The 105,000-nt window shown below is 40.2% G+C and overlaps 1 pseudogene; it reads right to left on the bottom strand.

Moving 5' to 3' along the window:
- Positions 1–18,508: 18,508 nt before the first annotated feature.
- On the bottom strand, positions 18,509–83,480 carry LOC122808491 (annotated as a pseudogene).
- Positions 83,481–105,000: the final 21,520 nt, after the last annotated feature.

The raw sequence follows: 105,000 nt of genomic DNA on the forward strand, positions 1-105,000 counted from the left end.
ATCTGCATTTGTATAGTCTTGGCTATTAATAATAACAAACTGCAATCCTGAAGTGAAGTACTGAGAGCATTATAATTAAATGATGCCTAGAACAGCATAGTTAATTTTTTTTCTTCTATTGTTTGATTCTCAGCTGGAGCGCCTTCTGTGTGGAGTCTGCATGCCCCCTCCCCCCCGCGGTCGAGTGGCATTCGAAAGACATGCATAGAATGGGTGTGCCTTTGCTGAAGGTTGGGCGTCGAGCTGGCACCTCGGCACCCGTAAAAAATCTACTGCCAATCATTAGTGGACCGGAGTTCCGCTGTGGCGACCCCTAAATGGTAAAAGTCGAAAGAAGAACAAAAATTAAAGAAACAGTTTTCAGCTTTTTGCAGTGAGGAACACTGAAGAAAAATAGTTACAATTAAAAAAAACAGAAAATATTACATTAAGCTGTTTTGACAGACACTTGATAAGAACTGAATGGTTTCACTCTATATTATTGTTAATACATGATGTATAATAGTTCTGATATTAAGGTAATGCTGAGCAAACATTGTACAATCTGCAGGCGTCCATGTATTACGAAACATTTCTGACCATACTTGGGCACTCCTTAGGTAGAATCTGATACCAATAAAACTGACAACTTTACAAGCTGTGAAACCAGCAGCTGACTTCCCTCATACATGAAAGGATTACAAAATGGAAACTCACAGCATAAGTTAAAACATTGTACAGGCTTAGCCAACCTGCTGGCACAGAAGGACAGTTTCCATCCAGAATGCCAGTTGTCTAGATTCATCTAGCAGACCCAGTCCTGGAAGGTCAGCTGAGATGAAAGGGGAAGGAACAATTTGATTAGCTGCTCTCATTTCCTATTAGAAGGGTTTAGGTTTAATCAGACCAAGCAGATACGTTACTAGATTCATGGCAGCCAAGAGTGCCATTAAGTGTGCTTAGCCATAATATGCTTTAATTGACTAAACCTGCAGTTGTCTGTTTGCCCTCTTTTCCCAGGGGCTAGCAAACTTGGAGATGAATATATTAAGTCCAGGGGTACAAAGGATGAAGCTGTCTATATGGAGAGTGTGGAAGGCTTGCCTTTTGAATACAAATACCCATTTTATAAAGTGAGGTGATCATATAACTTTAATTTGACTCACCTTCCAGCAGACTGGGTGCGAGTAAACTGATATGGGACTGTTCAGCTTTGGTACTGAGGCTTTTATATCTTCAGGAGTGAATATATAGGTGTCTTCATGTACATGCAGAATATATTTATGCACTGCTTGCCAAACTACAAATTCCAGCAAAGGCAAACAGAACTATGGGGTATGAACTCAGGGAGTGGAAGCTCGGAATATAGTGATCACACTTAACAATTCAGGCCTTTGGGGAGGTATCATCTAGAGTATTGTGCATAGTTTTGAAAACCATTTAGGGAAGAAAAAAGAAAGTCATTGAAAAAGATGCAGGCAAGAACTACAAAGGAACATTTTAATGATGAGATGATTAAGGGACTGGATCGACTGTCATAGGAAGACAGGTTAAAAAGGCTATGAAAGTTAATTTAGGTGAACGGAATACCTGAACACACAAGACAGGTGAAAGATTTGAAAAGTAGAAAAGGATATGGGTGCAGAAAAAAATAAATTCTGAATTAATTTCCTGTGTCACAGGGAAAGTAAGGGAAAACACAACAGAAAAGAATAGATTACTAGAATAGATGCTGGAATTTGGGCAGCAGACAGCAACTATAAACTTATTGTATGATAAATGGGCTAACAGAGGAAATGAAATGGGTGTAGATGCAAGCTTAAATTAATACTAAACATAGGCAGGAATATGACAGATTTGATCAAGGTACAAAAATACACTGCGTACCACCTGTAGACCTCATTTAGGGTAATATTGTTTATGCATTAAAGGATTACTGTCTTAATTTGTACATGTCAACTGCCTCTTAATGTCTCTGTTTATTGATTACACATCTTTAGCTACTACTGGTGCAGTGCATCTGTAGTGCAAACCAAGATTAGTAAATGACAATTATACAATGACTTGCAATTAGCATTCCAAAACATGCATGCTGATTGGCCAGCCCAACCAGTGTGCCTGTTGTAAATCCGACATATACTAATGGAAAAAGGTCCGGTCACCCGGACTTTTTCCATTAGTATTTGTCCTGAATTTTTTTGTCTGTGTGAGCACAGGTAGCAATGGAGAAAGAAAGATCTCCATTGCTTTAATCTCACTATGTTATATGTTTAACATAGCGAGATAAAAGGTATCTTGCTATGTTAAACTCGTTTAACATAGCAAGATAGCTTTAAAAAAGCAAAGGAGATCTTCCTTTCTCCGTTGCTTCCTCTACACAGCTCTGATGTACTGCGTAAGTGTGGGAACACAAGTTCCATATGCATGCACAGTACATCAGAAAAAGCCCCAGGATAGCGGAAAACCATGGAAGGGAACCACGGAGGTATTATACAAAGACATTATTTAAGAAAAGTAAGTATTATTTTTCTTTAATAATGTCATTGTATAATAGCAATAACCCACGTCTGGATGTAGATAATGCTAGATTTACCCATGGTTGTCTTTACTTTTCTAGCATTACCCACACCCAGATGTGGGTTATTGCTTAAATATTTGTCTTCTTTGTGTTGGGACATAATTTTGTATATAAAGTATAAAAAATATAATATAATGTCTGAGAAATAAAATGTCATAGGCCAAAACAAAGACTATTTTTTTTTATATCCCAGGGGATCTTTATCCAGATAAACTTCAATCCAAGCAAACGTCATATGTGTCTGCACTTTGCGTAACTCTGCAACTGTACTTTTAGGAAATGAGATACTTGGGAATCGATGTTTTAAAAGTTTCATTGGAAAAAGTATTTAAAATCTTAATCAGGCTAATGTACCATCTGCATCACATTACTGAAGCCTTAGATATAGAGGTGATGAAGCAAAAGTTTAAAGTTCCCATGTGTTAATGAACTCTGAAAGTGTGTACTGGGTGGTGACAGAAACTAAGAAACTATGTTGTAGAAATGGAAATGGTTGCATGCTTTCTAAAAGTAAACAAACAAATAATTAAGTAAATAAATATGTAAATAAGCAAAAAACTTAATTGTATAAATTATATATTACCAGGCTTCATATCCTATAACCTAAATTTTGACAATGAAAGACTACAGTTTAAAACTGGACTTACTTCTTCTACAGGAAGCTACACCTACATGCGGCCATAGCCAGCTTTAGGCATCAGCGAACCCTGCAGTTTTTGGGGCCCCTGGTCCTTGGGGGGGGGGGGGGCAATCACAGCACATTGTCTTATTTTGATATTTCGTAATATGCCTGCCAAACCAACAAAAGCTAATACAGCAATCTTGTTTACTTAATAATCCAGGTTGATAATAATTCTTATTTATATCTCCTTTAAAATTCAAAGATATCCTTGTAATAGTAACAATGTTTTGTCAAGTAACAGGCTTCACAATTCCGTGAAATATTTTACCACTAACATAGTGCCCCTAGCTGGTGGACATTACACTAAAACAAATAACACAGCCAGCTTTAGGTATCTGCAATATCCATAGCTGCAGAAGGAGGCCCCCCTAACCACTCCTGTGTGGTGGCCCCACAAAAGCTGCTTCTGCTTGAGGAATAATGAGAGGAAATGTATTTATTTTCTGATTACGCTCTTTAACCAGCACAGAGGTGTGATATGACCCTGTTAGGATAAAGCTGATAATGAACATAAGCAAGATAAATACTAAATATCAGCAGACCAGAGTGACTGATCTCAGTGCCTACCTTGGATTATAAGAAGAGCAGATGTTTCCGATCTTCAGGGAGTTTTATAAATACTGGCAGAACACCAAACAGTATAACTCTCAACTTCTTATGCAAAGTCAAAGATAATAGCAGAGTGAAAACTCAAAATCAGAAGCACATTTTAATATTACTCTAATTCAATTAAAATGTAAATAGAATATCGTATTTTGCATCAACATTAATTTTTTTGGACATTAAGAAATATGAAACTGATGTTTGGATTTATTCACTGTAATCCTGAATGCTTTAACAACAAATCAAAGTTTTTTTTTTTACAAGGGACAGAGCTAAATTATGAGGCAAAATCAGGGACAGTGACAGGTATGCATCACTCCTCAATGAGCTAAATAAAAGTGATTTAAGCTTATTGCAGTCTGACATCTGCTAAACAACAGTCACTGACCTGGTGTGGTAATATCACGGATGCACAATGTATTATTTGTAGTATTGTTTTGTGTGTGTGTGTGTGTGTGTGTGTGTGTGTGTGTGTGTGTGTGTGTGTGTGTGTGTGTGTGTGTGTGTGTGTGTGTGTGTGTGTGTGTGTGTGTGTGTGTGTGTGTGTAAAAATATCACTGATTTTTATCTGTGCACATGCCCAATAATGGCAGGACACATACATTACTCTTCTGGGTAGCAATAAAAATGCAGTTAACAAGTAATTATATTTCAAAAGTAAGGCATGCAGTATATCACAGAACATTTAGGCACTTAGATCTTCTAGGAGTCTGGTAGCTCCCAGTCTTAGACTGTATAAATGAATTTTGACATGGACTTAGTGGTAGCCTTTGCTCTCAACCACACCTATTCTAAAACGAGCACTGCTCAGATGTCCGTGTACAGATGGTTACCATAGGTTATGTAGAGGGCTGAGTATTATGTGGCCATTACTTCTTTAATTTGTATTACAGTCAAACCTTAGAGGTGTGCAAAGGGGAGAGTGTGATCATTGTTTCTTTTACTTTTCTCATGGAACTCAGAGGCATTCATTCAAAGATGGTTTTTATAGCATGTGTACGTGCAGTGTACTCTCTAGGAGCAACAAAGTGGAATACATTACTGTAATCATTATTTTTTCACTTTCTTCACAATCACTTTCTACACAATCACACATCAGGCATGTATGCAGGTGGCTTTATTTGGGGGTTAGGCATGAGTAGTGAGGAGGCACGGTATGTATATATATATATATATGTATATACACACATACATATGACAGCGGTCACTTGAAATACATGACTGTGATCCTTTGAGACTCTGTCTTCATCCCACTATAACACCAGAAGGATACACAGGCAGAGAATGCCTTTTTTTGGGGGGGGGGGTTAGGGAGGCAGACAGTATTCCCAGACAGGATCTCTGTATCCTCACAACAACTGGATTATTAGTTTATTGTTAGCAACTATTTTGTCAGCTTTAAACATTAATCCTTAGGCACAACTTATGTCTTCCATTAAAGAAAAAAGATAAGACTGAAGCTCTTTTCTTCCTCATGATTTTTGTTTACACCACCACTGGATTTAAATTTTGAGAAAATGCTCTAAACTGCATCCCAGGGCATCTATAACCATATGGCTTCTGGAAGACAGAGTTTTCTAAATGATTACTATCATGTTTTCTTGGTCAGGAAAGGTGTGTTGAAAGGATGCTAGGAAAACTGAAGTTGAACAGCAACAGTGAATTCTTTCCTTAATTATGCCATCCATCACTGGATAAAAAGGTTGTAAAAAACAAAACTTAAAAATGCACTTCAGGACATACAGAAAGTTATGTCTTCTTTAAACAATGAAGAGTAAGTCAAAATGTGAGAAAGGAAGAATAAAGTCATGTGCTTGATGTGAGGAATGGCAGAGGACAGCACTGGAGGATGGTATTATATGCATGTAATGGGGGGCAGTAGGCAGTGCCTAGGGATTCATTACATCTAAGTCCATCACTGTACATAGACCTGTTGTAAAATATCATTGTTGCAACTAAATAAGAGTAACTGTAATTGTGTCTTTGTGAGATAGTGTGTTACACAGGCTTGTAATATAAATGCATTGTAGCTACCTGTCAGTCTGTGTGTGTTAATCCTAAAACCTGGCAGCATGAATTAAAAGGTTGCTTGTAAGGAGTGGCAAAGATAGGGTGATACTTAGACTTGAAGTACCCAGGTGACCCCAGCTTAACATTTGCTGAGCCCCCAAAATGCTAACACCGACCCTGCATACAGTTGATGACCAATGTAAGATATACAATCCCGCTGCTTAAAACAATGCTCCTCTCATGTCAAGCTATTTTGCATCAAAATTTATTTTTAACTTCTGTCACTTCTATCAAGTGTTTATTGCCTATGTATGTGTCTTTGGAATAGATAGATGAACAGAGATGAGATGCTGTGTTACAGCACTGTTAATGTTTAGCATCACATCATATGTAAGTTAATTTTATAACTCTGTCCGTGCCACAGATAATACAATTCTGAACCCTGGCATTTGATAGCAAGAAATGATATTAAACTCATATATGCATTCAGACTTTTAAAAACACATCCCCCCACACATAGAGCCACAGACACACACACACACACACACACACACACACACACACACACACACACACACACACACTACAGCATACTGTAGATTCAAAATCTAAAGTATGAATCCACACCATTGTATAAGTCTGTCCACACAGTATTTTTAATAGTTTTTAATGCTTATTGACTAGAAATGAAGAAAAGTTCAAGGCATACTTTAGCAGTTTTTAATTTAATTTTGACAACCAAGTGAACTGCACATGTTAAAGAGCACATCTTAAGATAAGCATATTTATAAAACAGACAAGGAAAACTAATCAGTCTGCTTACAACACACCTGCACATTAAATCCATTCAATGAGTGGAAGAAAACGAGCGCAAGCCTCCTACAACTCATATTCAGTAACACATCCCTCCCTTTCACAGCCTTCAACTACCAACCATTTTTTTTGTTTGTTTTGCAAATGGAAAAAGATTCCACAGTCAAGCCAGTAAACAAACAAACAAACAAATAAATAAATATCTTTAACAAAATAAAAAAAAAATCAGAAAATTATATTAAACATAAAAAGTATATTGAAATAAAAACTTTTACCAAAGAACCAAAAACATGGCAGCTCCATTAGAAGCCATTAAGACATGAAAAGAGTTCATAGGTGTGTACTAGTCTAATGGCCCTGGAGCCTTTTGCAAGCCTAGCCCATAGGATTACCCTGGCATCATGCCACCTGACCTTAGTTCCCAGTGCCTCTGTCGAGTAAAGCCACTGGAGAGATCCCTGGGGTGAAATTTCTATTTCCCATCTACTCATCAAGATTTCTCTTGAAGAGGGCCAGTGAGGTGCTCTGCTTGACATGTATGGGAAGTCTATTCCATAGCATGGGAAGTCTCTGGGTTATGAACCTGTCCCTCCAGCATGTTCTGGTAATAAGGTTGAGGTCTCTGGAGCATGTGGTGCGGAGGGATTGGGATTTCTTCAGATGTAGCATTTCTAACAGAGCTGGGTCAGACATGGCTTTGTAAGTCAAGCAGAGATCACCTCTAAGTAGGCGATATGAGACAGAGAATAGTTGGAGTTTTTTTAGTCTGTCCATACAGGACAAATGTTTAAGGCCTAGGATCCTCTTTGTGAGGTACTTTTGCGGCCTCTCCAGTTGTTGCAGGTGTTTAGTGAGGTACATGCCAAATGGGGCATTGTACTCGATGATTGGCCTAATGAGGGATGAGTAGATGGAGAAAATGATCTCTTTCTTCCTGGATGTAAAACCCTTAGTAATGAGATATGCCACACAGGACGTTCTGACCACAGTGTCAGCCTGTGTTCCCAGATCTCTTACAATGCTTTCTGTGTTCAGTGGACTACCATTGATGTGCTAATTCATGCTAACCGGGTTTTTCCCAAAGGGGATGATGACATACTTTTTTTGGCATTGAGCTTAAGGCCATGGTTCTGACACCAGCCATTGGTCTCACTGAGGCCTTTCTCTGGGATGTCAACATCACTTGGGGAGTTACCAACTTGAAATTGTCTGCAACTTTGTCAGCCAGAGTCCCTTCATGTTGGCCTGGACTTCAAGGAAGTAGATACCAAACAGGAGAGGACCCAGGACTGAACCCTGTGGGACTCCACTTGTGACTGGTCGGCAGTCTGACTTGGAGTCCGCTACTTTCACACTGTGGGTTCTACATGTGAGCCAGTTTGCAACCCACCTAGTGATATAGGGGTTGATGCCTAGCTTAGTGAGTTTTTCTATCATTCCTGAGTGGCGAATGGTATCAAAGGCCTTGGCCAGATCAAGGTAGGCTGTATGAACCACCTTGCCTTCATCCACAACTCTGGTGACTGACTCAAAGAAATTGACCAAGTTGACCAGGCATGATCTACCGTTCAAAAAACCAAACTGTGTGGGATCCAGAGTTTGGAAATTCCCTATATCCTTGTTTATTAGGTCCATGATGATGTGGTCCATAGCTTTGCATATCAGACTCGTCAGGCTAATGGGTCGATAGTTCCCAGGGTCTGTAGTCGCTCCTCCTATGTGGAGAGGAATGACTGTAGCAGTGTGCCATTTAGTAGAGACAAAGCTTGAGGTGAGGCTGTAATTGAACAGGGCACATAGTTGAGGTGCCAGTTCACTCTGTAGTTCATGTAGAACACAGCCAGGGATATTGTCATGTCCCACAGAAGCTGTATTCTTGACCTTGGACAGTGCTGTTTTAACCTGTGCAGCAGTAATACTGGGTGCCTGGCAATCTACTGGTATTGTGACTGGTCCCTTGGGGGGGGGGGTAAAGTTGGCACTGAGTCTGTCGACCAGTATATTGGCAATATCTGTTGCTCGGTATAGGAGGTACCATTGTGCAGTAGCTCAGAGTAAATCTGGGCATTGCCGTGGAGATTCTTTACATAACTATAGAATGCCTTGTGTTTGTCTTTAATATCTGCTGCAATTCTGTTTTCATAACTAGCTTTAGAAGATTTGATGAGGGATCTCAACTTTTTGTTGAGGCTGATAAGGGAGTTTTTCCTGTCTTGGGACTTCACCTTATTCTGCATCAGTTTCCTCCTTCTGTTGTAGAGTTTGTTTAAGACAGGGGACCTCCAGATTGGCTTCCTTTTTTGGAGGAGAGCGTCTTGGTTATATTGGGTATGGCGAGATCCATGCATTTGTGTATGTGTTCATACAGTGCATTGGTGTATGATTCGGTGGTCATGCAACTGATCTCCATTTGCATGGGTGCAGTGCAGTTAGCCGCCTCTGTTTTTAGGAGCCCAAAGTTAGTTTTGGAGAAGTTTTTCATGGTGGTTACCTTTGCGGGGGGGGGGGATGTGGATTTCCAAGGTGATTAGCTTGTGGTCGGATCTAACCAGGGAGGAGTTGACAATTGGTGTCGAGCAATGGTCATCCATGTTAGTAATGACCAGGTCAAGGATGTTGCTACATCTAGTGGGGGTAAGAATGAGCTGGTCCAGGGCATTGGAATTAAAGAATTCCAGGAACTGTTCGGCAAATATATTGGCACATGAGTAGTTTTCCCAGTTAATGGAGGGGTAGTTGAAGTCTCCCAGTATGAGAGTGTTAGGTTGGACCTTAATATTCTATAGGGTGCTTAGGAATATGGAATAGCAAGCTACAACCTGAATCGCTGTCTTACCCAATGTTAGCTGCACCTGAAGTATCTCAGATGCATTATGTTGGGGTACCAGTCTGGAGGTGTGTGCATCCTTTATGAATATGGAAACACCACTGTCTTTGAAGCTTCAGTCCAAGTTCTGTGGCCAAAAGGTGTGGAATGAGTTATAGCCTGGTAGTGCAGGGGTGCTTTCTGCTGCCTTGAAGCAAGTCTCTGTTGCAGCACAAATGTGGATGTTCTCCATTTTAAGGAGTGCTTCGAGTGAGTGCATTTTGAGATTTAGACTTCTAGCACTGAGCAGCATGACCCTCAGATTGCATTTGTTTGTAGCTTTTATGTTGGTAATTTAGTTGTTTTTAAACATTTTTAACAAATGACCTTAACACTTCAAAACTTAATATTCTGAGTTCAGATTTATAGAATCATAGAATGTTCAAGGCAACTTGGCTGTATGTCCATTTAAGCTTTGCCAGTGCCCATCTTTATACCTTACTTCGTTTTTTAAGGAATGATACTCCAGTCATACTTGGGGGGAACTTATGAATACCCATCCAGTCATCTAATTCCTTCTTAAAGGAAGATAGCTTGTCACATTGCTAAATCTGGAGAAGTTTGTTATAGGAAGAGGTAGTCATTGTATGACAAATCTGTCTCTCCTTCTACCATGATCTTTTTATTTGCTGAAGCAGGTTCAGATCTCTGGTAGTTGTGTTCACTGAACTGTTTGATTTGTGAATAGATTAAAGGTCTTACACTACCAGATCCCTGATGGCCCAGAAGGCAATGTACAGATCATCTCCAAGAAGTCTCTAGGACACTAAAAATAGGGCCAAGGTAACATTTTTAGCTCAAATTTTCATTATATCAACTATGAATCACCAGCATCTGAACCATGATGTTGAATCTGTACAACTTGGATCCAAAATGTGACTTTAGAAAATGATTGTGAATGATATTTATAAAGGGAAATATACAATGGCAAAAAATAGTTGGAGAGACTTCCATAAAAAAATTCTTACCAAAAGTACAGATAGTTAAAAAGTTGTAACCTTGTACATGCATCAGTACATTAGTTAAATGGGCAGAAGAGACACTTTTACATCAAAATATACTGCAAAACATATAATTAGCACACACAAACTACTAAATGCTGGAGGGATAGATTCCTGTCACAGAGACTCCCCATGCTTTGGAACAGAATTCCTAACTACATTAGGCAGAGCCCCTCACTAACACTCTTCAAGAAAAACCTCGACGAGTGGATGGGTAACAGAAAATACACCCCTGGGATCACTTCATTGGCTCTTCTTGACAGAGGCTCAACAATGGGATGGCGAAAGCTGACACAGTCTGGCTAGGCTTATAAATGCCCTCAGGCAGATAGCCTAGTACCTACCTATGAACCTATGAACCTATGTATTCAGTCTCTTACAGACTCTTACACTGAAATATATGTCATGCAATTCCATACTTTAAGAACCCAGGTCTCCTTACTCTTTTGTATCTCGACAAGACAAACAGCTTCACAAACACTAGAGCTAAGCATTCAAATCTCCACCAACACATAAATAGAACATGTAGAGACAGATTTATTATTAGCCAATGTGTACTCCATCTCTGGAATAAATTGCCCTTACATGTTAGGCCTAGTTACACTATGGCATCTGTGACGTCCCTCCTCTGAGCCAGTAGTCAAGGACCCTCAATCCTTACCACTGACATCAGTGGGGAATGTTCACTCAGGACAAAAATGGATACATACAGTATTTTTAGATGCAGTTCTTTGCACCAAGCACAATTTCCCTTAAGAGCACACAGAGAGCATACTCCAGACCTGGGGCTGGGTTTTCTTTTCCAGGACCCAAATAAGATTTCACCTTTCTTTCTGCAGAAATCTATGCTTGGTGTCTCTGTTCCAAGTAGCTGACACATACACTCTTTGAAATTTGATTTTTCACACACACACCTGGGAAAGACTGGCACCTCCACCCACACTACAGGGTAGATTCACTGCCACCAGCCAGCTACTTTAACTCTCTTACCAGGGTACCCACTTAATCTTAGTAAAATTAATACTTATACAAATGGTAGTATTAACAAAGTGGCAAGACTTTCAGGAGCATGAGGTCCATAGTGCCACCAAATAAATGCAATTACTCTCAAAGGTTAAACTATTTTATAAAAGATCACCCACAATGAAAGGTTTAGATATATTTCATAATAAATAATAAAATAGAAAGCATGAAAATACTGAATATCTATTTATAATAAACACCAGAATTTCAATTCACGGGAAATATAAAAAAACAACACAGATGGAAAGATCTAGACAGATACAGAAAAACAGTATTTAACTAGTCTCACTATATTTTCCTAACAGGCTAAAGAATTATTGTTCCCTACTTATTTGCTAGAGCAAGGCAAGATGAAGTGGATGAGTGTCTTGTGTCAATTCAATAACAGAGTGCTGTGTGTCTTCTGTCACATCTCTTACTAGTATCTAAATATAATTTCAGTGCTGACTATAGAATGACATCACATCTGGTCACCTGACTCTGTGGTTCCCACACTACCTCCCTGAAAAAGCTGAACCAGGATCTAGCACAGATGTGTCACAATACACACCTAGGACTTTGCTAAGGCATCTGGAGACTGTAAAACAATTCCAATACTTTCATCCTTCTGCAGAGACTAACCAGCCATTATCTGGGTAGCAATTAGCTCACCTCTAAGGACAATAAGAGCTCAGACCTTTCCCAGACATTGTGTCTCTAGCTGCATTCAGGCCTGTGAGATAAAATTGTTATGGCCTAAAACAAGTCATTTAATTTCTGACTATTTTTCTTAAGGTAAGCTGAGCCGAGCTTAACCCCTTCCCTTCCAGCATCCTCTGTTAACATATATACATTTCATCAGTTACAATACAGTCTGACATGCATGTATATTTCTTTTCTATTCAGCAGGACCCACTGTTGATACATTTTTAACACAAGCAACTTTACAAATACATTTTGATATACAAATGACATAAAATTATTTACAAAACTCCAGCTAGCTATGCTGGCATATGTTACACATGCCTTGCCCTACTCTTTCTGACATAGCTGGCACTACCTCTCATCATCACATCATCCTTTAAATTTACCCAGATAATTGGTTGGGCATCTGCAAATTTCTTTTCTATTCAGCAGGACTCACTGTTGATACATTTTTAACACAAGTAACTTTACAAATATGTTTTGATATGCAAATGACATAAAATTATTTACAAAACTCCAGCTAGCTATGCTGGCATATGTTACACATGCACTGCCTCTGACATAGCTGGCACCTCTCAATTATCACAGCATCCTTTAAATTTACTCAGATAATTGGTTGGGCAGCTGCACATTTATCCCTGGTCTGACTTGCTTTGCCATTCTAGAAGCAGGAGGTCCATCATGAGGGTACTATTATAGTGGAATTTTTTTTACTAGTTACTTGCCTTGTAATTCCAATGATCCTATGAACCAGAAATCCTACAGTACAATTTCATTGTAAACCAACAGCAGAGTGATAGGGTTAGTATTTGTGGAGTTTAATTTAAGGATCTTTGTCTTCAGATTGTTAATGTTAAGACCCACCTCTAGTGCTGTAACTGACACCAAATTTGTCTTGTTTTGCATTTGCTGCTGGCTGTGAGAGATGAGGGCGAGGTCATCAGCATAGTCCAGATCTTCCAGCTGACTCCATAGGGTCCATTGGATCCCATTTTTCTGTCCTGCAGTAGATTTCTTCATAATCCAATCAATAACTAACAGGAAGAGGAATGGTGACAGTAAGCATCCTTGCCTGACCCCAGTTTTTACTTGAAAGCTTTCAGAGAGCTGCCCTTCATGTATAACCCTGCATTATAGACCATTGTATGAGTTCTTTATCAAATTTACTATTTTCGTTGGTATACCATAGTGCTTCAGAAGGCTCCACAGTGTCTCTCTGTCCACGCTATCAAACGCCTTTTCAAAGTCAACAAAGTTAATATACAATGGTGAGTTCTATTCAACTGACTGTTCCACAATTATTCTGAGCGTTGCAATTTGATCAGTACACGATCTATTTTTGCGGAAGCCTGCCTGCTCTTCTCTCAGCTTTTTGTCAGTGATGTCCTTTATCCTTTCCAAAAGGATACGGTTGAAAACTTTTCCTGGAACTGATAGAAGATTGATGCCTCTGTAGTTGTCACATTTGCTAAGGTCCCCTTTCTTGGGAAGTTTAATGAGATGGCTCTCTTTCCATTCTGAAGGAACAGTTTCCTCTGCCCAGATTCTTTCAGAGTGGATACAACATCTCCACTGATGTATTCAGGTCTGCTTTAAGGGCCTATGCCGAGATGTTATCTGGTCCTGCCACTTTCCCATTTTTCATTTGGATGATGGCTTTCCTGATCTCCTCCTTGCTTGGCTTTTCACAATTGATTGATAGATCTTCATTGGCTGGCTCAATAATTGGAGGGTTTAGAGGTGACGGTCTGTTTAGAAGTTCTTCAAAGTGTTCCACCCACCTTTTCAGTTGATGTTCTATACTATTGATGGTTTTCCCTTGCAGGTCTCTCTGGCTTACTGTACTTTCCTGAAAGTCGCTTGGTGATATCATACAACATTTTTGTGTTACCACTGTATGCTGCCAGTTCTGCCTCAACTGCCAACTGTTCCACATAATTGTTCTTGTCTATTTTAATGCATCTTTTGACCTCTCTGTGGGCATCTGCATATTCTTCTTAGGCCTTGCTCTTTGGAGCTCTGGTTTTACTGTTATTTACTTTTGCCTTCTTCCTCTTTCTGTCTTCTATCTTTACCAGTGTTTCTGCAGTGATCCACTCTTTCTGATGATACGTTTTAGGTCCCAGTGTCTCTTGACAAGCTAAGTCTACAGCCTTTTTCACATTCTCCCATGAGCTGTTTACTCCACCCTCCTCAACCAGTTCTTGTAGCACTTCAAATCTGTTCTTCAGTGCAATGTTGAACTGTTCTTTTGTCTGAGAATCTTTCAATAGATGAACATTGTATTTGATTCTCCTAGATGACTCTTGAACCTGGGTTCTTTTTAGCTTTAGCTTCAGTCTAGCCACCAGCAAGTGATGGTCAGATGCTACATCTGCCCCTCTTTTCACTCTGGCATCTTGTAATGTTCTTCTAAACTTTCTACAGATGCATATGTGATCTATCTGGTTTTCTGTTGTATAGTCAGGGGAGACCCATGTATTTTTGTGTATCCGTTTGTGGTGAAAAATGCTGCCTCCAATGACCAAATTGTTGAGAGCACATAGATCAACAAACCTTTCACCATTCTCGTTGATTGTTCCCAGAGCACGTGTACCCATGATTTGCTCATATCCTATGTTACTGGATCCGACCTTGGCATTTATATCACCCATAAGGACAGTAAGGTCTTTGTCTGGGTAGGTCTCGAGGATCTGCTGCAGTCTTTCATAAAACTGATCTTTATCTTCCTCTTCACTGTCATTAGTTGGTGCGTAGCACTGGACCACATTCATTACAATTTTCTTCTTCTTTGTACGGAATGAAGCTGTGATGATCCTGGGGCCATGTGCTTCCCATCCAATCAGGGCTCTCTGGGCCTGTTTAGCCAACATAAGACCAACCCCTTGGGAGTGAAGTGTTTCACTGTCCTCATGTCCAGAATAAAGCAACAACTCTCCTGTAGATAATCGACACTGACCAGCCCCTGTCCACCTTGTCTCGCTGATTCCCAACAAACTCAAGTTGTTATTTCTCATTTCTGCTGCCACTTGGGCTGCCTTGCTTAGCTCATACATGGTCCTGACATTCCATGTGCCAATGTTTATTTTCCTGGTAGAGAGAAGGGTACTCTGCTTTGTGACGTCCTTTCGGCTTTGGCCACAAAACTTCATAAATCTTCCATTTGAAGAACTCTCCTCTTCCAAGACAAGATTGTCTGTGTTTCCTGTAGTTGGTGTTTTTGTAGCAATTTGTTTTTTTTTACGGGATAGGGTTGCTAACCCTAAGCCCAACCCTCCTCCTTTTTCAGACGGGCTTGGGACCATCCTTGGCGGAGTTCTCTTACTAGTATCTAAATATAATTTCAATGCTGACTATAGAATGACATCACATCTGGTCACCTGACTCTGTGGTTCCCACACTACCTCCCTGAAAAAGCTGAACCAGGATCTAGCACAGATGTGTCACAATACACACCTAGGACTTTGCTAAGGCATCTGGAGACTGTAAAACAATTCCAATACTTTCATCCTTCTGCACAGACTAACCAGCCATTCTCTGGGTAGCAATTAGCTCACCTCTAAGGACAATAAGAGCTCAGACTTTTCCCAGGCATTGTGTCTCTAGCTGCATTCAGGCCTGTGAGATAAAATTGTTATGGCCTAAAACAAGTCATTTAATTTCTGACTATTTTTCTTAAGGTAAGCTGAGCTGAGCTTAACCCCTTCCCTTCCAGCATCCTCTGTTAACATATATATATTTCATCAGTTACAATACAGTCTGACATGCATGTATATTTCTTTTCTATTCAGCAGGACCCACTGTTGATACATTTTTAACACAAGCAACTTTGCAAATACATTTTGATATACAAATGACATAAAATTATTTACAAAACTCCAGCTAGCTATGCTGGCATATGTTACACATGCATTGCCCTACTCTCTCTGACATAGTAGGCACTACCTCTCATCATCACAGCATCCTTTAAATTTACCCAGATAATTGGTTGGGCATCTGCACATTTCTTTTCTATTCAGCAGGACTCACTGTTGATACATTTTTAACACAAGTAACTTTACAAATATGTTTTGATATACAAATGACATAAAATTATTTACAAAACTCCAGCTAGCTATGCTGGCATATGTTACACATGCACTGCCCTACTCTCTCTGACATAGCTGGCACTACCTCTCAATTATCACAGCATCCTTTAAATTTACTCAGATAATTGGTTGGGCAGCTGCACATTTATCCCTGGTCTGACTTGCTTTGCCATTCTAGAAGCAGGAGGTCCATCATGGGGGTACTATCATAGTGGAATTTTTTTTACTAGTTACTTGCCTTGTAATTCCAATGATCCTTTGAACCAGAAATCCTACAGTACAATTTCATTGTAAACCAACATATTCAGCACTAACATATTTTTTTTTTTTAGTTTGCATATTTGTTTGGTGTTATTGCATATATTGTCCAGGTCTGTATGAACATGATGTGTTATGGATGTTTTCTAATGTAGTTCTGCGGTAGTTTTCTCAAAATATTTTTATAGTAGCATGTAAGTTTGTAATGTTAGTTTCTGACTGGTTGGTTACAGATGTGATTATATTTATTTTTATTCAATTATTTTACTTTTTCCTTTTATTCTAAATTTAATAAATACAATTTCTAAGGCTGGTTTATGTACAAAAAAATGATTTTGTGGGGTTTGAGGGAATATTTGTGTGTGGGGGTAGGGTGGGAGGTGCTCCCATGTGTAGTGTGAGAATGAGGCAGCCTGCAACTGATCAAGGTGTTTGAGCAGCTAGTGAAGCACAGGTGATATGTTGAATGATTGATGAAGTAAATGAGAGAGGAAAATAAAAATATCTTCACCTTATGCTTCATTGACATATTTACTGCATTGCTTTACTAGTGCCCATATACACATGTAGAAAATATATTTATTATATAATATATAAAATACTTAGTACCTTCAGTTTTAGGTTGTTTAAATGTTATCTTGTATATGAATGACATTGTCTTTACTAAGGCATCAGCATCACAAAATGAAATCACCAACTTATCACAAAAAAGACTTCACTCTACTCTGCGGTAGAGAATGGAAAATAGAATATTAAAATGTATTTATGTCACTGACCTCAATGAATGCCATTACATCACACTGAATAAATGCAACTGGCTTTCAGTAGAAAGTAGGGCTTCCTTTCTGCTGAACACACTGACCTTTAAACTGATAAATGAACATTACTAATGGAGCAAGAGGCAAGTGCATCAGTTACTTTCATATGGTCAACTCCCACTTCTGTGTACATTTCAGACAACTGATTGTGATAAAAGAGGATTTTTGTGTAATGTATTTCAACTTTGTTTCAAATCAGCAGTTGCCACAGATTAAAATATTACACATTGTTTCACATAATCTCATTAGTCCTTCAAAACTAAAATAGTAAGAAAACAGCAGCAGATGTCTAGTCATTTTATTTTACAGAAGACAACCACAGCAATTATATCTACTCTGTCTGTGCATATCGGGTCTATATTAGAACATCGACTTTTTAAAATGTTGAATATTCTAATATTGACCCCTATTCAGCGAACGCTGACAATATCGAACATGCAGAACAGCAAATTTTTTCCCAGGGAAATAATTTGCTGTTCCGACACATACACACAACACAAACACACCAAACAAACAGCAATTCATACACATACACCTAAAATCCTACATCTAACCCTACACTAAACTGTACACACACCACTAGCTATCCACTTACCTTAACCCGAACCCTAACCCTAAGGTCCGTCACTATCGCATACTCACCTCACCCACGCCCTAATCCTAACTCACCTACCCCACCAACCCTCACATCCACACAATCGCACACTTACCTGACCCTGACTTGTAACTTTCCACCACAGTGATGAACATAGCGAAGCCACAGGAACGGCCAACCAAATTCCTTCCCTAGGAAGAAATTTGGTGTTCCACAGCTTCGCTATTTTCAATGTTCACTGAATAGGGGTCGATATTACACATTGTTTCACATAATCTCATTAGTCCTTCAAAACTAAAATAATAAGAAAACAGCAGCAGATGTCTAGTCATTTTATCAGGTGTCCAGATGTCACAAATACATAATAGTTCTACAAAGCTAGATAATGACTATTTAAACTGAGGAAACAATGAACGGGACAGTTATTTGCATCCAGACAACCCCAAATCCCATTCTGCAGTTATAGCCACAATGTCCGATGGCTATGTAAATTTTTTTCACCTACATAGTTCACACAAACAAGTTGCCACAAATTAGAGTATCCCACACAAATCTAAACTCTGAAATATAGGCAAACATATCTGGTTGAACACCAACAGCATCACTGTAAAAATAATAATAACACTTATCTCAATGTATCATTACCTTCATTGCAATTGTCCACACAGATCACAAAGAAGTATTCCAAAAACATCCTGGTTGATCACTACTAGCATCACTGTAAAAAATATTAACACTAATCTCACTGAACCATTCCTCTCATCTGATTGTCCAGAATTCTGCAAAATGTCCCTTATTTTGATTTATACTTTTTTTTATTTCCTGTATAGTAATACTGATGCCTGTGAGTGCTTCTGAAGTCCTATTAAAGTGACTTTGAACCAAAGAGGTGCAAGCATTGTTTATGTTTAACTTTGCTGCAGATATACATAGTGTGTGTGTGTGTGTGTGTGTGTATATATATAGCAAGAGAAGCAATATGTTCCTTGCTGTTTGACTACATTATTGTAAACAGCAATGGGCCATTTATATAGCAGAACAAAAATGAGCTGCTTATGCAATATAGCAGCTACAAAAACATTGAACAGGATATGAGAGCAATTCGCTGTCACCTGTTTAATACAGGTATAGGTAACTTCTCAGTGGGCATTTGCTTCAGTGAATTGTATCTGATTATCTGCATTAAACTGATTAAAGTAATATTTGATTTGTTTAGTCATATGGCCAGCTTCACGCTCCATTTAGAGGTGGATGACGAATTATGTTAAAGGGCCATCGTCATGCTGCATTTCTTGTGTAATTTGGGAAGCAGCACACATGCCACATAAAATAAACCTAACATAGGTTGGCTGGTAGTATCACACTAGTCTGTGATGGCAACATAGCTTGCTTGTGGTTTTCCATTTATGAGTCATTCTGCCTGTAGCATCTTTATGAAGATGAGTAGTATTTTTGGCTTGTGTCATGTCTCATTTCTGTACATATATATGTGTGAGTGAGTCTGTGTGTGTGTGTGTGTGTGTGTGTGTGTGTGTGTGTGTGTGTGTGTGTGTGTGTGTAATGTAGTTGAAGTTTGTTCTGAGATGAGGAATACGGGATATTAACCTATCACCCCATGTCTTATTTATCTGTTGATGAAGGTATAGTTCCTTAACCAGCTTTTGAGGTTTAATTTGTTTCTGTGGAGGAATGTGAGGTCAAATGGGGCTGGATCTTTCATAGCTCAGAAGGTTAGACACAGATCTCCATGCAGAATATAAGAAAATGAATAAAGAGAGATGGCTCCTAGTCTGTTCTGATAATTAAGATTTTTGAGGCCACTGATCTTTTTAACTATGAATCTCTGAGGTCTCTTGAGTTGAGTGATATGGGTAGACAAATATATGCCAAAAGATATATTCAATAATGATTCTGTTGAAATATGAGTGAAGGGAAACTAAGACTTCTTGGAATCTAGAAAGATGCCTTTGGACATCAGATGAACCAGATAAAATGCTTTCCAAGCTACTGCAGAGACATTATGGTCAAATAAAGTAATTATCAATAAGAGGGCCTAGATCCCATACAGTAGTGGCTGATTGTCTCCTACGTGGTATGTAAAATGTTCTGTTTACCAAAATGAACCATACATTTTTTTTCACATTTAACTTGAGCCCGTTGTCCCTGCACTGTGTTAACATGGTCTAACCCATGCTAGAGCAATTGTGAGTCAATGGAAGATCAGATAACAACACCCAGTTTGTAGCCTTCTGCAGACTTAGATAACAACAGGCCAGGAGTGTTAGCTTGACGGTCTGAGAAATAGATACCATTTATCTATGTATTTATTGACATTTGTTTACCAGAAAGTCTGACTGGGTAGAGGCCCATTTTCAGCAGAGGCCCAGGGAGAAAAGCTCCAAATTTTTACAAAACATTTTAAGAACAATAATTTTACAATCTTCAAAAATAAAACAAAAACATATGCAGTTTAAATAATTAAAACAAATTAGACATAATATAAAACATTGGTAAATAATTGATAAACGTTATATGACAATCATTTAATATTTAAAGAAAGTTTAGATGGTTTGCAGAGAAATTAAAGATAAATTAGTCTAATAGAAACAGGAATTGTAATTGAATTGAGTGAAAAACAGGCTTATAGTATATTTAGAGAGAAAGTCAGGGAAGAGAATTTGATAGAAGTAAGGAAGTAAGTGAAGAATGGAGACCAATGAGGTATAAAGAATGGAAAGGTACTTCTTCACCTTTATGGTTATAGTTTATCCTAGTTTTGAGCAAGCAAAGAAACAGATTTTACCAAGGAAGTCTTTCAGAGTGGTTTTGAAAGATGGAAGGGAAGGTATTGACCTAATGGATACAGATAAGGAGTTCCAGGCCTTAGCAACCTTGTACCAGTACAGACAATGTTCAGCAGATTTGATAGGTTTGCAGACAGATAGCTGTTTTTGGTCACTGGATCACATTGACTGACTGGGAACATAGTTGTGTAGAATATATTTTTTATTGCTGGACAGGCAGATGGATGCTGGATAATTTTATAGGTGGTAAGAAGCATTACAGAGATTACATAATATACAACATTAAACAGTCCTTATGTATAACATTACATATGACAATTAACAGTCCTAATATATAACACTAAATATATGTGTACATTACAAGAAGGCAGTTATCAGACTATAGACATATATGCCAGTTAAAGGCAGAGATTACAATTCTAGCACACATAGTAATGCCAAGAGTATACAAATTAATTGTATACGTAATTAATTCAGGAGCTACATATTCAATATATGAGAAACATTCATGCTCTAAACAGAGTACAGTGTAAGAAATGAAAGTTCATTCAAGGATAGAACAAGTTAATAATTTATGAGAGGCATTCCAAGATAGAGTAGAACAGGATGTTATAAGTATATACAAAGGCGTAGAAAGGGAATAGTAAACATAGTGGTGAGAAAAGCTGTAATTGTTTGTTTGATTGTCTTTTATAGTAAAAGCAGGTGGCTGGAGAAATTTGTGAGTGGATGAGAAAAACATAACATTTTTTATTTGTTTGAGACTTATTACGTTTATTAGTTGTAGGCCAGTGACAACAATTGGAGATAAACAGTTGCATCCAAGTTTATGGGGCTAGATAAGCAGCTGTTAGCTTGCAGTAGTACAATGTCATCAGCATAAAGTATCATGTTTATTGCAGGAAGGTTGTTAATGTACAATAATGTGCCTAAAACTGAACCTTAAGGGAACCCTGTGTTTATTGTCCCCAAGGTAGATAGGACGTTATTAGAATGAAAGTAAAAATTTTAGTCTCCAGATAACTGTGGACCCAGTTAAAAGTTTGCCAAAATTATATAACAGAAAGTTATGGCTGTTTTGGATGGTAAGTTTTTTGATGATTAAAAGTCCTTGTTTAAGGCTTTGCACAAATCTCTCAGCAAGTCTTTTAGATGCAGGATGCCAATGGGCAGACAAAATATGTCAAATGCTAGTTTTAAAAATTAATTCTGGAGGTCGCTTGCCATAAATTGAAGGGGGGGGGGGGCATTATCACGGCATATTGTTGTGGTACTCTATTTCTGGAAAAAAGATCTGTCGGTACATCTGTGGTGTAATTGCAAGTAATTAGTTCATGATTAAGTCCTCAGACCATTTACAGCATGCATCAATTACTGGTAAAAATGTTAAATCCATAAATGGCCTGGCAACATTTGCAGTGGATATAAAAAGTGTATACACCCCTGTTAAAATGCAAGGTTTTTATGATTATAAAAAATGAGACCACAATAAATCATTTCAAAACTTTTCCCACCTTTAATGTGACCTATAACCTGTACAATTCAATTGAAAAACAAACAAATCTGTTAGGGGAAAAAATATAAAAAATAAAAAATGTACAATAAGCTGGTGTGACGATTGGGGAGAGATGGGCGAAGGCTGCCAGCCTAGTCAAATAGAATTTGATATCTCATTCTGGAATTTGTAAATAAATGCATAATACGGGCATGTTTTCTTGATAATAAATGTAAAATACAGGCATGTTTCTTGAGTGTAAAGAAAACACTGTAAAATGTGATCTTCAAGATTGTTGCAATATTGCCATCTGCTGTAAGGAAAACCAAGCCAAGTATTTCAAATGTGTCTTTTTAAGTTGAAAAGATCTTATGAATCTCTTTTATTTTAGCATTCGGCTCCAAGGTGGCTGGATGAAGATTTCATGCCCATTGTTTTAAGGCTAAAGTTTATGGCCAGAATTTAGATGTGGAATGTGTTTTATTGCACTGGTTTCTTTTAGAATATAGATGTGAAATGTCTTCTATTGTTGTAAGTTTCTGTGCAGGTGTTAGACTGCTAAATAACGCAGTTTGTTTGCCTGGGAAAACCTAAGTGTCAAAAATGATGTAATTTGGGGAGGGACCTAGCAAACATGTTTGTTAGTAATGTTTAAATACTATTTTTCTCAAGAGACCAAAAAGCATTTTGACTTTGGACATCTAACCCAGCACTGCTTATGCTCTTTATGTATGTAAGTAGGATTGTAGCACTGTTTTCTCTAAGATTAACTAAAGATTAGAAAGTTAGATTAAGTATTTTTCTGTGTAATCAGACTTGTCCTACTGCATTATTTTAAGTTTCTGGGTAATCACTGAACTCTTAGATATCTCTGTGGTGTAGTAGTTTTGTCTTGTGTTTTAATTATTTATTATTAAATATTTTAAAACCTTCTACCTGTGGCTGGTTTGTGTATAGATAAGCTCTAGAGTACATTGCATATTTATATAGAGTTTACTGTAATAGGCCATTCTGATAAGCCTTAGACTGTATAGTCACATTACTATTGGATAACAATATTGCACAGTAATAATTGGACACCCTTTTAAGGGCCTTTTAGTAGCTGATATTATTAACTGGGTGGTGGCAGTAATTACTACCGTATAGTCTGGGTAAAGGGGCACAGTTGGAGAATCTGTGTCAGCCTTTCCCAGGAGTGTCTGTGAAGTTGTATAAATACTTATCTCAAAGTGTGTGTGTGTTGTGTCAGCTACTTGGCAGGGACATGAAGCACTGGTTGGACAGAGAGGGTACTGAAAGTTCTAGCTTGCCCAGTTAGGCTGAGACCTGGAACCTATAGCTGTGCCAGTGGGGAGTCATATTGGGGATCTGGTGAGCAAGGGAGCAGCCAGCCCCAGACTGACTGTGATCTCTGTGTGCACTTAAGGGAAATTGTACTTTACTGTGTGTGTTAGTTATCCTTTCCTCTTCTATGAGATGACCTCCCTGGTGTTAGTGGTGAAGATTGAGGCTCCTTGACTGCTGGGCTAGGGCACGGTTGTCACAAGTGACGGCAGTGGTGGGATCTACTTCACATACTAATTGGCTTGTAGTGGTGTGGGTAGAGCAAATTCCTGTAGCTTATGTACAGTGATCTCTAAAAGTGTTTTGTACTCTAAAACAGCCACACAGTGTATACTCTGAGTTTAGATCACAATTGTTTTATTTCTTTTGTTAGTGTTAGTTTAGTGTTAGTCAGGATGAGCAGGCAGCATGTCAGCAGAAGAGTATGGAAAGCTGACAAGGAGCCAACTGGCGGAGATGTGCTAGGCTAGGGGACTGTTGCATGGAAACCTGACTAAAGCAGACCTGATTGATTGCAGCCTTGGTTACAGCTGCATCAGAAAACACCAGCCTGGAGGACAATCAGACTGACAGTGGAGATACAATATCCTCGGAGAATGGACAGCTCAACCTTTCTGCAGTGGACTTAAAAATCCAGCTGGAGCTAAAGAGACTTGAGTTGGAGGCCAGGCATATGGAACTGGAAGCAGCTGAGAGAATGAGGAGCCTAGAAGCTGAAGAATAGGAACGGCAGAGAAAGCATGAGAGGGAAATGCTGACTCTTCACCAGAGTCATGGAGGTAATGGGGAAGGGAGTAACCAGACCCCAGAAGCACAAAAGGTCAGTAAATTTCTTCCACAATTTAAAGAGGGGGATAATTCTGATAGGTTCATTCATATGTTTGAGTGGGTATGTAAACCATATGGAGTTGACCAAAGGCTCTGGGTGCAGTTCCTGACCCCCTTACTCCATGGTAAAGATGTAACTTTTTTTGCAAAAATGCATGACACTGACTGTTTTGATTATACTGCTGTAAAAAGACATTTATTAGAATGTTTTAAGCTATAACCCGAAATGTATAGGAAAACATTTCATGAGCATAGACGCAAGGCAGATGAAAATGTATGTGAATATATTGTTGAACTGAGCACTTATTTTCATAGCTGGGTGAGTGGATGTCAGGTCACTACTTTTGAAGGGCTGGCAGACCTTTTGGTAAGGGAACAAGCCCTTAGCACTTTGCCTGAGGACATGAGGATCTGGTTAGCTAATAGACAGTGTGCTACTTCAGAGGAGTTGGGGAAGAAGGAAGACCTATACCTAGCAAGCAGGGCAGCCCTGCACAGGAAAGGGACCCCCAGTACTGCTCATGGGACTAAAGGAACCCATCCCATAGTGGGCAGCACAGACTGTCCCAACAGAATCTGCCAGTAGCAGGGGAAGCCACTAGTCCAGGTACACATCCAGGAGCTAGGGTTAAATGTTTTGAATGCAACCAGAGGGGCCATGTGGCATACAGATGTCCATGGAGGCAAGGTGGGGAACCAAAGGTGAGGAAGCCAGTAAGTGGGAAAGACAAAATGCCAATAGTGGGTTGTCTTGAGAAAACAGGGGTATGGAACTACCATCCTACAGATGTCCTCAGAGGGAAGGATTTGGATAAGGCAGTACTATGTACTTATGCAGTTCCATGCAGTGAGGCTAGGAGACAAGCATGTAGGTCTGGTAGCCTAGGGATACCCATACAGACTGCATACTTGCAGCCAGGACTGCTGAGGTGGTTACTTCAGGGAGTGAGCTACGCTGTAGAAGTGAGACTGAATGTGAGCCACAGCTGCTTGTGGGTACTGATGTTCCCTTGGACAGGGTAACTGCAAAGGTAGAGGTGAGTAGTAGTACCCAAGCTGATAGTGAGGCACCGCTGTCAGAGGATGCCAGGCTTCCTGTGGAAGGGGAGCTGGGAAGGGTTACCAGGAGAGACCTGAGACAGGCTCACCTCTCAGACCCTACATTGCAAGGCTTAAAACAGGTAGCTAGGGAGGCAACTGATTTTCAGTGGAAGGGGGAATCTGTATACTGGAATAAAGGGTTACTGTACAGAGAGTGAACCCCTGAGGGAGGGCTAGAAGGTAAGAGAGTACAACAGTTGGTAGTGTCTAGAGCTTACCGTCTGGTGCTTCTAGTCATAGCCCATGATATTCCCTTTGCAGGTCATATGGGCATAAAACATACAAAGAGGTATGTTATGCAAAACTTCTATTGGGCTGGAATTTCCAGAGATGTAGCAGGGTACTGCAAGACCTGTGAGCAGTGCCAAAAGGTAGGCAAGGCAGGAGACAAGGTGAGAGCTCCTTTGATGCCTTTGCCTGTGATTGAGGAGCTATTTCAGAGGGTAGCTATGGATATTGTGGGTCCTCTGAGTACCCCAAGTTCCACAGGGAAAAAGTATATCCTAGTGATTGTAGATTATGCTACACAATACCCTGAGGCAGTGGCTTTGTCCTCCATTGAGGCCAAGAAGGCGGCAAATGCTTTGCTAGAGATTTTCAGCAGGGTAAGTTTCCCAAAGGAAATACTGTCTGACAGTGGTAATTTTACGTCAGACCTGCTAGCTTGTCTGTGGAAGTCCTGTGGGGTGAAGCACATGAAGACCACCCCTACCATCCCTAGACTAATGGTCTTGTTGAAAGGATAAACTCTACAATCAAGTCCATGCTACAGGCATTTGAAGATCAGTTTAAGAGGGAGTGGGGCAAATATTTGTCTCATCTGTTGTTTGCTTACAGCGAGGTTCCCCAGGAATCCACAGGTTTTTCACCCTTTGAGTTGCTGTATGAGCATAGGGTGAGTGGACCTCTAGATTTAATTTGAGATTAGTGGAAAGGTGAGTGTGAGTCTCACAATGAGTCTGTTGTGGCATATATCCTGGACCTCAGGACAAGGCTCAGGAAACTCATGGGTCTGGCCCAGGAGAACCTGGCAGAAGCCCAACAACAGAAAAAGGTGTGGTATGACAGGAATGCTCGAGCTAGAGAGTATGCTGTAGGGCAGCAGGTGATGGTTCTCATTCCTGTCAGACACAACAAGTTGCAAGCAGCTTGGGAGGGACCCTACAAGGCAGTAAGAAAGGTAAGTGATGTTAACTACATGGTGGAAGTGCTAGGCAGATGGCAGGGGCACAAACTATACTATGTTAACATGATGAAACCTTACCATGATAAGGAGGCCATTGTGCTGAGCATTTGCAGTAGATTGCAGGAGGCATCTGGGAGAGATCTTGTGACTGATCTCCTCAGTGTGAGGCTTGGGCTGACACCACAGTGGAAGGGGTAGCAATGTCCCAGCAGCTATCTCCTTCCCAGGTTCGAGAAATCCAAGCAGTGTTGCAGGAGTTTGGGGTCATGTTCACCAGGAAACCAGGAAGCACCCACCTGGTGCAGTACCAGGTGGATACAGGACCCCAAAGGCCTATCAGGCAGGCCCCTTATAGGGTGTCTGAGAGGGTCAAACAGACTCTGAGGGAAGAGGTACAGGAAATGTTGAAACTAGGGGTGATTCAAGAGTCCAAAAGTCCCTGGGCCTCACCAGTGGTGTTGGTGCCAAAGAAGGATGGCAGCACCATGTTCTGTGTGGATTACAGGAAATTAAATAGTCACACAGTCAGATGCTTACCCCTTGCCTAGGACAGATGAGGCCCTAGAGCAGCTGGGTGGGGCTAAGTATCTTACAACCATTGATCTTACCAAGGGTTACTGGCAGGTGCCCTTGACTCCCAGTGCTAGAGAGAAGTCAGCCTTTGTGACTCCTTTTGGCTTGTATGAGTTCACAAAGATGCCCTTTGGGATGAAGAATGCCCCAGTGACTTTCCAGAGGCTGGTAGATCATATATTAGCAGGAGCAGGAGGGTTTGCCCTTGCTTACATGGATGATATTGCTATCTACAGCAATTCCTGGCAAGAGCACCTTCAGCATGTCAGGGAGGTGCTTGGCAGATTACAGAGGGCAGAGATGACCATTAAGCCGAGCAAATGTCAGGTGGATATGGCAGAGGTCTCCTATCTAGGACATAGAGTGGGGAGTGGTAAGATAAGGCCAGAACCTGCCAAAGTGGAAGCCATTCAGGCATGGCCTGCACCTGTTACCAAAAAGCAGGTGAGGGCATTCTTAGGGACAGCAGGGTACTACAGAAAGTTTGTTCCTAATTATAGTACCATAGCTGCTCCCCTCACAAACAAGGAAGAACAGGCCAGATAAGGTAGTGTGGACACCAGCATGTGAGCAGGCATTTCAGAAGCTTAAGAAAGCTTTGGGAGGACCCCCTGTGTTAGCCAGTCCAGACTATAGCAAATAATTTGTTGTGCAGGTGGATGCTTCAAACTATGGGGTGGGGGCTGTACTTAGCCACATTTCTTCAGAGGGAGAAGAGCACCCAGTGGTTTACCTCAGTAGTAGGCTCCAACTCAGGGATGAATGCTATGCAGTGGTAGAAAAGGAATGTCTAGCCATAGTGTGGGCACTACAAAAACTTCAGCCTTATCTGTATGGAAGAAAATTCACTGTGATGACAGATCACAACCCTCTAACATTGTTAAACAGAGCCAGTCAGCAAAATGCCAAGTTGCTAAGATGGAGTCTGGGGTTGCAAGCATATGATATGTCAGTGCAGCACCGCAGTGGGAGTAGCAATGCCAATGCAGATGGGCTCTCAAGACAGGGAATGGGGTGAGGTACACCCAGATAGACCTAACACTCTCAAGTGATGTTTCTCAAGGGGCACTTGAAAAACTTGCTTGAGTTCCCCGGGGGACATGTGATGATTGGGGAGAGATAGGTGAGGGCTGCCAGCCTAGTCAAATAGAATTTGATATCTAATCCTGGCATTTGTAAATAAATGTAAGATACAGGCATGTTTTCTTGATAATAAATGTAAAATACAGGCATGTTTCTTGAGTGTAAAAAAAACACTGTAAAATGTGAACTTCAAGATTGTTGCAACATTGCCATCTGCTGCAAGGAAAACCAAGCCAAGTTTTTCAAATGTGTCTTTTTAAGTTGAAAAGATCTTATGAAACTCTTTCATGTTAGAATTCGGCTCCAAGGCGGCTGGATGAAGATTTCATGCCCATTGCTTTAAGGCTAAAGTTTATGACCAGAATTTAGATGTGGAATGTGTTTTATTGCTCTGGTTTCTTTTAGAATATATATATGAAATGTCTTCTATTGTTGTAAGTTTCTGTGCAGGTGTTAGATTGCTAAATAATGTAGTGTGCTTGCCTGGGAAAACCTAAGTGTCAAAAATGACGTAATTTGGGGAGGGACCCAGCAAACATGTTTGTTAATAATGTTTAAATACTATTTCTCACAATAGACCGAAAAGCATTTTGACTTTGGACATTTAACCCAGCACTGCTTATGCTCGTTATGTATGTAAGTAGGATTGTAGCACTGTGTTTTCTCTAAGATTAGCTAAAGATTAGAAAGTTAGATTAAGTATTTTTCTGTGTAATCAGACTTGTCCTACTGTATTATTTTAAGTTTCTGTGTGATCTCTGAACTCTTAGATATATCTGTGGTGTAGTAGTTTTGTCTTGTGTTTTAATTATTTATTATTAAATATTTTTAAAACCTTCTACCTGTGGCTGGTTTGTGTAGAGATAAGCACTAGAGTGCATTGCATATTTATATAGAGTTTATTGTAATAGGCCACTCTGCTAAGCTTAGACTGCATAGTCACATTACCATTGGATAATAATATTGCACAATAATAATTGGACACCCTTTTAAGGTCCTTTTAGTAGCTGATATTATTAACTGGATGGTGGCAGTAATTACTACTGTATAGTCTGGGTAAAGGGGCACAGTTGGAGAATCTGTGACAGCCTTTCCCAGGCGTGTCTGTGAAGTTGTATGAATACTTATCTCAAAGTGTGTGTGTGTTGTATCAGCTACTTGGCAGGGACATGAAGCACTGGTTGGACAGAGAGGGTACTGGAGGTTCTAGCTTGCCCAGTTAGGCTGAAAACTGGACCCTATAGCTGTGCCAGTGGGGAGTCTTATTGGGGATCTGGTGAGCAAGGGAGCAGCCAGATCCAGACTGACTGTGATATCTGTGTGTACTTAAGGGAAATTGTACTTTACTGTGTGTATTAGTTATCCTTTCCTCTTCTATGAGACGACCTCCCTGGTGTTAGTGGTGAGGATTGAGGCTCCTTGATTGCTGGACCAGGGCACAGTCATCACATCTGGTTGCATAACTGTGCACACCCTTAAACTAATACTTTGTTGAAGCACTTTTTGATTTAATTACAACATTCAGTCTTCTTGGGTAGGAGTCTATCAGCATGGCACATCTTGACTTGACAATATTTGCCCACTCTTCCTTGCAAAAGCATTCCAAATCTGTCAGATTGTGAGGGCATCTCTTGTGCACAGGTCTCTTCAGGTCACCCTACAGATTTTCTATTGGATTTAGGGCTGGACTCTGGCTGGGCCATTCCAAAACATTAATTTTCTTCTGGTGAAGCTATTCTTTTGTTGTTGCTTGGGGTCATTGTCATGCTGAAAGGTGAAATTCCTCTTCATCTTTCTAGCAGATGCCTGAAGGTTTTGGGCCAAAAGTGACTGGTATTTGGAACTGTTCATAATTCCCTCCACCTTGACTAAAGCCCTAGTTCCAGCTGAAGAAAAGCTACCCCAAAGCATGATAGTGCCACCACCATGCTTCACTGTGGGAATGGTGTTTTTTTGGTGATGCAAAGTATTGTTTTTGTGCCAAACGTACCTTTTGGAATTGTGGCCAAAAAGTTTAACCTTGGTCTCATCGGACCATAACACATTTTCCCACATGCTTTTGGGAGACTTGGTGTATTGTTTTGCAGATTTTTAGCTGTGCCTGGATGTTTTTCTGTAAGAAAAGGCTTCTGCCTTGCAACCATACCCCATAGCCCAGACATATGGTGAATATGGGAGATTGTTGTCACATGTAGTACACAACCAGTACTTGCCAGAAGTTCCTGCAGCTCCTTCAGTGTTGCTGTAGGTCTCTTGGCAGCCTCCCTGACCAGTTTTTGTCTTGTCATCAGTTTTGGAGGGATGTTCAGTTCTTTGCATTGTCACTGTTGTCCCATATTTTCTCCACTTTTTGATGACTGTCTACACTGTGTTCCATGGTATATCCAATGCTGTGGAAATTTTTTGTACCCTTCTCCTGACTGATACCTTTCAACAATGAGATCCCTCTGATGCTTTGTAAGCTGTCTGTGAACCATGGCTTTTGTTGTAGCAGGGAAGTGAGTAAACATAAGGAAAATCCTACTAGGACCACTGAACTTTATCTGGGGTTAATCAGAGCCTCTTTAATTGATGGCAGATATGTACCCAAAAAGACTGAATGCTGTAATTAAATTAAAATGTGCTTCAACAAAGTATTAGTTTAAGGGTATGAACACTTATGCAACCAGCTTGCAGTACGTTTTTTATTTTTTATATTTTTCTCCTAACCAATTTGTTTTTCAATTGAATTGTACAGGTTATAGGTCTCAGTAAAGGTGGGAAAAGCTTTGAAATTATTTATTGTGGTCTCATTTTTTTTATCACAAAAAACCTGACATTTTAACAGGGGTGTGTACACTTTTTATATCCACTGTATATGGCTTTATTGCCACAGAGATGGAGGCCCCATTCTAACTGATGTAGTGCACATTCTGGCTCATTTTGGATCACCCGGCAAACACATCATCTCTTTGACAGCTGCACAGTTGCCATCAGTCGTCAGTCACCACATGACTTCTAGCCATTGCTTTTACTCCTGCTACTTCACACTGGGTATAATAATCTTTTAACACCATTTTACACAGCCAGCATTTAAGTTAAGTTCATCAGATTTCAGCAAGTGTCATCTAATGAATTTGTGTTTAGATGTCCAACTATTTCTGTCAGAATACACACTTATAAAAGCTTGTCACATCTGGTTTCTGCTTATATCTTGTCTGTTGTAAGGCGCGTTCTCAGCATGGCTGATGGAGAACACATCTAGTGGTGCTTCTTCTTCAGGTTTGTCACTTATAGTTTATAATGCTAAGACATCCCCATCAGCGTTTACATGATATGTAGTACATTTATACGTGAGTTTGTACTGTAGCGTCTGAAAATGCCAATTGTTACATGCGGGCAGCTGTTGCGGTAGGAATTCTCTTCTGGAGGCTAAAAGTGTGACTAGGGCTGATGGTGTATAGTAAGCATAAAATGTTTGTCAAATAGGCACTGAGTAAATCCTTTGATATCAGTTTGGGCGATGCCATTTGGTTGGCTCAAAATAGATGGTTAACTTGTGTTGACATCAACAATCTGCAGGTAGAGGACTATTCTCTTTCCACAGGGTTTGTCTGATCTCGCAGTTAGTATATCTAATTATCAGGGTGTGTGGAGGATGCAGCCTCTCACATGGGGTAATCCCCAGAGCATGCACAGAATGTGTCACATTAGTGATTTTGATGTAATAACCTCAATATTTTGTCTGTCAACGTAGCTGGTCATTTATCAGCTGCCCTAAATCTCTCCATCTCCCTTTCTTTCTCTCTCTCTCTTTCTATATATGAGTCTACTTTTATTTACCGAAAGGCCGAAATAGCGACGACCACAATGCGAGATGAAAATCACGAAATATGGAATCACGAATCAGGTAAGTATGTACAGGGCAAGTGAATACTTGTCCAAAACAACAGTAACTAACAACACACCACCTAAAACCCACCCACCCCAACTATATATACCAATTCTGGGATCGCATTACAGTGGAGAAATGACATAATCCCCCCATTGGACAAGTAATTGGAAGTAGACCCACCCACACACACACACACACACACACATATATATATATATATATATATATATATATATGTGTGTGTGTGTGTATAGGGTACCTAACAACTTACTGAATAATGGCATCCTGTAAGTGATAACACTGAATGCACAAGTTTGAAATATCAAAATGATGGACTCAAAATATCTATTAACAGCAAACTTTTACTGCATATGTACAATGTGTCAGGACAAAGCCCATTAGCAAATAGTAGTGCCACCAAAGAAGTTGTCACACAGCACCTATATAGGTGCCCCTCCAATCAAGTGTGGACTATAGTGACATCAGTACAGCCCAATTATAAATATATTTTGCTGTAAAATGAGATCAGGTCCTGCAGCACATAAAAGTGCTCATGAAATTGGTATAGATATAACTTCAACTCTTCGTGGGAATTTCTGTAATATCATAGAACATTTTGTAAACTTTCTGGATTCTGTTGTTCAGTACAATGTACTAGCCTTACCATAGTGGATAACAAACTATGTACAGATCTGTCCTTGCTTTTGCCTGGTGCATTGGCGCATTGCTTACAAATAGCTGTGTGTGTGTGTGTGTGTGCGTACACGTCTGCATGTGTGTGATGTATTTATTCCTATCTGTGTGGTAAACTGATAAGCATGTTCTTTTACTTTCTTTTTTCCTTAAAGGCATGCATGAAAAATGCCATGTGCTATAGATTTATAAAACACGTTTCCCCATCAGTCAGTGTATCCTCTGCTGCCAAGTGTGCTATGTTAAACTAGTATATACAGTCTGCTATACTGTGCACTATTAGCTTTGCATACCCTGTCTGCACAACTGTAAGTACACTATGTCACTGTTTGGTGCATAGTTCACTATACTGTGCATTATTAGCTTTGTGTACCCTGTTCCAAAAAATTGTAATTCCACTATGTCACTATCAGGTGTATAATCTGCTGTGCTGTGCACCATTAGCTTTCTGTACCCTGTCTCCACAACTGGAAGTGCAATATGTCACTGTATAGTCTGCTATACTGTGCACTATTAATTTTCTGTGACCTGTGCCAACAACTGTAAGTTCACTTTGCTACTGTTGGGTGTATACTCTGCAATACTGTTCACTATTAGCTTTGTGTATCATGTCCCCACAACTGTAAGTGCACTATGCTACTGTTGGGTGTATAGTCTGCTATATTGTGTACTATTAGCTTTATGTGAACTGTCCCCACAACTGTAAGTGCACTATGTCACTGCTGGGTGCATAGTCTGCTATACTGTGCACTATTAGTTTTGTGTACCCTGTCCCCACAACTGTAAGTGCAGTAGGTCACTTTTGAGTGTATACTCTGCTATAATGTGTACCATTAGCTTTCTGCACTATGTCCCCATAACTGTAAGTGCACTATGTTACTGTTGGTTATACAGTCTGCTATACTGTGCACCCTGAGCTACGTGTACACTTTTCCCAGCACTGTAAGTCCACTATGCCACTGCTGAAAGTGCAGTCTGCTCTGATATGCACAGTTAGTTACATGCATCCTGCACTGTCATTGCTAGCAGTACAGTCTGCTATTACTGCTCACCATTAGCTACATGTACTGTGTCCCCACAACTATGGGTGCACTATGTCACTGCTGGGTATATACTCTGCTCTGCTGTGCATCATTGGGTATATGTAGCATGTCCCCTCAGATGTACTCATAGGATTGTTAACAACTGTAAAGGTGATTAGGCAGTGGTCACTTAGTGATGGTGGCAGAATGTTTATGTTGAGGATGGAGGATGGTATGTTTGTAATAATAATGTCAAGTGTAGAGTGTTTGGGGGACCTAAGGTTCGGTCTTGTTGGTTCTATTATGAGTTGAAGGAGACCTAGGTCTGCTAGGAAAGTACCCATGTCAGACGAAACAGGCCAAGATAATTAAGACTGATGTCAGCTAGAATGATTGCATTATTATTTTTGGGACAGTTATTAAGGATGTTAGTGATGAGTGGTATAAATTTATTTAGTGGAGAAAGGGGTGGTAGATAGGCTGTAGTGATCAGTAGTGGCCTGCCTTTGTGTGCTGGAAAGTTTAGGATAATCAGTTAGGACCGGAGTCTGAGTATCCATTTCCTTGGGCAATGACTTTTGGGTTTAGATTTTTTCTGTACATAATTAGAGAGGCTCCACCTGATCATTTACCTGACATCACTGACATACTTGTAGGAGGTTAGAAAGTGTTGGAAGTTGGGGGAGTCTTTTTTGACACAGGATTCTGTGACTGCTAGAATGTCAGGGTTTTGCTGTGAAATAAAAACCCTTATGTGGTCTACCTTGTTTCTGTAATTCTGTTTATGAACTGTGTGTCTGTCATACCACAGTCAGTGTTACCTACAGACTATATTTAGGCAAGTGTAAACCTGGCAGCACATTACTTGAGCCATTTCATTGTGCTGAATAAATAAATATCATTAGTGGCACTAATACTTTGTTCTACACCTGTGAGACAACACACCATCAAATCTTGCCATACTGTCACGCTGCAACCCTGAGTTCACAGCCATTGGACTCCAACCATCCTGGTAATGGAAAATTAATTCAACTTTGATTTTGTTCAGGTAGCTAGAGGAATACATCTCTGTTCCAAACAAGCCTAATGGAAAGAGAGCGGTAGAAACACAGACAAAACGCAAAAGTTCAATCATTTCTTGCAAGGGAGTTCACACATAATGTGGTTTGTGATAGAAGAATTAATTCACCACTCTATCAGGGCAACATATCACTGCTTTTGGTATCTTCATGTCCTCCTCACCAGGATGTGGTTCTTAAGTCTGACCACCATACTCTAGCTTTGTGAGTTGTCAACCCAGTCTATGGCTAGCACTATCATAGGTTCATAGGTGTGTACTAGGCTAATGGCCCTGGGGCCTTTACAAGCCTAGCCAAAGAATTACCCTGGCATCATGCCACCCGACCTTAGTTCCCAGTGCCTCTGTCAAGTAGAGCCACTGGAGTTATCCCCGGAATGAATTTTCTATTTCCCATCCATTTCATCAAGATTTCTCTTGAAGAGGGTCAGCGAGGTGCTCTGCTTGACATGTATGGGAAGTCTATTTCATAGCATGGGCAGTCTCTGGGTTATGAACCTGTCCCTCTAGTACATTCTGTTGATTGTGGTAATGAGGTTGAGTTCTCTAGAGTGTGTGGTGTGGAGGGATTGGGATTTCTTTAGATGTAGTATTTCTAACAGAGCTGGGTAAGACATGGCTTCATAAGTAAAGCAGAGATTGCCTCTAAGTAGGCCTTATGAGACAGAGAATAGTTGGGAGTTTTTTTAAGTCTGTCCATATAGGACAAGTGTTTAAGGCCTAGGATCCTCTTTGTGAGGTACTGTTGTGGTCTCTCCAGTTGTTGTAGGTGTCTAGTGAGGTACATGCTAAATGGGGCATTGTACTCGATGATTGGCCTAATGAGGGAAGGATAGAGGGAGACAATGACCTCTTTCTTCCTGGATACAAAACCATTAGTAATGAGATGTGCCACATAGAAGGACTTTCTGACCACAGTGGCAATGTGGTGATCAAAAGAGAAGCTGCTGTCAACCTGTGTTCCCAGATCTCTTATAACGCCTTCTGTGGTAATTCATGGGAACCAGGTTTTTCCCAAAGGGGATAACGACACATTTTTTTGGCATTGAGCTTAAGGCCATGGTTCTAACACCAGTCGTTAGTCTCAGTGAGGCCATTCTGTAGGGTGTCAACATCACTTGGCATGCCAAGATGTTACACTAGAAAATATCATTTAGATCCAACATAGAAACAGCTCACACAATTAAACATATACTACTTATTGCAAAGAAACTACTTATCTCAGGAGACATACACCCCAACCCCAGGACCATTCAAAACCATACTCTCAACCAAGCAAACATCTGACCTACTGATTCTTAACATCAACAACAGGATATCTAACAAGCTCCCTAATCTTAATGCATTCATAAAGTACAGTTTTGTACCTACCATAAATGTAGATGTTCGAAGATCCACATTGCTGCAGTCCTAACACTTGGGTAGTCCGCTGTCCCTCGGTCGGCCCGAATATCAGAGTATAAGGCTGACGTCGGTCAAGGCGCATTTGACTGACATCAGAACGTCAGGGTACAAATGCGCATGACCGACGTCATATCCTCAGTCTTTTCTTGCCCCAGATGTCAGAAGACCCTAAAAAGAAAGGTCAAAACCCATAGACAACAACTAAACAACCAACCAGCCTAACACCAAAAATATGTACAATATATACAATATACACAATATACCTCAGATGGATAACCCAACCCACACAACCACCTCAAACTACAGAGGGAAGGAGGGAGGGAATTGGACTGCAGCAATGTGGATCTTCGAACATCTACATTTATGGTAGGTACAAAACTGTACTATGTTCTTCATCTCACATTGCTGCAGTCCTAACACTTGGGTAGAATCCCAAAGCAGAGGTAAGGGAGGATGGCTAAACTATAATGAAGCAGGAGCTGCCAAAATGCCCTGCAACACAGCAGTGGCAAAACCAGCCCTGGATTTAGAGTACAATGGAAGGTGGTAATGCCTAGAGAAGGTATGCAAATATCCTTAGTTGCCACCCCCCTCAAAAAAGCTGTTGAAGTGGCAGTAGCCCTAGTGGAATGAGGCCTAATCCCAGCTGGAATCTCTTTGCCATGATGGGAATAACAGAAAGCAATGCAAAATCCAATCCACTTAGAAATAGTTTGTTTTGACACGGGCTTGCCCTGAGAGCACAAAGCAAAAGAAACTAATAACTGCTGAGATTGTCTGAACCCTTAGTTCTGTCCAAATAATATCGCAACTGCCTGTGTACATCTAAAGTGTGCAAAATCTTTTCCCCTTTATTTTGGGGATTTGCATAAAAAGTAGGCAAATGAATAGTTTGGTTTAAAGCCACACTAGAAACCACTTTAGGCATAAAGGAAGGATTAGTACGTAAAGATACCCTATCCTTATGGAAAATTAAGAAAGGCTCAACTGCCATAAGGGCCTGCAATTCAGAAACCCTTCTTGCAGTGGTAATGGCCAACAAGAAAGCAGTCTTCCATGACAAATATTTCAACTCAGCAGTAGCTGCAGGCTCAAAAGGTTGTAGAGTGAGTTTCTCCAACACAAAATTGAGATCCCAAGCAGGAGTAGGAGCCCTTCGTGGGGTCTTATATTCTTTGCCCCTCTAAGAAATTGCTTGAACAAAGGATGAGAAAACAATGGTGGGTCACAGTCGTAGTGAGCTGAAATTGCTGCAGCATGAATCTTAATAGAAGAGAAGGACAAACCTTTGTCTGACAACTCAGTAAGATATTGAAGAGCCACACTTAAATCAGGCTCAGAAACATCCAAATTCTTAGCTGCACTCCAAAACAAAAATCTCTTCCATTTATCTGCGTACACTTTCCTTGTACTAGGCCTTCTAGCTTCCAAAATCACATTCAAAACTTGTTGTGGAAGTTGAGACCCTCTATGGTTTAAAACAGAATATGCCAGGCTGTTAGGTGAAGAGAGTGAAGTTTGACATTGAGCAAATGATTGTCCTCCTGGGACAACAGATGTGGAATCAAAGGCAAAGGCCATGGAGGCTTCCGCTAGACTTCTCAGTAATGGGTACCAGTGCTGTCGAGGCCAATCTGGAGCTATCAAAATCATCCTTGGCTTGTCCTGTCTGACCTTCAGAAGTACCTTTGGGAGGAGAGGCAGAGGTGGAAAGGCATACACATGAAGATTTTTCCAACTGAAAGAAAGAGCATCCACTTTCCAAGCTGTGGGATGAAACCTCTTTGTGCAAAACTTTGGCAGCTGGTGGTTTAGTGGAGAAGCGAACAGATCTATGTCTGGAGTTCCCCAGGACACTGTCAATTTCTGAAATACATGAAGATCCAGTTTCCACTCGTGGGGATCCATGATTTGTCTGCTTAACACATCTGCTAAGGAGTTCTGTGCTCCCGGCAGAAACCTTGCCTGAAGACCTAGTTGTAAACTGAGAGCGGTCTCCCACAAAATCATTGCTTGCCTGCATAGAGGATAAGAATGTGTTCCCCCTTGCTTGTTGATGTACCACATGACAGTTGTGTTGTCTGTTAGAATCAACACCTGCCCTGGAAGAAGTAAATCCTTGAAAGCTATTAATGCAAACTGGACTGCTAACATCTCCTTCAAGTTGATATGTAGATGCTGAAGTCTGACAGGCCACTTGTCTTGTATCCACTTTCCGTTTAGATGAGCTCCCCAAGCTTTGTCCGAGGCATCTGTCGTTAAAATTTGACTCGCCTCTGGCCGGGTCACAGAGAGTCCCTTGTTTAGGTGACATTCCTGAGCCCACCACAAAAATTCCTTTTGAATGCAAGGTATTATTGGAATGACAGTGTCCAGATCCTGGCAGTGCTGTGTCCATACATTTTGAGATACCATTGCAACTTCCTCATATGCAGTTTGGCATTGGGAAGCACCAGAATACAAGATGCCATGAACCCTAAGGCTTGAAGGACTGTCCTTGCAGTCAGCCCGGACTGAAGAGATAGATGATGGAAGTAAAAGGAAAGATTCTTTTGTTTGTCCGGGGTTAGAAAGGCCATCTGGGATGCTGTATTCAGTCTTACACCCAGAAAGCACATGTCTTGAGAGGGTACTAGACTGGACTTTATTTCGTTCACAGAATACCCCAGGCATCTTAGCACTGCTATCACATATTCCAAATGACGAAGAAGCTCATCCCTTCCTTGAGCCAGAATCAGGCAATCGTCCAAATAAGGATAGATTTGTATTCCTTTCAGCCTGAAGAATGCTATCACTGGAGCCAGAACTTGTAAATACTCTGGGCAGTAGATAAGCCAAAGGGCAATGCAGAGAACTGATAGTGAGAATTCCCAGTCCGAAAACGCAGATACTTCCTGCAACTTAGCCTGATAGGAATATGTAGGTAAGCCTCCTTGAGATCCAAAGTTACCATCCAGTGATCCTTGCCCAGCAGAGGTAAAAGCTGTTGTAACGTCAACATTTTGAACTTGGGAATGTCCAGATAAGTGTTGAGGATAGATAAATCCAAAATTGGTCTCCACGTGTTCCCCTTTTTTGGTACAAGGAACAGGCGAGAATAAAATCCTAGGCCTCTTTCTGGCATAGGAACCGGCTGTATGGCCCCTATTTGGAGTAACAGAGAAATTTGCTTGTGAGCCTCTATTCTTTGTTGAGGAGGAATGTCTGGCATGCCTTTGAAAGGAGGCAAGGTATGGAAATAAAACCTGTAACCGTGATGTATGATATCCAATACCCATCTGTCTTGGGTAATCAAACTCAATTTTCTTTGAAAAGTGCCAACCTTCCTCCCAAAGGTGCTGCCAGGCGAGAAGGTTCTGGCAGCTGAAAAGGTAGGTCATTGGGTCTGTTTACGAAAGGACTGACCCCTGCCCTCACCGAAGACTGTGCAGGAGAACTCCTATTCTAGGCCTGAAAGAGCCCTGACCTCTGCCCCTGCCACGTCTAGATCTACCCCTAGACTGGGAATCATAAGAAGGATACGTCCACCCTTAGTAGGCCAATTTCTACTAAACTTAGGAGGCTGAACCTGCAAAAAATCTTTAACAGTCTGCATAGACTTAGCCTTGTCTTCCATTTTCTTTAAAACTGCCTCAACAGGAGAACCAAACAAGACATCAGATTGCAAAGGGGCATCCAAAATCCTAGTTTTAACATGGTCAGATAAATTTTGATCCCTCAGCCAGGCATGCCTGCGAAGAACTGACCCAGTGGCAGCCACCCTAGACGAGGCCTGAACAGCATCAAAACCACATTGCAAAGAATGCTTACCCACCTGTACAGAAACATGCACTAAATCTTGTAACTCTTTACAATCAATACCTTCCGCCAGAGCATCAAACTTAGATTTCAACTGTGAAAGGAGATAATTTTGATATTTCAACATGTGAAATTGGCAATTCAAAGCTCTCATGGCAAGAGTGGAAGAAGTATAAACTTTCTTACCCCATCTATCCAAGGCCCTGGCCTCTTTATCTGCAGGAACCGGATTCTTGACAACAGAAGCCTTAACACCCTTAGGCCCCTGGCTAACAGTTTCTGGGTCTGCCCTAGGACTCTTAAAAAGATACTTATGAGCTTCAGGCACCCTGTAATACCTATCTGGTTTAACAGAAGCAGGAGGCAAAGAATCAGGATTAAGAGAAGCCTCTGCAAACACATCTTCCACCACATTCAGAACAGGAGGTATAGCCAAAGGCCTATGCTGGGGTAAAAACAAAAATTCCCTAAGCCTTTTCCTGGAATCAGAGAAGTCCTGACCTTCCCATTTAAAATGCTCTCATGGAGTGAAGGGTCTCTGAAAAGAAAAATCCTCAGGAGGAGAAGCAGAAGGAGTAGAATCATCCACATCAGAATCAGAATAATGAGAATACTCCTGCAAGTCTTCAGCCGAAGACTCAGACACATCCGAAGCCTGCTCATAATCCCCCAACACTGGTTCCATCCTAGGCCTCTTATCAGGAGGAGGCATAGAGCCTCTAATTAAAGTAATTAAATCTTCTGCCATTTTAAGCATGTGCTTCTTGGGCACAGAACCTAAAGAACTAGGAGAGACACCCACAGAAGCTAAACTAGACCTGCCTCTAGGAGAAGCCTTGGAAGCAGAAAGAGAGGGCCTAGACCCCTTAGGAAGGGAGGGGAGTACAGTTATCTGAGAAGCCCCTACAGCCTGACCTGCCTCCTGGGAGGCCACATCCTGTAAAATCAAAGTTTCTCCCTGGGACTCCAGAGAGGCCTCCGGAACCACCGGTTCCACTGACGCCTCTAAAGAACCGGCGTCCGGTTCGGACGACTCCTCTAACCTAGGTTTAACTGCCTTGTCCTTGCGCTTCTTTGAGGAAGCGCCGGAGCATCCGGCGGCATATTGTAATTGCACCGCTTCCCAAAGACCAACCTGGCACAATCTAACCTTCGCTTTATAGTGCTTATTGAACCTAGCACAAAGACACCCAACAACGCCGTGCTCAGGTCCCAAACAAGGTATACACAAATTATGGTAATCCCTATGCGGTATCTGTTTCCCACAAGAAATACAGTTATTCACTTTTTCTGACATCCGGTAAACCACTGAGGCAAGAAAAACAAAATATTCCCCAACGGGTACTTAACCAACTCTGACTTCGGTCTGAAACTCCGAATTGAAAATTTCAGAACGCCGAACGGCACTTGCAACACTGCTTCTGCATCGGACCATGCGGCAAAAAAGACTGAGGATATGACGTCGGTCATGCGCATTTGTACCCTGACGTTCTGATGTCAGTCAAATGCGCCTTGACCGACGTCAGCCTTATACTCTGATATTCGGGCCGACCGAGGGACAGCGGACTACCCAAGTGTTAGGACTGCAGCAATGTGAGATGAAGAACATCCCACTATTCTCCTGACATACTGACCCTTACGGAGACATGGCTAAAACCTGGCACCCAAAACGAAGGAATCCTCCCCCCAGGTTATAATATCTTAAGACTAGACAGAGTAGGCAGGAAGGGAGGTGGGGTCACAATTCTCTTTAAAAACACACTCAACATCCAACCTCCACAAACCCCTCTACCTAAATTTCATAACTCGGAAATCTTAGCCTCAGTCTTATACATAAACAACACAAAAAAAATCAACATACTTTGCTGCTACATCCCTCCAGGACATAACTCACCCATAACTGAGAGAATCTTACACTGGGCTAGCGATAATCTTTCACAAGAAACTATCCCACTAGGCGACCTAAATACTGACTGGCCAGCTTGTAACTCTAACAACCCCACTAACCATATTAATCTCTTTGGATTTCCTCAACTCATTCAAGAACCCACTAGAGTAGATAAAAAAAATCCCAAAAACAATATATTTTTGATTGGACACTGGTCAACTGCCCCAAACTAAACTACCATAGAGGCTACCACATGGTCGTAGTGACCACTTTCCTACATTCCTCATACACAAACGCAAAAACATACCTAAGCCCATAGCCTGTAGACAAATCAGATGAGCATTATCATTTTTATTTCATATAAGATGCATCAGAAGTGGTGAGATAACAGCAAGCTTTATGACCATGTTGTATCTTAGAAATGTAGCATTTCTTATCTGCACAATATTTTTTACTATAAAATGAGATCATGCCCTGCAGCACATAAGAGTGCTACTGAAATGGTCTTAAGCATGACTTCTATTTTTTCTGGGAATCTTCGGTTTATTTTTAATGACACAGGGCACACAGAAAAGAATGCAATCAAATATACAGCAATGTGTTAAGATAAAGGATGTCTGGACCGTAAACTGTCATATTGACTGTTCCCTGGATCTTTTTTTTCTCCCTACAAAATGATCCCCCTATGTCAAACATAAATAAAGTACAACTTATCTATTTCCTCCCTTCGGTGACATTTCTGTGTTTTTCCCCAGTGGGTAATATGTTAGGTTTCTATGAAAATGTGTAATATGTTCTTTAGGGAATTGTCTCTCTGACCCCATACATTATATTACCTATCGCAATTTCTTATTTTTGGTCAAGGGAAAAAACACTTAGTAAGGCACTTTCCAAACATTCCTTCCCTCCTTGGATACGAGTAAAATAAAACTTAATAATTGGAATTTATTGTGTTGAAGATACATTCATGTTGCATAAAACTTCCTAAAATAAAACAAGAAGTTTTTGTTTCATTTTCTGATGATAGTGATCCTTTAAGGCAGTCAGAATACCAGGACTGACGGTACAGGGGGAATGAACTCAATGCTTATTCCCATTAAAAGAGCGGGAGCTGATGGTCTAAAGGCTTTATTATTTTTCCTCCTCCTTTTACAGTCATATACATTAGACAGAATTTCACCTTACTCTTTAAACATGTCACCAAGAAGTAAATCATGTTTAAGCTTTCACTGGCTTCCTCATTTGTCTCTTACTTTGGCCAACACATTTCACTCCCCAGTCTCTCACTTAAAATCAGAAAAATTCCTTTAGTCCTGTTTTACGTATAAAGACTTTTCCATGTTTTATGACGTATTCAAACACTGATCAGGAGGAAAGTCACTGGTAAAACTCTTGCTGTTCACAAAACCAGAAACTGAGCAGGATACGCCAAACTATGTCATGTTGTCCTTTAATCATATCATATAAATCATATAATTCAAGGACTCAAAGTTAATCCAGTATAAAAGAACTTCAATTTTGTGGTTTGAAAAAAAAAAAAACAATTAAAACACGACTGAACAGTTAGCCCCTTGGTTCTTTCATCATATCATACCATTCTAGGAACCAAATATGGTATAAGGAACTCTAATTTTGTGCTTTGCAAGAAACAGCTAGCAGCAGCTGACCAGCTGTCAAATTAACTTACCAGCATACAGGAATCTACTGATGACTGAGACAATTTAGTGTCAAAAATGAATCTATAGTCTATTTAAAAAGTAAGCAAAACTGGAAATTTATAGTAGTCTTTCAAATTTTACCTCCTATTGGAGTTAGCACCTGAACCTGGTTTACCTTTATAAACCCGAATCACAGTGGTGCGATTGCTCATATGAGCGAATCGTAACCACGAATGTCAGAACAGTGACATTTCCATATGTTCGAAAATTAGCAAATCGAAAAGCAGATTCGCTGATTTTCGAACATAAATATCGAAAGAAAGAAAGAAAAAATGAAGTGTAAAGCAGGGGGGCAAGCCCCCCTGCGGCCCCCCCACCCCCACTTTAATATTCTAACTCCGAGATAGCACTACAGTGGGGAAAGGAACCATTTCCTGATCCCACCTATAGTGCAATCTGCCCCACAATGTCGAATGTGCAATGAGCGAATGTCACTGTGCATTCACTCATTGCACATTTGAACCTTTTTCCGTTCGGCGTTTGCAAACTTTGCAAACGGCCTTTCAGACAATTGCTGTTTGCCTGTGTGCAATACGCACACACGAAGGTAAACTCCTGAACCTATCATGGTGTGTGTGTGGGGGGGGAGTTATGAGAAAAAACATCACTGCATGCCATGTTCACTGAATTATGGTTTCAGGTATTTACTCCTACATTTATATTTATTTTCAGTATGTAGAATTGAAACTCAGAAGGCCATTACATGTTTCACAAAGGAAAGTGGTCTAGGGACTGAAGCCCTCACAATGAATGTCTTTCTGAGAAGAGCAAGACAATTTGATGACCTCACCATTTCAGTGTTATAGGTAACAGACTAGTTTGAATTAGTTCATAAGCATCCCAAACTTGCATCACCTTTATTTGAAAATTCATTTATAGAACATTTTATGGTAAAATCATTTGTAGAACACCACAGTATAAGGGTATCATCTTCCTAAAGCAGACTTAAAATTATCAGAAGACAGGGATATATAACCAAGTGTGCAGGCCTTCTCTCCCTGTGTTGTGTTTTCAGGCACAAAATCAAGTCATGAGTAGGATCTGTGCCACCACGCAGTTTATCTACATTCTGGAATTCTGAGAGAACTTTTGCTCTCCAATAAATAAACACTTCATCTCTCTATGAATCTAGTGTACAATTTCGCACCATTGTAGCTGTGGCCCTTCCTTTCCTTGGGGATTACGTGTTTTTGTAACCAGATTAATGTCACTGTAGTACGAGGTGAGAGTCAGGAACTACTTGGCTGTGGTCTGTAGCTTGTGAAGATGTTCTGGTTTGTCCTAATCCTTTCACTACTCTGCACATTAAGCATGCATGCACCTGCCCCCAGTTAGTCTGGTGCTCCACATTCCCTGACCATCATGCATAATACCTATTTCTTTGTAAACCATGGAACATTTTCAGTCAGGAATTGGGTCAAAGACAGACAAAATAAGCAACGAAAACCACTGGAAGCACTCAAATGTTACCAATAAACAACGATAAAGTGCTGCAAGCCAAAGAAAACTGGAAAAACCGTATGTCCTCTTCAAAATGTTTTTAATGAAAAAACCAAACTCCACAGACCATCACATTAACGCAATTTCAACAGAACAGTTTACAAGCGTTTTCATCCAAGCCACTTGGACTTCATCAGACATTGAACAACCATTAAATTAATCTATATATACTGGTTTTAATAACCCACTGACCAATGAATGTTTCGTTAGACATTTAAATTAAGCCAATAGACAAACGGCCTCATTAATATTAAAATGATAAATAGAATGCATATATTCGTCACCTTAAAATAATCTAATACTAATGAAAATTCAGACAAAATAAGATGTAATTACAGTTTACTAAGCTAGCAAATACAGATGTCATATAAAAAGCAGATTTCTTATGATCAGATTCTATATTTGCTGTATGCAGTCAAATAATATGTGTATTATATATAAACATTAATTTGTTCTTTTATTGAGGAAGCCATTTTTGCACTAAGAGGGCATACCAATGGATGTTGCATAGCTCTGCTTGACAAACACTGTTCTATGCAATGGTATTAACAGCCTTTAGAATAATGACCTCACGTTGTGTATTTTGCATTTGGTGTTAGGCCAGCTGTTGCAAGGGACTTGTTTTCTCTTTATGAAATTGGGGCAAAGCAGTGTAAATATAATATGGAAATCATTCATCTCACATGTCATATGCAATTAATACAGGAGTAAGCTTTAACTTTAAAACAGAGGTCAATATTTAGCAGGAGAACATCATCACAGAGACACCATCATTTGTGAAATATATCTGCTAGATAACATAAAAAATGCATTACCTATGTATATATTCAAAGGTTCCTTTGATGACTCCATGGTGGTAAGCAATTTACCCAAGGGAATATGACATGCAAGCTTTACCTCAGCTCATTAGATAAAAGAGCAATTTTTGAAATTTGATTTTTTTTTAATCGTTTGTTTTTGTTAATTATCTGACCTCACACCACAGGATCTCACACTTCTGATAAGAAGTTCCTTGAATCTTGTGCAAAGTATGATAAATATGAATAAGAGAAAGTCTGTTTTCAAAAGGGATAAAGTCTAAGATGCTGCTAAGATCTGTCAGAAAGGAGTCCCAGTCTCCAGAGTCACATTTTGATACTGTTTTCTCAGTAGCTTTAATTTTGGGCTTGGTTCTGAGGAATGTGATGCTTGTAGTGTTTTATGAACTAAGTAGCTAGCAGTGGTAACTGCGAGTTTAGTGGAAGTAATTAGACAGCTACCTTTGTAAGTTACACTGTTGTTACAAGGCTAGCAGATAAGCAGATCTACGCGCAGTGGGTAGCAAATTTGTCCTGAAGAGGGAGACAGAGGCATTACTCTGACTTGCTTGAACTCTGTTGGCCTGATCTTGAGTTGCTCGAGCTGTATTTGCTTACGTTATTTCCTTTTCATCTGTTTCTTGCTGCTTATTGTAATAATGTGTAGAAGTTCAAAGTCATGTAACCACATCATGTTCCAGAGCCAACGGGCAGCTGAGAAAGAGCAATTATTGTTTATGTGATGTAATAATGATTATTCAAGTTGGAATGACCTCAGAGTAAGAATATGAGATGGGGTGGTGGGCCAGGTCCCCCACATGAGAGTGAGGGGGGCACTTGCTTCTTATTTGTTGTTGGTGACACACTGGCATGAATTCCCAATGTTTTCAAAGATACCTGTACAGCGTATATGTACTATTAGGATTTCTGCTGAAATGTAAAGACATTTGTGTTTAGAGCTTGTACATTTAGAGGTAGCCTAGCAGGACAAACAGACATGCTCAATAGTAATGAAGAGTGACCTAAGTCTGCAAACTGGCTTTAGACAAATTTCAGATTTGGTAACCGGATTGTAATGGAAGGGTATATTCTAACTTAGGAAATTTCTTTCCCTGTGACCTATTTGACATCTGGTGTAAGAATTCTGGAATTTTGTGGGCTACCTTAACCTAAGCCTTTTTTTTAATAATCCACTCAGTGTGGTAGGAAGAGGTAACATTAGGATCCAGCACTATCCCTAAATATTTAAAGATGTTTCCTTGAGCAACATGAAAGGTGTTGGGGTTAAAAGGAGAGGAACTGGATAGGATTTCACCAATGCCAAATAAAAGACATTTAGTGTTTCAAGAGTTAACTGTCTGTCTTTGGAAGAACCAGCTACAAAAATTGGCAAGGTTACTTTAAAGTACAAGCAATAACCAAAAACCAAAAACAAAAACATTGTTTTTTTTCGTTTTGTCTTGAACTTTTCTATAACTGTTATTATTTTCTAATTTATTATAAAATGCTGATGTGATTAAACTTTACAGTCAATACTTTTACATTTCTGATGTATTAAGGGTATAAAGAACGGCACTGCACAGTGTCTTACAGTATAAAGAAGGCAGTGCACAGTCTCTTACAGTGAGAGTACTATGATACCTTATGATTGTCAATGGAAACAGAGACAAACTGTATTTGTCTGTGACTTTGACTTTTTTGTTTTGTTTTAGTTTTTTGACTTTTGTGACACAACACTTTGAGGCATATTTAGTGTTAGGCTAGAAAGAGTAGCTGAGTTTGTTTTTTTTTTTCCAACCTCAGTACAGTAGTTTCAAGTCACAGTTTCCAGCTAAAGCACAACATTTGTTATCTTTTACTAATAGCTTATATACAAACTGAACTGGCTAGTGTCATGCATTTTAGCAATTTTTATTGGCCCTGCAGCTAGAATTAATATATTTAATATAGCCATCCCCAGAGTGGCAACTAGGGTGGGAAGAATGGAGTGGCTATCCTGGGTGCAAGCTGTAGGTGAGTGGTCAGTAGGTGCCAGTGGTGTAGCAGTGCAGAACCAGCATTGATGCTTCATTCTACACCACTTACCTCATCCCCATAAGGTATTAGCTACTGGATGTGGGGCAGCTATAGTAATGTGCTTGTGATGTATCAGTGCAAGGATGCCATCCTTAGATATAAATCCTTCTGGCTGAGTATAAACCAGGTGCATGCAGGCTCCTTTCAACTGAGTTTATGCCCAGGGCAATACTTGGGTCCCACCTGGGAATTCCTCTAAGCACTCATCCTTCTTTGGTTTAGAGAATTAGCCTTCAGCCATTTACTTTGTACCTGTCCTGGCTGCCTCTCCTGATGCATGGTCTGCTAATGGCACGTGACTCACCTGTCTCAGAGTCAGGGCTACTTTACTACACTAGTGGTACTGGCTGTCTCATAGTGAGACAGCTGTCTCCATGTGTAAAATGATCAAGATTTACACCACTTTCTTTGTGAAAAAAATCGATTTTTATCATTATTTGCCTCTAAAGACATTCTCCCATTTTATTCAAGTTATATCATAGCTCTTCTCCACTTGATCTTATAATATCATTGTGATGGAAGATCCTCGTGTGTTTGAAATAGCATATTCTGTTGCAGTAGGAGACCACTTTATCTTTGCATGCCATTTCTTCTGCATATATTTAAAAAGCCCCAACACAATTTCATTCTCACCATCTATGTAGCAGCTCATGTTATAGTCTTACCACCCTTTCTACAAAACACTATTTCCTTTATTCCAGTTTCCCCTTGTCTCCTTATTTCACAACTCATTGAGTGCTGCTGCCTACGATCTTCTATTTGCGGTCTATTAATCAGTTGTCTTCTGTTTAAGTAGTTTATCCTCTAATAGGCTCCAGCATTATTGTGTGCAGGGGGATCTCACTGGCAATGTGAACAGCAGGATGGGAAATGCACTTAAAGTACACATTGCTCTTTCTTTGAGTCCATGTGATCTTGGAGTTAGTACATCTAAGTAAGGATCATAGTGAGGGGTAGTTGAGCTGCATTTCAGGGCTTATACTGCCATGTATTACCTTAGATATCAGCAGTTGAGAGGAAACTCTTTTTTCCTACTATGTACTGTGGGTCCTCAAAATCGTGTGACTATGAGCTGCTATATAAACACGAAGTCTTCCATCTCTAGGATGGGCAATGCATGCTTAAGTAGGACTCCTTTCCACAAAGCGTTGTAACAACAAAATGCCTGAAGGTGGAATTTCTGAGTAAGTACATTGAACTACAAAAGGTCTCTTCTTCTGCTACTTAACAGATGATAATTTCGGCAGCAGGTAACTGTGCCAAAGCACCACTAATGCAAATCTTAAAATGTACATTAACCACATTTTGGAAGGAAGACTGTGGGCAGGGGTGGCACTGTAGAAGAGTGGATAGCATTACTGCCTCAGCATGTTTGACTCAGGTTCAGAACTTATCTAGGGTGCTTTCTGTATGGAGTCTGTACATCCTCCTTTTTTCCTGTGTGCTTCAGTTTCCTTCTACATCTCAAACACATGCCATATGTTTATTGTCAATCATCTAAACTTTTCATAGATATCCATGGAGTGTGTGTGTGTGTGTGATGATAGAATGGCTTCAAACACAGGACTGAGTTATTTGCCCTGCAGTAAGTAAGTACCAGGATAGGAGCTTTCCCATATCAGTGAAATGGATAAAGTGGGTAATAAAAAAAATGAATGAATGAAAATGTGGTTTGGGTGCAAGATGACAAATGTACGTATCTCTTATGTCTCCTTGTTTCTCAGCCTTTTTAAGCATTTTAAAGTAAACTATTTAACAAGCTCAGGCTAGCTGCAATATTGGAAGTCAGGAGGGTTTAATTTCCTGAAAGTCAACAACACAAATTGCTCATCAATAAAGTTAGAAAATGTTCTCAATACATCTGTATAGCATACTTCCTGCACTCTGAATAATGTTACATTATTTCTCCATTTTAGAAAACTGGTGGATTAAAGAAATAAAAAAAAACAACAAATAAATAAAATGATTAGCAAAGATGTTCCATTTTCCATTTGGCACAGACGTTAATGTTGCAAGCTATGGTTCCTATGGTGCAGGGTTTGATTCTCTCAGTCCACTGTGTGACCTTGAACAGACATTGCTCCCAGGTCACCACTGAAAACTGTATGTCCAGTGGGCCTACCTGGTTAACAAATGAGTATTATTATATTCCTCACAAAAATAAATATACATAACTAAAATATGCAAATGTTAACAATGTGATATAATGTCTTGCAGAGCCTCAAATCCCATGCTGAAAATGAATGAACAACAGTCCTAGTTAAAGTGAGGAAACGCATTCATTCCCAGCTTCATTGGTTAGCTGCTGCTGAACTTTCCTTTCAACATAGTTGGAAGGGAAGTATTCTGAGTCATAAGAAGAACAGTTAAAAATGTCATGAACCAAACTGTCTAACCACCAATTAACCACAATGGTTTCTCCTAATTTGTGCAAATTTCCCTATAACCGGCAGAGATTTTTTGTTTGTTTACTATGTGGACAGAACTATGAAAATCACAATATGTCTAATGTGCCACTGCATTAGCACATAGCACAGGAACAGAGGGCAGGCACTTTGCTAAATGAATTATTAGTATCATCAGTAGCAAACCATAATAAATAAATAAATAAATAATTAAAAAAGAATAAAAATAAGATACAGAGACATTACAAATAGAAATCGCCATCAGCATCACTTCTGTTTTTAAAGTGTTCCCATGCTATTCTGGATTTTTCTCAAGGACAACAATACAATCGTGAACTCTCGCATCATCTACAAACGCATAAGATATGTACAACAGCTATTACTGGCAAAACAAATAGAACCAAGTAAAGCACTTAATGATTCTTCTTGAAATATACACATTTGTGGCAAACAGTACAGATAGTAGCGCTGAGCATTGTGGCATTCTACAGCACAGTGTGCCAGGACAGCCAGGTTAGACCATTCCAGCTATATATATATATATATATATATATATATATATATATATATATATATATATAAAAGTATTATTTTGACTAAATCACTCCTGTGCTGCATGTTGATCTTTTAGAAAGCTATTTTAAGACTTTTATTGTGAAAAGGTTAATCATCCATTTAGAGTAATATTAGTTTAAACACAGCTGTCCTTACAGTAGGCTCATTAAAATTAGATCATGTGTCAGTCTAAATATTTGTAGTACTTGTGACATCCCTCCTCTGTGTCAGTGATCAAGGAGTTCAGTCCTCACCATTGACACCAGTGGGGAACATTCACTGTGAGAAAAATAGATACACACACACACACAAAATCACAATCACCCACACACACACACACACACACACATACACACACACACACACACACACACACAGTATTTTCAGATGCAGCTGTCTGCACCAAGTACAATTTCCCTTTAGAGCACACAGATAATACACACTCCAGTTCTGGGGCTGTGCTTCCCCTCCAGGCCCTAAATAAGACTCCCCACTGACCACTATAAAGCTGAGTCCTTAGCAGAGTGTTCCAAGCCAAGTCCTCCACCACCTTCTCTGTGAAATCAGTGTGCTTGGTGTCCCTGTTCAAAGTAGCTATCACATACACTCTCTTTGAGATTTGGTTTTCACACACACACATACACCCACATGGGAAAGGCTGGCACAGCTTACCCACTTTTCCATCTCCACCCAGACTATACGTTAGATTCACTGCCACCAGAACACCTGATGCCGGCTACTTTAAGGTTCTTACCATGGCACCCAATTACATGCATTAAAATTAATATTTTTGCAAATGGTAGTGTTAACCAAGCAGCAAGACTTTCAGGAATGTGGACCCATGGTGCCACTAAATAAGTGCAAGTACTCTCGAAGATTAAATATTTTGTAAAGGATCAGCCAGAATGAAAGGTATGGACATATTTAATAATAAATAATAAAAAAGAAAACATGAAAATACTGAATATCTATTTACAATAAACATCAGACTTTCAATTCACAGAAAATATAAAAACAACACAGATGGAAAGACTCAGACAGATGCAGAAAAAAACAACTTTCAGCTAATCTCACTATATTTTCTAACTAACTGGAGAATTAATGTTCCCTAGTTACTTATTAAAGCAAGGCAAATAAAAGTGGATGAGGGTCTTGTCAGGTCCAAGAACAGAGTGAACTTATCACACTTCGCATTACTATTCTAATACAATTTCAGTTCTGGCTACAGAATGACATCATATCTGGTTACCTGACTCTGTGGTTCCCACACAACTTCCTCACTAGAAACTGAGAAAGGACTTGGCACTGATGTATCACAATACACACAGAGAACTTTAGCTAAGGTATATTAAAACATTTGGAAACTGTAAAACAATTCCAACACATCCACCCTTCTACAGGTTCAAAGGTTTGTTGGTGTTTACTAGGCTAATGAGCAAAAAGGACTTATTAAGCCTAGCCATTCATCCCAAATCTCTGACAAGTTCAGATACCCTTGATAAGGGTAAGCAGAAGTTTGGGAGATAAAACATTTACAAGCTAGGGCCTGGGAGATGAACCATTTATTTGTGTCCATTAGAGACATAGCTGCCAAACCAGGGATGAATTTCCTGTTCCCCACCCAATTGCCAGGTTGCACTTGAATTGAGTTAGGGAGGAACTCTAATTCACATGAATGGGGAGCCTGTTCCAGAGATGGGGTAATCTCTGGGATACATACATGTCTCTCCAGCAGGTCCAATTTGTATCACAGGCAAGGTTTAAGTATGTAGAATGGGTAATTTGGGTAATGTTTGTTTTGCAGATATGCAAGAGGTCCATCAGAGTGGGGTCTGAGAATGACTTGTATGTTAGGCATAGATCTTCCCTCAAAAGCCTGTAGGAGACAGAATATAGGGATAGAGCCTTGAGATGGTCTGCTTAGGACAATTTACTTATGTCCTGTATTCTTTTAGTGAGGAACCTCTGTGAACATTCCAATTGTTGGATATGCCTGGTTAGGTACATACCAAAGGGGGCAAAGCTGAATACAGTGGAACAATGACTTCCTTGGACTTAGATGCCATATTTCTGTTTATAAGTTGCACAACATAGTATAATTTCCTCACTACTGTAGACACATGATGGTCAAAGGCTAGATTACTATGTGTGTCCCTACGTCCCTGACAACTAGGTCAACTCTAAAGATTGCATTGTCAATATGATAGTTACCTGGGGTAGATGACTTCCTGAAGGAAGCTATTATGCATTTCTTGGCATTTAGTTTTAGTACATGGCTCTGACACCAGTTGTTTGTCTGTGTCAGCCCCTCCAGGAGAACATTTGAGTAAATGTGAGATTCAATGACAGCTCCTAGTTTTCAATCATCTGCAAATTTAGTCAGGCAAAGGCCAGTGACATTGGCCTTGACTTCAGAGAAGTAAATGCCAAAAAGGAGTGGTCCAAGGACTGATCCCTGAATGACTCCACTTGTGACAGGCCTCTTTTTTTAGAGGTGGACTCCCCAATTCTAACTTCCTTGGTCCTCTGTGAGCCAGTTGGCTATCCACTGGGTAACATACAGGTTTGTACCTAAACTTTTGAGTTTGTCAACAATGCCCAAGTGGAGTATTGTGTCAAATGCCTTGGCCAGGTCAAGGTAGGCAGCTGGAATGATTTTGCCCTCATCCATTGCTTTGGTGACCTTCTCAAAGAAGTCTGCCAGGTTCAGTAGGCATGATCTACCCTGACAAAACCAAACTGGGTTGGGTCCAGTGTCTGGTGGTTTACTATATCAATACTGATCACGTCCATGATAATTTTTTTCATGGCCTTACATATAACACTAGTGAGACTTATGGGTTTGTAGTTTCTAGGGTCTGTAGGTGGCCCACCTTTGTACAGATCGATGACTGCAGCTGTTCTCCAATCATGAGGCATGAAGCCTGTTTGGAGGCTATAGTTAAATAGAAATTCCAGAGGCCCTGATAGGTCATGTTTAATGCTATTTAGAGGGCATCCTGGGATATTGTCTGGGCCCATTGATGCAGTGTTCTTGGCCTTAGAGAGAGCATTAAGGACCTGTTCCCTGGTAATAGTAGGGGGAGTTATATTTGATTATATTTCCTGAGGGAAGGTTGAGGGAGAGAGATGGGTAAAGTTGAAACTGAATTTATTGGCCAGTAGGTTTGCTATATCTCCTGGCTTTTTTAGTTTCTCCAAATCTTTTGGGTTAACCATGATGGGAATGGACCTCATTCCTAAGTCAAAATATGATAAAAGTTCATGAAATTAGTATTGTTTTAATCTTTGATGTCATCTAGAAGTGCTCTCTATGCAGCACTCACAATATGCCCAGTAATGACTCCTTCTGCAATTCGTATGGAGTTACATGTATTGGTAACATCTCTAAATATGTTGTAGATTATTTTTTATAAGACCTGTTGCTCCTACTACTGTTGGAACTATTTGGGCAGCTTTCTTCCACATTGCTCTCATTTCTGCCTGCAAATCCTGATATTTTATAACTTTGTGCCTCTCTGTATGCAAGACACTGTAGTCACTGGGTGTGGCAATTTCAATGATCAATGCTACTTTTGTCTTCTTTTCATGGACTACTACATCTGTTTTTCTAGCATCTATCTTTTGAGCTGTTGGTAATGGGTGATCCCATGTGATGTAGACTTCATAATTTTCTATGATGCTTTGTGGTCCATGTTTCCAGTCTTTTTCAGTCACTTTAATACCATAATGTTTGCACAGTCCCCAGTGCAACAGACTTGTGACATTATTATGCCTTTCAGTATACAGTCCTTCTACCATTAGTATGACACAACCAGCAATGAGGTTTTAAGAACTATTCTATCTATGAACGTGGGATACTATCAAATGCTTTTTTGTAGTCAATCCATGCCATACTTAGAGTCCTCCTCTTTTTACAGTTCTCCACTATGACTTTATTTAACAACAAATGATGCTTTGTTCCATATGACTTTCTTTTATTACCCTTTTGTTCTATTGCCATAATTGAGTTTTCTTCTAAATGACTATAAACTCTATCAGCATCAATTCCAGTGTAGAGTTTATCCGTCAATGGAATGGAAGTTATTGGTCTATAATTTTTAGGGTAGCTTTCAGGTATACTCTTAAATAGGAGCATTGTTTTTCCTGTAGTTCACCAGATTGAGTTTGGGGTGTGCATATAAATAGTTCTTACTCATGGCTAAATCTTTGTGCAAAGATGTTAATACTTTTAACCAGAAGTTAGGTACTGCATCTGGGCCTGGGGTTTTCCAATTAGAGGATCATAGGAGGTTACTAGGCTATTGGCCCTGAGGCCCTTATAAGACTAGCCAAGAGTTTAGCCCATGTTTGACAAATCAGCACCCGATGCCCCTGTCCAGCAGGGACACAGGTGGAATCCCAGGGTATATTTTCTGTTTCCCATAGGATCATAGGAGGTTACTAGGCTAATGGCCCTGAGGCCCTTACAAGCCTAGCCAAGAGTTTATCCTCAAAAAAGAAACCTCAGTGAGCACCTGTCACTCCTGTCAATAAGGGACAAAGGTGGAATCCCTGGGACAAATTTGTGGTTTCCCATCATCTCATCAACGTTGCACTTGAAGAGGGTCAGCAAGGTACTCTGTTTGACATGTATGGGAAGTCTATTCCAGAGACGGGGCAGCCTCTGGGAGACAAACCAGCAGGTTTTGTTGATGTTGCATATTACATTTAGGCCTATTGAGTGGGTAATGCGAGGAGTTAGACTTATGGAGCATCTCTAGCAGGGCAGGGTCCGATATTGCCTTGTAGGTGAGACACAGATCACCTCTGAGCAATTTGTATGATACCGAGTAAAGTGATAGTGATTTGAGCCTGTCCACATGGGACAGGTGTTGGAGGCCATGGATTCTCTTTGTGAGGTATTTCTGTGGCCTTTCCAGTTGGTGCAGTTGTTTGGAGAGGTACATACCTAACAGGGCATTATACTGAATTATGGGTCTAATGAGGGAGGAGTACAGAGAGGTAATAATCTCCTTTTTTCTGGATGCAATTCCTTTACTTATGAGATGAACCAAGTAAAAGGCTTTTCTGACCACTGCCGCCACATAATGGTCGAATGTGAAATTGTTGTCAACCTGAGTACCCAGGTCTCTCACCACAGGTTGTGTGTTTAGGGGGTTGCAGTTGATGGGGCCGTGTTTTTGCCTAATGGTATGGTAATACATTTTTTGCATTTAACTTAAGGTCATGACTTTGGCACCAGTTATTTGTAGTTGTGAGACCCTCTTGCAGTATGTTAATGTCATTTGAGGAGTCAATGACAGCACCCAACTTACAGTTATCTGCAAATTTGGTCAGCCATAGGCCCTTTGTCTTTGCCTGGACCTCTGAAAAGTAGATGCCAAACAGTAGGGGTCCTAGGACAGATCCCTGGGGAACACCACTAGTGGCAGGCCTGCTGTCGGAGGTGGTGGCACCTACTTTGACCTTGTGGGTCCTATCTGTGAGCCAGTTGGCCACCCATCTAAGACATAGGGATTAACACTGAGTTGCGTTAGCTTTTTGATGATGCCAGCGTGAGGGATTGTGTCAAAGGCCTTGGCCAGGTCAAGGTAAGCTGTATGTACTGACTTTCCCTCATCCAGAGCCTTAGTGGTAGACTCAAAGAAGTCAGCTAGGTTCAGTAGGCAAGATCTGCCCCTGACAAATCCGAACTGGGTGGGGTTGAGTGTTTGGAGATTGCCTATGTCCTTGTTTATGAAATCCATAATAATCCGATCCATGGCTTTACAGATCAGACTTGCCAAGATAATGGGGTGATAGTTTCCCATGTCATTAGTGGCACTACCTTTGTGCAAGGGGATGACAATGGGGATGACAGTGGCAGTTCTCCACTCTGCTGGAATGAAGCCTGTAATTAGGCTGTGGTTGAATAGTGTGCTCAATGGCAAAGCTAGTTCTTGCTGGAGATGGTGCAGAATACAGCCTGGGATATTATCAGGTCCCATGGAAGCTGTGTTCTTTGCCTTGGATAGGGCCTTTAACACTTGATTTTGTGGGACAAGTATCGGGGATGTCGACTGGGCCTTTGGGGTTATCCAGGTATCCAGATAGCACTTAAAAAGGGGTAAAGAGGCATGCTGCTTGATGTGGAGAGGGAGTCTATTCCATAGATGGGGGAGTCTCTGGGACACAAATCTGTCCTGCCAACAAGTCTTGTTAATCTCACGGACCAGGTTGAGGCCATAATTACTGAAGTGGAGCTTGACTTGCAGATATGCAGCAGTCCCATCAAGGTGGGGTCCATGACTGCCTTGTATGCCAGACAGGGGTCACCTCTGAGGTGTCTGTATGAAACTGAGTAAAGGGATAGAGCTTTTAGCCTATCCATGTATGGTAGACATTTGAGGCCCTGGATTCTCCTATTGAGGAACCTCTGTGGTGTCTCCAGCTGCTGCTTGTGCTTTGCGAGGTACATGCCAAATAGGGGCGTTGTACTGTATACTGGGCCTTATAAGGGAAAATACAGGAATGTTATGATCTTCTTGTCCCTGGATGAGATACCCTTACTTATGAGATGGGTCATGTAGAAGGCTTTCTGTACAACTGAAACAACATGGTGGTCAAAAGTCAAGTTGCTATCAACCTGGGTGCCCAAATCCCTCATGACTGATTGCATGCTTAAGACATTGTTATTAATGTGATAAATTGTGGGGATGATGATGCATTTTTTGGTATTTAGCTTGAGTCCATGTTTCTGGCACCAGTCACTTGTCTGAGTGAGACCCTCTTGTAGCATGTCCACATCACTAGGGGAATTGATGACAGCACCCAGCTTGCAGTCATCTGCAAACTTGGTCAGCCATATCCCACTGGTTTTTGCCTGCACCTCAGAAAAGTATATACCAAATAACCGAGGCCTCAAGACCAAACCCTAGGGTACGCCACTTGTTATGGGTCTACTACTTGAGGTGGCTTCCCCTATTTTGACTACATGGGTTCTATCAGTGAGCCAGTTTGCTACCCATCTGGTAACATATGGATTGATGCCTAGTTGAGAGAGTTTATCTATTATGCCCAAGTGGAGAATAGTGTCAAAGGCTTTGGCCAGGTCAAGGTAGGTGGTGTGCACCGTCTTCCCCTTGTCCATGGCTTTGGTGACTGTCTCAAAGAAGTTGACCAAATTTAGCAGACATAACCTCTCTTGATGAAGCCATACTATGTGGAATTAAGTGTTTGGAGGTTTCCAATGTCCTCGTTAATTAGGTCCATGATAATCCATTCCATATACTTGCAGATCAGGCTAGTTAGGCTGATGGGTCTATAATTTCCCTGATCAGTGGATGCTCCACTTTTGTGTAAAGGGATGACAGTGGCTGTCCTCCACTCAGCTGGGATGAAGCCAATACTCAGGCTTTGATTGAACAGGGTGCCTAATGGTGCTGTAAGTTCCTGCCTGAGTTCACTTTGGATGCAGCCTGGGATGTTATCGGGTCTCATGGAAGCTATATTTTTTGCCTTTGTGAGAGCAGTGATGACCTGTTTCCTAGATATAAGGGGAAGGGGCAAGTTCTGGGGATGTGCTGATTTACTGGTGGGGGGGCAGAGGGGTAAAGTTTTTGCTTAATCTGTCAGCCAGCAAGTTTGCTATAGCTACGGCATTTGTATATGTGGTGTTCTTGACCACCATTTCTACACAGATCTGGGTGCTTCCTTTGAGATTGCGGACATACGTGAAGAAGGCTTTCCTTAACTTTGTTTCAATCTCTCTGGCTGTTACTTCATCCCATTTCATATCCGGTACCATTAAACTTCTTATTCTTTCTTTTACTTCTTCTATCCATTTAGCATGTTTGTTATGTTTCTCAGGATCGTCATAAATACTTCTCTAAAATGTATCTATTTCTTCTTTTTGTGGTGGTCTTTCAATTACTTTTACCTTGTTTCCCAATTCTCTATAAAACATTTTTGGGTCATCAATAAATTGCTTATTTTGTACTTTTCCTTTATATTTATCTGCATATATTCTATTTTTTTCCACCTGTGCTGAGATTTTTAGTTTATTATTTGTGATAGTACATGACAGATCCTTATCTTTCTAATACTGTGCATTGCCTTTATCACATCTATCTTTCTGAGTAATTTTGTTGATCTGTTCCCTGTTCTATACTCCTCTAACACTGACACTTCTTGTCTCTATTGCTTTATAGTTTTCTCTGTTCAATACTTCCACGATGGTATTTGATTTCTCCCCTTCCTTTCCCTCACTACCCCATGTTCTTGTGGCAGAACTATATCAGTTATCAGTTTAGCTGCACAGTACTATATCCTGTTTACTTCTATTACATCACATAGATCTCTATGGACAGTCTTAATTTCTGTGTTCATTTGTTTTATCAAACTTCTAACTTTTTGAGTTTTATTGACCTTCTGCAGTCTATTTCTTTCACTGATCTTAACATGTCTATCTGGCTCAGTATAGGTGGCGCCATACACAATGAGCTCTGCACACAATTGTTCATAGGTAGGTACTAGGCTATTGGCCCAAGGGCCTAAGTAAGCCTAGCCAAGGTTCCCTGGCTTACACCACCCAAGAAAGTTAATTTCCTGTGCCCCTGTTGAGCAGAGCCACAGAAGTGATCCCCGGGGTGTATTTCCTATTTCCCATCCACTCATCATGACATTTCTTGAAGTGTGCTAATGACGAACTTTGCTTGACATAGATGGGTAGCTTGTTCCAGAGTATGGGAAGTCTCTGGGACAGGAATCTATCCCTTGCATGTCCTGTTTATTGTGGTGACAAGGTTTAGGTCCCTAGAGCGTGTAGCTCGGAGGGATTGGGATTTCTTTAGGTGTAGCATGTCCAACAACTGTGGGTTTAACATAGCTTTATATGTTAGGCAGAGATCTCCTCAGAGTAGGCGATATGCTACAGAGTAAAGCTGGAGTTTTTTGAGACAGTCAGTGTAGGGCATCTGTTTGTGGTCAGTAATCCTATTTGTGAGGTACTTCTGTGGCCTTTCCAGCTGCTGCAGATGTCTTGTGAGGTACATTCCAAAAAGGGCATTGCACTCTATAATGGGTCTAATGAGTGCTGAGTAGGGGGGAACAATGACCTCTTTTTTCCTGTATGAGAACCCATTTGTGATGAGTTGTGCCACACAGAAGGATTTCCTGACTACTGTGGCGATGAGATTATCAAAGGAAAGACTACTGCCACCTGGGTTCCAAGGTCTCTTATCACACATTCGGCATTAAGTAGACTGCCATTTATGTGGTAGTTCATGGGTACAGAGTTTTTACCAAAGGGAATGACAATGCACTTTTTGGCATTGAGCTTGAGGCCATGCCTCTGACACCAGGCATCTGTCTCAGTGAGGTCCTCCTGTAGGATGTCCACATCATTTGGGGACTTGACTATGACTCCTAGTTTTCAGTCATCTATGAACTTTGTTTGCCAGAGGCCTTCTGTGTTAGCCTGTACTTCAGAGAAGTAGATACCAAACAGGAGAGGTCTCAGGACTGAACCCTGTGGTACTCCACTTGTCAATGGTTTGAAGTCAGACTTGGAGTCTGCAACTTTTACAGTGAGGGTTCTGTCAGTGAGCCAGTTGGCAACCCATCTTGTGACGTAGGGATTTATACCTAGTCTAGTGAGTTTAGCTATAATTCCAGAATGGGGGATGGTGTTGAACGCCTTGGCGAGGTCAAGATAGGCTGTGTGAACCACCTTACCCTCATCTATGGCTTTGGTGACTGCCTCAAAGAAGTCGATCAGGTTCAGAAGGCATGATCTGCCTTTCACAAACCCAAACTGGGTGGGGTCCAGAGTTTGGAAGTTACTAATGTCTTTGTTTATGAGTTCCATGATGATACATTCCATGGCCTTGCAGACCAGGCTCATCAGGCTAATAGGGCAATAGTTCCCAGGATCAGTGGTGGCTCCCCCTTTGTGGAGTGGGATAACTGTTGCTGTGTGCCATTCAGTGGGCACAAAGCCTGACGTGAGACTATGACTGAACATGGTGCTTAGGTGGGGAGCCAGTTTGTTCTGATGTTCATGTAAAACGCAGCCTGGGATGTTGTCCGGTCCCATGGATACTGTGTTTTTGGTTTTAGAGAGTGCAGCTTTTACCTGCATAGATGTGATTACAGGGACTCTGCATTCTTCCTATATAGATATGGGTCCTTTAGGGGTGAGAGGGGAGTAAAGTTAGCACTGAACCTATCAGCCATGATGCTGGCAATATCAGTTGGTTCTGTAATTTTCATGCCGTTGTGCTGTAACTCAGAGCAGTTCTAGGTGTTGCCATTGAGATTCTTGACATAGCTATAGAATGCTTTGTGGTTGCCCTTAGAATCAGTAGTGATTTTGTTTTCACAGCTAGCTTTGGAGGATCTTATAAGGGATCTCAGCTTTTTACTGAGGCTGATAAGGGAGCCACTCCACTCATGGGATTTTACTCTCTTTTGCAACAGTTTCTTCCTTCTGTTGTAGAGTTTGTTTATGGCAGGGGACCACCAGATTGGCTTCCTTTTTTTGGAGGATAGCATCTTGGTTCTGTTTGGGACAGCACGATCCATGCACTTGTGTAAGTGCTTATAGAGTGCATTTGTGTAGGATTCAGCAGTCATAACTGTATTGTCCATCTGCATGGGTGTCATGAAGTTCACCGCTTCTGTCTTAAGAAGCATGAAGTTTTCTTTGGAGAAATTTTTTACCATGGTTTCCTTAATGGTGGGTGGGGATGGGATGCGGATATCTAGGGTGATTTGCTTATGGTCGGATCTGATCAAGGAGTTGACTTCAGGTGTGGAACACCAGTCACTCATGCTGGTAATGACTAGGTCTAGGATATTGTTGCCCCTGGTGGGGGTGTGGATAAGTTGATCCAGGGCATTGGAATTTATGAATTCCAGAAAGCAATGAGCGAAGGAGTTGGTACATGAGTAGTTTTCCCAGTTAATGGTGGGGTAGTTGAAATCACCCATTATTAGGGTGTTTGGTTGATCCCTAATATTTTCAGTATATCAAGAAAAGAGGAGTGAGAATCCTAAGGCATGGTGGGGGATCTGTAGCAAGCTACAATTTGGATTGCAGTTTTATCCAGAGTTAGTTGCACTTGGATAACCTCGGATGCATTATTCTGTGGAACTAGCCTGGAGGTGTGGATATCCTTAATGAATATGGACACACATCCGCCTTTGGTGTTCTGGTTCAGGTTAGATGGCCGAAAAGTGTGGTATGAGTTATAGCCTGGAAATGCAGGGGTGCTGTCTAGAGCCTTTAACCAGATCTCAGTCGCTGTACAGATATCGATGTTCTCCATTTTAAGGAGTGCCTCGAGTGAGTGCATTTTGAGATTTAGACTTTTTGCATTGAGTAGCATTACCATCAGTTTTTGCTTGCCTGTTCCTGCTACAGTGGTGAATTTGTCATTTGAACCTTGCCTAAAAAAGGCACTATAGGGGCAGCAAGACCCTTAGCCAGTATCCGGAATCCCAAGGGTGACAGGTGCAGGCCATCTCTGGCAAAGCATCATGGTCTGTTGACCATGTCATCCCAGGCAGACAGATACTGTATCCCCTTAGAATGACACCAGAAGCTTAGCCAATTGTTGAAGTCAATATTTTGTCCTTGTACTGCGGTATCATTCTAGGTGATGGCAGGATGCTACTCAGGGCTAGAGTCACATCTGCCTGGGCTACAAGATTGGAGAGCTCTTCCATGTCTCTTTTTATGTAGTCCATGATGGGGGATCTGTAACAAGCTATAATTTGGATTGCAGGTTGTTCACACCAACATGGACAATGATAGAGTGATATTTGTACTTGTTGTGGAGTGACCTGAGTGCGTGGGTTATGTGGTGGATCCTGGCACCTGACAGGCAGCTGACAGTAACCTTCTCCTTGTTTAGTCTGGTGAGTGGGACATCAGTGTGCCTGACTATAGAGTCATCTATGACTAGTGTGTTGGGCACGTTGGTTTGCCTTATGGGCTTTGGTTTCTTGGCACGCTGATTCTGTGGGCTATGTGTCATTTGGGTTGTATTGGGGGGTGGAGATTGCTTGCATTTCTGCTTTGGAGGTCTCTGTTGCTTGGGCAGATTATTATTGAGAGCCTCCGCGAATGTTTTTGTGTTTCTTTGTGTGGATTTTAGTGGTGTAGGTTTAGTGGGACTATGTGATGTGTGGTGTGGTGCAAGTGTTTACCTTCTCCTCTCGACTGTCAAGTTCAGTCTTGGTTGGAGAGAGCTTTACCTCCAGTTTGGCTAGATAAGTGCATCTCTCACAGGTTGTGGTGTTGGGTGGTAGGAGGAGAGGGTTGTCTATGTACATGAGGCAATTGCTACATTTCCCCAAGATGCCCAGATTCATCATATAGACAGGAGAGAACACTGGGAGTTGACCCTTGGACATGCCTGAATAAAAAACTACTTTCCTCTAGACAAGTGAGGAAAGTGAGTATAAGAGCTGTTTTTCTCTAAGCAAGTGCTGCGGGCATAGCTAAATAATGCCTTGTGGTTGTCCTTGGCCTGGGAGGCCAAATTCGCTTCACATTTGGCTTTGGTAAACTTTATTTGTCCTCAGAGATGTTTGTTTAGTTTGATAAGAGTGGTGTTATCCTGCTGGGTGCTGCACCTCCTAACTTTTGCCATGATTTTCTTCCTTCTGTTATACAGCCTATTGATTTTGTGATTCCACCAGGGTGGCTTGTTGTTTGAGTTAGTTCTGTACTTCTTCCTGGTGGGTACAGCTGCCTCTATGTAGCTATTAACATGCTTGTACAGGCTTTCTGTGAACAGTTCTGCATAGGCAGCATTGTTCTCAGGGTTTATGGGGCTTGACATTTTTCCGGGTTATCACTTAATAGCAAGAGGTTAGCCTTAGAATAGTTCCTAATATTCCAGGTTTAGCTGGGGGTCCAAGTTTTATTTTTACTTCAAAGGAGACCATTTTGTGGTTTGACCTTACCAGGAAAGATGTTACAGTAGGGAATGTGCAGCGCTCTCCCTTATTAGTAAGGACCAGATCCGGTATGGCTGCACCCCTGGTTGGTGTATTGATTATCTGGTTCAGGGAGTTTGTGTTTACAAAATCCAAGAATCTCTGTGCCTGTAAATTTGGTGAGTATAGGATTCCCAGTTAATAGTGGGATAATTATAGTTGCCCATGGATATGATATTGGGTTGGATGGTTAGTGTTTCTAATAAGTTTAAATACATGGTATTGGTTTCCTGGGTCATAGAGGGGCACCTATAGCTGGCAAGGAAGTGATATTGGATTTTGCCTATGGTGATATGGACATGGAGCACCTCAAGTGAATTGTCCTGTTTGACAAGCCTTGAGGTGTATTTATTTTTGATGTAAATACATACACCTCTGTCCCTGTCTATGTAGTAGCTGTTCTAAATATGTGGAAGCATTGTAATTTTGTACTGTTGGTGTGCTCACCATGGCTTTAAACCATGTCTCAGTGACCGCACTGGTATCAGCATTCTCTAGGGTGAAGACAGCTTCTAGGGAGTGGATTTTATTTGTTTAGACTTTTAGCATTGAGCAGTAATGCCTTTAGAATTTTTGGTTTTGATTTTCTATGTCAGAAGTACTTTCAGTATGGCGTTGCTTAAAAAAGGCACTATGCGGGAAGACAATGTATTAGCTAATATTTGAAAGCCTAGAGGGGAAAGGTGCAGACCATCCCTGACAAAGCAGTGTGGTCTGTTGACCATCTCCTTCCAAGCTGACAAATATTGCACCCACTTAGAATGACACCAGAAAATAAGCCAATTATTAAAGTCATCCTGCAGAGACTAACAAACTATTCTCTGGCACCCCAGGATAGCAATTAGTTCACTACTAAGGAGAATAGATGAGAATCCTAACCTAAGGTTTTCACAGACACTATGTACCTGGCTGCATTTAAACCTGTAAGGTAAAATTTTATGACCTAAATCAAGTCATTTCATTTCCTGCTATTTTTCTTAAGGTTAGCTGGGCTGAGCTTAACCCCTTTCCTTCCAGTATCCTCTGTTAAAATATATACATTTCATCAGTTACAATAATACAGTCTAACATACATGTATATTTCTTTTCTGTCCAGCAAGGCCCACTGTTAATACATTTTTATCACAAGCAACTTTACAAATACACTTTTATAACACAAGCATCTTTACAAATCAGTTTTGATATTCAAATGGCATATAATTCTTTACAAACCTCCAGCTAGCTATGCTGGCATATGTTACACATGCACTGCCCTACTCTCCCTGGCACATCTGGCACTACCTCACATCATCACAGTTCTGATAAAAGTTTGTCATTTGCTTATCATTTTTGTCACTTAAATTATCTTTATAGCATAAAACATCATGCATCTGTTAGAATACAGTCTGTTTTACCTCCAAGTATGCCTTTAGTTATGCTCCCATTTTGTCCTGTACAGCCTCTCTTCATCACCTCTGCCTCCTTACCTTTCCATCATGCTGAACTAATAAGGGTGGCATTGTGGTGCTACCACAAAAATGGGTTCACTGGCCTGGTGGTGGCTACACGTAGCCACACATGGAGCTGAAGTACAGGCTTATATTTACTTAGGTTTTTACTAGAGTTGCAGTACAATTATGTCATGCACAGTGACATGGATGCACCATTAAGCAATTGTTGCATTGGTGGCATGTGTGACTACTTCTGGGCCATGTCTGGGTTGTTCTTATACCATGCACATCTGACTTCCACATCACCATCCAGAGAACTGCTAATTTGACACTTTCCTGCTAGGGTGGTCTTCTAACGAGAAGTCCATTCATGAGCTAAGATCACTAGCTTGAGATGAAAAACCTAACACTGTGTCTGTGGCCACGTGCACATTCTGTTTGGAGGCAGTACAAACCTGGACACTGCTGTATATTTTGCTTAAGATTAGGTTGCTTGACTGAATATGAAGACTATGCTAAATAGACTTCAGATTCAGTCAAGCAAAGACTGGTGTGTTTCGATTAACCCTTTTCTCTCCTTTTTGGTTATTTCGCTTCAGTCTTACTGCTTAACATTAACTGCCTAGCCTCCCTTTAAAGGGAACTTATTAGATCTCAACATTTTACTGATTTAGCTTCAAATCATGAACTATTCCCAGGCCACATGCAACTTACATGTGAAGTGGGAATAGCTCATGATTTGAAGCTAAATCTGTAAAGGTGTCCCCCTAAACAAAGCATCCTTTTACTTCTTCCTGCACTCCTGATCTTCTCTGTTTAGTGCAATACCGTCTGACACTCAGTTTTAAATGTTTGTTTTACTGTATGTCTCTTCTTTAAACATTGCATTGCTAATAAAAGACACTTTGATTTTAACTAAAACTCTGTACAGCTTGATATTGTTACATATTCTGATAGATGGGATATATGCCTTTAATAGGAAAGAGCTGGCTAAAGTATTGGCATGCCATGTGGTGCAAGGACTTCGAGAGAATTCATTTTGTTCTTTAGAATTCATGGCATTTAACCCACATTTGCTGTCTCTATGTGTTATTTATAGGCTTCCTGACATAACAGTAGTGTTTCTTTTCCGTGAGTTTTCATCTAAAAACACTAGGTTAAATATTAGTATAAGTTTAAGGAATAATATTTACAATTTTATCATATTAGGCACTTATCTAAGGACATGCAGAAAACCATCTCTAAGTAACAGGTCATATGCAGTGAATGCAACAGGATTGTACACCCCCATCCCCCATTCAGTGCTGAACAGCTGAGCATACCTCTGACAACACCTGTTGTAAACCATCTTCTTGATCACTCTTCTAACCTACTGTCTTTGCCTGTAGACACCTGTATTCTTCGGTGTTTCACTTGACTGTCCTTCACAAACCCATTTTGTTCTTGGTTATCTCCATCTCCTGTCCTCCTCTCTTAACATCTGCTTTATTTGTCTTTCCTCACCTTCATCTAGAGACCTCATTCTTTTCCTTGAACCATCCCACAGATCTCAGTGAATGCTGTCCTTGTTTTGCAGAATGTGGATTACTTCTGTATACTTGAGTTGTTCCCTTGACCAGACCCTTCCTCTTCATCTACCCACTATAGTTCATTGTCTCCTCCACCCAGTGTCTACATACACATCTTTTCTCATACGCTTGTCACATACACACATCTTTATACATGATGTTATTATTCCAAAGAAATGGCATGTTCCTACAAAGATGGGCTGATTCCTGATCCTCTGCCCCTTTGACATCGCCATTAGTTTATCACCCCACTTCCTTATCTCGCATAAGGCATATTTACTGTCCTTGGTGTTGTCACCATCTGAACCTCTTATATGCATGCTTGTGTATGGATGCACATGCAGGTGTGTGTGTGTGTGTGTGTGTGTGTGTGTGTGTGTGTGTGTGTGTGTGTGTGTGTGTGTGTGTCTGCACAAGTACATGTGCAAACTCAGAAGTAGGTGTATGTATGTATGTTTGGGTATAATTCTAAGTGTATGCATGTAGCTGTATGCATAGGGGTTTGTGCGAGTCAGCTTATTTGTATGAGTTTATGTGTGTTTGAAAGAATGCATATGAAGGTGTGTGTGATAGTATGTCTGTATGCCTGTGTTGTCTGTACATATATAAGTATTTTTGTGCTTCTTTACGTTCACTTACATTTGTTTCCCTACACATGCATGCCTACATGTATACACCAGCATGTATGCAACTGTATACGTATGCTACATTGTTTGAAAGCATGTATGTGAATTTCTCTTTATAAACATCAGCATATAAGCATTTCTTTATGTATATTTGCATGTCTGTGCATGTGAATATTTGCCTTAGCAGTCATGCATTCAAGTGTCTGCAAATATGCAGTGAACTATGTGCACCTATGCACATTTTTTTCTAACCATGCATACGTACTTGTATGTAAGGGTGCATTTATGAATAAGTTGTGTGTGTGTGTGTGTGTGTGAAAGCTGCATGTATAATAATCATTAATCATGTACAAATCTGTGTCTAAGTTTTTTTTTTCTTGTATCCCCTTATGACCAAGCCAGATAGTTCCTCTACCTGAACCCAGTCTTCCCATTCAATCTGTGGTCACAGGAGATGGGAATCCTGGGGAAGGTGAGAACGTACAGCCCATTCATTCTGTGGTCACAGGAGATGGGAATCCTGGGGAAGGTGAGAACATACAGCCCATTCGTTTAGTGGTCACAGGAGATGGGAATCCTGGGGAAGTGAGAACGTACAGCCCATTCATTCTGTGGTCACAGGAGATGGGAATCCTGGGGAAGGTGGGACCACACAGCCAATTCATTCAGTGGTCACAGGAGATAGGAATCCTGGGGAAGGTGAGAACGTACAGCACATTCATTCTGTGGTTGCAGGAGATGAGAATCCTGGGGAAGGTGAGAACATATAGCCCATTCGTTTAGTGGTCACAGGAGATGGGAATCCTGGGGAAGGTGAGAACGTACAGCACATTCATTCTGTGGTCGCAGGAGATGAGAATCCTGGGGAAGGTGAGAACATATAGCCCATTCAATCTGTGGTCACAGGAGATGGGAATCCAGGGGAAGGTGAGAACGTACAGCACATTCATTCTGTGGTCACAGGAGATGGGAATCCTGGGGAAGGTGAGAACATATAGCCCATTCATTTAGTGGTCACAGGAGATGGGAATCCTGGGGAAGGTGAGAACGTACAGCACATTCATTCTGTGGTCGCAGGAGATGGGAATCCTGGGGAAGGTGAGAACATATAGCCCATTCGTTTAGTGGTCACAGGAGATGGGAATCCTGGGGAAGGTGAGAATGTACAGCACATTCATTCTGTGGTCGCAAGAGATGAGAATCCTGGGGAAGGTGAGAACATATAGCCCATTCAATCTGTGGTCACAGGAGATGGGAATCCAGGGGAAGGTGAGAACGTACAGCACATTCATTCTGTGGTCGCAGGAGATGGGAATCCTGGGGAAGGTGAGAACGTATAGCCCATTCATTCTTGCCCAGGAATCCTCCATGAGCTCATCCACTTCTGGCAATAGTCAGTTGGTGGAGAGGGGGCTAGATTTGCCTGTCATGTAGGGCAGCTCACTCTCTCCCTAGCAAAGCACCCCATTCCACTACAGCTACTCTTCCATGCTCCACCATAACTACCCTCCCAGGGGAAGCATGCCTTCACACACTGAGATCTTTTTGGCTCACAGTGCAATCATACTTGACAGGGAAGGTTCAATAGACCTGAGCTCCATGTGGAAATCCAGAGCCACCTCCCTCCCAAAGGATTGGGAAGCTGGCAGTGACAGCTTATTCCCATTATCCTCTGCCAGCACATACAGCCTCCTAAGCCACTCGTTCAACTCAGATCACCTGTGGCATAGTCAGGGCTTTATCATTCTATACTATGGAATGGCAAGTCTTTGTATAAGCTTGGTACAAACTCAAAACATACACATAATAAGTTAAAACACAAATATAAATCATGTTGCTGACTCAGAATACTCCTGGCAAGTTCAGCAATGACTAAAATAGCTCTTATAGTATAGGTGCCTCTCTAGATACACACCAGAGTTGACAAGGTGGTGAATTCCACAAGTACATTGGTTGGTATCAGAGGGAGTGCAGACTAGATATATTGAGCCTCACCCTTACATTAATAACTGCCCACCCCTTTTCATTTTACTAGAGCGATGGATTTCAGCTGAATGGTAGGGCATCAGAGTGTGTGTGTGTGTGTGTGTGTGTGTCTGTGTGCATGCGGGCATGTGCACACTTGTGGATTTCTGTTTATATACATGCATGTAAGTTCATGTAGAGTGTACAGTTTGAAGATGGTCTATGCATAGAGGCTCAAGGCATCTGCTTATGCTAGGTAGGTCAGCTGGAGGAATAAAAGGAACTGGCCATCAGCCAGCTTTCATATCCTGGTGTGGAGGGTAGAAGGTGTCTCTATGTTTGCATGACTTCTGCTGGAGACCAGGGACATTGCAAACTTCAACTTGCAAAAGCTGGGGTATGAAATCATGTCTAATGTGCGGCATGCTGGTCTGAGTATCATGTATAATGGTATCATTGCATATCACAATATCTGTTAGCAAGCTTGACTAGCTGGTGTGCATCATATACACTGGTGCACTGGTATCATTGCACATCACTCTATCTGTTAGGAAGCTTGATGGGCCACCATGGAATAATGGCTTCCAGCCCCCAGCTGCTCCCCATTAAGTCTTTATTCCTCAGCCTTAGCATTTAGTAAGAGTAAGGCTCTACCTTCTAGAAGTCAGGAGGCTCTCAGCAAATGAATTGCCCATAAATAATTTATGTTAGCATCAATGGAAGGGAGCTGGGAAATGGTACTAGCAATGGAAGGGAGCTGGGAAATGGTAGTATCAATGGAAGGGAGCTGGGAATGGTACTAGCAATGGAAGGGAGCTGGGAAATGGTAGTATCAATGGAAGGGAGCTGGGAATGGTACTAGCAATGGAAGGGAGCTGGGAAATGGTAGCATCAATGGAAGGGAGCTGGGAAATGGTAGCATCAATGGAAGGGAGCTGGGAAATGGTAGTATCAATGGAAGGGAGCTGGGAAATGGTAGTATCAATGGAAGGGAGATGGGAAATGGTACTATCAATGGAAGGGAGCTGGGAAATGGTAGTATCAATGGAAGAGAGCTGGGAAATGTGGAGGCCTGTGATATTCAGATGAGGGATGACAAGGGTGAATAAAAATATATAATTTAGCAATGCTCATTCCCACTTAGTTGTGCAATGTTGAGCAATGCATTTTAGTTACTTTGGGTTGTTCATCTTTTAGTTAATTTTGTGACAGCTTGTTTAGCCTGATATTTCATTATAAATCTTTTTAATGGGCATAAAAACTGTGTTATACTCAACATTTATTTATTTATTTATTTAATTACTTTATTTATTTATTGATTGCAGGAAACCACGGTGATACAGCGGTAGCGTAGTTGCCTCACAGCAAGAGGTTCTTCTGTTCGATTCATGGCTGGAGTGCCTACTGTGTGGAGTCTGCATGTCCTCCCCGTGGTCAAGTGACCACCGAAAGACATGCGTGAATGGGCGTGTCTTCGCTGAAGGTTGGGTGTCGGGCTGGCAACTCGGCACCATAAAAAATCTACTGCCAATCATTAGCGGACCGGAGTTCCGCTGTGGTGACCCCTAACCGGGAAAAGCCAAAAAGACAAACATTTATTTATTGATTGCCTTTGTGTACTGGGAAAGTCCAACTGGTCATTAAACCTTTTTAGTGGAGGCCCAGGGAGAAAAGTCCCACAGTACAACACTTTACAGTATAATAATAAAGGATGTGAAATGTTATAAACAACATATACAATATTTACAATAAGGACACAGAAAATGTGTACATCAGGCATATCTTACAACCATGTGATAACAGTGTTACATACTATTAATAAGAGTAAAACATTTCCACAATGAGAAGACAAACACATGCATTAAGATTCCAGTTAAGGTATCAATAATCTTAAATTAAATGTATACGTGCCTGTGATGTCTTTAAAGGAGTTGGTAAGAGGTTAGCTTCTAACTTGAACAGACAAACATCTGATAGTTGTGATTGTTATATAGGTATTCAAAAGAAACTAATGGAAGGGTGGCCTAATGGTTAAGGTGTTTGCCTTACAAACACAAGGTACAGGGTTTGAATCTCATAGGGAATAATTGGCTAGGCTTAAAATGGCTCACAAGGGCAGTTAGCCTAGTACAAACCTATGAGCACCTATGAGGAAATTGTATTAGGGAGATATAGAGAGAAGGGACTGCAGAAAGTAGAAATAAAGTACTGCAGTGGGGAAGTTTGGTTATATTAAGTGTTGCTTTCTTGGAAAGGTATTATGTCTAACCTGCAATTTACAGATACATATCCAAGTATCCATGAAGTATCCTCAGTTAAAGTGCTGAAAATGTTGTGCTGTTAAATTGGTTCAAGTAGGCTGGGATGGAGTTCCATTTTTTTGATACACAGAGTATAATGAATCACCTGCAATGTTTTATGATTTAGCTATATGAGTTTTCATTATAAGATTTTCTTAGGAGAGTAAGGCAAAATGATATTGTCTTGAGCTGGCTAGGTATTTTCTTTTTGATAGTGGATTAGTTTGTATTCATGAATAATTGTGAATATATCAATGTGAGTGACAGTTCAAGCCAGTTTAGGCATTTAAGACTAAGGCATTGGTTGGTTTTGTAGTGTTGGTTTGTTGCAAAGTTTGTGGCTTTGTTGTAGCATTGATCAGATTTATTTGATAGGGAAGAATTACATTGTTAAAAACTAGAGAGGCATATATGAGTGTTGGAAGCAGGGAAAACATAGACATGTTTTTGTTTTACTTGTATCAGTGAAGAATTTTTTTTTATTATTACTATTACACGGTGGTGCAAAGGTTAGTGTTTCCACCTCACAGCAAGAGGATCTCTGGTTCGATCCTCAGCTGGGGTGCCTTCTCTGTGTGGAGTCTGCATGTCCTCCCTGTGGTCATGTGGGTTTTCTCCGGGTGCTCTGGTTTCCTCCCACATCCCAAAGACATGCTGTAGGTGGATTGGACACTATAAATTGGCCCTAGGTGTGAGTGCGTGTGTCTCCCTTCTGTAGAAGGTTGAGTGCTGGACTGGCAACTAGACACTGTAAAAACTCCACTGCCAGTCATGAGCAGACAGGTGATCTGCTGTGACGAACCCTAATCGGGGAAAAAGCCAGAAGAAGATTATCATCTGGTTGTCTGTGGTCACAAATGGTAGTTTTCTATGTGATATTATTTATTTATTTATTTTTTAACTGATGAAGTTAAAGTTTTTTTAACTAAAGATTGTTTTGGTCATATAGTTACTATTTGGGAATGAATAGAATAAGCTTGGCCTTTTTTGGGTTTAAGAGAAGCTGGGTATCCTTTAGCCAGGATCCTATGGAGGAAAGGATTGTTGACTGAGTTATTGCAGTATAGGAAGGGTTTTGGCTGTACAGACGAGAGATGAGTCAGCTGCATATTATACTAATGATGCATGCTTGCAGGCTGTCTGTATGCCATTCGTGAATATGCTAAATAGTAACTGTTAAGAAGAGGGCATTCAGGAACTCCTACTGATTCCGGTAAGAAATAGGATGAGTCATTTTGCTATTACACTGCTTGTTGTTTTTAACTATGGATCCAGTGGAGTGAGGATTCTACAAAGTCAATGGAGGAGAGTCTGCATAGGAGATTTTGGTGTCAGACAGTACTGGAGTCTTTGGGCAGATCACAAAAGGGTAGGGAGACAAGGTTGTGTTGTGATTAATTATTTCAGTGAAGCTTAGAGAATGGATGTACTGTAGATCGGCACCCTGATTGAAGAAAGAATGTTCTCCAGCAGGGTGTTAATCTACAGGTAATGCAGGCTAAAATGAGTCTGACGCTTCACAGCAGTGTATTAAGCTGCTGTGAAGCTTGGACTGAAAGTAACCTAATGGTTCCCATTATTTTATTCTTGCTAATCAGAGCTTTTGCTGTTTAGGGAGTGGGAAAAATAAATGAAACAGAAAAAAAGTGTGTGTGTCTGTGTGTTGATCTTTCTGTCTGCATATATGTGTGCATGAAAGCAGAATTGTGTGTGTGTGTGAAGAGTGAAAGAAATTGACACTGGTTGCAGCAGGTTTGCGTACCACTTAGCTCAAGATATATGGATAAAGCTCAAAATAAAGGGGGATCAAAGGCTCAGAATAGGAACATATTTAAATATTGTTGCATAAATTCACAAAGTTGCTTGAATAATAGGATTTGTGTTAGCATGCATTTTCTGAAGTGCAAGTGTGAGTGTGTGTGTGAGAGACAGAGAGTGAAATCCATCAACCACTGGCAGCACCTTTTAACTTAAGAAATCTGGGTTAAGTCTAAAATAATAGGGAGCAAAGGCTCAAAAACAGGAACAGAGTGTGAATATTGCTTTTATAAAATTACAAAGTTGCTTAAACAACAGTATTTGGGTTAGCATGAATTATCTTTAGGAAATAAAGTCTGAAACCTAAGTGTATATCATTATTTAGTGACTTCATTCCCCAATGACTGGGAGCAAACCACACATTTTAGGAGTAAGGGACTAAAAATAAAGTAAATATCTCGATATATATTTTTAAATGTCATATTTTGGATGCAAAATGCTTCTTCTAACATCATTTACACATACTACAGCAAGTTTGAAACATTAGATGGAGGAACTATTTTACAAGAAAAATATATAAAAAAATAACATAGTAATAAAAAATAAGTAAGTGGGCAGCCACAGTGGTGCAGCGGTTAGCGGTGCCACCTCACAGAAAGAGGTTCTCCGGTTCGATCCTCGGCCCGGGTGCCTTCTGTCCGGAGTCTGCATGTCCTCCCTATGGTTGTGTGGGTTTCCTCCGGGTGTTCTGGTTTCCTCCCACGTCCCAAAGACATGCTGTAGGTGGATTTGACACTCTAAATTGGCCCTAGGCATGAGTGCATGCGTGTGTGTGTGCCTCCTGTGGAAAGTTGGGCAAGGCTGGCAACTCGACACAGTAAAACTCCACTGCCAATCATGAGCAGGCAGGTGATCCACTGTGGCGACCCCTAACCAGGAAAAGCCGAAAGAAGAATAAAAAATAAGTAAGTAAAACACAACAATTTTACAAACAGCCCATTCTCTAAGCACAATAATGCCCTCCATAGTGTGTTACTGTGTAAATAACTCCCTTCCAGGGCAGGAGTTATTTTATACAGTAACACACACCCTATTCAGCATTATTGTTTGCTTAGCAAGGCAGTGGTTGTATATACTAGGGTTGGGCCCAAGGCAGTGTTATGGTGGACAGAAAAGATAATTGTCTGAAATTAATGGATTGTGAATGTACACATCTCTCTAGAATTTTAGATAGGGGATTGAGAGAAAGAGTGCATTGCTATGGGTCTGTAGTTTGTGAGGACTGTAGAAAACTCAGCTTTGAGCAATTGTTTGATGAAGAATTTCTTCCATAGTGCAGAGTGCAGGGATGTAGTTATTAAAATAGATGCTTGATAGGCCAGATCCTTAGCAGTAAGAGTTGTTGTTTTTTGGTTGGTTGTCTTTCCAAGGTTTTTGAATTTATGTATTAAGGTCCACAAAAGTTTTGGATTGGAGTAGTAAGTATCTTGAGAATTTATAAAACAAGACAAAAAAGTCATAGCCAGCCATAATACATATTTACTTTCTGGAGACTTTGCTTAGTTGGATAGCAAACCTTAAAATAAAAATGAGCAGGAGCAGTTATGGTTACTAATGAGGTCATGCAATGACATTCTGACAGACCTAAACAGCAATGGGAGGATGAATCTTCATACAGTCAGTTTGATGGCAAAGCCAGATTAAACTGCAATACAGATACATAACCTTTTATAATGAATAGCAACATTACTGCAGCATCTTCTTAGAAACGGTTCCTCTTTTCTCACAGACTTACAGAGCAGATTAGTAAAGTGTTTTTTAGATAAAATATAGAAGAGTAACAACATTAACAGTGATTTCAGTTTCCATAGTCCTAACAGGACTCAAAGAGATTACTGTTTTCACTTTGTGTTTATCACCACATTACAATCATTTCATAACAAAGTAAATCTGTAATATTACTACAGAGCTCTCCTTTAGTGCACTAGAAGTAGTTACTGTATTTTTATTTCTTTATCTCAGAAGTCCTGTTGGGATTGCTGCCATTTTCAGTGTAGACCTAATATGGTATTTATAATGACTGGGGGAACTGAGGATATCGGCTGGAACTCCTCTGCTGTTTGTCGACATGGACTATGGTATCTTTCACATCCGCATGAACTACCGACAACATAAGCACATGGGACACTAATGTAATCTCTCATCTAAAGACTGTAGTTGGCTGTATCATCATCTTCACTAAAGATGCATATAAAATCAAGCTATATAGAGAAGTACACTGCTAAGCCCATGTATGTCAGCTGAATAGATATAACTGAAAAATACATCAAAATGTACAGAAACAGTATGTGATGTATGCTGTCACATGTTAATGAAAAGAAATATAATATTAATTTGCAAGACTGTTTTTGTTGTTGTTAACATCCTTCTAATTTTCACAGTAGTTAGATATTACCTTAGTCTGGTTAGCCTGAAACAAAGGATACTTCCTGTATTATAAGCCATAGTTATGGCTAAATGCCGATACATTAAATGTATATAATATATATTCATTTCTTTTTTATTGTATTTATTTTTGCTTACATTGTAAATTCAGCTTTATTTATTTCATACTATATGATTTTGCTTTCCATAAATTGGAAAGGATACTACTTTGGACTTTTATTTCTTTTTTGTATAATTATGAATTTTGTGCAAAATGGGAAAAAGGTGTTGAGGATGGATGCATGGATAGATAAATTTTGAGCCTAGGCTATAGCTGGAAATGATTCTCTTTGGATCACTTCATTCAACCAGTTGGCAATGGAATAAAGTAAATAAACACATAAATACATTGCAATGAATTCCAAAGAAGCTAGTAAACATTATTTAATGAGATTCTATGTTGCTTCAGACTGATAAATTCAGAATTGAAAGAAATGTCTACCACTAGTAACATCCTAGCTTCTACTGACTAAAACATTCCTCCTGGATTTTCATGCAACTGTATATGATTCCCGTCTGAAATTATGGAATTAAGGTCAGCTACTGACATCAAATCAGATGTTATCGAAGATTACAGTGCAAAAAATTTGTCAGCATTTACACAGTGTAGAATTCCATCGTCAAACCTTTTTTATACATAATATTCACACAAAAATATATGCCAAGATGCAGCCATGCTAACATTCACATTTTGTAATAAATAAGGGATTATGAGCTACAGATAAATTATATGTAGTTCTACAGGTTGTTTCTGCTTCTTTGTTTATCATTTTCAGTCAAGACTCAGAAAAAAATGAGATCAGAATTATGACGTAGCCAGAAATTTTCATTTGTGCTCAAAATAATACATTGCTGCCACGTACTACATATATATATATATTATACAAACACACACACCACTTCAAATGCTGCCAACAGACTCTCAAAATGGTATGCCTTATTTTAGTTGTTACTCCCTATAACCCTAAATCATAACAAATGTTTTTAGATGAATAATGTTACTTCTAAGCAAGGGGGGTGTGCTAATGGTGTAGACATTAGCATAGACGGTCACAGATATCCTCAGGTTTTACCAAAGCCATGGTGATTGAACTCATTTTCATAAGTGCTGGGGCAGTTAGTGTGTGTGTGTGTCCACAAAGGATGCTCAGGGCTGATCTTACTGTCTCCACAATACCACAATATAATATAATTATAGTTGTTAATAAATGAAAATGTTACAATACATCTGGATTTCGCACAAAATGACTTTTCTTTCCTTTGTTAGATAACATTTCTTGAAGGATAGAGTAATGTGCAATAGTCTGCGACTGCAAAATTTGATATAACATGCAGAAGGGACATGTTTAGGGAGAGGTGAGGACTGATGCAATGACTTTGTAGCATGCACAAGGCATGCAAATGAGAAAGGTGTAAAATGATGGTATGGTATGAATATGTAATAGAAAAAAATGTGAGAAATACAGGACCTTTAAGATGTGATAAATACAGATGTGATGTAAGCACCAGAGGTTAGGAGAAGGACATCAAGGCATAGGGGAGACATATGGGTTATGTTGGAGGAAGAGGTAAGATAGATAAGAGAAGGTCCTAAAAATATCACACATTATGAACAAATTCAGTGGTCTTGCTAGCCTGGAATGTGGTAATTAGCTGCAAAGCTCTCTCTCCTCTCGAAATATGGAGGGATGAGACTAAAACAATGAAAACAAAACTAGATGAGCATGTGCAGCTTTCTGGTTTAAATTTGCTTTGTTTTTTTTTTTGTTTTAATCCATTGGAGCAGATGCTGGGGATTGGTCCGTTGTGGGAGCATATAACATGCTAACCAAAGAGGTTAATTAGTTTATTGTATGGAAAAAGCAAGTAAATAGAGGATTGTCCAGGGCTGCTGATGCATGTGAACTGTGTTACCTGTTATCTCAGTTCGTTTGAGGGCTTGATCACCCACTGAGTAAAATATTAGGTGGAACACGTCCTTGTCTGTCATATTGGGTTCACGATTTTATCTGGTTTGAAATTTTGTTGAGCTGATGTTACCTGTAAGGGAATAAAGCTTTGGTTAAGTACTCATTCAGTGGTTCACATCATTAAAATTAATTTTTTTGCAGTTTAGGGGGTTATTTATTATCATCAGTAAACAGCAGATGAGTTTCTAAGTTAATGGCTAAGCAGGGGGTATTTATGCATTCTGGATCTGGGCATGCCCAAGCATGTCCCTACCACATTTAGCATGTTGGTTAGATTTTCTTACTGTTGTCCTTCGGGGGCATGGTTCAGGCAGGGTTGCTTTTGCTTCTTACAAGTTTCTAATTACATGATCAGTTTATAGTACAAAAATGTTTGAAAAACATTTCTTGAAAATGTTAAAATAAGATTAAAAACTAAGCATTAATTAGAGCAGTCTTTTTAAGGTGAAGCATTGACAGTTTGATTGATTTTCTTGCTCATACAAGGTAATGTCTTTATATCTCTTTGTCTAATGAGTTAAAGAACTAAGATTTAAATGAGTTTACTATTTATCATAATTTTTTTCCAGACTTAAAGAGCATATTTGTACCACGTTTTTGAAAACAAGACTTAAATGTTATCTAAGTTGTTTAAGACCAGGGTTGCCAGATGTCCCTATTTGGGCGGGACTGTCCCGAGATCAGCAGCCTGATCCAGAGTCCCACCCTGCCGGTGTAAATCCCGGGCAGCCTCCGCTTTGTTTTTTGATTGGCCTGTATACCGGCATATGGGCCAATCAAAAATCGCTAAACACGGAGCTTCTTGTGCTTAATGCGGAAGTTCCACATTAAACAAAGCTCCGTGTTTAGCGATTTTGATTGGCCTGAATGCCGGTATATGGGCCAATCAAAACAGAGCTACTTCTGTTTAATGTGGAACTGCGATGTTCTGCATTAAACAGAAGTAGCTCCGTGTTCAGCGATTTTTTTTTTGATTGGCCCATAAAGACGTGGAAGACCTTCTCGCTCTTTTTTTTTTGTTAGTCCCTACCTGGCCAGTCAGAAATCTGGCAACCCTGTTTAAGACATGCTGGAATCAAGAACTGACAAAAGTCCTTTTTCCGATGTCTTTGCTCGAGCTGGGTTCTTGCTGTATCTTTGGCATGATATCTTCTTAGAAAAAAGAAAGGGGGTAAGGATGCTTAGCCTTATAGGAACACAGTATTGGAGATCTGTGGTGCTTTTGTAAATCTTCATTGGATCTGCTTGATGGATCTTCTGGAAGTCAGTAAAGAAGGCAACAGGGCCAATCATTTGGATTTAGCACATCCTGTCTCTTCTGAATATAAGGGTGTGGGTGGCTTTTGAACCTGGGTTCCTTTGGGTCTAAGACCTTCCCAGCACTTTAACTCATTTCTGTGAGAATGTGTCACCAAAGCTAATGCCTCATCATCTGGCTTCAATGTGTAAAAAAGCCAGTCTGCATTTAACAGAAAGGTGAGGACATCTTATGTTGTCGACCGTCTTTGGACATTCAGTCAGCCTTGCCCAGCTGGTAATGATGAGCCCTGTGCTGTGCTATCCACTTCTGGTCCATGATTTTGGTCCTGGAGTCTACTCTAAATCAGTATCATCCAGGCTTCAAGAGTTGAATTCTCCTGTTGGATTGTAGCAGTTGCCTGTTTCTTTGAGTGTGCAGGTGTCTAGAAACAAGGTCTTTCTAGGTGCTAGCAATGGGGGGTTATAAGTGAAGTCTCATTTAAGTGTGAATGTGGTGTAAAGTATGTGTGTGTGTGTGTGTGTGTGTGTGTGTGTGTGTGTGTGTGTGGGGTTATTAAAAAAAGTGATGGGTCTAATTTCCTGAAGTTTAGAATGCAGTTAATGGATTGGGTGGAATTCAAGCCTGTTTTTTTTTCTGGTGTTCAGTCTTATTTGCCATTCTAGTGCTTTCTTTTCTAATACATCATTCTCATTCCTAGTAAGATCTTTATGCTGTATGGTGTAAATTATATGGAAAATAAAGGTTTTGTGCCCTGGTTTCTCCTCTGCATGTTTTACCATGGGGTTAGTTTGGGCTCCATGTCTATTGTCTGTGTAGTGCCTTCCTATTCTAGTCTTCAATTTATTGATAGCCTTCCCATGTAGAAAACTGGGCAATGGTGGCATTGTGCTCTGTAGACTACCATATTGGTGTTGCAGTTACCAATGTAGTGGCTTGGAAATTCCTTTTTGTTGTTTGGGCAGTCAAAGTGTTTTTTATTGCTCATTATTTGCAGTAGGTGCAGCTGAGTGGGCTACAGGTTTAGATTCCTTTTTGCATGTGTAAGTCCTCAGTTTGAGTGGGGTCTCCATGTAGTCCCTGATGTTTCCATGTCTTTTGATGGTAAACCTTAGTTATTGTGGAAATTGTTTGCCTAGGAGTGGATAGGGCAAGGGGAAGGTACTAGAACAGAATAAAAGATGCCAGTATGGTATTATCAGTCTATTATTGAGTAAAATGTTGGAAGTGAAATTGTTTATCTAGATAATAAAACAAGAGAAAACCACTTCCAGCTGTATATACAGTGATCAGAATAAAGCCTTTGTGGCACACTGTAAACATAGGGCTGCTTGTCTGAACATTTAATATGTTAATTAGAGGGATTTGGCCAGCCTGATGTGGTTGACATAAGTCAATTGGAGCTGGTAAAGACTGGATTTTACTCAGTAGGCAACAGCCTAAAAAGTAATGGGACAGAAGTCAGAGGCACATTGAAAAAGGAGAAGGGGTGGAGAACTGAGACACATAGATGACAGGAGGGGTAAGGCACCAGTGAGAAGGACTGGGCTATATCCAATAGCTTGATGGTTTGTCTGCACTATATGTAGTAAATCAAAAAGATTCAGTCAATCAATTTATTTATTTGTTTATATATTTTTATATATTTATCAGTCAGGAGAGCTGGACCCTCGGATTTCTCTTTCAGTCATAACCTAGTTACAGAAAATGAAAAGTTAAGTATGATGTTAACAGGACACAATAATGTAAATTAAACAAATAACAATAAAATATGGTATTCTCTAGTTAGCAGAAATGTGCAAAGATCAGTATAAGGCAGTTAAGACTGGCATAAGTATAAATCCAATGCATTAACATTGTGCTTAATGCTGCAGGTATGATTTCAATCAGTGGAGGAAGTAATTATAACAAGGTGGCAAATGACTCATTTGAGGGACAGTCTGTCAGTGCACATAAGTGAATACAGGAGAATAGTAAACACACAGCAGTAGAGTCAGGTGATCTGAGTTAACTAGAAGAATCAACAGAGAGCTCACAAATTAATTTTCAGAGTAAAAGGAAATATGTAAGCATTCAGGCATTAGTATATTATTGTGTGTAAAGCCCTCATAGTCTTTCCTGCAGTAAATAGAAAAGAAAAAAGACTCTGCTATCTCTCAGGGGATAACTAGTCAAAATATTATGTCTTTATACAGTCCACTATTTCCGCGTGGTTAAAAAGTAATGCTGTAGTTTTCTATAACAATCAATGACGTTCAGCAACAATTCTAAAACTGTGAATATTATGTGAATGTTTCTACATAAACAGAATACGGTCATTTGAGAGACAGCATTGTCACTGACTGCCGAGAACAGCTTCCAGTGCGCTGAGCCTGTAATGGGTCCATGTTTGATCAGCGTTCTAACCTAGTAAAGACATTTAAATAAATAAATAAATAAAAGGCAGAAAGAAAAGCTGATAGAGTATTTCTTCAGTGAAAGACTAGCAGCAGATTTCAATAATTCAGTAACTGAGTGGTATGGAGAAGAAGTGTACGTTAATGAAAAACAGTAATGCAGCACAAAGCTACTGACTGCAATAAATCAATAAACTAAAGCAAACCTCTTTGCAGGTTAATTCACAGGTAGGCAGATTACAACATTAATCCAAAAATAACAAAGACTCATAGAAGACTTCCTAGCCAAAAGCTGGCTCTGCTCTTGCTCAACACCAGGATAATCCCTAAATGTGAACAAATATCTATTCATCCTTTGCATCTCCTTACTCTCACTTCATCACTCACTTCCTTACTTCTAGCAATTTCTCTTCTCTGACTTTTTCTCTTAAGTATACCATAAGCCTGCTTTTCTCTCACTTTGTATTCCAATTCATGTTTGTATTATAGTTCATTTTTAATTTCTCTACAAATGGGCTAAAATTTCTCTAACTATTAAATATTATAATAAAACTTGTATCTGTTTTCATGTTGTGTTTAATTTGGTATAATTATTTAATCTATCATTGTTTTTTGTATTATTTTTAAAGATTGTAAAATTATTGTTCTTAAAATGTTTTGTAATACTTTAGAGCTTTTCTCTCCAGGCCTCCACTAAAAATGGACTCCTAACCAGACAGACTTTCCCATAATCAAATGTCATTAATAAATAAATAAGTAATATTTGGTATGTTCAAAATAAGGTGTTATAAAAACATGATCCTGTAATTTGTCCATTCAAACTAAATTATTTAAAGGATGTTTCTGAAGTCTGTAGTCATCTGGTGAAGGATGTATTTGTACCAACAGCTCTGGATTCTTACTGCACTTCTTTAAAGCCAGGGAACAGGTTAAACAATATGGAGAGCATCATCTCATTGGTCTCTTCTGGCAGATTGTTGAGGAATAAAATAGTGCTTGGTGGGTTGTGATCAGACTCTGTGTCTGTACTTGACGGTGTCATTTTATACGGTTCCTGAGATTGTTGAGGCATAAAATAGTGTTTGGTGGGTTGTGATCAGACTCCGTGTCTGTACTTGACGGTGTCGTTTTAGACGGTTCCTGAGTAGCCTTTTCGCTTGTTCCTGAGCTTTAGTCTTCCTCTTCACTTCCTTCTTCTCTTCGTCACCGTAAGTGCCTTTCATTTTTGCAATCAAATCTGAATCTGTTTTGCATACTGTACACGCAAAGGCTTGCTATAAAATGAGAATCCCTGTAATTGTCGTAATGCATTTGTAGCAGATCCAAGTTCATTGAAGATAACCAAGGCCTGTTCTGTCATCTTCATGGTCTTCAAAGTTACTATGTCCATTATTTGACCAAACTGGGGGAACAGGGCAAATAATGATCTCTTTAATTTTATCATTAATATTATTTAGGTAAAGTGTATGATTTGGTCTTATATCCATGGCAATGTCACACAAGTATCCAGTATTCTCAAATGATCTGCTCTCTAAACACAAAACTATGAGCTTTAAAGGATGTTTCTAAAATATATCTGTAATCATCTGATGAAGGATGTATTTGTAACAGCAGCTCTGGAGTCTTACTGTTTGTTAACATTATTACTTTTTTATAGTATTTTTAGATTATGACACTATCTTTAATAAAAGTTTGCATACTAAGGTAATCTGTAAAATCCTAGCACAACAACTTAAACTAATAACCTAATGTTAAAATTCAATGCAGTTGTGAATACAGATTAAACAGCAGGCACAGACATGCCAGTACTGTCAGTAAAAAGTCACACTAGAGGACTAGTTTATGGTTTGTGTGTTTGTTTTTAACAACTACCAAAATATAAGGGATGGTTTAAGTTGCTGTAAGCTCAGAAGACTTCACTGATAGCGAGGACATAAACACATTCTAGTTTATTTAACTGTGCAGTGGTCAGCAGGCAACTTTTCATTTAACTTGCTTTTAATCAACAGGCAGTGCTCCCTATATTGCCAAGAAGAAATCCATCCATCCACCGCCCCTTTTCACACATGGGGTCATGGTGTCACCCCAACAGTGGCAATTATCTATAGCCAAGATTCACACCACTGGGTGGCGAGCTCTGCTGCAGTTGTTCTTTCACACACCACACACACCTATGGCCAGTTTAGAATGTCCAATCCACCTACTGCATGTCTTTGGAATGTGGGAAGAAAATGGAGCACCTGGAGGAAACCCATGCAAATACAGGAAGGACACACAGACTCCGCACAGAGGACACCCAGCCTAGAATCGAACTAGGGAATCTCTTGCTGCAAGGTGGCAATGCCATGCGCTGATCCAGTGTGCTGTCCTAAAGTCAAGAAGGGCATGTGTATAGATGACCAAAATAAAATTTCCTGAATGTCATTTACCCAAAGCTCTAGACATTGAGGAACATAATGCTGATTGTCGTTTTCCATAAAAATCACTGCTTATGTTATTTCTAAGTGTGCACTAGCAGTGGTTCATTTGTGCTGAGACATTTCTTCCATCTCTGAGTTGGTGTCACCATGGAGTTGATATGCCCCTCCCTCCCACACACACACACACACACAGTTTAATTCTTCCCCTACTACTTCTCAGTATTTTGATTTCTCTGCATTCCGACATTAAAAGGTCCGTAGTAGAACCCAAGGCAAGTGGAAAATAGATCATTCCTAAAATAAAACATTGCAGCAAACTATATTGAAAGAAAATACACCACTGCGGCTTCCCTCAGCTTTTTATATAGATTCAAGTCCTCATTGTGTCATCTTTCAGATCTCCAAAGCAAGGGTGTTGAGAGGGTCTGCAGTGGATCCAGGTGATCTATATTTATACTGCAGGCAAGTAGCACAGGATTACAGTTTTCACTGCAGAAGGTCAGCAGAGGCCACCATTTGCTTGTCCTGGTCAAGCAGTAAGTAACTAAGAACAGAAATGATCAGGGAGCAGTACAAAGGGAAAACACTTTTTATAGAAAAGTGTTTGCCTCCTGAATTTGGTAGTAGTGAGCATGAAAACAGGCAGACAAGACATATTTGATTAAACTAGACATGACTACACATAAATTAATTGATAAGGTAACAAACTATAATTGAGCTCCACGCTTCAGACTTCGATTTGATTCTTATAGCCTCCACACTGAGATATAAATAAGCAAGTCTGTCAACCATTGTAAAGTTTTCAGGTTAAAGTCTAAAAGAGACAGATGTCATCCTATTTCAGCAAGCAAAAAAAAAAATAATACTAAAAACATTACTAGATAGGAAGGATTATGGGATGCTGTTTGAAAGCAAGTGTATACAATGAGTAAAGAGATCGGGCTGTTCTTAGCTCACAGGTTCTATGTTTCTGTAGTTCTGTGGTCATTCTTTTGTATTTAACTTTGACAAATTCATATTTGTCTGTTGTAGGGAAATAAATATTTAAAATTCCATTCATCCTTCCATATTCTTGTTATTATTAATATTTCTCCCAATTTACTCCACCTTTCTCCTTAACACAGAGTGAATAAAACACTTGCCTTTATTTATTGCATGTCTCTATGGTAAATCCCTTTTGAGTTGCTTTTTCAAGTAAAATAACCCTACAACTTGTGCTCTAAATACAGCATCTTTACTAACCCGTTCAAACAGAAAAAGATATTCCCCACGATGAAGAAACTGCATCGCTGTACTTGCTGCCATTTTTTTAGCCACTGGAGGGCAACCTTATTACATGAAATAACAGCATTTTCTAGATGACCATGGATGTGTGTGTGTGTGTTCGAGCACGTGCGCAAACTTGTACTGGTACCAACACAAGACAGTAGAGGCACTTTGTCCATAAAACAGATTTTTATTAAAGCAGACAGCAAAATAAAAGTTCAGTGGTGGAAAGTTTTCATTAGGAAGTGAAAAAAAAAAATCAAAACACTGCAATCTCCCATACAGGCTTGTGATTAGCTCCAAAATAAATTCAGGTAGTTTCTGCTAGGCTTAGGGTCACCACCTTTTCATATGTCTGAAGTGGGACATTTTTTGTATAACCACAGTTTCAAGGACAGTGTGCCCAAAAAAGCCAAAATCAAGTAAAGAAAGGCACACAAGTGGAGAGACAGCACAGTGTATTCAAAAAAGGCTTTATTCCACACAATAATTAACACCAGTAAAATAGAAGAGTAGTTTTTGTCCAAACCAAGTCAGACTTCATCAGATAGCACACATCAAACTCACAAGTTCCTTTTAAAAATAAATTCAAAAAGTTTCATCCAATCATGTGAACCCAGTTAATTAAGTTAATCAGAACCACATACTGGGTAGGTAAAACTCCAGAGTTCCTTCAAAATGTTTCTTGTGAAATGTCAAAAATTTTCACAAATACATTCACTAGTGTTGCTCATCTTTTAAACATACCTTAAAACCACTTGAACAATTATAAAAATAATATACAAATAAGTTACTCAGGTAAAAAGTGACTCAGTAAAAAAGTTTTATATAGAAACATTTTTTAAAAAAAAATAATAGTTTAACACAGTATGTAAATACTACTATCTAGTGGCCAAAAAGTAAACCACATCTAAAGAGCTGAGAATTGAACCCAGGTCTCCTGCGTGGGAAGCAGGAATTCTAAAGTACATAAAGTGTAAATTTATGATAGACTGACTGAATGTCAATATAAGACATAAAAAGCATAAAATGCTGTAACCATATAGCACCAATACCTAACTGTTGTAGTAAATCTACATAAAAGCACAACAAATAATTTTTTACAGTGCAATACAAGTTTAACATAATTTGATGTTGGTGCACATTTTAACCAATAGTTTATAAAATCACAGTTTGGCTGCTCTAAGTTTTAAAAGAGGGGCAATACTGATAAACTCATTGTGCCCAGGTGGTCTCCCAGAATTAAGGGTAATCTGCCAAAAAAGTTCCCGGTACTCAAGGCAAGCCTCCCAAGGGCCACCCCTAATGTCCATAGGAACTTGCTCAACCACAAAGAATACAAAATTAGCACCAGCACAAATCAAGGTGTGCTTATACAAGGAATTTTTCTCATTAGATGTCCTGATGTCATAGTAATGCTCATATATACGCTTCCTCAATCTACGCTTCGTTTTCCCTATGTAAAATGTCTGGCATAGTGAACAGGAAGCCAAATAAACAACTCTGTTGGTATTGCAGTTGGAAAAAGCACTACTGGTGACATCTCTCCCCTACTTTGAATGTGTACTTTGTCACAGTCAGCATTATGCACAAGCACCACACTTGAAGGTACCAAATTTATTACGTTTAGTCTCTCTAACAGGTGCATGTGACTTGAACAGGTCCTTATGTTTCCTGCCCTTCCTAAATACAAAGTTCAAGGATTCTTTACCCAAGGTAGTCAAATCAGTTAAATTAAGGAATTTCTCCCATTCCCTATTGATAGTATGTCTTACAAAAGGGGCATAACCCCCAAAATCCATGGGAAAAATCCTATTATACCATGACCCCCCATTAATATTCCAAAACATGCACGCTGATTGGCCAGCGTGCACATTGTAAATCGACTTATACTAATGGAAAAAGGTCCGGTCGCCCGGACTTTTTCCATTAGTATAAGTCTCTTTTAAAACACTGTCTCACTATGTTAAAAGAGTTTAACATAGCGACACAGGTTTAAAAAAAGCAACAGAGATCTCCGTTGCTTTTTTTAAAGCTGTCTCGCTATGTTAAACTCCTTTAACATAGCGACACAGTGTGTAAAAACCAACGGAGATCTTGCTTTCTCCATTGCTTTTTTTTAAACCTGTCTCGCTATGTTAAATGGGTTTAACATAGCGAGACAGCTTTAAAATAAGCAACGGAGATGTCTTAAAACTTTTGTATGTAAGGTCAACTTTAAATTGACATTTGATAACACCTGTGAGAGTGACAAGCCTAGGAGAGGAAGTGTCTTTAACCCTCCTTTGCACTCCCAGTTGGCCAATTTTGAGGCTGTCGTTGAAAGGGAACTTAGGACCACAATGCCTACACACAAATGCAGTTCCAACCTTAGTAGAGAGGAACGGGCTATTGTTGAGCATTTGAGGAGAGACAAAAACATATGGGTTATGAAACCTGATAAAGGGGGGTACGGTTATTATGGACTTAACCAATTATGAAGCTAAAATGTTGGACTTTTTGGGTGACACCTGTATTATGCTTGCGTGCCAAGGAATGAAATCAATATTGCCCATCAGAAGATTGATTTACTACTTTGGGATTTATTACTTGAAGGGCTTATTGATCTGGAGACACACAACTATCTTGTCAACATTAGGCCTATGGTACCTAGCATTTTTGGTATCCCCGAAGTCCATAAGGACCATACCAACCCCGCCTTAAGACCCATCGTCTCAGCTGAAGGCTCCAAAACAATATGTAGACCTGACAAGGCTGTGTGGGGAACTGAGAATGAGATCCTTAAAGATTTGTGGGAATTTCTCAGGTAAATTGACCACAATTTAAACACTGAGAGTATGTTTTTTGTCACTATTGACATTTAGAGAAGGGTGTTAGTTATCGCCGCTTACATGTGATGTTATGCTTGATGGAGACGGTGTTGAAAAACAATTTCCCAACAGGTTACAGGTGTGGCGATGGGAGTCCACTGTGCTCCCACCTACACCAATATTGTCCTTTATTGGTGGGAAAGAAAGTTTGTGTTGAGTTCTGAGTTTAGGGGATGTTGGTCCTTTTATAAGAGGTTTTTGGATGATATCTGTCTTTTTTGGACAGATACTGAGGACCAACTTGTGAGATTCATGGACTTTCTTGGTAATACCACTAATTTCTTGACATTTACCCACAAGGTTACCTATGATAGAATAGACTACCTTGATGTGAGTATTTATAAGCTTGACCAAGGATTTAAGTCCACTGTTTATCGTAAAGAGACCTTCTCCAATTCGTACTTACATTTTAATAGTGCACACCCTTTACATAAAAAAATAGGAATTGTTAAGGGACAGTTTATTAGGGTGAGCCATTTGACTTCTAACAACGATGACTTTGAACTCAAATGTGATACATTGGAAAGATTTTTTTATGAAAGGGGATACCCCCAGCATTTGGTGAAAAAGCTCAAGGGGGAATTACTATCTAAGAGAACGGATCTCTATTTTCCTTTGTTATTGAGGGGCCCACTAGAGACCCCAACTATTAAACCAGTGGATGATGGTAAATTGATTGATAGGATTTTTCCCATGGATTTTGGGGGTAATGCCCCTTTTGTAAGACATACTATCAGCAGGGAATGGGAGAAATTCCTTAATTTCACTGATTTGACAACCTTGGGAAAAGAACCCTTGAACTTTGTATTTAGGAAGGGCAGGAACTGTAAGGACCTGTTTTGAGTCACACACACCTTTTAGAGAGACTAAACGTAATAGATTTGGTACCTTCAAGTGTGGTGCTTATGCACAGAGTGTGCATATTGTTGATTGTGACAAAGTACACATTCAAAGTAGGGAGAGTGATGTCTTCAGTAGTGCTTTTTCCAACTGCAATACCAACAGAGTTGTTTATTTGGCTTCCTGTTCACTATGCCAGGCATTTTACATAGGGAAAACAGAGCGTAGATTGAGGAAGCGTATATATGAGCAGTACTATAACATCAGGACATCTAATGAGAAAAATGCCTTGTATAAGCACACCTTGATTGGTGCTGGTGCTAATTTTTGTATTCTTTGTGGTTGAGTAAGTTCCTATGGACATTAGGTGTGGCCCATGGGAGGCTCGCCTTTTGTACCGGGAACATTTTTGGCAGGTTACCCTTGATTCTGGGAGACCACCTGGGCTCAATGAATATATCAGCACTGCCCCACTTTCAAAACTTAGAGCAGCTAAACTGTGATTTTATAACCTATTGGTTAAAATGTGCACCAACGTCAAATTATGCTAAACTTGTATTGCACTGTAAAAAATATTTATTGTGCTTTTATGTAGATTTAATACAACAGTTATGTATTGGTGCTATATGGTTACAGCATTTTATGCTTTTTTAATATCTTATATTGACATTCAGTTAGTCTATCATAAATTTACACTTTAGAATTAGAATTCTTGCTTCCCACGCAGGAGACCTGGGTTCAATTCTCGGCCATTTGGATGTGGTTTACCTTTTGGCCATTAGATGGTAGTATTTATATACTGTGTTAAACTATTATTTTTTTTTAAAAAATGTTTCTATATAAAACTTTTTTACTGAGTCACTTTTTACCTGAGTAACTTATTTGTATATTATTTTTATAATTGTTCAAGTGGTTTTAAGGTATGTTTAAAATATGAGCAACACTAGTGAATGTATTTGTGAAAATTTTTGACATTTCACAAGAAACATTTTGAAGGAACTATGGAGTTTTACCTACCCAGTATGTGGTTCTGATTAACTTAATTAATTGGGTTCACATGATTGGATGAAACTTTTTGAATTTATTTTTAAAGGGAACTTGTGAGTTTGATGTGTGCTATCTGATGAAGTCTGATTTAGTTTGGATAAAAAAAACGACTCTTCTATTTTACTGGGGTTAATTATGGTGTGGAATAAAGCCTTTTTTGAATACATTGTGCTGTATCTCCACTTGTGTGCCTTTCTTTACGTGATTTTGACATTTTTTGTATAAACATGAGATTTTGTAGGACAAGGTCTACTCGCAGCCAATTCACAGGACTGAACATCACTTTTTTTGCCAAAATAAAAGCTTATTGTTGCAGCATTTGGGTTACTTATGCTGCTTAATATAATACTTAGGTGCTTCAGGTACAAAACAATTGTCATATGCAACTATTAAAGGATGCTTATAAAATTTTGTTTCTCATAAAATCTCAGGACATTTGCCATTTTTCATTTTTTTTCCATAGGACGTAAGTGCCCAAATAGGGACTGCACTGCATAAAGAGGGACAGGGGGTAACCCTAGTTGGGCTGGCTTCTTCAGCAGAGTATTTCCAGATTGTTCTATGCAGTAGGCCTCTTCAGGTTGTTTCTTCTCTGCCACAGCACAAACCTCAAAACCACTAGGCTCAAAACGTCCATGACAGTGGCAGACCAGTTTCTCTGATATCCAGGCCTATAGTTCTTTTTTTATATACTTAAATAATCAGGTAAAATACATTTTAACCCATTGCATCAAAAATGATATACAAAACTATTTAAACACTTACTCTTTATAAATTCTGATGCATTCTAGAATGAGTTCCACCACATTATGCTTCTATATATCGAAGTATCTATCTATCCATGTGTGTGTATGTTCACAAACCTCATCAATGGATATTTACTGTTGAACAGTGTTTCAGTATACACTGGTTAGAATAGCTAAAAGAACTGTACTTGTTATAGTACTAAAGGAGATGCACTATATACTGAGTATGAGATCAGTAAGAAATCAGTCACTATGTATTTATTTATTTATATTTGTTGACTGGTAGTGTCCGACTGGACGTACGTCCATTTTCAGCGGAGGCCCGGGGAGAAAAGCTCCACAGTTAAAATAAACAGACAGTAGTTACATTGGATTACATAGCAATTAACAATATACATAGCAATTACTTACAACATATTTACAGATGAAGAACATAGTACATCAGTAGACAAATAGAATCTTTATCTGTGAAGTACATAACAGACATTAACAAATGTTACAAGAAGAAGTTCCTGCTGTATAATAAGTACTGGCTTATGAGCATCTGGGCTTGCTATAATCAAAGTAGTTAGTGGAGTGGAAAGAAAGGTAGTGGCTGGATGGGGAGGGTGATATTAGAGTGGGAGTTGCAAGGGAGGTGCACTTTTAGTAAAGTTTTGAAGTGGGTGCATGATGGTATGGAGGTAATTGTGGGTGGGAGGGAGTTCCATAATTTGACTATGGTGCAAGAGAATAGTGCTTCACCAACAGAGTTATTGGCTTTAGTGATCTGCAAGTGATTTTTGTTGCTGGATCTTAGTGGTCTGGTGGTGCGATAGGGTTGGAGTAGATTCTGGAGGGATGGGAAATTTAGTTGATGATTTACTAGTTTGTGGGCGAGTGAGAGTTGATACCACTGAAGGAGGTGAGGGAGTTCAAGCCAGCCCAGTTCAGCAAGTGAGAGATGGTGGTGACTACGGTAGGATGCCCCTGTGTCGAATTTGGTGATTTTGTTGTAGCAGGTCTTTAGCTTGTTTAGATCGCATTGCCTTAGGTTGGTGTATATTGGACAGGCATAAAGTAGGGTGGAGATAATGTGGGAATTTGCTATTGAAATCTTTGCTGCTTTGGTGAGAAGTTTCTTATTTCTGTATAGCGCTCCTAGTTTTTTGTGGACGTTTTTATGGTAAAGGATATGTGAATGTCAAGTTTTAGTTTATTGTCTATTTCCACTCCTAGCAATTTGGTGTGTTCAGTTAGGTATATAGTGGTGTTGTCTTTTGCTGTAATGTTAAAGTGAGAGTTGTTTTGAGTATGTTTGGTGGGTTGGAAGATGAGTAGTTTAGTTTTGTTTGGGTTGAGTATTAATTGGGCATCGGATAACCAAGTTTCAACAGAGGAAAATGCTTCCTGTGTGACTTTTTGCAGTTTGGGTAGGGACTGGGCTGAGCAGATGATGGTTGAGTCATCTGCGTATTGTATGTGTGTGCCATGTTTGGTGGCAGAGGCTAGATTATTGTTGAAAACAGAGAAGAGTAGGGGTCCAAGGGTGGATCCTTGGGGAACCCCTATTTAGACAGGTAGTTGGGGAGATATGTCATTCTGAAATACAAAGGATTGTTGGCGGTCAGACAGGTAACTCTGAATCCAGTTGGTGACTGATTGTGAGTGTGAGAAGGATAGGTTATTTAGGACAGAGATAAGTTGTTTGTGTGGGACCATGTCAAATGCTTTAGATAGGTCTAGGAAAGTAGCAGAGGAGAGATAGCCATTGTTTTTATGCTGAAGGATAGTGTTAGTAAAGGAGAGTAAGGCAGTGGTGGTGCTATGGTTTGGTTGGAAACCATGCTGAGTATTGGGAAGGAGGTTGTTAGTAAGGAGGTAGTCTGAGACCTGAGAGTGTATGCATCTCTCTAGTATTTTGGAGAGTGGAGAGAGAATAGCTATGGGGCGGTAATTGGTTAGTTCTGTGGAGGGCCCACCTTTGTGGAGGGGAATTATATGTGAAATTTTCCACAGTGTGGGAACGTAACTTTCTGACAGAGATCGGTTAATCAAGATGGATACTGGGTAGGCCAGAGCATCAGCTGCGATTTGTAGATTTTCACTTGGGAGGTTGTCTGCTGCTAATCTGGTGGGCTTAAGTTTAGTTAAGAGTTTTTTTATGTTGGCGGTAGGGTGGAGGGGTACTGACTTTACCTGGGTGGAGGATGGAGTTTATGGAGGACCAGAATTGTTTGGGGCTGTGTTGAGAGGAGTCTAGGGCAGACTGGTAGTATTGGAATTTGTCCTGTTTTATTAGCTTTTTGACTATTGCGTAGTTCTAGGAATTTCTGTCTAGTTGAGGGGGCTTTGGTTTTGCGCCAGTGCTCCCAGGCTTTATCCATGTTTTTCATTTCTGACTTAGTGGTTTTCTGTAGCCATGGGGAGGGTTGTGCTTTGATTCTGGAAAGTCTTATGGGGGCATGGTAATTAAAGATGCTCAGGAAGGTAGTATTAAAAAAATCAACTGCATCATCAAGACTGAGGTACTTTAGAGGATGCCAGTTACATTCTTTGAGGGATGAGATGAATGTGAGTGGGTTAAAGTTTAGTTTTTTACGTATTTGACGATAGATGACAGGTTTAGCTTGGTATAGATATTTTTTGAGTAGGAATGTTGGGGTGTGATCACTGAGGCTATCTGATAAGCAGCCTGTTATATATGACTGGGGGCTCTTACTGACTAGTATCCAGTCCAGGGTAGTGTGCTTGCTGGAGTTTTTATTTATCCTGGTTGGTGACTGGACTAGTTGGGTGAAGCCATGAAGGTTTACATGATGGGTTGGATGGTTGCCAGAACAGGATTGCCAGTCAATATTGAAATCACCTAAAATGATAGTTTCTTGGGGGAGATGGTGGGTAGACCAGCTGAGGAGGTTTTCTAGTGGAGGGATGTTTTGGCCAGGTGGGAAGTAGCATCCAATTATGTTGATGGTTTTGTTTTGGTTTATTTTGAGGTTGGTATATATTATTTCTTCATTGCCTATTTGTGGAGCTGATGATTTTAAGATCTGGATGTTTAGATGCTGTTTAAATATTATAGCTACACCGCCTCCTTTCTTGTTTAGCCGGTCTACTCTTAGTATGCCATAACCTGTAGAGAGTATTTGCTCACCGGTAATGTGAGGTTTTAGCCAGGTTTCTGTCAGGATGACTATATCTGGGGAGTACAAGTCTATGGTGGCATGGAGTTCATGGACTTTGTTGGATATACTTCTAATATTTAGGCTTAGTAGAAGGAAGTCACTTGGCTTTCTATTGGCTGTAATATGGGAGAAGTTGTGGTTTGTAGTCTAATTATGAGGATTGGGGTTGGAGATGGTAGGGCCAGGGTTGGGTTGGATATCTCCACTTAGGGCTAGTTTAGATATGCATGAGGTTATTAGTTTTCTCAGTTTTTGAATGTGTTTGTTTATAAGGGAAACTTTATAATTGTGCTCTTTGGGTAATAGATATGGTGGGAGGGTTACTGTGTTAAGTTGTAGGGATGCTTTATGTTTGAGTAATAACTTCTCCCCCCCTCCCCACCAAAAGGGCAAATATCTATCCCAGCAGAGTGCTGCCCCCCTGACATCCAGATGCTCAGGTAAGAGCCGCCCTCTCCAAAGCAAAAAACACAGCATCAGTGGGACCAGACGGTGTCCCGGGCTGCGTCCTACATGAACTCCAAGAAGAGCTAAACCCAAACATAAAACTACTGTTCAATCTCAGCCTCACTACAGGATATGTGCCCAAAGAGTGGCGTACAGCAACAATGGTCCCTCTCCATAAAGGTGGTGCCTCAACGGATCCTGGAAACTATCGCCCTATAAGCCTGACTAGCTTGGTCTGCAAAGCTATGGAAAGGATCATCATGGACCTCATAAATAAAGATATTGGGGACCTACAGACACTGGATCCTACCCAGTTCAGCTTTGTTAAGGGCAGATCCTGCCTCTTAAACCTGGTTGATTTCTTTGAAACAGTCACCAAGGCCATTGACGAGGGAAAAGTGGTCCACACAGCCTACCTGGACCTCGCAAAGCCTTCAATACAATACCCCACTCTGGCATTATAGATAAGCTCACCAGCTTAAATATAAACCCCTATGTCACTAGATGGATTGCAAACTGGCTCAAGGACAGAACCCACATGGTTAGAATTGCTGCAGCCATGTCAGACTCCAAACCAGTTACAAGTGGTGTCCCACAAGGCTCAGTCCTGGGACCTCTCTTGTTCAGTATATATTTCTCAGGGGTACAGGCCAACATGGAAGGACTGTGGCTGACCAAGTTCGCAGATGACTGCAAACTGGGCACCATAATCGACTCTCCAGCTGACACAAGCATCCTCCAAAAGGGCCTCATAGAAACAAACAACTGGTGCCAGAGCCATGGCCGCAAGCTAAAGGGCAAAAAGTGTATAGTCATCCCCTTTGGCAAAAACAAAGTGCCCACAAATTACCACATAGGTGGTAATCCATTAAGTACAGAAGAAGTAATTAGGGACCTGGGGACCCAAGTTGATAGCAATCTCTCATTTGACAACCACGTGGCCAAAGTGGTTAGAAAAACATTTTATATAGCCCACCTAATCATGAAGGGATTCACATCTAGATCAGGGGAGGTCATCATGCCTCTTTACTCATCCCTCATCAGGCCCATAATTGAGTACAATGCCTTTTGGGATGTACCTTACCAGACACCTGCAGCAACTGGAAAGACCCCAAAAGTACCTCACCAAGAGGATCAAAGGGCTCAAACAGATGCCATATGCTGCCCGGTTAAAGAAACTCCAGCTCTACTCAGTGGCATACCGCCTGTTCAGAGGTGATCTGTGCCTGACGATAAAGCCATGTCCAACCCGGAATTAATGGACATGCTGCACCTCAGAAAATCCAAATCCCATTGAACTACGCGCTCGAGAGACTTGAACCTCAGCACTGAAATAAGTAGGACATGCTGGAGGGACAGATTCATAACCCAGAGGCTCCCTTCACTCTGGAATAAAATCCCAGTCCAGGTTAGGCAGAGTCCCTCATTGACTCTCTTCAAGAGGTATCTTGATGAGTGGATGGGAGATCGTAGGCTTACCCCGGGTATCACTTCTGTCTCACTGTTAGACAGAGGCACAGTATACTAACCTCGAAAGAGGGCATAGGAAAATAAATTTAAAATGGGTGGTGAAAGCCAAACACATTCTGGCTAGGCTTATAAATGCCCTAGGGCAGATAGCCTAGTATGAACCTATGAACCTATGAATATGTGGGGGGTGCATAGGGATGTTTCTTGAGCTGGTGGGAGGGGAGCTGAGTGAGGGTGGACATGAGTGGTGGTGTGAGTAGTAGTACAGCGGTAGTGGTTGAGTGGGGGAATGATGGAGCTTTGGTAGGATGTAAGATATGCAAGGAGAGTGCATGCAGTGAGCATAGGTAAGGTATGCTTGTACATGTTAACTGAGGAGGTGTGATAGTAGTGGGAAGATGGAGGAGGTAGTGTTAGGTTAGTGCTGTGGTTGGCTACTGGAAAGATGGGAGGGGTTTGTAAGTGTAATAAAGGTGGGACAACTGGGGGCAGGAGGGAATAATGGGCAGGGTGGGGAGCGAAGCGGGTAGAGACCCTGTTAGTTGCTCTTTTTTTTTGAGAACAGTAGTAGCAGTACAGTCATTAGGTCATTTGTGATCACAGAGAAAGATTGCAGTTTTGAATTTAGGAAATATGATAGTAGAAAGAAGAAAGTAGATTAGTCTGGAGTGGTACAGGAGCAGAGCCAGAAGTTGTTCAGATGTAAAAGAAGTTGTTTTTTAAAAAGATGAAAGGGCTAGAGAGGTAATGTGTGAGGGGAGGTTATTCCATATTTTGCCTACTAAGTTGGAGAAAAGGCAGTTACCTGCTGAATTTGTAATTCTAGTTGTGTTGACCTGTAGCTTTTCGGCGGAGCGCAGCTGTTTCAAGTTATTATAGGGGATCAAGAGGTTACTAAGAGCAGGTGTCTTTAATGGTTGATATAGAATGTTATGTGTTATTAAGAGTTGTTGATATATAAGCTTGTTAGGAAGTTCTAACCAGTGTAAGTGTTTTAAGTTAAGACAGTGGTGAGTTCTATACTGGGATGCTGTGGCAAAACGAGCTATATTGTGGTAGGATGTAGTCAGTTTCCTTAGGTTGCTTTTAGAGAGATTAGTGTAAATAGAGGAAGCATACAGTAGAGTAGAGAGAAGATGTGATTGTGCTAAGGTGGTCCGTGCTTCTGGTGTAAGGAAGGGTTTAATTCTGTACAGTGAACCAATCTTTTTATTAACTGCTTTTATGGTGTTATTGATGTGATAATCATAGTTAAGATTATTATCAATAGTAACACCAAGCAGTTTGGTAGTAGAATCGGGGGAGATGAGGGACTTGTCACTTGCAGTAACAGTGAAGCTTAGCTGAGAAGATTTGTGGGTAGGTGAGAATAGTAACAGTTTTGTTTTCTTGGGGTTGAGGAGAAGACATCTTTTTGAAAACCACTGTTCGACGGTTGAAAAGGTAGATTGTGTCAGTGACTGGAGTTCAGATTGAGTGGAAGCTGTGCAAATAATGGTAGAATCATCTGCATATTGTATACAGGTTGTGTTTTGGATAGATTATTGGAGATCATTAATAAAGATAGAGAATAGGAGTGGGCCTAGTATAGATCCTTGAGGTACTCCTAAAGAGATAGGCAGTAGAGCAGATAGAGAATTTTTCCAGAGTACTGCTTGTTGTCGGTTTCCAAGATAGGATGAGAACCAGGATAAGGAAGAGGAGTCCAAGGCAAGGGATTTTAATATGTGTAGAAGAAGTGTATGGTTGACCATGTCGAAGGCTTTTGACAGGTCTAGGAAAAGAGAAGAGGTTAGTTTGTTGTTGTTGCGGTTACAGTTGATGGTGTTGGTAAAAGAAAGTAGTGCAGTGGTAGTACTATGTGAAGGTCTAAATCCATGCTGAGTGTTAGCTAGTAGGTTGTTATGAAGGAGATGGTTAAGTAGTTGTTTGTGTATACATTTTCCATGATTTTAGCTAGAGGAGATAATAGTGCTATAGGGCGAAAGTTGGAAAGGTCAGTGGATTTACCTCCTTTGTGTAAGGGTATGATGTGTGATATCTTCCAGATTGCTGGAAAAGTACTTTCCTTTATAGATCGGTTTATTAGGATAGAAACAGGGTAGGCAATAGTTTTAGCTGCTACTTGAAGGAATTCAGCAGGAAGCTTATCTGCTGAGGGGGTAGTGGGTTTAAGTTTTTGTAAGAGAGATTGTATATAGGAGGTGGGTATGGGTTGAAATTGAAGGGGAAGAAGGGAGTTGTTGATGTTACTTAAGAGGAGTTGGGAAGCATCAGGAGATAAGTGGTTAGCTAGACTTTGTATGGAAGTAGTAAAGAAAGTATTGAAGTTATTGGCTATTAAAGAGGGATTATCAGGGTCTAAATTCTGTGGGTTTGGTGTAACTACTTTGCCTGGGGTAAGTAGATTATTGATGGTAGACCAGAACTTTTTTGGTTCTTTTTTGGTGGTTTGCTGAAGTTCAAAGTAATCATTTTTCTTATCTGAAAGGATGGCTTTTTTGGTATTGTTTCTGAGCTCTCTAAAGGTTTGATGATCTGTTGGGTTTCTAGAGGAGCGCCATTTTTTCCAAGCTTTATTTCTGAGTATAATTTTGTGTTTAGTATTAGAGGTTAGCCAAGGTGCTGTTTTGGTCTTTGTTCTAATGGTACGACTTGGGGCATGTTGATTTAAGATTGCAAGGAATGCAGAGTTGAAATGTTCAACAGCATTGTTAAGTGAGAGGCGTTTTAGAGGGGTCCAGTTGTATAGTGACAGTTCTGTTTGAAACTGCTCAGGATTAAATTGTTTTTTTGAATATAGTGTTCTGTGAGAGGTAGGTAAGTTTACATTAGTTTTAGCTCTAATGACATAGGTGAGGGAGTGATCGCTGAGGTCATCAGGAAGGATGCCAGTTTGGTAGGTTTGTAGGGGCGAGTTTGTAAGAATCCAGTCTAAGGTGGTTTCTTTTTTGCTCTTATTATTTATTCTAGTGGGACTATCAATTAGTTGTTTGAAACCATAAAGGTTTATGTGGGAAGTAGGGTTAGCATTGTTACAAGATTTCCAATCAATGTTAAACTCCCCAAGGAATAGTGTTTCTTGAGGGAGGTTATTAGAGAGTTGTTCAAGAAGTTGTTCTAAAGTGGGGATGTTATTTCCAGGGGGGAGATATGCACAGATGATATTTATTGCTTTAGTAGTGTTAATTTGAATTTTGGAGCAGATTATTTCAGCATTATTGTTTTGGGTGAAGGTAAGGTCAAGAAGAGTAAGCTTCAGGTTTGTTTTATATAGAATAGCTACTCCACCTCCCTTCCTGGAGGTGCAATCAATTCTAAAAATATTATATCCAGGTGGGGTAATTTCAATGTCTTTAATTGAAGGTTTTAGCCAAGTTTCTGATAAGCATAGAATATCAAATTTGTGTACTTCTAGTAGGGCATGGAGTTGACTAATTTTGTTACAGATGCTACGTATCTTGAGATGGGCCAAGGATAATAAGTTAGGGGGTGTAGCGGATGAAAGAGAGAAGGGTTTGATATGGTTTGTGTGTGTTTTGATAGTAGTAGCTTGAGGGCCTGGGTTGGGGTGTATGTTACCATCTTGTAGTAGATGGAGTAGTGTGAGATAGTTTTCAAGTTTATGTTTTAGGAAGGTGTCAAGTAATTTCTTTGTTTTAGTTCTTAGTAGTTTGCAGTGTAATAGTCTGTGGTATTTGGCAAGTAGGTAGATGGATTGTGAGGAGGTATGCAAGAAGGATGGAGGTGTGGATGTTGCAGGTGTACTGGTATGTTTTGAGGGAAGTGAGAGAGAAAAAGAAATGGAGTGTTCATAGGAGGTTAGGAAGTAGGTGGTAATGAGAAGGAATAAAAGTAAGAAGGAGATAGGTAATTTTAGTTGTGACTGGAGGATAGTTGTAGTCATGATAATATAGTTGAAGCTTTGAATATGGTTTACTGGTGTAAGTATTGTGGGAGTGTAGGGCAAGTGGTAGGGGCTGTGATATGTTAGGTGTGTTAGTGAGAGAGGGGTGGGGTTGGTTATAGTATGTAAATAGGTGTGGCTAAGTACAGGGTGGTACTCAATTAGTGAGGATGAGAGTATGATTGGGAGGATGAAGTAAGAGGTGTGTCTAGAGGGAAGTTAAATGTAGGACCCCTGGGGGTGGATGGGAATTGGGGGTAGGGAGAGGAGCGGAGTGAGCCCGCAGGGCGAACGGAGCGGGAAGAGCCAAAGCAGAGATGTTGAGAGGAAAACATTCAGTGAGGTGCCTATATTGAGGTAAGTAGTCCAAGGGGATGGAAGAATGCTTGGTGTAAGTACTGAGTGAGGTAAGGTTGAGTTAAATAGAGAAAGGGGAAGGGAGGAAGTTGCAGAAAAGGCTAACAGATAGTGGGAAACATAGGAATTAATATGTTGAAAGAAAAGTTTGGAGGGATAAGCAGTTCTAGTAGAAGGGAGCCACCTAGTGGACTCAGCAGGTAATTGCTTCCAGGATTACTGACAGAGCTTGTAAATGTGGAATGGGGCAGGTAGTTGGAGTTACTAATGGTTGCTGGTGGTTGAGGGAAGGGAGAAGCTATGGGTGGCTGCTGGCAGTTCTTACTTAGAGATTAGCAATACTTCAGGGTGCAAGAAGCATACAAATATTGATAAAAAACTGGAAGAGTTTGTAGGACGTACTTTCTTGCGTCTTTTCAGGAGGAGGCTATCCAAAAATATATAGGTTTGGTCCCTAGATAGGGTGGGTGACAGGAGTCTTTGGTAGGCTAAACAAACCCAGACCTACAGGTGGTCAATAGGTAATAGAGCTGGGAAAGGAAGGGAGAAGAAAAGGATTATGAAATATTGTAACAAAAACTGTAAGAAAGCAGAGAAAATGCAACATATAGTAATAATCCTGTAAAACATTCAGACATATAGCAATATTCACAAGGTAATAGTGCAGGATAAGATCGATTACCTATGACCTATGGCCCCATCCAGCCTTTCCATTTAGAATAGCTACTGCAAAGCAATAGCTTTGCCTGCCATTTTCATTTGCTAGGTTTCACCTGAAGGCTGTCTCAGGGATTCTGAAACACTTTATTGAGCACACCTTACACTGTAGTAGTTACCTGACATAAGCAGAAAGTTGATCTAACTGTGTTACATCCTTCGCACTGCAGTTACCAGACGTAAGCAAAATATTGACCTAAGTGTGTGACATCTGTACAAAAAAGTGACATTCAACTAATTAGTCGTGGTGCTAAGATGAAATTTGCTCATCTACTTAGGACGCAGATAGTGGTGTTTGGCTCCATCTTCTATGTCAAGGGAGAAATACTTGATAAGAATTCATATACCTGATCATACTTTCTGTCACTGAGCAGTTCATAAAATATAGTGCTAATGGAGACTGAATGGCTGAAAAAACAGACTGAGATGACCATTTCTCAGAATATTCCCTTTTCTGCAAGATATGGTGATCTTAGAGTTGGTATACAGAAGTTTAGGAGGGTGGGGGCATGCCCTGCACATTGGGGGGAAGTTCAAGGGGTTTGCCCCCTGCAGAAAAACAAGGGTAAAGGAGAAGAGCAATATTTGATATTCGTTCTTCTCCTGCATTTTTGGTGTGTCGACACAAGTGCCGATATTTCAACAGGGAGCCACTAAAATTGCTCCTTTTATAGACCTGTTCTACAACATCATAGCATAGCTGCTATAGTTGTACCCCCACAATCCAGTCACTATTTCTGTGTGGCATTCCTCCAACTTATTACTGGATCTCCATATGTGTGTAATGTCACAGTTGTGCCTGACATCTAAGAATATCACCTATGGCACTTATTTACATTCTGTAAAGAGCCATGCGTATTCCTTAACCACTCTTGCTGGAAACAAACACAGACACATATCATACCAGTTACCAGGTCACTGACATGCAACAAGAATCCTCAGGAGGACCCAGCTTTTCAGCAACCTCCACAGCACATCTATAAACCATGAACAGGTGTAGTGCACACAGCACAGATACCTAAAAAAAGTACATCCAACTTACTATCAATAAAGTGCCTTATTATATCATAGCTAACTATGGAACCCCCCTCTCTATCTCCATCAGTCCATACCGCCTACCTAACTAGTATAGAATATCTATGCATTAAGCCAAACACCATTGTCCTAGGAGACTTCAACTACCCCAACATCTGTTGACAGATTTGTATATCCACAGACATGTGAGTCTAGAAATTTCTGAACTTCATTAATACAAACTCTCTTGACCAGTTAGTTCTGCACCTTAACTAGTGGTGATAAAATCCTGGACTTAGTCCTTACTAGCATGGGGCAACTTTGATCTTCATCAGTTGTCACTTCCTCTCTGGTCAAATCAGACGACAGATCTGTCACATTCATCATAGGACTGAACCAGGAAGGATCTTCCAATACTTTGCTATTCAAAGATTCTGCTAAGGCTAATCTACTAAAACTCAGTGATACCCTGACCGAGTTCAAAATCCCTATCCAACCTGATGACCTCACCATGTATACAGAAACATTTTCTTCCAAATTCTATGCATGTAATTAGCACCATAGATGCATTTGTCCTCTTCCAAAGTAAATGCAATACAAAATTTTACAAGAAACTCCTATGGTGGAACTCAAATATAAACAGACTCTACAATAAAAGAAAAAAATCATTGCACACAAAAATAAACTTTACTCTCAAGATGCTAAAAATGCTCTTACTAAATTAACCAGGGAATTATGGACCCTAATCAAATAACGCAAGGTAAGATACTAGGTAAAAACTGCCATCTAGATAAAGGACTATCACAAAGTCTTCTTTAACTATAATGGAAAACTCCGAAGTAATGCCTAGCACTGCACATAACTAATAGTAAATCACATCACATACTCAAACCCAGAAGACATAGTCAATCTACTAGTCGACAGATTAGCTCTTACTTTACCCCCTTTCTATATATCAGTATGATATGTCTGCATCTACACCCCCCAAATTTACCAAGAACAAGAACTGAAAGGAATTAGCCAAGCTAAAAACACGGCTTCCATAGGACTGGATAACATTCCAGGGTGTCTACTGGTCAGCTGGAAACAGGACTTGTCAGACCTCTTACGGAAGTTATTTAATATCGGCATACAAACAGGCTTTGTGCCATTTGAATGGAGAAAAACAAAAGTTGTCCCCTTGCAAAAAGGTGGAAAGGCAACAGACACTAGTAATTATAGAACCATAAAACTGACCAGCCTTATCTGTAAAGCTATGGAAAGGAGCATTATGAAACTAATAAATAATGACATCAGCAACCTACAAACTCTCAACCCAAGCCAGTTCAGGTTTGTAATGGTAGATCCTGCAACTCATTCAAGCCTATAGCGCCTTTTTACATACTTCCACTTTACACCCATAGCTCTTTGTATCATGCAGACCTTTCTTGGGTATGGCTTTTTAACTAAGTGATTTACCAGATTATAATAGGCAGGATTAGAATGCATATAATGCATGAAATGAATGCATATAATGTACTTGCACTCCACTGGCACCTGTAGATCATGTCCCATGCCAGCTTGTACATGCGGTAATCCCCCCATTGCCCTGGTTTAGTTACATCTCAGAGTGGTAATGACAAACGTAATGAGAATGCTATGGTTTACCTTCAGCATGATAAATTGTGAAAGCAAACAATTAATACTTTTGGTACATTGGTCCCTGATCAGACAATCCCTTGAGCAGTGCATGCAGTTTTGGAGGTGATACAAAGAGCAGATAATCAGGATGCTGGCAGGAATAGAGAGGAAAGCCAGACGAAAGGTGTGTAGAGTGGGGAGAAAAGGACAGACGAAAGGTGTGTAGAGTGGGGAGAAAAGGAAATGACCAGAAAGTACAGCAGCTGTTCTCATCTGATACTAGAAGAGACTGCTCAGACATGACATTGTTGTAGAGGATCATGCCAGGACGATAAGATGACAGAGTGAGGAAGGCATGAGGAAGTGCTTCCTCCTGGACAGAATGGCAGCAAGGTGGGATGTGTTATCACAGGTATTTCCAAACTTCAGTTCTAACTTATCAAGCTACAGCTCCATGAGGAACCATCTCATCGAACACAACTGGTCAGGACATCAGCCAAGCAAAAAAATAAATGCAATAATTTCTGAGAAGTGGGCAACCCCTTCAACCTCCCCATGTGGGGGTTATATATATATATATATCAGCCCCAGGCTCATCCAAACATGAAGAATGAAGGACCCTCTCAAAAGAAAGAAATCACTGTTGGAACATAGTTGGAAACCATACAGCCGTGATTTCTTAAAGAAAACAACAACTGGGAAGTTGGGCTTTACTGTCTTATGCTTGATGATCTGGTTCCTTGTCTAGTTCACACTGATCTAGTAGTACTGAAGCCAGTATGAGAAGCACAGCACCGTCGTATCAGGCTGTCACGTCCCTCTTCCATGGCTATCCTGTAGCTACACAACATAGTAGTGAGTTCCTTTTAATGTTTTGATCCCCTAGCTTCCTCATGTCCAGCATCACTGTCTCTTATATTTTTTCTGAAAATCAGATACTTACATACTGTCCCTCTAATTTAAACTACATGCCGTTTCTGATTACACATTACTGTCCTTTACTTTGTATGATGATATTCAGTTGGACTTTGCTCATTCTTTCATAATACATGAATGTTTGTTGTTATACTAGTCCTGTTATATAAAAACTGGTACGAAGAAAATGTAAACAAGTAAAAAATCAGTCCATAGGCAACCTTGTAACCAG

The sequence above is a fragment of the Protopterus annectens genome, chromosome 8.part0 (genome assembly GCF_019279795.1).
Source record: "Protopterus annectens isolate FY-2018-M chromosome 8.part0, PAN1.0, whole genome shotgun sequence".
Classification (NCBI taxonomy): Eukaryota; Metazoa; Chordata; order Ceratodontiformes; family Protopteridae; genus Protopterus; species Protopterus annectens.